General features: G+C 44.3%; 3 protein-coding genes across 3 annotated transcripts in view; 1 reads left to right on the top strand and 2 right to left on the bottom strand.

Annotated features, from left to right (window-relative positions):
- Positions 1–1,692, top strand: part of pak6 (p21 (RAC1) activated kinase 6) — a 32,421-nt gene extending 30,729 nt beyond the window's left edge. Inside the window, exons 8-9 of the mRNA XM_084310774.1 lie at positions 219–353; positions 1,110–1,692. Of these exons, the coding sequence (XP_084166900.1) occupies positions 219–353; positions 1,110–1,277 (303 nt within the window). The 3' untranslated portion in view covers positions 1,278–1,692. The remainder of the gene's footprint in view (positions 1–218; positions 354–1,109) is intronic.
- A 1,754-nt stretch (positions 1,693–3,446) lies between these two features.
- Positions 3,447–5,069, bottom strand: ankrd63 (ankyrin repeat domain 63; the record flags this gene model as incomplete). The annotated part of the gene is made up of 1 exon (XM_084311145.1): positions 3,447–5,069. One exon carries the CDS (start codon positions 5,067–5,069, stop codon positions 3,447–3,449), a length of 1,623 nt encoding a protein of 540 aa, XP_084167271.1.
- A 34,561-nt stretch (positions 5,070–39,630) lies between these two features.
- Positions 39,631–104,634, bottom strand: plcb2 (phospholipase C, beta 2; the record flags this gene model as incomplete). Its single annotated transcript, XM_084311144.1, has 32 exons — positions 39,631–39,801; positions 42,299–42,382; positions 44,792–44,819; positions 44,938–44,988; positions 45,569–45,633; positions 55,569–55,713; positions 57,765–57,948; positions 58,219–58,728; positions 59,353–59,449; positions 59,836–59,897; positions 60,091–60,195; positions 61,198–61,297; positions 62,082–62,246; positions 72,568–72,719; positions 74,210–74,334; positions 77,248–77,332; positions 77,622–77,718; positions 78,091–78,173; positions 85,393–85,606; positions 85,859–85,943; positions 86,441–86,523; positions 90,253–90,410; positions 90,783–90,929; positions 91,406–91,566; positions 91,854–91,954; positions 92,278–92,353; positions 92,447–92,500; positions 92,759–92,838; positions 94,227–94,367; positions 103,362–103,430; positions 104,130–104,207; positions 104,551–104,634. The coding sequence occupies 32 exons, from the start codon at positions 104,632–104,634 to the stop codon at positions 39,631–39,633; spliced, it is 3,840 nt and encodes a 1,279-aa protein (XP_084167270.1).
- Positions 104,635–131,351: the final 26,717 nt, after the last annotated feature.

Below are 131,351 nucleotides of genomic sequence, written 5' to 3'. Positions count from 1 at the left end.
TAAGAGGTCCCCTTTAAAGATTCCTCAGAACAATTATTGACACCCTGCCAAAGTATTTGGTTGATTTGACAGGCTTACAATCCGCAACTAAAGATTTACTGACATTTTGCCTGTTGTTGATTTGCCGCCCTGTTAGTATGTGACAGAAATTAAATAAAGAATGCAAAACCAAACCTTGTCGGCGTGTTATAACAAGGGCTTATTATTGGCTGTACCAGGTGGATGTCTGGTCTCTTGGCATCATGGTGGTGGAGATGGTGGACGGAGAACCCCCCTATTTCAGTGAGACCCCCGTAGCAGCTATGAAGAGACTGAGGGACGAGCCTGCTCCTACCGTTCGAAACGCCAGCCAGGTACGAGACACATACATTTAGAATCTTTATTTATGTCGACATAAAGACAATGTTTAAAGGACACAAATATTATCAGTGCAATTTGACATTGAGGGTTATTCTGTTACATTCGTGCCCAAATTGGCAATGGCAACTAAAGTTACACACAATTGCGCGGCTGCCAATAACAGCTGACACTGAGCAATATCTTCCTAACTGTTTGGCTCTTCCCTTCGGAAGACCGGCCATCTGAAGGCCTCTAACACCCAACTTATGAACATGACCCAGGCTTCCAAATATGAGGACTAAAAGTTTACAGTTGTGATATGGTATGCTCTAGCAGTTGATACTCCAACATTTTGGTTGTAAAGGCTTCTTCTAGACTGTAGTCAAACGTACAGCCAACTTCTAGAATGAGAACCTCTCTGTTATTCTCATTAACAACAACAACATCAGGGGTGTTTGCTGAAATATCAGAGAACAGTGAATTGTTACTACACAGATTGAACATACAGTACATGGCTTCACACTGGTGTGCTTATACAGCACTGTTGCACATGACGTGGGGGACCCTGATGTAAACAAGACGAAAGTCTTTCTATGGTCTGCATCCCCTTAACAATTGTGTGTATTGAGCTGTACTGTACCCATTCTGCAATCTGTTAATAAAAGTTTTCAATCAATCAATGACCCGAGCATACAATACAAACAGCATTGTTTACATAAACACACTGTTTTTCACTCTGTACCTAATGATCCCCCCTCCCCCGTCCCCAGATCTCCCCGGTGCTGAAGGACTTCCTGGACCGCATGCTGACCCGGGGCCCGTTGGAGCGGGCCAGCGCCACAGACCTGCTGGAGCACCCCTTCCTGCTGCAGAGCGGCTCCCCGCAGTGCCTGGTCCCCCTGGTGGAGCAGTATCGCAAGCGCATGTCCCGCTGCTGACCCCGCCCCTCCACCCTGGGCCCCCCCCGGGTCCCCTGTAACACTCCTACTTCAGTCGGACCCAACCCGGGCCTTGGACCTAGACCGGGTCGGACCCCACCCAGCACCCAGCCCCGATGGGCTCCGGGGAGAGCAGACCCCGGACAGCATGGCGCTGCTAGAGTGCTCACGGCAGGATGGCGGGTTTGGTTGACTGACACAGCATGAGTCCGGAACGTGAGATTACGGAGAAGCACTTTAGCGGTGAGTTGAAGGCAGCATGCGAGCGTCTCCGGCTCGGTTTACTCCTACTTGTGATTGGCCGCCCGCGACATCCAGCGAGGCGACACTCTCCACGCAACACACCGCGTGTCAAGAAGAGCATGTCGATCGATACCGAGAAACCCGAGGTTCCGCAGGACTGCGTTGGGAACATGTACCACATTGAAAGGGTAGTTCCCCGTCGTATTCATAGTGGGTGCTATTGACCTATCTCAAACCCGCCCTCTTTTCTCCAATCACAACTGTCGCTTCTCTAAGCAGAAGAGTTATGATTGGAGGATCAAGAAAAGAGGGCAGGTTTGATTAGTAGGTTTATTAGTAGCCGGGTAGAGGCTCGGAGCTTGTGTTGGGCTCACAACCATGGTAGTTCATTATGACGTTGTCGACGACGGAGTACCTCTCCTCTGGTACCTCTGTTAGTGGGACACGCACACTTTATGTAGTGGAATAACCTGGCGAGAGTATTCCTTCCACCCACGCTGACGATGGATTCTGCATGGGCCGAATATGGAGGTGCAACCTGGCCTGATGTGAACGCTTGAACATGTGCTACTCTGAGAGAGACAATCCTCCTTTATTACCATGTGGGTAGAGGGATACCTACTACTAGCTGCTACTATATGGCTACTGGGGGGAAAGACCACCGGAAACATATTCCTCCTTTTGATATTTATTCTTTTCTTTTTTTCAAAATGTGTTGTGGATTGTTTGTATGATGTGAAGTTGCATAATAAGGTTTAATTTTTAGAGTATGGATTTAGCAGATGAGCGTAGCAGATGAACAAATAATGTAAATAAAGATACCATATATTAGGACCCTATACTTGCTGATCCACGGTAGTAAGTTACTGGTATATGAAAATAATTAAATTTCACTTGATTTCAGAAGTGTGTGTGTGTGTGTGTGTGTGTTTGTAAGTGTGTGGGTGGATGTGTGAGTGTGTGTGCAATGATATCTTAGTATTTGCTTCTGACATCCCTCTCTGTATTGTGACTGACTTAAAAAAAACACAAAAAACAGGATGTGTGTGTGTTGCGTATGACTGCATTTGCATTGGTTTTGCATAAATAAAGCACACAGGCTTGCCATGTGATGCATCAGAATATGCACCAGCGGGGAACACGTTGTTGCACATGGTCTTTCTATTCTTACACGGAATACAACATATCTCATGTATTTGTATTTCTATGTGAGCCGTCCATGAAAGAGAATTACATTTAATTTTGTATAAATCAATAAATAATGCATATTGAATCTCAGCTAAACACATTCTATTTGGTGTCAGTTCTTTTCATCACTGCTCACCCACTGTCACACACACACACACACACACACACACACACACACACACACACACACACACACACACACACACACACACACACACACACACACACACAAAGATGCATTTAATAAGATGCTTTGTTTTTTCAACTATTTATTAGATATTGTATTTTCATCATACAGTGCACAATTAAAATAATTAAAATACATGTAAGCAAAATACAAACAATGTATTTCTCATAAGCCACAGCATATATTGTTTATTTTGATGCAATATAAATCCTATACATTATAAACAGATGCTATAAACAGATTACCAATAGATGCTTATTGATAGTTCGCAGACTGACATTATATTACATAATTTATAAATTATGTGCAATTTAGCATTGTGAAGTTGCTGAATATAACTGAAATTACAATGAGTGAAATGATTAATCAGTTAGCTTGTACTCACTGCGAGTAATAAACTTAAACACAAGCAAAGGATTCGATTTTCTACTCTGTAAATACAATACAGTATATCATCGAACAAACCCATTGCATTTTCAGAAGGCTAAGTGCTATAAAAAATTAATTGCCATATGCCCCACTGCATTTTGATGCCTCGCAATGTCCACATTCTAATCAAGAGAGGCACGAGAACAGCTGCTCTCAAACTCACACTTCACTCCGCTGATGCTGTCGACACTCTGCTGGCTGTTGACCTGCTGATGAGAGAACGGGAACGTCTCCGAGCGGGACATCTTCCCCCTGCCGTGCGAGGAGCTGGAGGAGGAGGAGGAGGAGGAGGAGCACTCGATCACCATCCTCATGAACTCGGGGGCGGTGAGTCGCCGCAGCAGCCGGGTCCCCAGCCCCGTGAACCCCGGGGGGGCGATGGGAATCCTCCCTGGCTCCAGCTCCCCTCTGGCGGGGAGCAGCTTGCAGTGTCTGCTGCCGGGCGGCGGGGGGAGGCTGCCCCTCTTCTGCTGCTCACGCCTGTGCGACGGAGACGCCGCGCCGTTACTCTCGTCTCGCTGCGACCCGGCGTTCTCTTCAGGCGCTCTCGCTGATTGACTGTTACTGTTTAAAAGTGCTTTTGGCGCAATGACAATTTTGTCAGCCTCGGCCGTCAGCCCACAGGTGTTCCCTTGGCATTCAATCTTGTCCATCAGGGATCTCTCGTCCTGCAGCGAGGCTCTCTTTAATTTGCTGGCTGACAGGCTCATGTCAAGCATGTCGCCCTGGTATGACTGCTTTCTGCCGCTCAGAAGGTCCAGGTTAAACGACTTTGCTTTGCCCCAGAGTGGAAAGCTCTCTGGCATCCCCTGTTTCAGTCCTCTGTCTTGGCTGGCATCTTTCCGGCTTGGCTCGGGCAGGGGGTTCAGCATTTTGGCCCCTCTCGGGTCTCTTAGCTTGCAGTTTTGGAGTTGCTTGGCAGTGAACAGAACATCACGGTCCCCCTCTGTATGGCTTCTCACTAGGTGCTGGGGGTGGTTGGTCTGTTCTGCAGACTGGCTCCTGGAACATGGAAAGCGGTTCCACAGTCCGTTGCTGTCTCCGACTTTCAGTTGTCTCTGGAATACCGCGGGCAGCTGCTCTTCGTTCTTGCTATGGAACTGTTTGGAGAATCTCTCCAGAACATGTCTGGGCAGCCTTTTGGGAAGCGGGCACTCTCCTCCCTCCTCACTTGCCAAATCGACAAGTGGGTCGTCTGTTCCCAAGCTCCTCCTGCCAGGGAAGTTCAAAATCTGTACACACTGATTATGCCCAAAGAAGTCCGCCACCTGGACGGCTGAGTGTCCAGCATTATTGGTTCGGTCCAGCCTGAGTCCCAGTCGTTTGAAAGCCCGGATCAGGAAATCTAGAACCAGACCGTGTCCTGAGAAGGCGGCATACATCAGAGCACCGTTCCCCCAGGCGTCAGCGATGTCTGGGTCGGCGCTGAACTGCACCAGAAGCTTGACCGTGTCCAGGTGACCCATCTCGCAGGCGTGACTCAGGGCTGTGCGCCCGTCCTCGTCCTGGTAGTTGACATCGGCCCCTTTCTCCAACAGCAGTCGGGTGAATTTGGCCCTGGCTCCGGGGTCCAGTAGACGCACGGCAAACATCAGCGGAGTGCGGCTGTTCTCCGTCTTGGAGTTGATGATCCTTCCGTCCAGGGCATCGAGGATGAAGCGCGCCAGGTGAACTTTGCCACTGTGCATGGCATCGAGAAAGGTTTTGGTGCCAGAGCCCTGGCGCAAGTCCTTGGGTCGCATCATACTTGAGCTGTGATTTCTGGAGCCGGAGCCTTAAAGTGTGATGACAGAGAGAGGCTAAAGTGTGGAGTAGGCTCTCCCAGAGTTTCTGTGTTGACGGCGAGTATATTTACCTCGGAGTAAGTCCCAGCGAGGAGCTGCCGGTGTTTTTATACCTCCCTCTTCCCACGTTGCCAAGGAAACTGCTGCCATCTGAGGAGCAGTATGCAGAGGCAGCACCCATTCAGCACATCTCTGGCTGCATGGTGGAGAGAAATATAATGCTATTTGAACTGAATAATCACAGAGAAAAACATTGACCAGTTGATTACATTGTTACAAAAGGGGGGACACTTCTTTTTACATCTTTTATATATTTATATATATATATATATATATATATATATATATATATATATATATATATATATATATATATATATATATATATATATATATATATATATATATATATATATATACAGTATATATACACTTGTACATATATATATATATACACTTTTCTTTTACTCTAATGAACTTGGGTAGCATATCGCATGGTCAAATATAGAAAAGGTTGGCTAATTAAGGATTTGCTGAAAACTATGAATAGTATAGTATGTTGAGTGTTATTCACATGCAAGGCTTTACCAAACCTTTACCCCCGGGCAGTGCGTCGAAGTGTCCTTGAGCAAGACACTTCAAACCCCGAACTGCTCCCGATGAGCAGGTTGGCACCGTGCATGGTTGCTTCCGCTGTTGGTGTGTGAATGTGTGAGTGAATGGGTAAAATGTGAGGAACAAATTGTAAAGCGCTTTGGATAAAAGCACTATATAAATACAACCATTTACCATTTACAAGAGCAGATCAGATCTCGGTCTGGAGAACTGTTTCAAAAGCCAAAAAGGGAGTTTATTTTCTCCACAGCACACCATCTAAACGTGCCATAAACCATCTACCAGGTGCATCCGGTTGCACTAAACGTGCCATAAACCATCTACCAGGTGCATCCGGTTGCACTAAACGTGCCATACACCATCTACCAGGTGCATCCGGTTGCACTAAACGTGCCATAAACCATCTACCAGGTGCATCCGGTTGCACTAAACGTGCCATACACCATCTACCAGGTGCATCCGGTTGCAGGTTGCTCCCTTCCCATATAATATATAATACCAGCTGACTCTCTAGTCGTCTAATGTTTAACTCTCTACTAGTCATCTGATGTTTAACTCTCTAGTCATCTGATGTTTAACTCTCTAGTCATCTGATGTTTAACTCTCTAGTCATCTGATGTTTAACTCTCTAGTCATCTAATGTTTAACTCTCTAGTCATCTGATGTTTAACTCTAGTCATCTAATGTTTAACTCTCTAGTCATCTAATCTAGTCATCTAATGTTTAACTCTAGTCATCGAATCTAGTCATCTAATGTTTAACTCTCTAGTCATCTAATCTAGTCATCTAATGTTTAACTCTCTAGTCATCTAATCTAGTCATCTAATGTTTAACTCTCTAGTCATCTAATCTAGTCATCAGTTCTTAGTCATGGACTACGGAAGCTCTAAGAGTCCATACATTCATACATTTTATTTACTCCATTTTCCCGTGATAACGAGTTAATTTAATTTGTTTTCTCGAGATCTCGAGTTATTTCTGTCATTATCTCGAAATAACAAATGTTTTCCCGAGATAACGGGATAATTTTCTCGAGATCGAGAAAACAAAACGATAGTCTCTAGTAGTATATTAAATCACTGCAGGAAACATTCAGTGTAGCAATGTCAGAGGAGCAGGAGGATATTGATCACTGCGTCACATATCTCTTCAATCAAGGCCTGACACCGGCTGAAATAGCTTTATGCCTTGCTGTTACAGATAATAGTGTGCGTCATCTAAAAAGACGGTTAGCAAGGCTTCAGCTTTACCGGCGGCGCAATCAAAGTGAGCTCTCAAAGATCACCTACGGGAGGCTGCAACTCGAAACTGGCCCCTGTAAATGTCAAAACCCCCACCCACCCACCCATCCCCTCCAAATGTACAGTTTCCTCCCCCTCGTATGTATATATTTTCTGTTAGGATCTCTGTTTAACAGTACTGTATATTTGCATATCTTGTATGTCACAAATGTAACAGTACTGTATACCTGTATGTCATGTACCCCCCTTATCACAAGAAAACGATCTTTGTTATGTCGAGATAATGAAATAAATGTATCCGTTATCACAAGAAAACAAATTAAATTAACCCGCTATCACGGGAAAACGGAGTAAATAAAATGTATGAATGTATCTTAGTCTTAGGGCTTCCGTAATGGACAATGGGAAACCCAAGACTAAAAAAAATAACAGTAATGTTATTACACCAGTTTATTCAATTGAAGAGTCAACGCCAGCGGGCAGCAGATGTGCCCCTGGTCTGCTCTCCCGTCTACAGGACAATCTGGTTCGCTCACCGACTGGAGCCCCCCTTTGATATCTCTGCTTGTTGGCTGCTATCTGGTCATCTATTGCTCTCTGAAGTGAGCCTAATGATACAGTATCTGTCTAACGTCCATTATGTGACTGAGGAATGGTTCTCTGGAGAGCTACCTGTACAGAGTAGTATAAAGACAATCACACAATTGACTTATCTAAATGTTTTCATCCTCCAATCATAACTGTTGCTTTGAGGGAAGATTAAATTTATAAATACATTTATAAGATAAATAAGAAAACATCATTCTAAAAAATTTATATAGCAGCCTAATATACAGTATACAAATATATGCTGTAAACGAATTTTGCAGGCACTGCAGATGTATACAATTCTCAAATTGAATTGTTCACCGTTAAATGTACTAAACTACATTGTTGTGAACTGTTGGGAAACTAATGACCATATAACAAAAATAAAACGGCTTCCAATCTGTCATTATTCTAGAGAAGTGCCACTGACATTGTAAAATGCATCTTGAAAACCCAACTTTGTTACTTGCTGAACATCGCTTAAGATCCTTTTTAAAGCTTGCCTGCATCTCATCTACAAATCGGGGCTTTAATTCGATTTTAATTGGCAATATAAATCTCAGCAGGACCAAAGTGAGGCCAAATGGTGCAGGTGAGAAAAAAACAGTAGCAGGGTTCCAGCTTCCTGACTGCTCACCATCCGGCCTCAAGACACCTCACTTCATCAGACCCTCAGCAGGTCGCTTACATTAGCAGGGGCCATTATGTCATCCACTGTAAACAAGGGAGAAATGTATGGCCAGACCGATTCTTCCTCCTCAGTGTGTCCTTCAGGGAATGGCTGCTATTCTGTGAATATGAGACCTATCTTTTTTATAACCAGATGTCAATTAATGCTCTTTATGATGCCAGTGTAGCTCAAGATGTACCCCCACCATACTATGAATATATAGTGTTAACTTGTTCTATTTAATTTAAGACTAAGGATTAATGCTCTGACTTACATTGAATATATACTATTATAAGATGGAAGTAGTAACTCAAATCCAGTTGACCTTTTTTGTTGGATTTTATGTTTTTATTGGTTCTTATTTATAAAAGAGACAAAAAGAAAATATGCGGGGAACAATAATATAACATTATTTATTAGGGATGTCCGATATTATCGGCCGACCGATATTATCGGCCGATATCGGCAGTAAAATGTGATATCGGAAAATATCGGTATCGGTAAAAAAAAAAAAAACACATTTTTTTTTTTTTTTTTTTTTTTTAACCTTTATTTACCCAGGCAAGCAAGTAAAAACCAATTATTATTTTATTTATTGTCAAAAGTATGCATTTTGGTTTAATTCAACAACAAGAGATATGTAATGTTAATTTTTACTTTTTTAATTATCATATTTTGCACAGATAATGCTTACATTTAGAAAGCCTTTTGAATGCATCCAGTGAAATTATTAGTTACCTGAAATTATTCCGTTTTTTTGGGGGGAAACCCTGCATATATCGGTATCGGTTGATATCGGTATCGGTATCGGTATCGAAATTAAGAGTTGGACAATATCGGAATATCGGTATCGGTAAAAAAGCCAATATCGAGCATCCCTATTATTTATTCAATATGTTAAGGGGAATAATAAGTAAAGGTAGCACCGGTTAGTTTACTTCCTGTTTGGGCAGAGATGTTTGACAGTGGAACGTCGTCCAACTCTCTGTGTAGGAGAATGTGCTTGCGCAGTGCCTGCTTAGACTGAAAACTATAAAGGGTGGCTGAATAAATGATGCACCGGAAATTACCTAAATGTACAGTAGTGATACAACGAATACGCATGTGTATTCTGTGAGGTTTCAACTTTGATGAACATTTTCAGAACTATATGGGATAGGTATTATTCTGTGTTTTTCACATCTTTATATGATGTTCTGTCAACATGATTGCTAGACCATCTTTCAATATGTAATCTATATTTTATCGATATGGTGGTCATATGTATCACCTGAGCGCATACTATGTGACTTTTTAACTTCAACTTTTCATAACCATTTTTCAAAAGACCAAACCCAGAAATGCATATTTATAAGTTCTACGAAATGTGTGCACATATATTCTACAAGACCCATGCACAAATGTTTAACTGAATACTATGTTTTCGACCAAACAATTGTTTTATGTGTGGGGCATTGTACCCGCTGTGGCAGATCTCGCCCCCCCTCTCATGGATATGTGAAGGATGGGAGATACTCTTGCCACGGAAGGAGTCGAGTCAATTAGGTAGCTGATTAGTACTGATAGAACACACCTGCACATCATTAGTCCACCAACATCTCATGTGCACATGCCCAGACCCACACACTACAAAGCCACTAGGTTAGTTAGGAGTAAGTTGAGCGGAGGTGAGGTTGGAGTTGTTGTTTATTGAGAGAGAGCGATTGTAGTATTCGGAGTTGTGAAGGTGAGAGGAGAGGTGAAGGCAAGTAGGTGTTCTTTGTGTACTGGACCCTGGACTGGCTGAGAAACCCCCTGGTGTACTGACCCTGGACCGGACGACTACCCTGAATAGTGAACAATCCCTTTTTCTGTCTGCGAGCCAGTTTTGTGTTTTTGACCCTCGGACTGAATTACGACATTCAAATTTGTTTGTATTTGAACCGTGGCGAGTCTGAACCCCACCAGGCTCATCACACCGCCTTGACGTTTCCGTCGGACGAATGTTTGCCGGGATATTTCTGGCGGACATGAACATTTCCTGAGCAAGATAATCCACCACAGTAAACACTACATCTTTTGTCAAAGTTTCTCTGTTTTATTGTTATTTAATTTGTGTTGAGCCATCTCATAAACTGTGTTATGCTTCGAAATCCCGCCCTAGACAAAACATTTCACTTATCGCTGACATGCCCACTTTGACAACCTAGGATGGCTAGTAGACGACAGAGTACAGCAACTTGCAATGGGCCTGGTCTACAAGATACACTACACGACCAAGGTACCCATGTACATGTCAAAATACTTCCCAAAGGTCAGTGACTACCACGATCACAACACCAGAGGGAGCTCCACAAATCATGTTAAACCCAGATTCGGCTCAAACAAGGGACTAAACACGTTTTGCAATTATGCCACATCAATGTGGAATGCCCTACCCAAAGCTGTAAAGGAATGTGAATCACTACCCACTTTCAAAAACACTCTAGAAAAACACCTACGGGAGACTGCAATTCAAAACTGGACCCTGTAAATGTCCTAACCCAACCCCCTCCAATGTACAGTAAATGACCAAGTATGGTCTTGTCAATATTCCAATGTACAGTTTTGCTTGTTCAGTTGTACAGTGTCCCCCACCCACCCCTCCTACCCAACCTCCCCCACCCACCCAACCACCTCCAATGTACAGTCCCCCCCACCCCGGTCGGTGGGGATTGGACGTTGTGGACAGCGACTCCTACAGGTCGGTTGGTACAGCAGAATCAGGAATTATCGGGGGCAGCGTGAGCCTCCCACGCGTTACTCCTCGCCACAGAGATCGTGCTGTTCAGGTGAAAAGATGCGACCGCTGCCTCCTCGTGTACCGGAGGGGACACGTGATGCAAGGCTTGGTCCTCACTGCAGCCGACCAGTGGGAGGCGTAGTCTAGCAGTGTTCGAGACAGGGGAGGGGAGAATTGGAAATACGAAATTGTGATGGGAGAAAAATAGAAAATGGGAGAAAAAGTGGATAAAAAAGAAAGAAAATAAACGTCATGATCTAAGGAAAGAGATCACGTTGCCAGTGTCGTTTTCTTCTGATTACGGATGTATCAACAGGGTGTGATACAGTGTGACAGCCAATGTGAAGTATTTAAAACAAACACAACACAGATGGGGAGAGTCACGGAGGAGCAGGTGACGAGTGGATTAAATGATCAAAGGCTCAATACCAATGAGGCCGTGTTGATGACGCAGTTCCACCTCCGGCCTCCTCCAGCGGTTGTGATATCTTTAATCAGGTTAATGAGATTCGGGGTGATTTTTTCCGTTAGTGACGAAAACCCTAAATGAGATCAGATCTCAGTTTCCCGTACTGTTGCATGTTTGATGCAAAATCATAAAGACCACTCTGATTGCATCAGCAGAATATAGTATAGTGAGTATATAAAAGTCACTATCAGAAGTGGACCCCAGGTAAAATCAGTAGGATCATAAATATTGAGGCCACCAATGGGATAAAACTGGAGTGTTGGACCGAGCTTCTTATCTGGTATTCCGGTGAAGTGCTCCGAGTGCTCAGAGCCTTTTCCCCCCAGAAATAGATGAATAAGCTGAACGGAATTCTTGCAGTCAGTCTGCAGGCTGTGGGTTGAGTTATTGGGTTGGTGACCGACACTTTTGTCGATCACTAATCTGTGTGACATTTTTGTTGCTGGGCTTTTAGGCGTAGGCCTACACAAGATTTTTTTTAGATGTGTGTCAGAAATAGCTCTCAAGGTGTGGGTGTCAAGGGCTTCATGACTTTCAATGTCATCCTTATTTCTTTGCATGAGACCAGTGGTAAATGATCTTGTCACTATATGCTGTGGCCGACTTCTTTCGAGGTCTGACCACCAAGTTGTTCCCAATAAACATCCTCCCACCTGGGAAGGAAGTATGGGAGATTGATACCAGTGCTGAATTAATGCCGGCAGTCTGTGCCAATTTCACCCTATAACAGTAGATTATCAGAGACAAGACCTACTGAATGTCATTGTGATTGACATCTATGCGCGTCATTAAACAACTCTCCCTCCCATTCACTCAATGTTAAGAATGGAACTTAAATGTAGATGAAGGCTACGTTTAGACGAGCGTTTTGTGAACAGAAACCGCAAAAGTCGTCTTGCGGTTTCACTTTTAATTTTGCGTTTAGACGAGCGTTTTGGGGTGGAATTCTCTGTGCAGACGAGGCTGTAACGACGGAGCACCGCTGTCACACGATTGGCGCATATGTCACATGACGTGCTGTGAAGACCCGCCCTACTCTGCCTCTGATTTGCAGACTGTGGATGGGGAATGTGATTGGACCAAAGCAGAGTCACTCACAGACAGTGGGTCCACTCACGCCGCGGGACAGATTCTTGTGTATTTAACCCTTTCACTGCCACACGACAGCCGGTTGTGTGATAGTAAAGGGTTAACCTTCTGTCGTGTGGCAGTGAAAGGGTTAAAAGTACTGCTATAACGCTACGTTCAGAACACAGAACGGCGCGGGCCAGTCGAGGCACCTGCTGGCCCTGTAATTGGAATGAGTACACTTTAAATCCTTTAACGAGGATCCATTGGAGGGCAAGTCTGGTGCCAGCAGCCGCGGTAATTCCAGCTCCAATAGCGTATCTTAAAACTGGACTGATTCTTGTGTCTTTAAAAGTACTGCCAATGTAGCCTTCAAGTGATCTGCGTTGACATACTTGCTTTGTTTATGTCTCGGCTACTGGCGCTTACCTGCTACCTGTGACGTAAGCAGTACGCGCGACCAGAGCCGTGACAACCCTTTCGTCATCGTTTTAACAGATTTATACGGTTTGATAGTTTAGACGAGAGCCCAAAGGTTTTGCGTTTCTAGGAATTCCACCCTGGAAGGTAGTCTCACTTTTTTGCGGTTTCACCCCGTAAAAACGCTGTTTCCGTATAAACGAAAGGCACATCCGTAAACATATTTTTGCGGATTCACCTGCTAGCGTTTCCGTCTAAACGGGGCCGAAATATGCAGCGTCTTAATGAGCTAGGGGCCCATGAGGCTGCCTAATTGAGCAGATGTATGCAAAAAGGCAGAGATGCCACGGTAAATATCCTATCTCCCATTTGTTGCTTGCTCCGGCCCAGTCGGCAGCCTCTCAGAATGTCTGATTAGAAATTAAGGCTCATGTAAACTTGTGCTGTGATCACAAGCCCTAAGTGACTTGATAGTCACCGGGGAGAATGCGCTTCCAGGAGCACAAAATCAACAGATTCTCTCAAGGCGCTCTAAGAAAAACCTGGAGAATAGAAGAAATATGGCCCCCGCTTAACTCCCTCGGTTCCTCCGCTTAGCGGCCATCACCTGGCTGGGGCTCATTTAGTTTGCAATCCCATGTTAGGAACATGTGGAGTTCACCTGGGACTTAGATTCAACAAGAGGCATTTGTTGTTGTAACTATAGATGCCTCTTATCTGGTCCTGGTCCTACACAGAGTGCTCCATCTTCCCCTCGCTAATTGGGGCGCACCTGAGGATGTCTTTGCTTGGTATAATTCAACATGCGCTGTGGAAAACAAGGTGTAGCCCATCCAGTGTCATTAATTTTGCCGTGCCGTTCCCAGGGCACATCTCCTGTGAGAAAAATACAGTATAACCAGCCAGGACATGATGAAGGGCCCTCCTGTATCAGCCTGTGAATCTATCTTTCTGGGAACATGTCGCCTTTACTTGGAACTTACTCTCAGTTGTCTTAAAATAGCCCACTGTTTACATAATGCTGACATGTCCCTTCATAATATCTGATCACACATCAATCTCGATCCTAGCCATTTATAACATCTGACAAGATTGATTCATCCATACTGTGTCCATCATGTGTCACTCGGTTCCCAGTCTGACTCAGAATCTTCTGAGGACACAGCAGCCTTGGTTCAGTGGAGGTTCCACACACCTGTCATTCTGGGGCGGGGAAGCAGCACTAAATGTAAATGTACACATAGTCAGAACAATTGTCCCATAATTAGAGAGCAAATGTCACTTTCAGCCTTCAGCATCACGTTAACATGAACTATCTAACCTTGGGGTGAAAAAAAAGTCACATTTGCACGTCGCTTTCTCTCTCGTATTCAGTGTTTACCTTCTCTGGATAAAAGCTTGTCAAAGACAGATGTTGTTAGGGGTTACATTCCAGCAACAGTTGCCAAAGCCAGGCAGAGAGGCAGCGATGGATAAGAGGACAATTACAGCGAGTTACAGGCTTTCAGCCAAAGAGTCGGATGACATGCTGGGAGCTGTCAATCACAGGGGCCTCTGATATGCTGTTGGCTATGAGGCGGAGCCCCCTTCCCCACAGACCCAATCCCGCTGCTCTCATCAATTATCCCCAGGCTCTGGCCAGATGGTAAACACCAGCCTGTGCCAATCAGCCTTCGGATTTCAGAGGTTCTAATACTGGATCTTTGGACAACCGAGAATTGGACGCCCCAAAAGCACCTCCCGCTACCTTGTGACTTTGTTTCCTTCGTTTCGTAGGCATCATTACAATGGCTGGGCGATGACTGTGCAAGAGGGGAAAGTACAATTACACACGGGACATGACATGACTAACAGCCAGTTGTATAATTGCATCTTTAGGGCATTATGTAATCTTCTGCACCTATGAGAAACTCCAATCTCATTAGGAAGAACCAGTGGTTCCTGAGGCCACTTCAGCGACAGGTGTTCCACGTCTCGTAATTCGCAATGACAACAAACAACATGGCATGTCCCAGACGTCCGGGTGAATCAGAGGAGCCAGCGGTTGTCTGGTCGCGTGTAGAACAAGACAACCTAAATCAGTTGTGATAACATCTTTAACCGCAAGAAGACACAGTCCCGATTCCCCCGCGAGCCGCCTGTACCGACCGTCCTGAATCCATCAAGCCTGATTGAAATTCCTTCCCCGCCATGATGCAGAGGAGATGGAGGACCGGAGAGCCTCCTCTCCATCTCCCGTCTGACAGGCCCTATATGTGGCCTTGCGGGGCCCGCTTGCCACTGACAGCTCAATAAATTGGACAATTGGGTAACAAATGTATTTGTGTGATGGGCAGAGCGTCCGCGAGATAGGTTACACTCAGCAGCGGCTGAAGTAATGGCCCGTCACACTGTCGCCTTCACACAGGACACTGTAGCAAAAGGCAGGATTTGGCAGAGCCAGAGGAGGTAGCTTGTCTGGAGGCTAGCTTTCACCTCTCTGGCAGAGACATTATGACACAGCTGTACCCCCCCCCCCCCCTTATGTGGTTTTCTGAAACCCTTGCTGTGTATTCAGCATGACATAACATGATGTTTTGGTGTTATTGCAGTGAACCCGGATATACAAAAAAAAACATTTAGCTATATATAGGTGTGGAATAATGATCCCCTTCCCCTTCAAACAATCTCCCAGTCATGTTCCAACCCCCCTCCCATTACCCTCCCCCATTCATCTACCTTTTGTCTCTCACCTGATACCACCCCCCCTCCCCTTTCTAACTCCCCCCTCCCCTCTCCAATCCAATACCTGGGCCATCCTATTCACAATCCATTTCTCTCCACTATATAGACGTACATCTTACTGGATTCTAGGAGCTCTCTGAGGATTCGTCCGGCCAGTATCCACTTTGAGTCATCCGCCGTAACTTGTACCTGTTTGGGTTTAATAAACCTGTGTTTAACCAAGTCTATATTTGAGTAAATTGTACCTAAATTGTACCTCATCCCATTTCTGCTTTGCACTATATAGTATTGTATATTAGTACATTGCATAGTATATTGTATATTGTATGGTAACTAACTCAGTTACTTCTATTCTGCATCGAACATTGTACATATGTATATACTGAACACTGTGACTTGAGTAAGTACATTCATTGATCCGGTTATATTCCTCAGAGGTAACACACTCTGATAATGTGTGTGTGTGTGTGTGTGTGTGTGTGTGTGTGTGTGTGTGTGTGTGTGTGTGTGTGTGTGTGTGTGTGTGTGTGTGTGTGTGTGTGTGCGCGTGTGTGTGTGTGTGTGTGTGTGTGTGTGTGTGTGTGTGTGCGTGCGTGCGTGCGTGTGCGTGTGTGTCTAACAGCAGGCGTTCACCTCTCTGTGCCTCTCATGGAACTCCACTATTCACAGGAGCCAGTGACCCACGGGCCCCAAGTTATCCTTTTCCTAACCCTTTCACTACCACACTACCAAAGGGTTAACCCTTTCACTGCGACAATACAGAAGGTTAATCTTTCACTACCACACTACAGACAGCTAACCCTGGTAGTGAAAGGTTAACCTTCCGTAGTGTGGCAGTGAAAGGGTTAAAGCAACCAAGCGACGTGTGTCTCGAGAGCTCGCCTGCGTCCCTAATTAGATTCAAATTCAATTGTCGTCGTACAGCACAAGTACAGTACAATGAAAAGAAGTTGGCATCTAACCAGAGTGCGAGGTAACAGTAAAGTGCATAATAAGTTAACACACAGTGTGACAAGTGATTAACAGGCTTACTCACTGCTACATCATAGCACAGTTAAACTGTTGCTGTTTTTCCGATTCAACTCTTTTTCTTGTCTCCCCGGGGCTGCTCTCTCTAAACTCCTGTGTGTCTCTCCTCTTGGCCCCACGGTGAGTCAGATGAGCCCATTTACGAGAGAGGTTGGGGCCATTATGGAGATATCACTAGGCAACAGGGTATCCAGATGGCACAGGGAGCGAGAGGAAGAGCAGCATAAATCACCTGGACCCTGCTTGATGGGATATATATTCAAGCCCAAGGAGCTGCATGGCAAACATGAGGCCATTATGATTCAAGTAGCCACACAGAGTGATGTCTGGGTTGCTGGATGCTGTGCGTGTGTGTCCTTGTTCTCCTATCCTTGTGGGGACACTGGCCCGACTCCAAAAGGACAACTGGCTATTTTTTGGGTTAGGGATTAGGGTTAGGCAGGTAATGGGGCGTTTCAGAACGAATGCAAGCGGATGGAACGTCCCCACAAGCAGTGAAAACATGTTTGTGTAGCCGTGTCAGTTACATGTGTTTGCAAGAGGTTTAAATGAGGGTTGTTGATGGACACCTCATTATTCATGTGACAGATAGGGAGGGTGTTGAGAGCCTCTTCTATCCACATTATGTTGTGATTGACAGGCTATGAGAGTGATTTACATGGGTTTCACACAACATCTCCTCTAAAACAATCAGGATGTTTACACAAAATACCCACTGAATAACATCGTCCTTGAGCAGGACTATAGTCATGTCAACCTAGTTTTTAACCCTAACCTGAAAATCTATTTTGTCCCATTGGGGAAATTGTATTTCGTCCCCTATTGGAAAACCTGTCCTCAATTAACCCCAATGTAGCCTTATTATGCGTTCCCAATGGGATCGTCGTAGCAACCTGTCCGTGTGAACAATATGACAGACTTACTGACTGAATGAGGACACAATACCACAATGCTTATCTGTCATTATGAGTCATCTCTGATACCTGAAGCAGTGCAAATTAATTTGTAATTAAATAAAATGACAAATGTTTTATGTTGAAGCAGCAGCACAAAACATCACGTGAAAGATCACATGCTACACATTTGATATAAATTCTTCCTAGGAATTCCTGAACACACACAGTGACATTGACCGCTATTAGTTTGTATGGAATCTTTTTTGGTTTGCTATTATAATATAAATGTACAGTATTTCGTTTTTAACAGTGTTAAACACTTTTAAACGGCTACTTTGTGTGTGTAGTACTTTGAAATTACTATAAAAAGATTTAACAGTGTTAAACACTTTGTGATGTGGATGTGGGTGAACTAATGATGCGCAGATGTATTATATCAGTACTAATCAGCTACCTAATTGTCTCTACTCCTTCCGTGGCAATAATATCTCCCATCCTTCACATATCCATGAGAGGGGGGGTGATATTTGCCACATATCCCCTCCCCTTAGCTCCGAGCTTCTCGGGGCGGACCACGTTCCCAGTGCTTCTCTCCTGGACAATACATCCGCGTTCCCATGTGCTGCTCCCAACCTGTGGATGATGGAGAAGACAAACGGCTCTAAGGATAGGAACCAGCGGGTGACCCTAGCGTTGGTGTCCTTGTTACGTGATAGCCATACGAGGGGTGCATGGTCCGTGACTAGGGTGAAGCGCCGTCCCAACAGATAATATTTTAACTCCTCTAGGGCCCATTTTATCGCCAAGCACTCCTTCTCAATCGTGGAGCAATTCTTCTCCCGGGGCAGTAGCTTGCGACTGATCAAAATTACTGGGTGTTCCTCACCTTCTCTTAGTTGCGATAGGACGGCACCCACCCCAGTCTCCGATGCATCCGTCTGTACCAACAGAGGCTGGCTGAAGTCGGGGGTCATCAGCACTGGTTCCAAACACAGTTTGTCCTTCAGCTGCTGAAAGGCCTTCTACGTCTCCTCGGTCCACAGGACCTTGTCTGGTAGTTTCTTCTGTGTTAGGTCGTCAGTGGTGCTGCTAGGGCAGAGAAATTGGGGACAAAACATCTGTAATAGCTGGCTAGGCCTATGAAGGTTCGTACCTGCTTTTTGGTTTGGGGGCGGGGCCAGCTCCGGATGGCCTCGACCTTGCCTGCTTGGGGTCTGATACACCCTCTCCCGATGGTGTACCCCAAGTAGTCAGTGTCCTGTAGACCCAGGTGACATTTCTTCGGGTTAGCGGTGAGCCCCGCCCCTCTCAAAGCCTGTAGAACAGCCGTGACCTGGCGTAGATGCGTTCCCCACTCCTCGCCGTGGATAATGATGTCATCGATGTAGGCCGCTGCATACTCTCGGTGGGGTCGGAGGATCTGGTCCATCAGCCTCTGAAATGTGGCCGGAGCGCCATGTAGACCGAAAGGGAGGACAACATAGTGGAACAACCCATCTGGGGTGGCAAACGCAGTTTTCTCACTATCTTCTGGTGCCAGGGGAACCTGCCAGTAGCCTTTAGTGAGGTCTAAGGTGGTGATATATCTTGCTTTCCCTAGCCTTTCGATAAGTTCGTCTACTCTAGGCATGATAGGGTAGGCGTCGAACTTGGAGATGGCATTTAACTGCCGGAAATCATTGCAGAACCTTGGGGTTCCGTCTGGTTTAGGGACTCCCACCTCTTGCAGAGACAAGTCGCATTTCTTTCCTCTCTCCCAAGGCATTCAAGGCCGTTCCTACCGCCGCCTCTACTGCTCCATGGAGCCCGACGCTGCTATGCCCTGCTTCGTGCCGGTGGCCGGACTATACTCAAATCAACTCTAAATGGATCTAATCAGTGGATTGCATATTTTCTTCAAGAAGCAGAATAAGGCTAACCCTCTCTGCCTATTGGGACATCATAATCGGGTTACCAACTTGAAGACGTGGTCATTTTTGGATTATCGAAGCTTTTGGACTGCAATAAGAAGATTTTGGATCTGTTTACCGCGCACAGGATCTACCAAAATGAACTGATAAGACACTTGGACACTTGGACTAATAATGCATTCAGTCATTTGGACAGAGTTGTTAAAACTCACTCCACTCAAATCAATAGAGTTATATTCCACTCTATTCAAATCAAATTTAAAGGGACGTGGCTGGGATAAATTGTGCCAGTCAGTCAGCCAAAACAAATTCCTGGACCAAGGTCGAACTGAGAGCTCTGGAGTCGAAGGCCCTCTGGGAGATAAGAGTGGCGAGCGGCTTCCCACACCCCCAATCCCTAGTCCCACCCCCCCCCCCCCCTTCCTCTGCATTGGCGCTGCACTGTCGGCTGCCTCGTGTGAGGGAGACCTCCCCCACCCAGGACTTGGCTTGTGCACTCACACACTTCCCCCCCCCCCCCCCCCCCCACTCCCCCCCCCCCTACAGCCCTGTAACAACCCCAACCCACTCCCCCCTCCTTCCGTAAATGGCGCTGCCTATGACGGCTGCCAGTCTGTTTGCGGTGGTGAATATGCATATGTTAAAGCAGATCAACTGAGAAGAAGGACGCAAGGACACGGAGAAAGGGGGCGGAGAGGAGACGAGATGGTGATCAAAGGGTGGATGAGTACAATGCACACACACAAAATAGATAGTGAGAAGATAGTAATGTACATGAGATAATTATAGGTAGACCAAAATTTAGAAAGGAAGGCATAGAGATTCGAAGCACATTGGACTGATATACGTATGACGCACATAATGCAAGAGAGTGAAAACATGAAAGAGACTTGTTAGGCAGGAAGAGTATGACAAAATACATGGGGGATAATTAAACCGAAAGTGATAAAAAAAAAAGGGGGACATGTGCATTCAAGGGATATATGGAGACGGACATTAAAGGGACTCAGGAAAACACATGTCGCATAACACAGTTAGACGGAAACATGAAAGTGACTAAAGCGGAGCTTTTTGACTGGGAGCTCGGTCAGACCACACACAGAGCTGGACATATATAGTGCGCTCAATGTAGCCACTAGGGGGGGCCCTCTCACTAGGAGAGCCACTACTCCCCACCCACCAGCGGGGAAAAGAGGGGAACGAATAGGACCCTCAAATGCCATGGAAGTTCAAAGAGTGAATTTTGATGTTGATGTTGATGTTTATTATGTAAATATGTATGTAAGTCAGAAGGAGATAGCAGAGGCTACAACCACAAATATTATTTTATGTGACATGGGTAGAACGGGAGAACAATTGGAAAAGAAATATGACACAAGTTAAGGGTGTAAAGATGATGTCGTTAAATGTGAATGGTATGAATAACCCGATAAAGAGGAGTAAGGTGATGACGAAACTTAAAAAAGAAGAGGCGCAGGTCATTTTCTTGCAAGAAACACATCTTATATCACAAGAACATGAAAAGCTGAAGAGATTCGGGTATGAAAACCTGTTCTATAGTTCTTTTAAACAGAACCTTAGAAGAGGAGTAGCTATACTAATTAAGAACACAGTGAAATTTGAGATGATCAAGGAAATAAGGGACAAGGAGGGAAGGTATGTGTTGGTCAAGGGGAAAATGGAAGGTCAAATGGTAACACTAATAAATGTATATGCTCCACCGGACAGTGAGAAATATCTATTTGAAACAATCTTTGATATTATAGCGTTGGAAGGGGAGGGGGTCCTGATCTGTACAGGTGATTTCAATGTGGTACTGAATTATGACATAGACACGACTAGCACAAAGAAATGGAGGACAAACATTAGCAAATATATGAATATACATATGGCAGAATTAGGAATCATAGACATATGGAGAGCAATGAACACGCTAGATAGAGAATATACGCACTATTCACACCCGCACACAACATATTCAAGGATAGACTATTTTCTCATGACAACAGGGGACAGATATCGGGTGGAAGAATGCAGGATAGGAGTGACGGATATTTCAGATCATAGCGCAATATATCTGACAGTAAATCTTAAAAGTAGATGGAGGAATACAGTTTGGAGACTGAATGTAGGACTATTGAACAACAAAGGTTTGGTTAACCAGGTGAAGGAAGACATAATTAGATATAGAGAAGAGAACGATAATGGGGAGGTAGATCCAAACATTTTATGGGATGCACTAAAGGTAGTAATACGGGGAAAATTGATAGCAAAGACGGCATTACTCAAGAAGGCTAGAATAGGGACATACCAGAACTTGATAAAGAAGCTGAAAGAATTAGAGAAAGAACACCAAAGCTCAAAGAACCAGGAGACACTTAGAGAGGTTAAGGAAGTTAGAGGACAGATAAACAGGGAGCTGCTGTCAGAAATAGAGAAGAAAGCTAGATACATGAAACAGACATACTATGAAGGGGGACCGAGGGCGACCAGACTGTTAGCTCGACGAATTAGGACGCAACAAAAAATAAACACAATACATACAATAAGGGACACAAACACAAACAAAATACTGAGAGAACCAGCGGAAATAGAGAAGGCATTTGAAGAATATTATAGGAAACTATACACACAACCGATAGCGGCAGGGGAAGGAGATAGAAACATTTTTAGAAAAATTGGATTTACCATCAATAGGGAAGGAACAGAATGGAATATTAAATGCAGAAATCACAGAACAAGAAGTGGGGAATGCGATCAGTAGGGCAAAGAGTAGTAAGTCACCGGGTAGCGACGGATTCCCCTCGGAATTCTACAAGACATTTAGGCAGGAACTGAGCCCCATGTTAGAAGCAGCATTCAGACACACAATGGAAAAAGGCACAATGCCACCTTCATGGAAAGAGGCCATAATTACTACAATTCCAAAAGAAGGGAAAGATAGAGAACTGTGTAGTAGTTTCAGACCTGTGTCCATACTTAATGTAGATTACAAGATGTATACATCAATAATATCCAAAAGATTTGAGACATTTATGACAGATATAATAGACGAAGACCAGACTGGATTCATTAAAGGAAGGCAGACACAGGATAACATAAGGAAGACAGTGCAGATAGTAGAGGAGATACAAAAGGAAGGAGGAAGTGCAGTATTAGTTAGCCTAGATGCAGAAAAAGCCTTCGATAGTGTAAGCTGGTTATTTCTATATAAAGTATTAGAGAGATTTGGATTAGACAAAAACGCTATGAAAACAATTAGGGCATTATATCAAGAACCGACGGCTAGGATTAAGGTGAATGGTAGTCTGACGGACCGGATTAAACTAGAGAGAGCTACCAGACAGGGTTGTTGTCTTTCGCCGACGCTCTTCGATGTATTCATCGAACCACTGGCCCAACTAATTAGACAGACCAAAGACATCAAAGGGGTGGAGATAAGGGGGACGGAACATAAATTGGGATTATTCGCAGATGACGTGATAGTATATATGAGACAACCAGACACAAGCTTCCCGACACTGATGGATCTGCTGACAGAATATGGATATTACTCAGGGTATAGACTTAATGTGACAAAGACACAGACATTAGCACTGAACTACACACCAACGATAGAGATCAAAGAAAAATACAAAATCAAATGGGACATGGACAGGATCAAGTACCTAGGGGTGAACATCACAAGAGGGGGGGAGGGGCTATACGATGCAAACTATACACAGATAAATCAGAAAATCAAGAGAGATCTAGAAAGATGGACAGTGATGCCCCTAGATTTCAGTTCAAGGATCGAAATCATTAAGATGAACATATTACCGAGGTTACTATACCTATTTCAATCCCTACCTATATTAATACCACAAAAACAATTTAGGGAATGGGATAGACAGATATCAAGATTCATTTGGGGGGGGAAAAGGCCAAGGATCAGATATGTGACTCTACAATTACCAAAGGAGAAAGGAGGGATGGCAGTACCCAGTTTAGAAAGCTATTACTATGCAGCACAGCTTAGAACAGTAGCATGCTGGTGCAATGTGAACTATGAGGCCAAATGGAAAGATATAGAAACCAAAAGAGAGGGATTCAAAGTGCAGGCACTGATAGGAGATAGGGAGCTGTTCAGAAGACAGGAGCAACTACTAGATCCAATTACCAGATTCACTATAAACATATGGAACACAATAGTAAAGAAATACAAGCTAGAAAAAGAATCTAAGATACTGAGATGGATAGCACACGACAACAAATTCAGACCAGGGATAGAAGATCATGGGTTCAAGAGGTGGGAACGGGGGGGTATAACAGCAATGTGCACGATGACGGAAGGAGGGGAGATGCAGACTCTACAAAAATTGAAAGAAAGATACGGACTAGAGAATAGGGACCACTTTAGATATTTACAGATTAGGGACTACTATAACAAAGAAATAAAGCAAGATAGAGACAAAGAACAGAATGGGGTAATTAAGATAATGGTAAAGTCATACGAAGGACGGAAATGGAGGGTGATATCAGCACTATATCAGGCAATAATGGACAGTAAGGGAAATACAACATTGTATGTGAAAGAAAAGTGGGAAAGAGAGTTGGAAATAGAGATAACAGAGGAGGAATGGTATGACACATGTAAGACACAACAAACAACCACAGGATCAAGGATATGGAGGGAGTTTGGGTGGAAAAATATAATTAGATACTTTATAACACCAGAAATACAGGGCAATTACACACCAGCAAAGAAAACATGTTGGAGGGAGTGTGGACAGGAAGGGGCGAACCATACACACATATTCTGGGGATGTCAGAAGATAAGGCACTACTGGGAAGAGATAGGAGGGATAATAAATGAAATAATAGGATACGAAATACCCCAGGGAGGCCAAGTGTTGTATTTGGGGAATCTGTCACAGGAAGGAATCCAAGGGGAAGACAAATATTTGATTAAGATATTGATAGTGGCAGCCAAGAAAGCTTTAACTAAACTGTGGTACAAGGTAGAAGTGCCGACAAAGGATCAATGGATAGAGTTGGTAGAGGGGATACAGGAAATGGAGAGAATCACACATCTGCTGAGGCTGCAAGAAGAAAAGTTTGAATGGAAATGGGGAAAATGGGAAGAATACAGGAGGGGAAGTAACGACATCACAGAGGTTTGAAAAGGATACAAGGAAATGAATAAAAATGTAAATAAATAATGCAAATGTAGAATGGACCGAAGGACCCATGTCACACTTTTTCTTTACTCATTTTTTGTCTATTTGTTTTAATTTATGTACTGTGTATTGTCTATGAATGTTGTCTATGTATGTTGTTGAAAAAATGAAAATAAAAATTTAAGTTTAAAAATAAATAAAAATATGCATATGTTTGTCTCAAGGCTCTGTACCATTATTACTATCTAAAATGTAATAATTGTGGAATATTACTGTAATGAGCTGTATGTGTATGATCCAAGCGTCCTATGATCCTCATAGGAGCATAACAGAAAAAAGCATTCCATGTGAAGGTATTCTGTATCTTTGCATGTCAACTAATAAAGAAACTTGAACTTGAACTTGATGGGGCTACACCATCCACTATTTGATTCCACAATAATCCCCGCCTGCAACATGTCTTGCACTTCTTTCCTTACTGCTTCTCTTCTGGCCTCCGGGAGGCCAGTGCTTTGGTCATGTGGTCTCTCACCAGGCGCCACAAGGTGGCCATCCTCTCCTGGATCTCCTCCACATGATCCACCAAACTCCGGTGCGGTGGCGGCTGGTGTTCCCAGGCCTCTTTGGCTATATCCAGCATTCCTCTCGGTCTTCTCCCGTACAAAAGTTCAAAGGGGGAGAAACCTGTGGAGGCCTGGGGAACTTCCCTGATGGAAAACATCAGGTACGGGAGAAGCTGGTCCCAGTTCCTCCCGTCGGCTTCCATTACTTTCTTTAGCATACTCTTAGGGTACGGTTAAACCGCTCAACTAGCCCATCAGTTTGGGGATGATAGACTGACATGCGCAGCTGGGTGATTTTCAGTAACCCGGCTAGATCCTTCATTATTTTCGACATAAATGGTGTGCCTTGGCCTGTCAGAATTTCATCCGGTATTCCCACCCTTGTGATCAGTAGCATGAACTCCCTGGCTATACCTTTTGAGGCCATGGTGCAGAGAGGGATGGCCTCGGGTACCGGGTGCCATAGTCCATGATCACCAGGATGTACTGATGGCCCCTGGCGCTGTGGGGTAGGGGCCCCACAAGGTCCATCCCAATCCTGCTGAAGGGAACAGAAACTATAGGCAGGGAGATCAAGGGGTTATGTACAGTGGGTCGTGGAGCAACCATCTGACACTCGGGGCAAGAGCGACAATAGTCCTCCACCGCTCTTTTCACTCCCGGCCAGAAAAATCTGGCCTTAATCCGGTCAAGGGTCTTCTCGACCCCCAAGTGTGCCCCTAGTAAGTGTGAGTGGGCTAGGCGCAGCACCGTACTGTACACCGTATGTGACCGGGGAACCAACAACAGCTCTACAATAGCTTCCCCTTTTTTTATCACCTGGTACAGTAAAGTGTTCTTTATCTGAAAAATGTGGAAATGTTAATTCTCCTACCCCATCCATCTTTTTACCGTCGACCACGGCTACCTGGCGTAGTGCTGGGGCCAGGTTCTCGTCCTCCAGCTGAGCGATGCCCGAACCGTCCCGTCAGTTGTGGTGGTAAGGGTGGGGTGTCATTGTTCGGGTTGCCGGGGAACAGATCTCCCCAGACAGGTTTGTCCTCATCGTGGAGTGATGAAACCTTGCCTCCGCTGTTGACCGGTGGACCGTTGTCCTCTGCTGGGCCGGCGGTGGGTTCCCCCTCATCGTTGTCCCCACTGACCGGGCTGGAGTCTTCCTCTGGTAGGGGGTCGGTAGAAGCCTGGGGGTCCACCTCGTGTAGACCGCACATCCTGGTCCTTCGTGTCTGGGTTCTGGTCGACGTGGTGGTGGGCACTGTTCTGGGGGGACAGCGGCTTTCGGCCGCCAAACTCTCCCGCAGTGGTCGGAACAATGCACAGTCAGTTCCGATTAATACTGCTACCAAGAGGTTTTCGACTACCCCCGCGGTCATCGTACATTTCCCCCGGGTGGAGGTTAGTTTGATGGTGGCGGTCGGATATTGTCTAGTCTCCCCATGTACACAGGTGACTCCCACTGTTTTTTCCAGGAGGGGGCCGTCCACCAACTCTGGTTTTACCAGTGTCACTGAGCTCCCTGAGTCTAACAATTCTGTTGCATCATGATTATTAGCTCTTACTGGAGTGAGTGTGGATGCAGTTGCGTCCTCCGCCCGACAGGCGGTCGCAAGTGCACACGGTCGGGACAGGTGTGGATCAGCCATCTTCGTCAGCCGGTTGGGGGGTACGGTCTCCGTGCTGCTACTCCTCCGGTATAGTGATTTCGCTGCTTGAAACACCTCCATTCCTTCTACGACCTTGTCGAAACATGTGGGCTTCGTTTGGCTGATGGTCTTACATGCGTCGGCAGGTAGGGCACGTAAATATCTGTCCATTGCCATACGTTCGACTGGTGAAATGTTCTGAGGTTGGGCTAATAGCAAATTCTTTGCTAGCCGTAACAAATCATGTTGTTGTTCTCTGGAGGACAAGTTCCCATCATATGCCGATTCATGATACCGCTGGGCTCGAGTGAGAAATGTAATTCCCGAACGCCGTAGTATTTCTGTTTTCAGAAATGCATACGTTTGATCCGCCAGCGGGGCGGTGTCATGATATGCCGTCTGGGCTATACCGGACAGAAATGGTGCTAACAAACTAACCCACTTTTCTTTTGGCCAGTTCTCACGTTCAGCGGTGCATTCAAACGCTGACAAGTAACACTCAATGTCGTCCTCGCTGTTTAGCTTGACCAAAAAACTTGCAGGGTTAACGTTGTTCCTCTGCCTCTCCTCGCTGCGAGCCTCTGCACGGTGAAATGAAATCTCTCTCTATGTCACAACTCCAACCTTACCTCCGCTCAACTTACTTCTGACTAATGTAAGATTCTGATCAATCGGCCAGTATCACGTCTTCGTCTGTTTGGTTTGTGTTCTCATTTACGTCCACTGACTCTGCGTTGTGTATTTGATTCCCCCGACGTCTCATACACTGGCTGATACAATCCTTATCATTCCCCGTTAGTGCAACCCGCAACCATAATAATTCTCCACCTCCGTAAGAATCCGACACTTTGACAGCATGATACCTTTCTTGGAAGAGCGTTGTTTATTCAATAAACAGAACCTCATAATCAGATGTTATCGAATTGTATTGTCCTTGCTATCGTCCTTCTGCTATTCAGTCCAATAGTGGTCAGGCCTGGTCGTTAGCCTAAACCCTCCTCGTGTTAGCCGAAGCTAATGATGATGTGTCAATGTGTATAATATAGATATATAATAATGAATGAATGAATGAATGAATGAATTACTTTTATTTATATAGCACCCTTCACAGCACGAATGCACAGGGTGCTTTACACTACAGCTTAATATAAAAAACACAAATAAATAAACAGAAATAAATGACAACAACAGACAGCAGTTAAATAAACAGTGAAACCAGATAAAAAAAAAGTAGAATAAAAGAATTTGGATAAAATCATGAGTCACTAATTAAAAAACAAAACTATAGGAACAGTGAGGACAAGAAAGAGTGCCTATGTATGACCATAGGCATGTCTGAACAAATGTGTTTTTAGTTGTTTTTCAAAAGAGTTTTCAGAGGGGGCAGTTCGCAGGTCCAGGGGGAGAGCGTTCCAGAGCCTTTGTGCTGTCACCTCGAAGGCTCGATCACCCCTTGTTTTCAGCCTGGACCTGGGGACCACCAGGAGGTGCTGATCGGCAGATCTGAGTGAGCGGGTGTTGGTGTAGGGATGGATGAGTTCAGTGATGTAGATAGGGGCCTGACCGTGAAGTGCTCTGAAAGTGAAAGTGAGGACTTTGAAGTGAATTCTATAGTGTACCGGGAGCCAGTGCAGGGATACCAGAATGGGAGTGATGTGACATGATTTTTTTGACCTTGTGAGTAGCCTGGCTGCAGCATTTTGGACCATTTGTAGTTTGTCTGTGGATGATTTGGTGAGACAGGTGAAAAGTGAGTTGCAGTAGTCAAGCCTAGAGGAAATAAAAGCATGCACGGACAGTTCTAGTTCAGAGTGAGATATGATGGTGCGTAGTTTTGCAATGTTTCTGAGGTGAAAGAAGCAGGTGCGTGTGAGTGTTTTGACATGTTTGTCTAGGTTCATGGCCTGGTCGAAGACAACACCCAAGTTTCTCAGGTGGGGACGTATGTTGTCTTTAAGGGACAAAGCAATTATTAACAGTGGAACGGTATGGTATGGTATTTATTTTAGACAACAAAACAATATACAGATTACTCACATAACATGCTTTTGTCAAGGATAGGAACGAAAAAGGCGCAATGACTTATTTACATCGTTGTCCTTGGATGTCAAGGATGCTTGAGAAACAACACATACAACTCATTACAGTAAATTATCCACAATTATCACCTTTGCATAGTAATAATGGCACATCCCTAAATTAAGTAAACATGCACATTTGTTGTTACATATTTCTTCTAGCCATTGAGTCTGAGTCTCTAAAGCACCCCAGGGGAGGGGGTTGGGGGGAGGGAGGGAGGGCGGTAAGAGATTCCGGTTTTAACTGATTACAGTTGCCATCAGTTTTTGCCGGTGGGTAAGGATTGTTTTGACTACTATCTGCATGAGTTATTGGCCGATGTTATAGGGGGCCACTGTTCCGAACCTGGGGTCACAGATCATTTGTCACTGTTGGACAAACTGTACAACAATATAGCTGAAGCCAGTGTTGTAGTCGAGTCACTAAATCTCGAGTCCGAGTCGAGTCTCGAGTCCCCAGTGTTCGAGTCAGAGTCCAAGTCAGAGTCACCAAAGAAGAGTCTGAGTTGAGTACCCATTACCTAAGTCCGAGTGCGAGTCCAAGTCATCAAGGTTGAGTCCACTCCACTCTGGCAATCAAAGAGCTGACATACAAATAAAAATTTAACATAAATGACAGCGGTCACCATTTCAAAGGGAGTTTATTTGCTTTGTGACACAATAGCCAAACAAATGCACTAGCCATCAATATCTTATGCCAAATGATTAGGGCCTATTACAAAAATAAGTATTTATCAATTAACAAGTCTGAGTCCTCGTTTGCACCTTCCGAGTCCGAATGCAGTCAATGCTCAAGTCCAAGTCCAAGTCCGAGTCATCAGTGCTCAAGTCCAAGTCGAGTCACGAGTCCTGAAAATCAGTCCAGGACTCGGACTCGAGTCAGAGTCCTGGACTTGAGTACTACAACACTGGCTGAAGAATATGTGTAGATGTTGCTATTATGGATCCGTCTATGATATTGTGTGTACCATGTTGTTGTTGTTGTTGTCATCTGCTGCTGCTGTTGTGCTGGGGCTGCTGGCTCCGTATGAAAGCAACTCAGTATTGAGTGTGAGGGGGCAGGAATCTCACACAAGCTGTGTTGATCCTCCGAGGCCTGGATGTCCAGAGCCCACACTTCTTTACATGTCAATCATTCGATATGATTCCAAAGGAAAGCATAATATTCAGTGAGTAATAAATAAATAAATTGGTCTGAATGACGAGTCAGTGCAAACAAACGAGAATACACACACACACATTTACATTTAGTCATTTAGCTGACGCTTTTATCCAAAGCGACTTACAAGTTCTGTACGACAAGTCATCAGGAAGGGCACAACTCTATCAGCTGCAATGTTCATCAAAGTGTTGAGTGCTACAGTGTAGGTTAGTTTATTAGGACAAGTGCATGACAGTAAAGTTAGTTAGGGTTAGATTATTATTATTATTATTTTTTTTCAGATAACGGTTGAAGAAGTGCGTCTTTAGTAGACGGCGAAAGATTGGATGGGTTTCGGCTGTCCTAACTGGGGTGGGTAGTTCATCCCACCATTGTGGGGCTATCCTGGATAGAACACTATAATGTTACCATGAAAAGTTTGTTGCTACCTTAGTTTTATCTAAAATATAAAAACAATGGTTTGTTCATTTCCAAATTGTGCCAACAACATTTCACCCACTACGCAAAACGTTCATAGACTACTAATACGGACATTGGGTCTCATTCTCCAACGGACTTAAGACAAAGAATTTGCTCTTAGGGCCATTTAAGACATCTTAGGGCCGATTTTTGGATTCCCCAACCATCCCTAAGCTTGGATTCAGCCCTGACTAAGAGCAGTCTTAACTTGACAGACTGTTGTGCTCCGTGTTCTTAAGGGCTTTATTTGGGAGGAATCATAGTGATTCCTTCATGTCAACTCTACAGGCCTCCTTGGAATTAATTAATCATAATTTAAATAAATATGATAATGTGTTATATTTATTTAAACCTTATATTTACTGTTGTGTTAGTAGGGACGGTTGGGGAATCCCAAAATCGGCCGTAAGATGTCTTAAATGGCCCTAAGAGCAAATGTTTGGTCTTAAGTCCATTGGAGAATGAGACCCATTGTGGCTAACTACATCTTGCTAATGAATGAATGAATGACTTTATTTGACAATATAAAAATAACATGTGACAGAAAGCACAGCCAGGAGATACTGCCAAGGATGAACACAAAAAAGCTCAGAGCTTATTTCCATTGTGGTCCTTGTATGGGGGTAGGGGAATGAGATGCTTAGACATGCATCATACAGACATGACATCACAACACATCACATATACCATTTATATACATAATAGACTCATAAACATGCAAGGGTGCCTTTTTGCTGAGTGTCTAGGTCAAGCTGGATGTAGCCAATTACTTAAACATTTCCTTCACAAACATAGCCACAACACTGGTAAACAAACTACCTTCCCACTCAGGGCATTATGGGGTAGAACACATAGTAGCATACTACAAGAACCTAGGGGTCCACAAAGACGACTTCAAACTGGAAATGGTAACAACAGATGAGGTACTCAAAAAACTGAGCGCTTTTCAACCGAACAAGGCCACTGGCCATGACAACATCCCCTCCAAATTCCTCAGAGACTCAGCAGCCGCCATCACCCCAGTCATCACACACATAATAAACCTCTCCATAAAACAGGGACACGTCCCCAAGGACTTCAAAATTGCGAGAGTAACACCCCTGCACAAAAATGGCAGCAAATTAGATCCAGGCAACTACCGCCCTGTTTCTATCCTTACCTCCATCTCAAAAGTCATGGACATTTTTTTAAACAAACAGGTCGAAAAGTACCTAGTGGAAAAAAATCTAATCTACGAATTCCAATCTGGCTTCAGAACATCCCACTCCACTTACACATGCCTTCTCTATTTAAACGACCACATCAAACAAGAGGTGGACGCGGGCAAATACTGCGGCATGGTCATGCTGGACCTACAAAAGGCCTTCGACCATTTACCCGAGAATATTCGTTATGGGCATTCAAAGTGTTAACCATCTCATGTTCTCAAAGTGTGATGGGTCAAGGTGGGTTCTGGCAGGTAGCCTTAGTATTACCCTAATTATCTTGTTTTGTGATGTCTGTAGTTTTATTTTCTGACTCATAGTGACACTGTATGAGTGCTCCAGCAAGAATTTTCATCGCTGACTGATCTAAAAAAACTAGAGATTCTGGCTAGGTATCTAGTCCTGTTATTGATCTTTGTAAGTGCTTGTTGAGCCATGCTTTCCCCTGATAAGCTGTTTTCCAGGACACAACCAAGATATTTCACAGATGTTTTGTCTGTGAGAACAGTATCTCCTATTCTAATGTTAAAACCTGGCGATTTTCTGAGCCTGACCTTTGACCCGAATAGGATGGACTCAGTCTTCCCCACGTGGAGGGACAGCTTGTTGTAGCCTAGCCAGTCACTAACGTTCTCTAGTTCTGCACTCAATATCTGCTCAACCACTTGTTTGTCTTTATGAGACACTAGTAAGGCGGAGTCATCCACATATAAAAAAAAAAAGGTCACATGAGCAAGCTGCTTTCAGGTCATTAATATACAGGAGAAAGAGGAGCGGACCCAATACACTCCCTTGCGGGACCCCGCAGTCTACTGTCCGAGGACTGGGGAGTACACCATTTATATCTACCACCTGTTGTCTCCCTGTATAGGAACCAATACATTTCAGAGCTGCCTCATTAAAGCCTACACTGTAAAATGTTTTTTTCACAGGAAATTCACTGTATTATTTTACAGATTACTTTTGTTTTTCTACTTTAAGTGTAAATGCCATAAAATACAGTAAATTACCTTTTATTTTAGAGCCTGTCCAAGGATAGTATGCATTCGGTAGCATTTGTGTGTGGGTGTGTGAATCCCACACTACTACTACAGGGCCGATCAGCCTGTGCTTTGGTGCAGAAAGTTGAGTGTCAAGTGTGCCCTGGTCAAGAAGGCAGCATACAGAAAATGTTCACATATAGAACAACATTAACCGGTACTGGACCCAAGCCATAAATCCATGTCTACAGACTGTATGAATAAAAGTTAAGGCAGAGAGCCTCTGTTGGCAGCGATTATGGATTCTTGTTATGGATATCTGGACAGTTATGCACATGAGTGAATTTGCTCATTGAGTGTGAATGAAGTGTGAGGCTAACTAACTAACTATCTATCTATCTATCTATCTATCTATCTATCTATCTATCTATCTATCTATCTATCTATCTATCTATCTATCTATCTATCTATCTATCTATCTATCTATCTATCTATCTATCTATCTATCTATCTATCTATCTATCTATCTATCTATCTATCTATCTATCTATCTATCTCAGTGGTTCCCAAAGTGGGGGTCGCGACCCCTAGGGGATTCGCGAACCGCCGCGGGGGGATCGCCAGATGATTTAAAAAATAAAAAATAAAATAAAAAGATTTCCATTTTTTTTTTTTTTTTTTATGCAGTCAGGTCACTGAACTTAGAAGCAGGCCAGGCCAGTGTTTCTAGTTGCAGCGGTGCAATAGTTAGATAACCTAGGTGGGGAACAACCAGGAGATCACAGGAAATTCACTATTATTTTACAGATTACCTTTGTTTTTCTACTTTAAGTGTAAATACCATAAAAATACAGTAAATTACCTTTTATCAAAATATTAACCATTAAATAAAGGTTGTAATCTGTAAATGTATTTGATTTTACTGTAATTTGACAGTAAGTATTTGGAAACCATTGATGCCAGACATTTACAGTTTTTTTGCAGCTTATTTTCTTACAGTGTAGCCAAGAGTAAAGACCCTAATCCTGTCAAAACAGCAGTCGGTGTATATTTTCAACAATATGTTTGTTTACCAATAGGTTAAAGTGTTATTAATAAAATATCAGTTCATGAATTGTATTCATAAACTAGCGAATTTTGACAGGAAATAAATGCGAGCGGCCATTTAGTTGTAATCATTATGATGAAGGACACTCAGGTATTTCAATGAGCGTCGGAATTTCGAAAAAAACAAAAAAAACACTACCCAGCTCAAGCCAGCTACTGTACAGCAAATTACCTTTTTTTATTTATCTTATTTTTCAGGATTATCTACCACAAAACTGAACGTTATTGGCATAAATCAGAACGTAGTTAGTTTATCTATACCTTTCTGTGAACGTTTAGCAAAAATTCGATCCATAGATGTGCAACTTGGCTATAATAAGGTAATTTATAGGCCTGATATTCTATTTTCTATAATAATATTTCAAATTGCATGTGTCCGGATGGCAGAATTCAGTACTGTATCTAGAAAACCTTCTGTATAATCATCTTCCCTTTATTTATTTGCTTAGACTTTTTGTACACGTGATCTCAAGAAGGTGCTGAAGTTTTCCATGTCTGGTAATTTTTAGCATGGTGTTATTCACCATCAAAGATGCAAAGAAAAATCATAATTTATATTCTCCTTTGTTTCATCACAATTTACTCAAGCCTAGTAACAGACACAATAATAAGTTCCGACACTGGGAATACATTCCCTGAGATCCATAGATGTCCCTAGATACCAATAACATGCAAATGGACCTTGTAGAAGTGGAGCAATCTTCCATTTACTTTATGTATTAAAATTTTTATAAAAATTTTATGAACAAATTTCATATTTACCATCATAAATAGACTGGAGATTGCTGGATTCAAGACGTTTTCATGATATGGTGCTCATATTTTGTATAGGCTACTGCTGTGTATTAAAGGAACACTATGGGAAATGCGCTGGAAAACCATCTTCTCCAGAGTCAGACAATGATGAAGAAGATAGATACCATTTCCTCTCTGTGTGTTCAGTAGAGAGCTATCCGGCTACAAGCTAGCCTAGCTTAGCACAAATGAATAAAAGCAGATACGGATCAGCTAGCCTAGGTGTTGCATTTTCTGGAGTTTTCAGCTAGGCTAGCTGATCCGCATCTGCTTCCATTCATTTGTGCTAAGCTAGGCTAGCTTGCAGCTGGATAGCTTTTATAGTCTGCTGCTGCTATGCATTAAAGAAAAGCATTTGAACTAATTTTGTCAGTGTGCAACTTTCCCCCCTTTTTGATGCTGCATGTTTATCGGCACCCGTTAGGAATCTCAAGTTTTGTTGAGAGCTGAGCCACGTGCTGCCAACCCTTTGTCGTTGAGAGTTGAGCCGCGTGCCAACCAACCCTTTGTCGTTGCTTTTCTGAAGCCTTGGCACTGATTCAACACTCGCTCTGTGTCCACGTGCCTTTTTCCAATCTCTCCACTTTGCGGGGGAATGATTGATCCATTGAGGCCTTGAGAACACAACAGAATTATGTGAAATTATGAATCAGTAATGTCATTGTGCCCCAAATGACTCACCCCGATACGGACGGCTCTACAGCAGTGAGAGACCCGCTGATTGTGGGTTGCATGTGGGTTGGGAAGGAAAGGAGGGAGGGAGGGAGGGAGGGAGGGAGGGAGGGAGGGAGAGAGAGAGAGAGAGAGAGAGAGAGAGAGAGAGAGAGAGAGAGAGAGAGAGAGAGAGAGAGAGAGAGAGAGAGAGAGAGAGAGAGAGCTTATTGGTAGTCACGATCAGACTGCACATGGACTGTAAACCCTCGGCTCACGTGGCGACCAAGCCGTCCATGACCAGTACCAGTATGGTACTAATATGGTAGCTATAAATAGCTGAGTTGGGTCCAAATTGCCTCTCTCTTCTATCCGCATGTTGTCTGTTATTAAAATGCACTCAGTTGAACTAGGGAGGTATATATGGTGAAGAATCACCACCCCACTCTCTTGTCATTCTGCTTTTAAACATGTGTGGACAAACACTACCACTGAGAGATAAAACGGTGTGCACAAAACCGTGCATGCACACACAAACACGCACACACAGGCGAGACGTTCTGGATGAAAGTGAGTTTCCAACCGTGACATCACTCCTTCCCCAAACTTGGCTGAACCTATAGGTTTAACGAGGCGCTCCAGGGATTTAGATAGATTGATCATTTATTATCCTCCTTAGAAGAAATGTGTTTCAACAGCCTGTACTACACACAAGAACAATCAAGGAACATCAATCAATCAAACACAAAACATAGCGACAGTCATGAGAACACAAGTCCATTAAATGTTATTATACAGTTTGTTGAGGGCAGTGAGGCCACAAAGCTCTTACTGTAGTGTGCTTTTTTACAGATCAGAGATCTGCATCTTCGGCCGGGTGAGAGTAGAGTGAAGCATGAGTTCAGGGGGTGGCTGGGGTCATGTGCTAATGCGCTATCATGGTGAGTGCGTGTGATGGCAGTGTCAATGAAGGCTGGTAGGTTGGGAGAACAATGATTTTGGAGGATTCTGAGGAGTAGTTTGTTCCTGTTGGTGAAAGTGAGCATGGTGAAGTAGCATGTGGAACAGTAGAGGAGGTTCTTTGATGCTCCTGTACAGCAGAAGGTGGGGTGTGACTGAGAGGTTCCGGATGGCAGAGAGCCTCTGTTGGCAGCGATTATGGATTCTTGTAATGGATATCTGGACAGTTATGCACATGAGTGAATTTGCTCATTGAGTGTGAATGAAGTGTGAGGCTACTATCTATCTATCTATCCATCTATCTATCTATCTATCTATCTATCTATCTATCTATCTATCTATCTATCTATCTATCTATCTATCTATCTATCTATCTATCTATCTATCTATCTATCTATCTATCTATCTATCTATCTATCTATCTATCTATCTATCTATCTATCTATCTATCTATCTATCTATCTATCTATCTATCTATCTATCTATCTATCTATCTATCTATCTATCTATCTATCTATCTATCTATCTATCTATCTATCTATCTATCTATCTATCTATCTATCTATCTATCTATCTATCTATCTATCTATCTATCTATCTATCTATCTATCTATCTATCTATCTATCTATCTATCTATCTATCTATCTATCTATCTATCTATCTATCTATCTATCTATCTATCTATCTATCTATCTATCTATCTATCTATCTATCTATCTATCTATCTATCTATCTATCTATCTATCTATCTATCTATCTATCTATCTATCTATCTATCTATCTATCTATCTATCTATCTATCTATCTATCTATCTATCTATCTATCTATCTATCTATCTATCTATCTATCTATCTATCTATCTATCTATCTATCTATCTATCTATCTATCTATCTATCTATCTATCTATCTATCTATCTATCTATCTATCTATCTATCTATCTATCTATCTATCTATCTATCCATCTATCTATCTATCTATCCATCCATCTATCTATCTATCCATCCATCCATCCATCCATCCATCCATCCATCCATCCATCCATCCATCCATCCATCCATCCATCCATCCATCCATCCATCCATCCATCCATCTATCTATCTATCTATCTATCTATCCATCTATCTATCTATCTATCTATCTATCTATCTATCTATCTATCTATCTATCTATCTATCTATCTATCTATCTATCTATCTATCTATCTATCTATCTATCTATCTATCTATCTATCTATCTATCTATCTATCTATCCATCCATCCATCCATCCATCCATCCATCCATCCATCCATCCATCCATCCATCCATCCATCCATCCATCCATCCATCCATCCATCCATCCATCCATCCATCCATCCATCCATCCATCCATCCATCCATCCATCCATTATCCATCCATCCATCCATCCATCCATCCATCCATCCATCCATCCATCCATCCATCCATCCATCCATCCATCCATCCATCCATCCATCCATCCATCCATCCATCCATCCATCCATCCATCCATCCATCCATCCATCTATCTATCTATCTATCTATCTATCTATCTATCTATCTATCTATCTATCTATCTATCTATCTATCTATCTATCTATCTATCTATCTATCTATCTATCTATCTATCTATCTATCTAACAATTTAACTATCTGAACACTAGAAAAATTATTGTCTGATGATTGTTTAGTGAAATATCACAGTACCCAGCCTGAGAGCTGTGCATTTAGCGAACGTTGAGAGCCGATTGAGATCATGTTCGGAAACTGGATGGCGTTCGGCTGCCTTTGACTTTCGTCCAGAATGTCTCTGGTAACCCTCCCATACACACGCAAACGTGTTCACCCCCACATAAACGTACACACACATACACATATGGGACACACAAAATTGTGAATAGTGAATGTTTATTGAAAGTAGTTTTTTATTTCCATCACATATTGCTATTGTAACTATAAATAAGTAATCTTGGATACAAATCAAATATGTATATGCCCGCATCTATTGCTTATTGTCAAGTTTAGGATAGGATTTGAGAGTCACAAAGAAAATATAAATAAATAAATACATCAATAAATAAATTGGTGATATTACAATTTTGAAAACCAAAGCGTCATAGTGGCGGCTGGGTGGCGCAGCGGACTAAGCGCTCATCACCAACGCGAGAGACACTGGTATCGAATCCGGCTGTCAGCGCTGCCTCCGGCTTGGCCGGCAGCGGGAGGGAAGCCGGTGGGGTGGTATTCTGGTCGTTGTAAACAGCAACTCCTACAGGTCGGTCAGGGCGCCTGCACAGCGAGGGAGGGAGATGGTGAGGGTAGTGTGACCTCCCACACGTTACACCTCACCAATGAGAGTCCGCGCTGGCAGGTGAAAAGATGCTGCTGGCTGTTTCCTATGTCTCGGAGGAAGCATCTGATAGACTTCAAGGCTCCCTAGACCGACCAGTGGGGGGCACATGCAAGCAACGACCAAGAAGGGGAGGGGGGGAATTGGCATAACGACTAAATTGGGATGGGGAGAAAAACACAGAAAAACAGGAGGAGAAAAAGTGGATAAAAAAAAGAAAACCATAGCGTCATGGCCTTCTGTACGTACATTTTGTATCAACTGTGGTACATTCCCCCCCGCTAAATATTCCCTGCAATTACTTAAAGTTCCAGTGGCATCTGCGCTCTACCTTCATGAATTGTGTGTGAGTATCTCACAGGAGTTAAATCAGGCTGTATTGTTGTGTGACAGGCTGATTCAGCCTTTAATGTCAATGTTTTTCTAGGAGGGAAAAAAGGAGAAAAGAAACGGCCACATGTTCTCGCTGTGTTTCAGCTCATTGTCGAAGAAATCAAGACAGAAAAAAGACAAGAGGACTGAACACGAGGCATTTAGTAACCAGCCTCAATATAGCTGTGTCGTGCTGCACAATCTGGAGACGGTTTCCTTACTGGAATAGAGCAAGAGAGGTGGAGAGTGAATGCAAAGACACCATCCAACCTTTGGTCTGGTAAAATTGCGCTTTAAAAACCTTAAAATATATTTTGCCTTACACTGTAGCTGTGTCCTCTTTGTAGATGTGTCTAAATAGTTTTGTATACTTATTTAGCTTTCTATTGGAAGAAGAAGAAGAAGAAGAAGAAGAAGAAGAAGAAGAAGAAGAAGAAGAAGAAGAAGAAGAAGAAGAAGAAGAAGAAGAAGAAGAAGAAGAAGAAGAAGAAGAAGAAGAAGAAGAAGAAGAAGAAGAAGAAGAAGAAGAAGAAGAAGAAGAAGAAGAAGATGATGATGATTGCTCAAGAGGGCAGGAGGGGCAGAATGAAGGAAAGTGGAGGGGAGATCGTCGAAACAGAGTAAGAGCCACAGCGCAGTGCAGCTAGCTAACCCAGGAAGACGTCTCCATAGAAGCCCACGCCGTCCACCTTGTTGTCTCCACCCTGGTCCACATGTTCGGGGTAGTGGGATCCCAAGCAGGCATTGACCGCCTCCCTGATCTCCCCTGGCAGGGACCTCATCTTCTGTTCTCGCTCCTCAAGGGCCTCCTGGTTGAGCTACAAACAGGAGGATCAGAGGTCAGGTCAGGGAAAAGGTCCGCGGCAACCTACGTTTAAGATCTTGATCTTTTTATGAGTTTGTTCATTTTCATCCAAATCATCTCAGTTAGGATGAAGCTTAAATGGGAATACCATTAACACTTTGAATGCCGACGACGGGCAGATTAGACACATAGCCATAATTTAAAACATAGATTATGCGTTTTTAACGCTAACATTGAAGTGGATGATGGCATTCAACGGGGTAAAAAGGTAAACAAGGCCGGCACTGATCGTGTTAAAAAACCTCCAAATTAAAAAAACATTATTATTATTATTATTATTCCCTTGGTTTAAGGCAGTCCAAAAACATTAGTGAACTAGAACTCAAATTAAAAATAAAAATGTGTGATGTCATCATCAGGTATGAAGTCTGAAGCTCCATAGATAATGAATGAAAGAGTTTATGGATACAGTTTCTGTTTCAAAACTGAGAACACTGCCATAGAATAAAGATACTTTGGATATTCTGTAGATCAACAAAATCATTCATTCATGCATTGTCAGTGGTGCAGCTCCAAGTTTGATTCTTGCTTTCTGGTTTTTGGCTTTGGGAGTAGCTCTTGTTTTTTTTCCTAGGCCACGGAAAAAACACATTTGACTTCTTAATTTGGCTAGTGTTCCCCTTTAACTCATTGACCGGCGGGAATTAGACGGGACCCCGCTCTAGCACTGCCATGCTTTAAAATATAGGAGTGGATCACCTTGTTTGTAGAGCTATAACTATATTATATATTATATATATATACTGGCGTCTAGCGGGATGCGGCCGGTATTGCACTTTGGCATTCTCAGGATGATTCCCCATGTTAACCCAGAGTCTGTGTGCCTGTAATGAATAGAAATATTGAATAAAATAAATAACGATCAAATGACGTTGGCATTCAACGGTTGTCGGCCAAACACGTATATAATCGTTGTTGGGGGCCATTGAGTTAAGCTCAAAACTAGCATGAGGCTAACGCAAAGCTAGCATTAGGCTAACAAAGAAATAGCATGAGACTAACGCAAAGCTAGTATGAGGCTAGCGCAAAGCTAGCATAAGGCTAACGCAAAGCTAGCATGAGGCTAATGCAAAACTAGCATGAGGCTAATGCCACCTCGCTCGACCAAATCCGAGTTATATGACGATATGTCAGGCTTGCAACTTTTTACGCGCAAGCGTCAGATTACGACCCCGGATTCCCGACACTCTCGAAATGTCAATCATCCGCCGATTGCGGAAATTATTGGTCAGAGTTCTAGCCAATGAGTGTAGCTTTCCAATGATACCCCACATGGGGGTGAGCGAATAAGGGATATATGAAAGTTGACGAGCGAAAACCAGAAGTGAAAGAAATTCCAAATGAATGGCCGTGGATGAGGAAATGGAATACCGGAGAGTTTCTTTTTTGGGCACACCGTTTACCCGGATCTCTCTAGAAGAGTCATTTCTGAACGGATTTTTTGCGATGTTTTCCAGCTTATAGGCTACCTATTATTATAATTATTTAAATTTACATTTGTTTGCAACTGCTACAGAAATTTTTTAGTAGCCTACACAAGTTCAAGTTCAACTCAAGTTCAACCCTATGTTACTCTATTTCATTAGCACTAGAAGTGAATTTCCTTTTTTGCATTAGTAACTTCAGAATGTTATCTTTCAAAAGAGACCAGGCTTATGCATGTGCTATAAGTATAAAGATAAGCTTTGCAAAAAAGGTTTTCAGTCCTCAAGTTCAAGTTAAAAAAATTGCCACTTTTATGCCCGCCTGTTACTAGGTTATTGGTCTGTATCAGCTTCCATTAATTTGTGCTAAGCTAGGCTAACTTGCAGCTGGGTAGCTTTCTACTGAATGCACAGAGAGGAAATGTATCTGACTCTGGAGAAGACGGCAAGCGCATTTCCCATAATGTTGGCATGTTCCTTTAAACATGTCTATTTTTCAATGGACTTGAGAGGGCTTTGGCTTCATATGATACTTGCAGAGAAGAATTTGGGGACCCATCTTAATCTTCCCAAGACCCACATATCGGTCCAGATCCACACTTTGAAAAACACTGGGCTAAATCAACTATAGGTTAAAAAACAAACAAAAAAACACAAACCATCCAACAAACCAAGCGTCAAGTATCTGTCTCTGTTCTATGATTATGCAACATCTTATTCTCAACCCAATTTGCCAAGAAAAAAAGGCTCCATTGTAAGAAAGCACTCCGACATAATTTACAGCAGTAGGATAGTCATCATTATGTAGAATCATTGACTCAATAGATGGCCATGGAAGACCATTTGATTGACAGCTATGTGTTGCCACAATCCACCAGTATGCATGTATGTGTGCGTGTGTGTGTTTGTTTGTTTGTGTGTTTGTGCATGTTTGCGTGTCACAGTCAAATGTTGTTTGTGTGTGTTTGATTTTTGGGACTGTGTGTTTGCGGGTGTTGGTACAGTATATGTATCACAGTGAAGTACCTGGTTAGTTAGGGCTTTGATCTCCTCCAGTGTTGCAGCCTGTTTCTTCACCAGAACCTCTTGCTGTGGGCTGTAGTCTAGGGACTAGAACAATATTAAAGGTGCGTTGCTGCTCAAAGTTACCATAGTTGGTGTGTGTGTGTGTGTGTGTGTGTGTGTATGTGTGTGTGTGTGTGTGTGTGTGTGTGTCTGTGTGTGTGTGTGTGTGTGCGTGCGTGCGTGCATGTCTGCTTGCGTGTCCCCCACAGACAGTTGATCTCCTCATGTTTCTCTCTATGCGAGGAGGATGTGTGTGTTTGTCTGGAGGGGAGTGGACCCGTGGGGGGTGGGCGCAACCTGAGAGCGAAGATCAATACCGCTGGGTCACAACAGGTTGGGCCTGTCCAATTCCATTACACACTCCTCAACGCAGCCGGCCATTCAATACAGAGGCCCGAGCCCATTAAACAACCGATAGTGTTATAAATAGTTTGCGGTAATTAATGGCCAAGCGATGTTTAAACGGATCGAACGGCGACGCGACATGGAGCCCGATGCGAGGTGGCCGGGCCTCACTGTTGTCCGGATGGAGCTGGTCTTGAGGGGTGTAGGCAAGTGGAATGGCTGGGGGGGGCCGCCGCTGACCCAGATCTAGCTGGTCTGAATCCTGATGAGCCGAGGTAGAACAACAACAGAGCTCAATGAGTCATCCACCGCGGCCCCCCCCCCCCCCCACCCCCTCGCTGTAAACAGCCTGGGTAATGGACCAGCCCGCGCTCTATGGTCAGGACGCACCGTGCTCTATTTAGAGCCACGTGTGTGTGTGTGTGTGTGTGTGTGTGTGTGTGTGTGTGTGTGTGTGTGTGTGTGTGTGTGTGTGTGTGTGTGTGTGTGTGTGTGTGTGTGTGTGTGTGTGTGTGTGTGTGTGTGTGTGTGTGTGTCTATGCTTGTGTGTCTCAAAGTGCGGGCGTACTTGCATATACTTGAGTGAAGTGTGCATGTATGCGCAGCGTGGCTGTGGGTGTATGTATTGTGTGTGTGTGTACCTACAAGTGCATGTGCTTGTGTGGTTATATCTGCCTGAAGGCATGTACTGTAGGTGTATGTGTGTGTATGTGTGTGCACATGCACGTGTGTGAGTGTGTGTGTGTGTGTGTGCGTGTGCGTGTGCGTGTGCGTGTGCGTGTGTGTGTGTGTGTGTGTGTGCGAACATGAACCAAGGGAAAAGGTAAGCATGTGACTCAGACAAACATTTAAACATTCTCCCACAGTGTAACCATAGTTGCACACAATACACTGGAGATGGATCAGTGGGTATGAAGCATGAATGACTGTGAAAATAGGTTTTTGTGTTTTTAAAACAATTTCTAATAATAATAATAATAATAATAATAGATCAAATTTATATAGCGCCTTTCTAGAACCCAAGGTCGCTTCACAATCAGGACAAAAAATAGGGCTAGGGAAATAGGGGGAAAAAAGGGGGATGAGGGAAGGTAAGGGATAATGGACCTAATCTAATCTAAACTAACTGATGGGGAAAGCCTTGGTGAAGAGGTGTGTTTTTAGTGCAGATTTGAAGGTGTCCAGGGTTGGGGCGTTGCGGATTTTGGGGGGGAGAGAGTTCCAGAGGGTATGGGGACGCCAACAGGGATGGAATGTGAGGCATTTGAGTTGCTTCTTAGGTGAACAGTAACGTGAATGTGCAGGTGGATATCAGTGCAGATGTTGCAAAGATTTTATTATCAATCAGTGATCATTTTATTATCAATCAGTGATCATTGTATTATCAATGAGTGGTCATCTTATTATCAATCAGTGATAATTTTATTATCAATCAGTGGTCATGTTATTATCAATCAGTGATCATTTTATTATCGATCAGTGGTCATTTTTATTATCAATCAGTGATCATTTTGACCATTAAGATTACGACAAATCTCCCCCCCCCCCCCCCCCCCCCCCCATCCCCCAGCATGGTAACTGACTCCTCTCTCTCTGTATAATATATATATATATATAATTGATATACATATTGTTTGTAGTTCTAGTAGTTAACTACACCTAAAATAGACAGTGGCTCAGGAGGTAGAGCGGTCGTCTGGTAATGTGAAGGCTCCCGGTTCGATCACAGCTCCTCCTGGCAGCTCATGGAAGTGTCTTGACTTAACCCCTGACTGCTCCTGGTGAGCAGGTTGGCACCCTTGTATGGTTGCCCCTGCTGTGAATGGGTGATGGTGAGGCATAAGTTTTAATTTAATTTAATTTAATTTTAATTAACTTTGGATAAAAATGCTATATAAATGCAGTCCCTTTACTACCATGGCAGAATGGGCCTTGGTTATATGGTACTTACTGCTACATCAGTCGGGGTGGATTCGTCCAACACTTCACAACTCATTGACCTCTTCAACCTGAGAATATAAATGGATGACCATTTGTCATTTTCAAGTTGGACCATTTATACACAGAACAGCGATTACGTGAATCAAATCCAAGCCCTGTGTGCAATGCCTCGTGCTCGTAAACAATCTCAGGAGATCTTCTTTCAGAAAACACAAAAGAGACCTCATCCTTTTAGGTTGATCTATGAGCGAGGAGGTGAATGGAACAGAAAATAACAGAGATGGACTGAAGGCAAGACCAAGGTCTCCACTCACCGCATCCTCTCTGAAGATGAGCGCTTTGTGAAGCATTTCTTCTTGGTTTCGCTGGGGGGTTAAAAACCATACAAAGTAAACACAGAGTCTAAGAAATCGTTACACGTTATGTGTGAAAAACAACCTGCACGTGAAAAACACTATTCAGAACATGTGATGCAGGGGCTGTCTTCTCTTGGTAAGACCTCCTGGTTCTTATAGTGTGGACCGGGGGGAGGGTTAAAGGATGGTTAGACTGTCTGTCTGTCTGTCTGTCTGTCTGTCTTTCTGTCCACCTGTCTGTGTGGACAGGTAGAGGACCGAGACGATCTTTGTCCTTCCTCTTGCTGTTTGAACACCTGTTGGCTAATGGTTGTCCTGAAATAGCCATCTGCCGGCTGGGGACACTGGATAACACACAGATGCACCCTCATGCGAATGAATGAATGAATGAAAACACACACACACACACACACACACACACACACACACACACTCATGCACACACAAATACATGTATACAGTACATACACACATGACATGTGTGTGTGTGTGTGCGTGTGTGCGTGTGTGTGCGCGTGTGTGTGTGTGTGTGTGTGTGTGTGTGTGTGTGTGTGTGTGTGTGTGTGTGTGTGTGTGTGTGTGATCATACCTCTCCAGGATCTTCAGCTCGCTGGTGTGTCTCTCCATGGTAATCTCCATCAGCTTGGCCAGCCGCTGTCAGACAGGAAACGGATCAGTCAGAGTAGGAAGTCTTCCCTTGTCGAAAACACATCAGATTAAAGTGGTGTGTATCCCTTTAATCTCATACCCGGGCCTTCCGCAAGGGTCTGGTAACTTTGCTCTTACAGTAATGACTGTAAGAGACTGTAAGTAATCAAATGTTTGGGTTGGCACCATGTGCCCATGCTTTCTGAAGTGGTCAATAGGTCCTTTTCACAGCAGACATTTTGACTGGTCAGATGGGCTTACAGAGGTGTAACGATAGATATAGAATAATTAACCATCTATGAATTGTTCTAGATCTTTGGTTACACCGACCTGTGTTTACCCATCTATGTCAAAATGTCTGCTGTGAAAAGGGCCTATGGCACGAGCGAAACGTGTGGCCGGCACTTTAACTGTCACTTCACTCCTTACGCACTTCTGTGACACTGTCTGGCGAGGTGGCGACCCGTGGAAAATTACCCGATTGACCTCTCAATCTCATGCAGATCCAGAGCTTATGCTAAGAGCACCCCAGAGCACCGGGGTCTGATGGATAATCAATCGAAGGCCTCTAAAGTCCTGGCTGCTTGCCCGCCCACCCAGCCAGCCAACCAGCCACACAGCACAAGGAAGGAGAGGTGAGGCTGACCGGAGGGGAATGTGAAGCTATCTTGGAGCAGTGGGAATTAATCCTATACCTTTGTGGGTGGATCAATAGATGCAATGAAGAGAACCAAGGAGGCCAAGGTATGAGGAGAGATGTGGTTAATTAGGAGAGTATGAGGAGAGGTTGCAAAAAGATAGGACAACACCCTAGGAATTCTTAACACATTGTTTTTGCCCTGCTTTTGAGTGTTCACCCAAAAATGTACATGTCTGAATCTAATTGATTGAATGCAGAAAGATATGCCCTTGTTGCATAAAAAAATACCAAGGCCTATTTACCAAGATCCAGGAACTGTACTGTGTACATTATAAAGTGTGACTAATAGAAGATTTCCAAGCATTCCTTGCAAGAAAATCATTGGTTTGTATATAGGGGATCAAAATAGAAATAGCAACTGAGTGATTACTGACAAATTTTAGCATCCTCTCCTTTGATTACCATGCCACACAGATGTGAGTCATTTGGGAATGTGATGCAAGTCGCTTTTTGCAATGAAACAAGACGTTTGAAGCGGCTGATGAGGCCACTGAAGTGGGACTTTAAAGGAACACACCAACATTATGGGAAATGCGCTCATCATCTTCTTCAGAGTCAGACAAGAAGATAGATACCAACTTCCCCTCAGTGCGTTCAGTAGAAAGCTATCCGGCTGCAAGCTAGCCTATTTTAGCACAAATTAATCTATGCCGATACGGATCAGCTAGTCTAGTTTAAAAATCCGGGAGAGGTGTTTTTGTGAAACAGCTAGGCTAGCTGATCCGTATCCGCTTCCATTAATTTGCGCTAAGCTAGACTAGAATGCATTACACATTTCCCATTTGATTTGATTTGATTTGATTTTTATTTGGAAATTACAAACACATCATAAAAACAAATTATCATGACCGATTTGTTTTCCTGAGGATATCACCTAAAAGCATGAATTAAAACACTTATTTCCAAGGTGGTCCTCGTGGAAGACATACATTTCTTTTAATACAACATAAAAACATAAAAAAGTGTTGTTGGCCTGTTGGCTATCTTCCATCGTTATAGTTCTTGGAGACTGGTCTTGGTCCCGGTCCAATTTTGGTCAGGGGCTTAGAATTTCTCAAACATCCTGCCTTTCATTCAGTGTTTTTTTGTATAATGACAATGAGCCACAAATGATTTTGACTGTTTGTAGTTACCGCTGCTTTGAGCTGCATTGTTTATACATTCTGAATAGAAAATAAATGTTTGACTTCCGGTTTGACAACAGCATGTAGCGGTCGCGTTGGTCAAGAGCTCCGCTCCCGTTCATGTTCATTTCGCTTCAAAACCCACTTTTTACAACACTAATGTGTTTAAACCTCGACGTATATATTAACTAAGACCTTCTACTAACTATATCAACAGAAAGAATCAACATGACATCAAAGAAAGAACCTGTAAAGAGACGCGGAGCAGACAATCTAACGGCAGACCCTGCGGAGACGCGCTCCGTGAAGGCTCGGGCAGTCGAGATCGAGAATAAAACAAACGATAATACCATTGTTGTGAAGGATCAGATTAAACCGAATATATATATTTATTTATGGATATATATTTAATAGTATTTGTATATCGTTTGATATCCCCTGTATATTCCTTGTACAATATGCACTGAATATCCCTTTAGTCTACTAACAGCCCATAATAGTTTCATTCTACCATTGGACGAGAACCTGGCGCCAGCAGCCATGCCCCTTGGTTCAAGTTCAATCGTGCCGACCAACATGTCGTGGCAAGCCCGGTTCCGCGTAGGAATACGTCTGGCGAAATACGAATGGTACTATTTGTTCACAGCGCATATATATATGGCGCAAGTAAAGTAGAACTTTCTTTTTAGTCCATTAGTTCTTTACCCTCCAACCGAGTAACAGACGCGAAGCCTCACCCACGACGCACGTGTGGTGCAGTAAGGCCTACTTGGCCTCAGAATAGGCACTGAGACATCGTGTGGATTAATAGTTGAATTGTCATAATTTGGCACTATACCGTCGAGTTGGACGTATTTCTATTAAGCTAATAATAGTCTATTATGTATGGTGCATCGTTCGGTTAGAGTTATAAAGTGAGCAGTACCCCCATCGTTCCTGACGTTATCTGGAGTCTTAACCAGGCTGGGCAGACCACGTGTGGTGCTTGCATCCGAGGAGCTCCGGGCCAGGACGAGTGGACCTGTACATTGGATTACTTTACCCGGACGACGGCGAGCCTTCCACGGCTTGGATTATCTACATGCTTTGGGTGCTTTGATTATTCCATGGATAACGGCCAACACTGCTGAGTGTTGGAACTACCCCCCGGAGAGGAGTCCAGGTGAGACGGCGCTCTACCCCGAGTGAGGTCGCCTCACGTCTCTTCATCTGTGGACCGGCAGCTACCGTCCACCAGAGGGTCCAGCTGTATTCATCTGCGGACCGAGGTTCTGTGGGCATCGTGTTCAGGACTCTGAATTCTCCCAAGAAATCGTCGGCCAGATGGGATACCGCCAGCGGCTCTTCTAACCCCCCCCCCTACTGTCTTACAACCAGCGGGACCCCCCCCCCCCCCCCCCTTAGTGTATCCAGCTATAATCATTTAAGTACCATCGCTATAGTTCCCTAACGAACCAGGTTGTATATTTGCTCCCTGCGTAACCAGAGATTGGACATTCAATGTTGATTTACCTACGAATACTCATTTGCCATACAAGTGCATTTCAAATCATAAATGTCATTAAGTGAACGTTGTATATACCCTTTGCTATATAAAATATTCGATTTATACATTTGTGTGGACTTCGTTTCATCAGGTGGGAAAGTGTTCATCATATCTATATCATGTACTGGATGGCCAGAAGTTAAAGTACAAGAGGTAGTGGTTTAATAATACCATACTTATCAATACAGTCAGGGAATTGTACCCCTCAGTTACAACCATCGCTTCCACCGCTCCTGCAACCTCACCCGAGACAGTCATGGAGAATACATCACACGATTTAGAGTCTCTGGCTATTCTGATAAAGAACTTGACCGACAAGGTAAAGATCTTAACCGACAAGGTTGATAATGTTGACGCCAAGGCTGATAATATTGCTGATAGGGCTGACGCTAATGCCAACGCTTTCTATCGAAGCTAAATTCGAAGAATTTAGAGCAGCGGCTGCAGTACAAACCGAGCGCATTATTGCAGTTGAAATTACCGTGGGCGAATATACACTGAAACTCGTTGAGGGCAATAAGGCTCTACATGATAATATCGCGGAACTAGCGGTGGAGATGCAAGAGGGTGACAAGGAGATTTTGCAGAAGATACTTGAAAACAACGGATAGGTTGCTCGAAATCGAACGTTACTCCCATAGATTTAATATCCGTATAGTGGGATTGGATGAATCAGTCAAATGCACAGACGACTCGTTCGCGACAGTGTTAGCTGAAATTCTAGGTTCAGATACCCTCCCTACAGCACCGACAGTGGACCAACGCTACAGAGTCGGCACCCGAGACTACAGCAGCAACAAAGCGAGGGTGATCATTGCTAGCCTGCGTAAAACTGAAATAAGAGACACGATCATCAGGGATGCACGTAAGAAGTGGGGAAAACTGACTTACAAAGGGAAACAAGTGTCGTTCTACGAAGATATGTGCAAGGAGGCTATAACTCTATGAGCCCGTTACAAGGTTGTGATGCATCAGCTCTATGAGAAAAATCTCCGTCCTATCCTACGGCATCAAACAAGCGTTTGACAACATTGAGGTACAAATAGTTTAATACGAAACGCTAGACACTATATTTATAGATTTATGGTTTTGTGCAGGTCATGATCTGATGTCGACATTTTGGAATATTCTGGATTTTTTCGAACGCTCTGTGTCATATTGGAATATACTGGAATACACTGGAATGACATAACTCTATGGCAGGAAGAATGCACTGGAACATAAACATCAGTTTTCCACAAGTCATGATCGGTGGCTAACTTTTTGGAATACACTGGACTTTTTCAATGAAGGCCCTGGAACAATAAAATCGGTATGTGACCTGCACGTGAACCAGATATGGAAGATCAATAAACCTTCATAACAGATTAATGCCCACCCTTGGATGTGTAAGCTTGGCAAAGTTATTTTAAAATTTAAGCAATTGTTCCCTAATTTTTGGGATATTTATAATTTTGTTCTAAACATCTTTCTTTCTTTTTCTCTGTTTTCTGAAATGTTCCAACCTATACATGTTAGTAGAAGGTTCAAATTAGTATACTAATTGATTTTTTTATTACATTAACGGGAGAGTGGCTAGGCCACGGGTGACATTCTATTAAATTAGAATTTAAGTTTTAGATCCTATGGCAATTTGCATAGGAAAGTTAAGGATAAATGGCTCATTCTGGGCTAACCGGTGGTGTAAGGGAGGGTGGAGTTGTATGCGAAGGGGGTGTCAAAGGAACACAGGTACCTTGTACGGCTCTTTGAGGGAGGGGGGTTTAGGGGATTATTTGTATATATGTATGTTTTTAAGCTCGGCTCTCAACGGGAACTCAATAATTGGATATGTATCCATTGTGAATTCGTACTCCAGACGCATTACTAACAAGTACACAACAACCTGCATAGATTATGGCTCGTTTGAATATAATGATTTGGAATACTGGGGGAATAAATAAACAACATAAACGCAAAAGCGTGCTCACACGGATGAAAAACAAACAGGTTGATGTGGCTCTTCTAAGCGAAACGCACCTTTTAGTGGAAGACAAAGTAATGCTAGCGGACAACATATATCATAACATTAGCCATCCTTTGGAACGAGATCCCGTGGAGTTGCTATAGTCGCGAAACGGAAGTTGAATATTGAATTGCAGGACGTATGGTCTGATACGGATGGTCGGATAACCATAGCTAAAATTGTATACAGTAACAGGAAAATAGCGTTGGTAGCGGCATATGCCCCAAATCTTTACGAGGCTAACTTCTACGCTACACTTACCAGAACAATGTTAAACTTTCCTGAATACTCATTTATAATTGGCGCGGATTTTAATGCCATTTGGGATCCCGGGATGGATAAATCTTATCACACCATTTCCAATGATCAGAAAAATTCATCTAATGCACTAAAGGATTGGTCTAAGAATACAGGTGTAAATGACATATGGCGATCACTCAACCCAAAGTACTCTTGTCGATCTGCAAGACACAATACATTCTCCAGAATAGATTATGTCTTCGCATTCCCTAGACTATTTGATAACTATGACGTGGAAATGGTACCCAATGCACTATCAGATCACTGTTATTTACTCCTAAAAGGATAATTTGGTATACTGTCATCCCGAGCCCCAAGATGGCGATTTAACTCGATATTGCTGAAAAACAAGGAATTCAATACACAATTTAAAGAAGCTCTTATTGAATTCCTGCTGGAGAATGCGCAATCGGTACAGGACCCCAGAATATTATGTATTATGGATTAATATTAAGGGATTTATCAAGGATTTCACTATGGTCTTTGCCTCCAAACTACGCAAGAATCGTTGTTCAAAACTGGCAGAGCTGGAAACGCTTTACTTTACACTTTACGTTATTTTCCTCTTTACAATACAACTACTCGGTTCGATTGGAATCTCAAATTAATGTGTTAAAAAAAGAGATTAATTCCATTTTAAAACAACAATCTGAAGTTCAAATACGTAGCACAAGACAACAGTATTACTTTCATGGTTCTAAACCAAGTCACCTACTAGCTATGCAGATACGAGCCAACGCAAAATTTGCAGATATCCCTACTATTAAGGCACAGCAAGGACTTGTTACAGACCCTAAAAAAATCAACGAGACATTCAAAAAGTTTTACTCCAACTTGTACAAATCAGAAATGGCCTTCGATCAAAACAAAATGGACATATATCTTAATCAAATTAACCTTCCTAAACTATCAGAGGATGACGCTAAACAGTTAGAAACACCCATCACACTGGATGAACTTAGGGAGGCTATATCTGAAATGCAAAGTGGTAAGGCTCCTGGAAGGGACGGTATCCCACCAGAAATGTACCTCTCATGCTGGGATGTAATTGGACCCCTATTACTTAATATGATTTTATACTCAATCAAGGAGGGGAATTTTCATAAGATCGACAATATTGCACTCATAACAGTCCTCCTTAAAAAGGACAAAGACCCCACCGATTGCGGTAGTTATAGACCCTTGAGCCTCCTCGGAACCGATATCAAGCTGTATTCCAAGGTATTAGCCATCAGACTTCAAAAGCATATGACGTCTTTAGTTCATCCTGATCAGACTGGCTTCATAAGAGGCCGCTTGATCACGGATAATATAAGACGGTTATTACATGTGCTAGATGCCAGCAAGGATGACACCCCACCTATAGCAATGCTGTCCCTGGATGCGATGAAAGCCTTTGATAGGTTGGAATGGTCTTATTTATGGGCAGTACTAGAAAGGATGGGGTTAGGAAAAGGATTCATTGATATGATAAAAGTATTATACAAAGACCCATCGGCCATGATTACAACAGGTATAATCACCTCCGAAATCTTTCCGGTATCGCGCTCCTCCAGACAGGGTTGCCCTCTTAGTCCCGGACTATTCGCTTTATCATTAGAGCCTTTAGCACAATATATAAGACAATCCCAATCCATAGATCCCAATCGCAATTAAGGGCACACAACATCATATTAGTTTATATGCGGACAACGTAATATTGTTCATGCAAAACCCTACCACCTCAATGCCTCATCTTCTCAAGTTGATTGATGACTTTGGCAATTTATCAGGATTTAGGATAAATTGGCCAAAGTCGGCCTTCCTACCACTTAATGCCCCTGCAAAGAATATACTCCTTCCAGAAAAAATACCAATGGTAAAACACTTCAGATGTTTAGGAGTTGAGGTATTCCCTACTATAAGCCAAACGGTGAAGTACAATTACACAAAATTCCAAGATAAGATCAAATACGACTTTGACAGGTGGTCAAAACTTAAAAACTTAGTACAGGCACGAGTATCAATAGTTAAGATGGATGTTTTACCTAGAATCAACTTCATTAGCTCAATGTTACCGTTACCCCCTCCTGATGGTTACTGGAAAAAATTACACTCCATCGCATATACATTTATTTGGAATAACAAACCTCCACGAATAAAAAGATCCACCGCACAGAGAAACAAAGCCGACGGAGGTTTAGCATTTCCAGACTTTTACCACTATTTTAAAGCGTACTCTTTAAGACCACTGATAACCTGGTTTGACTCCCAAGCATCTGTATCCTGGAGAAACTTAGAAGAAAATATAGTAGCACCACATAGACTGCAGGACATAGTATACACCATGTTATCAATTAAGCAATGCGAATTGAAATTTGGCCCCCTTATTACACATGTGATCCGGATATGGATAAAAAAAATATTCTAACCAACATAAATGGCATAGCCATACTCCCCTATTCAATAACAATGCACTCCTTATTGGAAAACGACCTATCAGATATCCCAAATGGGAAAAGCAGGGCATACACACATTGGGAGATGTTTTCAACAAACAGGGTTTTTGTAGCTATCAAGATATACATAACAAATTTAACCTCACCAGTTCCACTTATTATTTTTACGCACAGTTATTGGATTGTTTGAAGGCTCATGGAGTCCCATTAAGGATACCAATTGAGCACCACAGATATCACAAATTCTTCTATGAAAGAGACATCGAGAGGCTTCGTATCTGATTTTTATCATCACTTACTAACGTCTTCGTATGGAATCCTTCCCCTAGACTCAGTCTGGAGGAGGGATATACCAGACTTGGAAATAGATTTTGATTGGCAAGAAGTCTGGGCAAACGTTCAAATTGCGTCACGCAACCCGGACCATCAACAAATGGGACTTAAACAAGATTCTCTATGTTCCTTATGTCAAATGGGGATGAGGGTACATTTATGCACATGTATTGGGATTGCCCACCGGTTAAAATATTCTGGGAAGAAGTGACCCAGCAATTATCAGAATTCTTATTTCTGAACATACCTGTACATCCCTCTGTATTGCTGTTGAATGATGTTTTTTCAGTTTGCAGCCCCTATACAGCTAAAGAGACTAGTTTTATCCGGTCTCACAGCTGCTAAAAAGTTGATAGCATCACGATGGATTCAACCGGATAAAATGTGCCGGAAGGTATGGGTTATTATTACCTATCTCGATGTGATTTATCTAGAGATATCTACAGCAAGAATTTTAGGTGTCAGTGAAACCAACATTGCAATCTGGTTAGAAGTGGTGGAGAGAGCGGTTAGGTGGCCGAGTGGAGATTGCGTTCGTCACCAACCCCGGAGCTGTGAGCTGGATTCGCCTGTTCGAATCCAGCTCACAGCTCCGGGGTTGTCACCAGCTTGGCTGGCCGTCCACACTAATACAATTGGCTGTATTAGAGGGTGGGAGAAGCTGGCGGGGTGGGTCCGGGTCGTTGTAAACAGCGACTCCTACAGTTCGGTCGGGGCGCCTGCTAAGCGCGGATAGGACTTGAGGGGGATAGTGTGATCCTCCCACACGCTACGCCCTCTCAATGAGAATCCGCGCTGCCAGGTGAAAAGAGGCGGTGATTGGCTGGACGTGTGTCGGAGGAAGCACGTGGTAGCCTCCACTCTCCCAGATGATCTGACTGTGGGGGGTAAGTGCGCAGCGACCAGGAAGGGACTGGGAATTGGCATACGACTAACATTGGGATGGGAGAAAATCGGAGGAAAATGGAGGGGGAAAAAGATAAAAAAAAAAAAGAAAAAAAAAAAAAGTGGTGGAGAGAATAAAAGCTAGCATATGAATTGCAATGCCTGGTTAGAAGCGAATGAAAATGGATGGATTATCCAAGTGGGGGTCCGGGGGGGGAGAGCGAGCAAGAGCATATGTATGTAATGTATTAGATAGCAAGTATTAGGTATATATCTCGTAAACTACATTTATATTGATTCAAATGGTGATTTACATTGGATGTTTACTGTTAATGCTTGTGTGTCTAATTTTATGTTATGTTTAAAAAATATAAAAAATAATAATAAAAAAAAGAAATAATAATAATGTTTGCCATTATAATACGTCATTAATACAGCAAATGTATTTATTTGTGATTTGTGATTTATTCTATTCTCGTCTTGCTTTGACCTTTTCCCTCCCTTGGCCTTGGAATTTAATCCTGATCTGGATTTGATCTCTTATTGAATCCTGATCTGGATTAAGTCTTGTATTGGTCTTGACAACCAACAGCGCCTGTCTCCTATGTACCTCGGTAGCAAACTGCTCCTTCTTCTTCTTCAGCTGGTCACACTGTTCCACCAGCAAAGCCTGCAGCTCCGCCTGGAGCTTCTCCTTCTGCTCCTGCACTCGCTCCGCCCCGGGACCGGAGGACTCGGAGGTGTCGCCTCCTCCCCTGGGAGACAGACACGTCATTTGTGGACACGTGAGTCGTGGGTGACACACGATTGCATAACATGATATATGACATAATGTGACATTAAGGAGAGTGGAGATTTTCTTTAGGGAGTGGGAGTTACTTGGATTATCAGTCTTAAATCAAAATCTTTGGTTTATCTGCAGAATAATCATAAGGATAATAGGATAGGATAAGATTTGTATCAGATTCAAACTTAGATACTTAAAGCCCCAGGAAACAAAGCCTCAAATCGTTAAAATGTATGTACGATATCCTACATGAGTGTGATATTAGGCGTCCACCAAAGTGTGAATGAAAGAATATAGACCTATATTAAGGTGACAAGACGTCCCCAATTTTCAGGGAGTGCCTGAATTAAATCATCTGTCCTAGACCATATCCTGTCCCTAAAAACATCCCAGATCGTTCCGACAGTAAAAAAAGAAACGCTTACCGTAGTTTTCGCACTTTAAGCCGCACTGGACTATAAGCCGCAGGTGTTTTAATGTTTAATTACCATATGTAATTAGCATTGGGACACAATACTGTCGGACAAATAACAAGAATTAACTCATTTACAAGTTGTATTAAGTTTAGCAAATAAGGGAACAGATAAATAACATTTCAATGCAGTCAAAAAAGCAATATTTCTATTTTTACATTTTCGGGTTTGGTCACGTCGAATCACATATAAGCCGCACCGTTATATAAGTCGCAGGGTCGAAAAATGGGGGGAAAAGGCGCGGCTTATAGTCCGAAAATTACGGTATATCCTTATAGCATTATAAGGGTGGCACGGTGGTGTAGTGGTTAACACTGCCGCCTCACAGCTAGAAGGTCCAGGGTTCGATTCCCGCTTGGGGACCAGGTTTCCGTGTTGCCAGGTACCCAGGTGGGGTATCTCCCGGGCCTTTCTGTGTGGAGTTTGCATGTTCTCCCCATGCTTGCAAGGGTCCCCCCCCCCGATAAGATACCCAATGGAAAAACATGCACAACAGATCGCTAACGCTGTCGTGTCCCTGACGAAGACGGACAGGAGCACTTGGATTGGTCCCTGGGGCGCGGCCCCACGCCACAGCCCATATCTGCTCCCGGCTGCCCTTGGGGGGAAGGACGACGGGATGGGTCAAGTGCAGAGACTCAATCGCATCGGCGACCCAACAAAAAATTGCATGTGTGTGTGTTCCTGTGTGTGCGCCGCCAATCGCGTGTGTCACTGCATGCTGAATAAAGACTTCTTCAAAGTCCAGTTATTATTATTAGAAGGCAGAAGAGGAAATTATATTGTAAATTAACCATGCTTGCAATGGTTGCAATGTAAGATTAAAAGGATTGAGAGAGTACGAGTGAAGTGAATGATACAATGTTGCAGTTTTTTAAATAGAAATTTAAATAATGGCTCCCACCACGTGTTCCCTTTGTTCGTACCAAAGAGCCGCTCAAAAGAATCGGATCGTTCGCAAACATCGCATCACTAGATGAGGTGCTTCATAAACACAAGAGAAAGAAAATCCTCAGAGCTGCAGTTGTTGCAGGGTAGTGTTATTAGAAGGGTAATTAGTCACCTGGGATTGTTCCAGACTTGTTTTTATTTGTGACTTGGTGCACGTGGTACAGTGGCATTGCATAACACATCTGCAACCCATAATAACAGTATTTAATCAGTGGTTTAATTAATTATTAATTAAGAGAATACTAGGAAAAACCATTAGCGGAGGGCTACAATAATAATTATCAGGCTTCTAAATGTGCTCTTATTAATGATGAAACAATAACAGCAACTTGGTGTGGCTGAGGTGGATGAATAAAACCACTATAGCATGGAAAACACAGAACAGCCCTTAGGAACAGGAAAAAAATACTAAAACATAATGTGTTTTAATAAGGCCATGAAATTCTGGAACAATATAGGTACCTCAGTGCTGGTTCGTTGTCATCCCAAATTACCTCCCACTCTCGGTCCTTCCGTTTAATCTCATACCACAACCACAACACAGCAATAGGGTGGAAATGCACCAAAGCACAGAAGAGAGAAGACATGAACTTACTCCTTCTTCTTCAGCGAGGCCTTCTTCTTCAGGGCTTTGAAGCTGTCAGAGTATTTCTGAATCAGGTCTTCTCCTTTCTTCTGGAACTTCTTCTCCCGCTCCTTCATGTCCTTCTCCTGACGCTTGGTGACCTTAGCGTAGCTTTTGTGCTGGCTCAGTTCTTCAGAGGTCACCGTGGACGGTTCTTTGGGTTGGAGAGGTACACGCATGTGCACATGTGCACGCATACACACAGACACAAACACAGACACAGACACAGACACGCTGCCTTACAAACGTTCTCTACTGTCAGAATCTCTTCCTAGCAGATGCTTACATTGGACGCTTTATTTTTAGATCAACATTAATTCAAAGAAAAAAGTCTCTCAGATTTCTGTTCAGGGATATTTTACTCAACTTCAAAGAAAAAAAAGCTGAGGGAAGGTTGTGGCATGTGTGACATGTACAGTATTACCTCCATTGGCTATTGGCTGAGAGGATTCTTGAGGTGCATCGGGCTCAGATGATGAACTGGGATCAGTGGTCAGGACAGGAACCACAGAGGAATCAGCCTCACCCTCCGGAGCCTCATCTGGGCTGGGGTCAGCATCTGATTCAGGTTTTGGACCGGAGTCAGCTCTGGGCTCCTCACTGGTAGCGGGAGCTGGCTCAGGTTCTGAGGTTGGTTCTGTTTCTGGGGTGTCCTCTTCTGGATCAGCCATAGGACTGGCCTCATCAGGAAGGGGCTCAGGAGCAGTATCTTCAGGAGCAGTTCCTTCAGGAGTTTGGGGAAGGTCTACATCAACCCCCCCATTGGGTTCTTCAGCACCGGTTTCTGGCGGAGACTGGGCTGGTGGGTTGGCAGCGTCCACAGGGGTCTCAGATTCTGCTGGACTCTCTTCTAGAGGAGGTGAAGAGTTCTCCACATCGGTGGGTATTTTAGACTTTTCCTCTGGACTAGCGAAAGCTTCCTTTTCCGGTTCTTCTGAAATGGAAGGACCATAATAACAATGTTAGAACTATAATATCGTTAGCCTCATAAGATAATTACCTAAGTAATTTTTTTGCCAAATTGAGATTTCTGCCTAACTGTACTCTCCTCACACTGCTGCATCGCCCTAGCTTAGTGCCTATGTCCTCAGCCAATCAGAACGCTTGTTACGTAAAAAAATCCCCATCTGCCTAACTCACTCGTGTGACTAGTGCATTTTAACGTTATATACATAGATGCGATCGTAAAGTAAAACAACTGCCTAGTGTATGACATGTATGTAAGTAAGAGGGAAAAATGCCTATGTCACAACATTATTTTGTTTAAAAGTCACCTTATTTTGTTACGCAATGGTTGTTGTATTTTTGCAAACTTGTTTATACACCTTGTGGAACTTATTTTCTAAATATAAATTAAAAACTTTTTGCTGGATGTGTTTTTTCTTCTTTTCCAAAAATCCTGAAAAATTACTTAGGCAATTATCATATGAGGCTAACGATATGCTACCATATCACTCACGAGACTTACCACCATCTGTCTGAGCAACATGAAACACAATGTCATTCAAAACCATGAAAAGTTACTTTAAAGTGTGTTAAGTCCACTAGGCTCAATTACCTGTTGCAGAGCCTGTGCTATTCTCAGCTTCAACTTTGTCTGTGGGGATTGGGACCACAATAGGCATCTCATAGGGGGAGATGTAGTCAGCAGATGACTGTGAGTACAGAGAGGACAGGAACATCACATTCTAACAAGCATGATCATCTTCCCAGGAGACTATCAGAGCTGTCAGGGTGTTATGGGACGTAACAAAATGTTATTAGATCAATAGATATATGATTAATTATTATATATTATTATTAATTAATATTAAGGAATCAAAAAAAAAAATCCCAAGCAAGCATTATTATGTTGGCTACTTTTATATAAACACCATGGATACATGAATACTGAACACAACTGGATACACAACTTTATTTGGGCAATTGACCTATCTCAAGCCCCGCCCTCTTTTGGTGATCCTCCAATCACAACTGTAGCTTCAACGTTTGTCCGAGGAAGAGGGTGGGGTTTGAGCCAATAGGCAGCTTGTGTCCATACCGTCTGTATCTTTGAGGTCTTTGCGGTGTCCTTTGTCGGGTTGAATAGAGCATCTGTGAAATCTGAAGCAGAATCAAATGTCGGTATATGTTATTAATAATTAATGTGCATGCACACACACACACACACATAAAATAAAATATGAACAATACTCTACCCAGCTACAAACACATCTAAACCTAATCTAGTTCCCTGTCCCTGAATCTCACTCCACCAATAAGAATTCAAGTGCCTGGAATGTGAAAGGCGCCGCACCTGCGAAGGCTGCGGGGATGTAGTCCTTGACCTCGATATACACAAAGAGAGCTGGCAGAGTGAGCGGCATGTTGCTCTCGTTGCGAAGGCAGATGTGCTGGAAACCTGCGGGGAGGGAGAGGGGGAGGGGGAGGGGGGATCAAACCTGTGTGCGTAACGTTTGGGGTTCGCTCTGCTCAGTGTTACCTGGTGGGTAATTGCCATGTCTACCTGTCCTAATTACACTCATTATTATCGTGTGTATATGCAGCACCGTCGTTTGACATGCTTAACATTCTGCGTGTTTTGGAGACCTTGCTTTCACCCCTTTATTTCCCCCGATTATTGTATAGAGTATCCTATGTATTGTGAAGCGTATTTAATGTGTTTTGGAGACGGAGATTTCTCCCCTTTTGTTTATCCGCCATCGTATGCATGTTCATCTACTCTATCTACTTGAATTAAAGAAGTAGTGCTTTGCTTGAAAACCAACATCTGCCTCTCGTCGTATCTGTTCTGTACTGCACCACCTGGGTCCAAGACACCTGCCAAACCGTAACAGTGTGAATTCAATACAAGACACAGGCTCCTCCGACTCAGGAGCTCTGCCCCTCTTAACATGTCATTTCATCTTGGATCTGAGTGTGGAGATCTTGTTTTTCTCTAAACGAGTGAAACGATTCATCAGTGAGGTTGAGATAATGAAAGATTAAATAGCTTGATGTCATTTAATAGATTTATTTTTAAAAAATTTGCAGTTGTGACTCCTCTGCGTTGTGTTAAACTTCGATGCCCCGAGGGAGTTTCGAACCCGGGTCGGCCGCACCACGGGCGACATCACAGACCGCTATACCAAGAGGTGAATTCACTGCTTGGTAACGTGTCTATGTGTCTTTTAAGGGGGAGCGAGTTTAACTCGCAGTACCGCTTACTGCCACAGTCACTTCACAACACAGTCCATCGTGACTGTGGATATTACTCACAGACTTCCGTTACACAGTGTCATTCAATCAAGTTAGTAAACGTTCCACAGCTTTGAAATACTTCCTGTTAGTTTACTAGGTACAGCACAGTATATACAGTAGGTTAAATTAATCATAACACATTTTGCTTCCCACTTCCACCAACCTGACTGAAGGGCCTCAACAGGGATAATCCTCTGTCCAAGGAATTTCCCATTCTCTTCATGGACTACAATCCTCAAGGAGGCCATTTCAGGCAGCAGGATCTGTCCACATTAACAATAGTAACAACGTCAGGATGAATGGCAGCTGCACAGAGGTTCATTACCAAAACTAGTCATACTTAGAGTTTCATCTTTCTGTGTGCATGCTGGTGATTAAGGACACACACAACCACATACACACCCTTACATGCATGTACAAATGCATGCATATACACACACACACACACACACCACACACACACACACACACACACACACACACACACACACACACACACACACACACACACACACACACACACACACACACACACACACACACACACACACACACACACACACACACACTGTATGTGCATACGTAAGGGATAATGTATAGCTACGAGGTCATTGTCGCAAAATAATTGACCGACACGGAGGTGTTTTAAACGTCAGTGAAGGTCAATTATTTTGCGATGATGACCGAGTATAGCTATACATTATCCCGCTTATTACATGGCTAACTTACTAACAATATACCTAATTCATTTTACAGACGCAGTTGTTCTGTGGCTCTGTCAGCCCAAATAAAGTGATTATTATTATCGCGGGCAGCCCGGCAGGTGTGTCTGATTGCACTGAAACAGTGTGTGTCAGTGGGGCTTGATTACTCCAGCTGCGAAAAACAATAATCACCGGTGGTTATCGAAAAATAATTCACCGCTGTCGGGGGCTATTGACCAATCACAATCAAGCATTTCGGCGAATGTTAAAACGCCATGTAATAAGGTACAATAACATATGGTACACACATATGAACAAACATAATAAGATAAGAATTCTGGACCTTCTCAAAAACAAAGGACTCCTCGTTCCAAACTGGGTTGATGGCATTGTTCGTGGTGGACCACTTGGTACGGTATTTCTTTTTGGGGTCTCCTGGCAACCCGATCACCTCCACCTCCACGCCGGTCTTCACATTCTTATCTGACAGAAACTGTCCAGAGTAGATCTATCAGGAGAGAGGTGAACATACTGGTCAGCTATACAGATGGACACGTGCCATCCTGTATCCTCTATCTAATGCCAGGAATCAAAGAAGACTCCAAGAAACAGGGCTGAGTCATGACAGGAGGCCTGTATTGATATCCACTCTGTATCCTTTCAGCAAGTTCGCAGAATATAGACATGAGACCTCTGCCAAATAAAGATAACTTAACACCTGAAGACACATGTGAGCACACACACACACACACACACACACACACACACACACACACACACACACACACACACACACACACACACACACACACACACACACACACACACACACACACACACACACACACACACACACACACACACACACACACACACACACACACACACACACACACACACACACACACACACACAAATAATACAATTCCTCTGCCCTCAGAGATTCATGCAGAATTACGCTCATGTTAAGCTGCTCTGCTGTGATTGTTACAGGAAATAACACCTCCACTCAATTTCCCATCTCACATTCCTGCCGTCAAGGTCGTCCTTTCTCACCATTGTTATTTGCTCTTTCACTAGAGCCCCTTGCTCAGCTGATTAGACAGCACCCTCTTATCTCTCCTATCACATTTAATGATACTAAGCACCATATTGCATTGTACGCCGATGCCATGTTGTTGTTTATAGATAAGGCAGCCTCTTTATCGCACATATAGATAGACCTTTGGAGAATTTAGTACTATGGATGGTTACATACTGCCTTTAAACTCAATACTAGGTCTGGCTGTGCTGCCTTCTCATATACTGTACATGTTGTTGAGAACTAGTACTTAGGGATTGATGTCTATCCATCATTAGGCACCATCACTACCAAAAACATTAAAGGAATGTTTAGCCATATAGAGGCAGACCTAGAAAGATGGTCTCATCTTCCTCATTGATTGATTGATTGATTGATTGATTGATTGATTGATTGATTGATTGATTGATTGATTGATTGAAAATGTTATTAACAGATTGCAGAACGGGTACAATATAGTAATACACACAATTGTTAAGGGGATGCAGACCAGAGAAAGACTTTCGTCTTGTTTACATCAGGGTCTCCCATTTTCAATTCATAACATTTATGACATACATGATATACAGTACTGTTTATTTACAGACAGAGTTTCTAAAGGAGAATATATACAATTGAGGGGGAGGAAACTGTACATTGGGGGGGTTGGGGGGGGGGGGGGATTGGACATTTACCGGGGCCAGTTTCGAATTGCGGCCTCCCGTAGGTGCTTTTTTAGAGCGGTTTTGAAGGTGGGTAGGGATTCACATAATTTTACGGCTGTGGGTAGGGCATTCCACATTGTTGTGGCATAATTGTGAAACGTGTTTAGTCCCTTGTTTGAGCCGACTCACTCACTGCAGACCTGTGTCTCTATTGTTAAGATGGATGTTTTGCCACGAGTGAACTTTTTCTCTTATATGTTACCCCTACAGTACCTCCTCCCACAAATGACTGGGACTCGACTTGCAATGCCACAGATCTGAGGGTGGTCTTTCGGTCCCAAATTTCAAACACTACTTTTTTTTTTTTTTTTTTTGGTCTTTTTCCCCCTCCATTTTCCTCCGATTTTCTCCCATCCCAATGTTAGTCGTATGCCAATTCCCAGTCCCTTCCTGGTCGCTGCGCACTTACCCCCCACAGTCAGATCATCTGGGAGAGTGGAGGCTACCACGTGCTTCCTCCGACACACGTCCAGCCAATCACCGCTTCTTTTCACCTGGCAGCGCGGATTCTCATCGAGAGGGCGTAGCGTGTGGGAGGATCACACTATCCCCCTCAAGTCCTATCCGCGCTTAGCAGGCGCCCCGACCTAACTGTAGGAGTCGCTGTTTACAACGACCCGGACCCACCCCGCCAGCTTCTCCCACCCTCTAATACAGCCAATTGTATTAGTGCAGACGGCCAGCCAAGCTGGTGACAACCCCGGAGCTGTGAGCTGGATTCGAACAGGCGAATCTCCAGCTCACAGCTCCGGGGTTGGTGACGAACGCAATCTCCGCTCGGCCACCTAACCGCCCTTCAAACACTACTTTTGTACTTTGTCACCTTTCAAGGTTCAACCCTAACGCATGAGTCTCTTGGAAGCCTGTAGAGGAGAAGCTCACCTTTCCCCTCAGGCTGCAAGATCTGGTTCACGCTGCTATACCACTTAAACGCTCCAAGCTATGCCTAGGACTATTGTTTCTTACCTTCTCACTCTGTGGTGGCGTGTAGCAGAAAAAACGTCCAAAACAGCCCAAAAGTGGCATTTGAATAGAACCAATGTTTAACAACTATTCACTTCTCGCTGTAAATGTCCCCTTCTCATTTCCTGCCTGGAGAGACGGAGGCATAAAAGATGTAACTGGTATCTCCAGTTATGGTCCTCCATGAGGGTACCTGGTGTCCCTTGGAATACACAACTCATCCCTTATGCTTTGTGTGGGATAGAGATCTGGGTTGACCTGTTGATAATGAATCTATACCATACACTCAGTATATCCATAGGACTTGCCTCATTCCACCACATAATGAAGATTGTTCCCTGCCTGTGCCACTGTGTGACTTCTGCCCTGATGGACACATACTGTAGGTTCTTTTATGCATATGTTTTGGGAGTGTAGTGATATGGCGGTCAGGTGTCAGGTCAGTTACTTTGGGAACTGTATTACCATTTTCACCCACAGCCATGCCATTTAATGATTTCCAATTATCATATCCTGGGAAACGTGTATTGTTAGCAGGCCTGACCGCAGATATTTGCTATTTGATCACACAAAAAAACAAGTGAATCGATGTATATAGTCTGTAAAGAGATATAAAGAAAAACGCAGGCAAACACACAAGAATACAAGAATACAGACACACACACAATTTTATTTTCAAAACAAGAGCAAGGGAAACAACTCCCCGCTATACTCACTGCTGACTGATCAGGTTCAATAAATCATAAATCTGATATGATACAATAAATCATAGATTCTAACAATCTAGAATCCTATTTTATAAAACAGGATATATTGAAAATAAGACATAGTGTTAGGGTTTGACACCGACCCCAAACGCAACGACACAAGAGAGTAGGATTCAGAGTTGCCAAAAACAAGGGCTTGTTTATTAAGGCTAAATAAACAGCACAGACTTGGAAGAGTTCAAACAAAGAATGGAATACAAGCAAGGATGAATGTTGCTGCTCTGCAGCTTCTCCCGGGATGGTAGTCAGGGGAAGCAGACGCTGACGTCAGAGCCGCTCTGCAGACTTCTCTCGGCAGAATCTCCGAGGTGGTTGCGGGACCGAGAGAGAGAGAGAGGGAGCGAGTTAACTCTGAGTGCAGGTGGAACAGAGCAGGTGAACAGGAGAGGTGACTTGTACACGAAAACAAAGTTATCCAAGTGACTGAATCTTCGGTGTAAATATACACTGTGAGTAACGTTCCAAACACAATCCCAAGTGATAGATATCTTCGGTGCAAAAATAAACACTGTGAGCGAAGTCCCAAAATACAAATCCAATGTGATAATATCTTCGGTGTGTAAACACACAGTGGGAGATGTTAGGCCAAAATATTATCCCAATGAAACAATCCAAAAAAGGCTAAACGCTGGGTGAGTGACTGTCTGATAAAAAGCTGGAAATCTTCAGTGTTATATAAACACACGAAAAACGGAATTGGATCAAAGACAGTCATAAAAAACTCACCCAGGTGTTGTGCGTAAAGAGCGTTGGAACAGAACGGAGCGAGCGCGTCACCACGGGGAAAGGGTGTCCAAGAGGAATGCTTCTTGAATATCCTGGAGGCAAAGCACAGGGAAACAACAGCAGGCAGCAGGAACGGCGAATGCAACTGAAATATCAAAACGATCCAACAAAACTTGAATGGGGAAACGGGGTATAAATAATACGGGAATGCTTAATTGACAAGCAGTGACAGCTGAGGGAGGTGATTGAAAAGCGTGTGGACGGGGGAGAACCAATCAACGACGTCTCTGGGAAGAAGCGTGTGAATAGGGGAATGAAATGATTAACAGAAAACAAATGGAAAATGAGCGAGTAGGCTTAAAGGAACAGAGCGAGTAAGTGAGCAAAGGACAAAAACCTCACAGTACCCCCCCCTCCACGGGAGCCACCCGGCGACCAGGCCGACCCGGCTTGTCAGGATGGGCACGATGGAAGTCAGTGATCAGGCCGGGATCCACGATGAGCTGCCGGGAGACCCAGCTACGCTCCTCAGGGCCGTAACCCTCCCAGTCCACCAGGTATTGGAACCCCCGGCCCCGCCGACGAACGCCCATCAACCGGCGGACCTGCCACTGGGGGTGACCATCCACCAACACGGGAGGCGGAGGATCAGGAGCTGGAGGCATAAGGGGACTGAGGGAGACGGGCTTAACCCGGGAGACATGGAACACAGGGTGAATGTGCATGGACGCAGGAAGTTTCAGGCGTAGGGCCGCCGGACTGAGTACCTTCAGGACCTCGAAAGGTCCGACGAAACGGGGGTTGAGCTTCTTGGCCGAGGACCGAAGCGGGAGGTCCTTTGCGGAGAGCCACACCCTCTGCCCAGGGAGGTAAGTCGGCGCAGGAACCCGGCGCCGGTCGGCACCACGACAGGCGCGCTCAGATGTCCGGAGCAGCGCGGTCCTGGTGATCTCCCAAACTCGTCGGCAGCGGTCGAGGTGGTCCTGCACGGAGGGAACTGCCACTTCCGCCTCCTGTGCGGGGAAAAGAGGGGGTTGGTAGCCCAGGGAAACCTCAAATGGTGAGAGGCCGGTGGCGGAACTGACCATTGAATTGATGGAGTATTCAACCCAGGGAAGGAAACGGCTCCAGGATGCCGGTCTCTCGGCTGCCACACACCGAAGAGCAGACTCCACGCTCTGGTTCATCCTCTCCGTCTGTCCGTTAGTCTGGGGATGATAACCAGAGGAAAGACTGACCGTCGCCCCCAATCCCTTGCAAAAGGCCCGCCATACCTGGGAGGTGAACTGGGGCCCCCGGTCAGAGACGATGTCCTGGGGAAACCCATGAAGGCGGAACACGTGGTGAGTCAGGAGGTCCGCCGTCTCGGCCGCCGAGGGAAGCTTGGAAAGGGCCACGAGGTGAACCCCCTTGCTGAATCGATCCACCACGGTCAGAAGGCAAGTGTTCCCCTGGGAGGAGGGAAGACCTGTGACGAAGTCTAGCGCCACATGTGACCAAGGACGGCTTGGAACGGGAAGTGGCTGTAAGAGCCCGGAGGGTGCCTGGTGTGAGGCCTTGCTGCGGGCACAGACCGCGCAGGCCAATACGAACTCCTTGACGTCGTTCCGCATGGTGGGCCACCAGAAACGACGAGCCAGGAAGGAGAACGTGCGATGGACGCCAGGGTGGCAGGCGAACCGGCTGGTATGGCCCCAAAGCAGTACCCGGGACCGGACAGAGTCGGGGACGAAGAGACGATGAATAGGAACGTTGCTTGGAGCACGCTGGAAGCGTAGGGCACGTCTAACCACACCCTCGATGCCCAAGGTGATGGCTCCAACCACTCGGGCCTCCGGGAGGATGGGAGTAGGGTCCTCAGAGGGTGGAGCCCCCTTGGAGTGTAACCGGGACAGGGAGTCGGCCTTCGTGTTACGGGAACCGGGGCGGAAGGTCAGCGAGAAGTCGAACCGACTGAGGAAACTGGCCCATCTCGCCTGCCGACCGTTGAGGCGCCTGGAAGCGCGGATGAACGTCAGGTTCTTGTGGTCCGTCCAGATGGTAAAAGGCTCCTCGGCTCCCTCTAGCCAATGACGCCACTCCTCCAACGCAGCCACGACCGCCAGCAGCTCCCGATTGCCGGTGTCGTAGTTCCTCTCGGCAGGGAGGAAACGACGCGAGTAGAAGGCGCAAGGATGTACCTTCTGGTCCGAAAGAGAACGTTGGGATAGGACAGCGCCCAGTCCAGTATCCGAGGCGTCCACCTCCACAATGAACTGTCTCTTGGGGTCAGGGTGGAGCAGGATAGGGGCGGAAGTGAACCTCTTCTTGAGGGAGCGGAACGCAGCACATGCCGCTGGGGACCAGTCGAACGGCAGAGCGGGGGAGGTCAGCTTGGTAAGTGGCTCCGCCACTTGACTATAGTTCCGGATGAACCTTCGGTAGAAGTTGGCGAACCCGAGGAAACTCTGTAACTCCTTCCGAGTGGTGGGTTCAGGCCAATCCTCCACAGCTTGGATCTTGCGAGGATCCGCTCGGGTCAAGCCCTTCTCAACGATGAAGCCCAGGTAGTCGACGGAGTCGGAGTGGAAACGGCACTTCTCCGCCTTGACGAAGAGCCGATTGTGGAGGAGGCGCTCCAGCACACGGCGGACATGCTGGATGTGTTCCTCGAGGGTCCTGGAGAAGATGAGGATGTCGTCCAGGTACACCACCACGAACACCTCCAGCATGTCACGAAGGACGTCGTTCATGAGTGCCTGGAATACCGCCGGGGCGTTGGTGAGGCCGAACAGCATCACTAGGTACTCGTAGTGGCCCCTGGGGGTCTTGAAGGCGGTCTTCCACTCATCGCCCTCACGGATACGGACAAGATGGTAGGCACTCCGGAGGTCCAGCTTGGTGAAGACGGAGGCCTGGGTCAGTGGCTCGAAGGTGGAGTTCATGAGAGGTAGCGGGTACTTGTTCTTGATGGTGATCTCGTTGAGCTGGCGATAGTCGATGCAGGGTCGCAGGTCCCCATCCTTCTTACCAACAAAGAAGAAACCGGCCGCCACCGGGGAGGAGGAAGGCCGAATGAGTCCTGCTTCCAATGACTCAGAGATGTAGAGATCCATCGCCTTCTTCTCCGGAACGGTCAGACTGTAGAGGCGGCTGCCGGGAAGGGGAGCCCCTTGGCGGAGGTCGATGGCGCAGTCATAGGGGCGGTGAGGTGGAAGGGCCTGAGCCCTGGATTTACTGAAAAACTCCAAGAGGTCGTGGTACTCGGGAGGTATGGACGAGAGGTCCGGAGGCGACTCACCAGCGGGCCTCCGGGGCGGGGGACAGGACGCCGCCTGCAGACACAGGGCGTGACAGGAGGAGCTCCAGCCCTTGATGGTACCGGAGGACCAGGCGATGTGGGGCTCGTGCAGCGCGAGCCAGGGCCTACCCAGGACCACCGGGACAAGGGGGGATTGGGTGATGAGGAACTGGATTCTCTCGACGTGGTTCCCAGCGATGGTCAGCACGACTGGGCCGGTGCGTTGAGAGATGTCGGCCAGGCGGTGTTGGTCCAACGAAAAGATCTCCAAGGGCCTCACAAGGTCCTCAAGTGGAATGTTGGCTCGGGTAGCAAACTCGAAGTCGAGGAAATTCTCGTCTGCCCCAGAGTCGATGAGGGCCTCCACCGTGGCTCGTTGGTCCCCCCAGGCCAGGGTGACGCTCATCAGATGGTCAGGTGGTGCGCGGCTCTGGGAATGGGAAAAACGGCTCACCAGGATTTCCCAGGGTCTCGGCGAGCCTGATCTTTTGGCCGGGTGGGGCAGTCGGCGATTCGGTGTCCCTCCCTTCCGCAGTAGAGGCAGAGACCGGACCTGAGCCTTGCCTCACGCTCCGCCTGGCTCAGACGAGAGCGTCCCAGCTGCATGGGTTCCTCCTCGCGAACCGAACGGGAGGACCCGCTACCACCAGTTGTGTTGAGGACAGGGCGTCCAGGAGTGACGTCATGCGTCCGGGGAATCCGGGGTACCTCAGGAGGTAACAGTCGGGTCCTCTCGCGCCTTCTCTCCTGGAGGCGTCCGTCGATGCGGATGACGAGGCTAAACAGGTCCTCGAGGGAGTCGGGCACCTCCCGAGTAGCGAGCTGGTCCCGGACTGCGTCACTGAGCCCCCTCAAGAAGGTTAGGCGAAGTGCAGGGTCGTTCCATCCACTCTCCACCGCCGCCAGTCGAAACTCCAGGACGTAGTCAGTTACCCTGCCGCTCCCCTGTCGGAAGGTCCCCAACCGGGCTCCAGGGTCCAGACCTCGGGCTGGATGGTGGAACACTCTGCGGAGCTCCGCCACGAAGTCTGGATAGGAGAAAACAAAATCTGCATCCATTGCCCAGGAGGAAGTGACCCACTGGGCAGCATGGCCTGAAAGCAAGTTCGTCATATAGGCCACTTGGGACCCTCTAGCAGTAAAACGGCTTGGTTGATGACGGAAAACCAACTCACATTGCATGATGAATGTGGCACACTCCTCGGGATTGCCGTCGAACAGCCGTGGGACGGAGAGACGGGGTTCCCGAGGTGCGGGATCAGCTGGGGCTGCGGGGAATGCTCCTGAAGGATGTGAGGGAAGTAAAGCATTAACGGTGTCGCTCAGCGAGTGAAGCTGAGCGAGAATACCAGACTGTTGTCCCGCCAGAGCAGCCAGTGACCCTTGAATAGGCAGGACCTGTTCCCTGAGATCCTGCACCGCAGCCGCAGCCCTCTCTAGTTGGTGACTGTGATCCTTGGTCAACTCGACTTGATTAGCAAGAGCGGTTCTGACCCTCTCTGTGTCGGCTGGGGTCGTCATTTTGGTTGGATCGTAATGTTAGGGTTTGACACCGACCCCAAACGCAACGACACAAGAGAGTAGGATTCAGAGTTGCCAAAAACAAGGGCTTGTTTATTAAGGCTAAATAAACAGCACAGACTTGGAAGAGTTCAAACAAAGAATGGAATACAAGCAAGGATGAATGTTGCTGCTCTGCAGCTTCTCCCGGGATGGTAGTCAGGGGAAGCAGACGCTGACGTCAGAGCCGCTCTGCAGACTTCTCTCGGCAGAATCTCCGAGGTGGTTGCGGGACTGAGAGAGAGAGAGGGAGCGAGTTAACTCTGAGTGCAGGTGGAACAGAGCAGGTGAACAGGAGAGGTGACTTGTACACGAAAACAAAGTTATCCAAGTGACTGAATCTTCGGTGTAAATATACACTGTGAGTAACGTTCCAAACACAATCCCAAGTGATAGATATCTTCGGTGCAAAAATAAACACTGTGAGCGAAGTCCCAAAATACAAATCCAATGTGATAATATCTTCGGTGTGTAAACACACAGTGGGAGATGTTAGGCCAAAATATTATCCCAATGAAACAATCCAAAAAAGGCTAAACGCTGGGTGAGTGACTGTCTGATAAAAAGCTGGAAATCTTCAGTGTTATATAAACACACGAAAAACGGAATTGGATCAAAGACAGTCATAAAAAACTCACCCAGGCGTTGTGCGTAAAGAGCGTTGGAACAGAACGGAGCGAGCGCGTCACCACGGGGAAAGGGTGTCCAAGAGGAATGCTTCTTGAATATCCTGGAGGCAAAGCACAGGGAAACAACAGCAGGCAGCAGGAACGGCGAATGCAACTGAAATATCAAAACGATCCAACAAAACTTGAATGGGGAAACGGGGTATAAATAATACGGGAATGCTTAATTGACAAGCAGTGACAGCTGAGGGAGGTGATTGAAAAGCGTGTGGACGGGGGAGAACCAATCAACGACGTCTCTGGGAAGAAGCGTGTGAATAGGGGAATGAAATGATTAACAGAAAACAAATGGAAAATGAGCGAGTAGGCTTAAAGGAACAGAGCGAGTAAGTGAGCAAAGGACAAAAACCTCACACATAGGGTCCAAGGCTGTTCCTATTTGTTCTATATGCCAATTAGATTGCAATTGTCCGGCAGCGTGGCTACATGAGTAGAGCTCCGGACTCATGATCGGAATGTTCGAGCCGGTTCGAGCCCCGGTCAAGGCCTTTGTCGGAAAGCACTCTGTCCTCTGGACTAGTCAGTAACAATGCCCCTGTTACGTTGATAGGGACACCGTATCGCTGCGAGTGCCATCCTTCGGATGAGACGCTAAACCGAGGTCCTGACTGAATCTCTGTTGTTAAAGAACCCAGGACGCCTATCGCAAAGAGTAGGGGGTTCCCCGATGTTCCTGGCCAAATTCCCAATCAGGTCTCTGACATCAAGGCCACCTAATCATCCCTTCCCCTTAATTGGCTGATATCAATCCCTGTCTCCTAAGCCGTTCAGCCATTGTGTAGTGTGATGTGTGCCTGGTGCCAGTGTATGGCAGCCATTGAGCCTGAGTAGTCCAAGGTTGGGTGCTACACAGTGGTGGTGAAGGAGGCAATTTCCACTCTACATTGTGGGGAGCGCTTTGAGTGTCTAGAAAAGCGCTATATAAATGCAATGAATTATTATTATTAATTTGACTGTATATTTTCCCTAAACAGCCTCACACTGAACAGCACCACGGGGAGAAGAGTGAGAGATGTAGCGATGCATGCAGTCACACGCTGGGATACAGGACGGTGCACTTGCCTTTATGGTGAGAGTGTTGGCCACGATAGTGTCGATCCTGTCACAGAAGGGGTCGAACTTCTTGTCACCGCGGCGCAGCACGTCGTGCTTGAGCAGGTAGCCGGTTCTGCCGTTGAATTCAAACAGCGCCATGTTTAGCTGCATGGGGAAGTCTAGGGAAAGGATCAAGTCAAGACATTTATTTATATAGCACATTTAAAATCTCAAAGAGCAGACCAAAGTGCTGTACAGTAAAAAAAAATATTAAAACTATAGACATAGTCACACAGTGTAACAGAGGACAATACAACATGACAAAAGACAGGATGGACAGTCAATACAGTAGGACCACAAGACACTAGGAGTATACAACAGATGCTACAGTATGACATAGGACAGTATACAATATTATGACACAAAGACTATACAGCCAACAATATAGTAAGACATAGGAGACTAGACGATATGTTATGGGAGTAGGACTATGCAACAGACAGTACAGTAAGACATAAGACACAGGGAATGACAATAGAGTAACTGGACACTGTACAGAACACAGAACAGCAACACAAGGGGGATCGAATAAGCACTATAGGCTGACAGAGACTATTGTAGAGAGAATGGTAAGGGAGTGGGATTAATCCTAGCCAAATGCTATGGAGTAGAGGTGGGTTTTGAGGTGGGATTTAAAAGCATCCACAGAGGGAGCAGATCTTATGTCTGGGAGAAGACCATTCCATAGCCTGGGATCAGATAAATACACTCAATTAAGTCTACAAATACAGCAAGAAATCACAGTGTGAAAAATGAAATGACATTTCAATAAAAGGAAACAAAAGTATGCCGCAAAACGAGTTGAAAAGACAACAAACCGAGAGATATAAAATACAGATATTTTAAACAGGCCTTTTTATAAAAGTAGGTTTTGGGGAGTGATTTAAAAAAAAATTGCCAACTTCAGATTTTCAGGCAGGACGCTCCAAAGCATTGGGGCCCTGGCGGCAAAAGCTTGGTCACCTTTGTCATTTGTCATTTGTCATGGGCCTTTTATATAGTTATATGGCTGGGACTTGGGAACGGAACTGGGTTTGCAGGCCCAGTGAGAGCATTAGTCTCTCCCCTATTTGCATACAAAATGCACACAGCTCCCCCTTTACACTGAAACGTATGAGGATTCGCATGGATTCTACATTGGCCCCTAGCTAGTAGCTACATCACTTGGCCCGAGCTACATCGTTCATTCACCTTTAAATCCTTGTGAACAGTCAGGTCATCAAGCAGGGTCCTTCTTACTGTTCCCAAGTGGGAGAGACTAAATGCCCTCACTGGCCTCAAAGCCACAAGTTGTTCATAAAAGTAGTTTATAACCCTAACCTCGACCTTAACCACTCTCATTACCTACAAATTAAAGATGAATGGAAACATTTTCCTCCGTGCCACTGGGCGAGGGTATTTTTTGTCTCTCCCATGCAAAGGGCAATAGAGCTGTGTGCAATTAAAAAGGTGCAACACTGACATGCAGTGGTGAAAGACAGAATGTCAACCTCAAAAGCAGAATAATATATATTTATGTATAGGCAAGAATCAATATCTTAAGTCATTACAAAATTATGAATAAAACATCCTTAACACTGGTCAGTGGTGATCGTATCTCCAGTCATACCCGTAGTCTGGTAGTTGAGCGCCACCATCTGGCAGCCTGCGTTCCAGAAAGGCTGGGGGCTGTAGTTGGAAGAGTCCATCCTGGTGCCTTTAGGGTAGATCCTGCTCATCTGTCTCTTGTTGTACCTGGAGTACGTGGTTCAGGAAGCATAGAGCTCTAGAACAAGATGACCCCAAACTATTTGACATGGAGGGCCAAAGGGATGAAGAATGATATGAGAGGAGGGCGACATGCCCAAAGAATTTGACCCAGAAATTTGTATGGATAATTTTTATAAATATAAATGATAATGTCTCAGCTCTTACGTCACTGTGTTTGTTCCTCCTAATAATGGAAGTTATTTAAAACATCAAATTATAAAAGAAATCGCTCATGAAATATGAAAAGTCTGAGGTACCTATACAATCAGATAGAAGCTACTAACCACACTACCCACACTATGCTTTTACTAGAACCTATACTGTTAAGTAGGTTCACCCAGTAGGTAGAAAATCAGCTCCTACTAAATCACATTGTATAGTGTCAACAGTAGCAATATGCAGCATCTAACTTGGTTGGGCGCTACATCGTTTGTGATGAGTAGACAAAAGTAAAACTGTTCATCTATTTACACTTCCGCATTGTCCACTTCCATGTTGTATTGGTTGTAGAGCACATCAGTAAATCACACTTTTAAGTGTAATATTGCACTGCATTTTGGGAGTAAAGTATAAATGCACTCCATGCTAAGCATACTCAATAAAACCTGGAAGACAGTAGACATCCAGCCATTTCGAGGGTACTGAGGGCTGGGATAAAAAAAAATGCCTACTTGACCGTCATAAAGTTAAGACTACTGAACCTCTAAAAAGTGAAAAGACTGTACCTGGCCTGGGTTTCACACTCTGCACAAATCTGAAATCTATTTTATTTTTTTTATCCACTTTTTCTCCCATTTTCTATATTTTCTCCCATCCCAATTTCGTATCATCCAATTCAACCCTCCCCTGTCACGAAAGCTGTTTCTTGCCTCCCACAAGCCGGCTGCAATGTGGACTAAGTCATACATAGCACAAGTCCCCTCCGGTACTTGAGGTAACAGCAGTCGCATCTTTTCACCTGCGCAGCTCGATCTCTCAGTGGCGAGGAGTAACGCGTGAGAGGCTCACGCTGCCCCCGACACTTCTTGATTCTACTGCGCAGGCGCACCAACCAACCTGTAGGAGTCGCTGTCCACAACGCCAGATCCCCACCCATCAGTTTCCCACCCCCTAATACGGCCAATGTGTATTAGTACGGACGGCCAGCTAAACTGAAAGCAATGTGGAGCGCTGGGCTCGAACAGGCAAGCCCAGCGTCTCCGTCATTCGTGGCGAGCGCCTTGCCCACTACGCCACGTAGCCACCCTCAAATCTGAAATCTATTTATTCTCTGGACGCCCCCTCCCCCCAAGAAATAATGTAATGGAGGCAGGATCTTTTCCTGTGGCAAGGCAAATTCATTTATATAGCACAATTCATACATAGAGGCAATTTAAAAGTGCTTGTCATACAGTATTAGGGATGTCCGATATTATCGGCCTACCGATATTATCGGCCGATATCGGCATTAAAATGGGATATCGAAAAATATCGGTATCGGTTTAAAAAAAATTTATACTTTTTTTTTTACATTTCTATAACCTTTATTTACCCAGGCAAGCAAGTAAGAACAAATTCTGGTTTTATTGATTGTCAAAAATATGCATAATGTTGTGTTAATTCCACAACAAGAGATATGTAAGGGATAATGTATAGCTACGAGGTCATTGTCGCAAAATAATTGACCGACACGTAGTTTAAAATACCGAGCCGCTTCGGCGAGGTGTTTTAAACGTCAGTGAAGGTCAATTATTTTGCGACAATGACCGAGTAAAGCTATACATTATCCCGCTTATTACATGGCTAACTTACTAACAATATACCTAATTCATTTGACAAATCGCAGTTGTTCTGTGGCTCTGTCAGCCCAAATAAAGTGATTATTATTATCGCGGGCAGCCTCTGTTCTGGCTCCGCTGTAATCTACACACACTCCGCTGCGGCAGTGTGTCTGATTTGCTGCACTGATGTGGGCTTGATTGCCAACAGCTGCGCACATCGGTCATTATTGTCCCACAGCGGTCATTATTGAAAAATAATGACCGCTGTCGGGGCTCGGGGGGCTATTGACCAATCACAAGCAAGCATTTCGGCGAATGTGAAAACGCCATGTAATAAGTAATGTTAATTACCTGAAATTATTCCATTTTTTGGGGGGGGAAACCCTGCATATATCGGTATCGGTTGATATCGGTATCGGAAATTAAGAGTTGGACAATATTGGTATATCGGTATTGGTAAAAAAGCCAATATCGAGCATCCCTATACAGTATATTAAATATGGTTACATAGAACACATGATTTAGGCGGAAGGAATTAAGTAGGGATGCTCGATATTGGCTTTTTTACCGATACCGATATACCGATATTGTCCAACTCTTAATTTCCGATACCGATATCAACCGATATCAACCGATACCGATATATGCAGGGTTTCCCCCCCCAAAAAAATGTAATAATTTCAGGTAATTAACATTAAATATCTCTTGTTCTGGAATTAACACAACATTATGCATACTTTTGACAATAAATAAAATCAGAATTTGTTCTTACTTGCTTGCCTAGGTAAATAAAGGTTATAGAAATTAAAAAAAATTTATTATTTTTTGAAAACAGATACCGATATTTTCCGATATCACATTTGAATGCCGATATTGGCCGATAATATCGGTAGGCCGATAATATCGGACATCCCTAGAATTAAGGAATTAAATAATAATACTTAAAAATAATTTTTTTTTAAGTAGTCCGTGTAGGGGCATGTCTCACATCCCCTGGAAGTTTGTTCCACAGAAGCGGAGCGCAGCTCTAGAACCAGGCGATAGATGAAAGATAGGACTGCATGACACCTATACCAGTTGGACCAATTTCGTGTGAGTTTGAGACATGAGTCAGTTGCAATCATTTTTTGAAGGATACTCCACAAACTCCACAGCAGTCTTTGAAATCATAGTCTCTCCTTTCGTCTCCACAAAAGATGAGATGACGTAACTCTTGTTCTTTTCTGTGAAATGAGGACGGGGCCAGATTAATTGACTTCATACCAATTTTCAGCCATTTAATAGATCCTCTTTAACAGCATATAGAATTCATACTTGAGTAATTTGCTAGTATTTAATGTGAAGCACCGTCTGATTCTTCACATATTGAAATTCTTTATTCGGAATAACCCCTTGAGATATAGCATCTTGTTTTCGAGGGGCTCCTAAAAAATCCTCACATACTGGTAAAGGTTATCCACATATTCAGAGTCAGGGTTAGTCTTTTGTGAATTAAAGAAAGATTTCACATACGTCTGGCATTGTCAAAAGAGATGAATTTGTTGGGCTGGATGTAATTGACCAGGGCTGACATCGCCTCGTACGCTGTCACTTCCTGTCCAGCTGTGCCCTATGGAGGAGCGACAGGGTCACTGAGTCAGCTGAGTCGTGAGATACGGACTGTGCAAAACAGAGGATTATATAATAATAATAACTTGGTTTTATATAGCGCCTTTCATAAAACAAGGTCGCTTTACATTGGGCGAAAAACAACAATAACAAACATGGTGGACAGACAACATTCAATGTAGGAAATTAGGGGTCAAAGGCCATGTTGAAGAGGTGAGTTTTGAGGAGTTTCTTTTTAAGGAGTCCAGAGTTGGGGCGTTGCAGAGTTCTGCGGGGAGGGAGTTCCAGAGGGTGGGAGCTGCCACTCTGAAAGCTCTGTCCCCAAAGGTCCGCAGTCTGGTTCTGGTTCGCAATATGTTCTTCATCCTCTTACCTCGTCCGAGGTCTTCATCTTCTCCTCGTCCTGATCCTCCGTCTCCTCCTGTTCCTCAGTGTCCTCTGCAGCTATGTCTCCCTCTGTTCACATCAAGACAATGTTCAATAAGAACGAAGGTTATCCTATAACCCTAGTTATATGAGTATAGCGAGCACTCTGCTCTATTGGAAATGTCCCTTTAATCATATGCTATCATGAAAACTTTCAACCACATGCACGCATCACACCTGCCTGACCACGCCCACATCCGCTCACAAGCGGGGTCATGGCCATACTACCAGCTCCTTCCCCAGTCTTTCACCGCCGAAACGGAAGACACATGGGGTCCTCAGTGAGTCAGAGCAGAGCGCTCGCTATACTCATATAACTAGGGTTATAGGATAACCTTCGTTATATTTCGTATAGCTTTGCGCTCTGCTCTATTGGAACACAAGAGTGGAGCAGAGTGGAAAGCCCGACAGATGTACCCGCTGAGGTCCCCTACAACCATCAGAATACCGGGGAGGATCCGGGCCCCCCCGCCCCCCCTAGTGAGGGACGGGAGGGAGACTGGACCCGACTGTGCGAAGAGGGAACAGTACCTGAAACGCACAGGGTGTGCAGACCGTGGGACTTACCTTCGTATAGAAGGGCCCGCGACTACTTGGTCGCGCATCCCGCACGCCACCAGGGAATGGACGTGAAGCAAAAAACCCACGTCACAGCCCCCAACATCGCGGGGTCGGGGTCAAAAATCCCCGACCCCGTGGCAAGGCCGTAGCAGCGGGGCGCGGAGGAGGCGCCAGCCCCAGGCCACATCCCGGGGGCTAGGACCCCCCGAAAAAGGGGCCTGGCGAGGTCAACTCGTGACACCACCCCCCACATCGCCAGCGTATCGGACAGGGCCTACAACAGGTGAAGGCCCTTCTCCACCTGGCACACCGCTCCGAAGCGCTCCAAGGAGGCTTCCCCCCCACAATGTCGTGGGGCCAGCTGGCGCACCGGGGAGACAACCCTCCAAGGAGGTTGATCCCTCAATCCAGGCAGACAGGTCTTAACAAGAGCAGAACTCGACCTGCGCCCGGAGCACTGCGGACTAGACAGGCGCCTAAGGGGCTAACTGTAAGAACAGTATCCGGGCGGAAAGGGTGTTCGGTATGCCATGCACCAATGCAAGAGACTCCGGTCTCGAATCCCAGTGTCAGCATTGCCTGCGGCTTGGGCCAGTCGTCATACTATCTCAATTGACAGAGGTAGCGGGTGGAAGTCGATGGGTGGGGATTGGACGTTGTGGACAGTGACTCCTACAGGTAGGTTGGGTGACACCTGCACAGCAGAGACAGGAAGTATCGGGGGCAGCGTGAGCCTCACACGCGTTACTCCTCGCCACTGAGAGTCCGCACTGTCTGGTGAAAAGATGCGACAGGCTGCCTCCTCGTGTACCGGAGGGGACACATGATGCAAGGCTTCTATCCTCACTACAGCCGACCAGTGGGAGGCATAGTCTAGCAACGTTCAAGACAGGGGAGGGGAGAATTGGCAATCCAAAATTGGGATGGGAGAAAAATAGAAAAATAAGGAGAAAAGGTGGATCCAAACAAAAAAAGGGTTAACCCAGGCCAACAGGTCAGCGAGGGCAAGGCCCGACCTGGGCCTCGAGGACCGGGACTTACACAGGGATGCATAGAGGAGTTGACAGAAGCAGCCTCCCCGACAGCCCCCTCCCATCCCTGGTTTAGCAGGGAGGGAGGGGTGAAATTAATGGAGAAGGACCAACCCACCTAACATTGTGCAAAAAGGTACAACATAGTATGGACCAATGCACACCACTGTTAAGGGCAACTCGTAGTGGCATCTATATGACACACACATTCATGACATCAACCCCTGTGACGTCCGGCCTGCCCAGGCATTTTCCCCCCGGAAAAGCTCAGGGTCCTTCGGGGTACCAGAACTTGTCTGCGCCCCGGCGGACAACGGGTTAAACTGATCCGGTCCGGTGCGACCAGGACAAGTCCTGTGCCCTTGTCACGACGCCGCCCCCAGTCCTAAGAGGGGGGTAGGTACGTGTGTCGATCCAAAACATCACAGAGGGCGCCACCAAGACGGTCAGTACGCGAACGCACCGCTCCCGGTGGCCTACCTAACAGGCTTGAAACCCCCCTGCCAATGTTTGATCTACTCCGTCATCTCCCCCCGGGGATGTACGCGAGTCCTCGAGTCTAACCTAGTGCACTGGCGCTCGGTAGAGACAAAAAAACTCCTTCCCAGCCGACCGCATAAAAAACGCAGTTTTTATGATGTTGGGCAACCAAGGCGCGCCGGTCCCAAAAAGCCGATTAAATCATTGAAAAACACCCTGGGCCAGCGCTGATCGGTCTCGTAAGACCAAACTCTGATTTATGAAACAGCGTGTATGCTCGTAAAGAACCCGAGAACAGTGATAGCGAATTTCTAACAAGAAAGAGCCCCACAATGTTTCCCCTCTCTGTCTGGGACGATCAGCAGGAAGCCGGTACTAGAGACACAGACACAGGCTCTTATACGACGAGCCTGGGGATAAAAACCGTGTCAATTCTGCTCTTTATGTAAGAGGGGAAGACAGCGGTTTTCCCAGAGAGACCTCAACGTGAGTGAAACAATTGAAAAAGGTTCATGTAACAGATTGGACTAAGTAGACACAACGGCCCAATATACACTACTGTTAGAGAGCAGAGCAGAAGGACCAATAGTCCTACCTGGAAGAGGTCAAGGCCCTGGCGGGATGGTGCCAGGAAAACAGCCTCTCCCTGAACGTCAGCAAAACAAAGGAGATGATTGTGGACTTCAGGAGGTCGGGGGTCAAGGACTACAGCCCCCTCAGCATCGACGGGGCACCGGTTGAGAGAGTGAACAGCTTTAAGTACCTCGGAGCCCACATATCCGAGGACTTGACATGGACCACACACATTGACAGTGTTGTGAAGAAGGCACGACAACGCCTCTACTTCCTCAGGCGCCTAAGGAAGTTCCAAGTCAGTCAGAAGATCCTTAAGAACTTCTACTCATGTACAATAGAGAGCATCCTGACTGGCAACATCACCTCCTGGTTTGGGAATAGCACTGCACAAGACCGAAGCAGACTACAAAGAGTGACACGTTCAGCCGAACGCACAATTGGAGGGGGGCTCCCCACCCTCCAGAACATTTACAACAAGCGGTGCAGGGGCAAGGCTAAGAGAATCATTAAGGACTCCAGCCACCCGAACAACTGCCTCTTTGAACTGCTGCGGTCAGGCAAGCGATACCGGAGTCTCAAGGCGAGCACAGAAAGACTCAGAAGAAGCTTCTATCCCCAGGCCATCAGGCTGCTCAACGAACAATGAACACTACACAACAACCATCAAACGCACATAGCACACACATCCACACGCACACACTCACTTTAAACAAACACACTGTAGCACCCACTCCCCACACTTTATATTTATTGATAAAGGATTTGCACTACAACTCGTACACCTTACTGTAAATTGTACCTAAATTGTACCTCATCCCATTTCTGCTTTGCACTATATAGTATTGTATATTAGTACACTGCATAGTATATTGTATATTATATGGTAACTCAGTTACGTCTATTCTGCATCGAACATTGTACATATGTCTATACTGAACATTGTGACCTCATTTTCTACTTCTAATTTACATGCTATACTATGTTATTTGATACTTATCTTGTCTAGCACAGTCTCTGGAGCGTAACAGTAAGAAGCATTTTGTACAAAAGTATTCTGTACTTCTGTATGACAACTATTAAAGAAACTTGAAACTAGTCTCGATTGCATCGCATCATCTATCCTTTACAATGACAGCGGCCTGTAGCACAGGCCCTGTAACTCACGGACATGTCTCTTGGCCAATAAAAAAACGCGCCTGTGATGTCTTCAATGGCCGGGGAAATCCTGTTTCCCACTATCCTAATTTGGTGTGGGAGACAGGGAAATCCCCCCCCCCCTCCCTGCGATGTGAGAGCTTGTCAGGGAGACTGATAGGTAGAAAGGCACAACCTCTCGGTCAATCAGTTTCATAAAGGATATAACTATATCCGGGGGGAGGTTTATTTGTCCACCCCCCTCAACCACCTCACCCTGGGCCCTGATACGACGCAATAAAAAAGCAGAGCCGTGACACCAGTTGCATAGCGCGCTACATGAAAGCACATGCACCTGTAGAGTAATAGCTTTACATCCTGCACGCCAACCACAGTCGATAACCTCGCTTGTGTAAAAAACGGATTTTATCCACGGCTCTGGCTTATGTGCGAAAAACTTGCCACCCGCTATTTTTACCTTCACCCTTAACACTTTGGATGCCAACGACATGCCGCCAGTTGAGTGCCGCCAACGACATATAGCGTTTGTTTTATTGGCGATTTTAATTCATATTTCATCAATCGAGCCTCACGCTAGTGTTGCAGAGTCTCTCTGAGCTCAATTGGGAAGATACCGCCCCCTATCGTCTCTCCCTGTGTAACTGCACCCCATTAGTTTAGACCAGGGGTCAGCAACCCTAGGCACGCGTGCCTGCATAGGCACGCGGGGGCATTTGCATAGGCACAGGGGGCAGCAGTAAAAAACAAAAAAAAAAAATGTTTTTCTTTTTTTTTTGCTCTGAAATATTATAGTGAAATATTTTGCACTGTTGTCGCATTTATCTTGTTGAAATCTTCCCACAGGTTCTTTTTACTACCACATATTTAATTGAGACCCTTTATTTGTTTATTATTTCAATTTAGCTGGAAATACATTGCTACATCATTCAGTAACATTTGCAGAGCCTTATAAGAAAAACATTATTACGGTCACCATTGTGACCAGTGGGATTAATCAACAATTTTGATTATTTATTTTTCTATTTCATTGAACATTGCACATGTTAAAAGCCATTTTTTTTTACTCAAAATGTGAGTATTACCAAGTCAACTTGTGTTCTTAAAACAATGACAATAAACATAGTTTTATTAGGTTGAAATAATGTGGTTGTGTACTTATTTTTCTGTTAACTTATTATGGATTGAAAACTGAAAACCTTAATGCACAGTAACTGAACTCAATATTTTTAAGTTCTGGTAACTTATTATTTATTTTTTTTACAGTGTAGTCTTGCGATCAATCAAAACTTATTTACACGATATACCTCACATTCACCCTCCATTCACATCCTGGTGTTCTCCATTAGGCCTGTAGGTGGAGCTATGACAGCACACGTACAGTACACACACCGATGGTGTGTGATGTGTCCAAAAATGAATGGGCAAATGTGAGTGAAATGGTCGCACTGTATGCAGCTGTTTGTCTGCATTGCATCCCCCCCCCCCCCAACTCAGAAGGGGTAATGTATCCTACTTTCTCGGAGCTCATTAGCTGTACCCCCGGGCACAGGTCGACTGACATCAACAATGGTGGTCTCCCCGTTAACAAGGCCTCTTGCTGGCGGGGCCAGTAGTGGCGACGGCTGGAGTCCTGCTCCGGCGTTTCACCCATATCCTGCGGCCGGCCGTGGTGCAGCCTGACGACATGTCCAGGGCCCGCTATCTCCCCGCGGCTATCGCTAACGGTTAGCAACAAACTAACGGCTAGCTCTTACAGGCCAGCTACAGGCTAACGGCTAGCAACAAGCTAACGGCTAGCTCTTACAGGCCAACCGTTAGCCGGTAGCTAACAGCTAGCTACTGAAGCTGCGTAAGGTGGAGAATAGCGATGCAGGCCTGGTCACTCCAGATAGCCAACTGCCTAGCCCAAAGAAAAGGCAGACAACGCTCGCCTCCCTCACAGGACGGCGTTGCCAGAGATACAGTGGCGTCGGCAGCGGAGCCCTAAGCTCGGGGACAAAAAACACGCAAGCTCGCATCCCTCGCGGCGGGAGGCTCAACCCACTTTCTCTTTTTGACTTGAACCCAGACTCGGAGAACGGGGCTCCCAGGAAAACAAAGCACACTCTGCCCGAGGGGAGAGAGCTCTGTCTTCGTGGGGCGTCAAACAAAAACTCCCCACCCCCTCCATGCAATCCCAATTGTCCATCGGACAAGCTAACGGCTAGCTACAGGCTAACGGCTAGTCTCTATATCTGTATCGGACGCGATGGAGAGGTAACGGAGGAATCCTCGCCTGGAGCCGACTGTTCTGCGGGGCCGTATGCCTGAGCAGCCGACCCCGCACAACTGACACATCTGTTTAGACCGTCCGCGCCCGCCGCTCACCGCCAATTGATGTGAGCGCCGGTGGAGGTCAGAATAATCCTCTAGACTCTCCGGTGGTGACGACATTATTCTTTCTTTCTCCCGTAAATTAGTGAGAGAGCGAAAAACAAAAGACAATGCCAACACAGCTCCTATAACTACACTAACTACTTTAAGCACTGAACTTGAACAGCTGCTCTACACGTACTTCACTGTGGTGAAAGTAGGGAAGGAGCTGGTAGTATGGCCATGACCCTGCTTATATGTGAGCGGATGTGGGCGTGGTCAGGCAGGTGTGATGCGTGCATGTGGTTGAACGTTTTCATGATAGCATATGATTAAAGGGACAGTTCCAATAGAGCAGAGCGCAAAGCTATACGAAATATAACTATAGTTAATGTTGTGGCAGCTTTCATGATAGTAGTAGGACTGTCACTCATGGGTGTTTCTGATTGTATTGATGAGGTTTATACTCATTCACCAGATGTTCAAAAATAGATTGGTTAATGGATGTTTTTCTTTTTTATTAAATGTTTTTTCACAGTTTATATATGTGGAAGCTTCATATGATTTAATTTCCCTCTGTCACATTCCATATGTGGGTAACCTTTACCAGTATGTGAAAAACCAGACAGTCCTTCACATTAAATACTAGCAAATGACGTGAGTATGAATTCTATATGCTGTTAAAGAGGAACTGTTAAATGACTGAAAATTGGTATGAAGAAAATGAATATGGTCCCTTCCTTGTTTGTGGAAACAAAAGGTGAGGCTATGATTTCAAAGACAATAATTGTGAGACTATACTCTTTGTAGAGTATCCTTTAAAAACTATTTCAAGTGACTCGTGTCTCAAAAATGTGACCAGCTTTGTCTAGACAGAACGCCTTTGGTAATTGAAACACACGTGAAATTGGTCCGACTATCCTGTGCTTCTAGAGCAAGGCTCTCATGCCCTGACTACCTCTCTCTCTCCGTTGAAAAACAATGGCCCAGCCAGCACAGAGCTACATCACCGGTGATCATGTGCAGGCAGCTGGAGACGCAGTTGGATAGTGCAGTCTGATTTAGGCCTCAGCTCAGTTGAATCCACTACCCACCTTGGTTCTCCTGGGTGCCGGGTGCGGTGTTGCCAGGGTCTGGTGTGGTATCACTGGGGTCAGGGGTGGTGCTGGCTGGAACCGTGTTCTGGTCAGCGGTCACCACAGCAGTTTTCTTGGCCTGGTTTGGCTTTGCGTGGCTTCCTTTCTTGTTCTTGATTAGGATCTTGCCCATGAGTTCGGACGGGCTGGGGATCTGCTGGCCCGGCTTCAACTGGATGGTACAGAGACAGTGTCAAACTAACTGAGAGGCAAACAGTGGAAACAAAGGATTGTTAAAATAAAAACACATACAGTATATAATATTGCATACAACCTCTCTCTCCCTCTATCTCACATATTCACAGACACACACAACATGCACACACACACAACATGCACACACACACACACACACACACACACACACACACACACCCACACACCCACACACCCACACACACACACACACACAGCAGCTACTCACAGGGTTCGTCTCGAGCGGCTCCGTCAGCAGAGCTTCACCAAATATGGTTTGACAATAGTTGGCCATCTTCTCCTGCTGCTTCACCCTGGAACAAGACGCAGTAGCACTCGTTAACACATCAAGTGTACCTTGATTTAGTGAAAGGTCCATCATTGTGTTCCGGAGAGAGGTTCCATCAATGTTATATTTGCAATAATGGAATTGTACTACTCCATTAGTAATAGGGGAATTATGCTGATGGCTTGCACAAGTTAGTACGAGAAAAAAAAGGATCTATCATCTGTAATTGAGTACCTCCATATAACTCTACATAACATATACACCTCCCATGTAATTCGGCTTTAAGTTTTCAGAGGAACAATGTTTTCAAACTGGATTATCTAAAGATATTACAGTGTTGTGTTCATTCATAATTAAAGACAGTAGAGGTCGAGTACCTTCGTGTGATATATCACATTCACACTCCCAAGTGATTTAGATTGATCTTACAACTGCAAATACATGGCCTGTCAAAACAAATTTCAACTATATGCTTCTTCTGTGCAAAGGGTTCAATTGTGACAGGAAGAAAAGCAGCCTTACGAATCCACGTGGTTCTCAAAGGACAGGATGACGGGGTACTGCGAGGTCTTGAAGGCGCTCTCTGCAATGGCCTCAATCACATCCTGTCACACAGACAGACAGACAGACAGACAGACAGACAGACAGACAGACAGACAGACAGACAGACAGACAGACAGACAGACAGACAGACAGACAGACAGACAGACAGACAGACAGACAGACAGACAGACAGACAGACAGACAGACAGACAGACAGACAGACAGACAGACAGACAGACAGACAGACAGACAGACAGACAGACAGACAGACAGACAGACAGACAGACAGACAGACAGACAGACAGACAGACAGACAGACAGACAGACAGACAGACAGACAGACAGACAGACAGACAGACAGACAGACAGACAGACAGACAGACAGACAGACAGACAGACAGACAGACAGACAGACAGACAGACAGACAGACAGACAGACAGACAGACAGACAGACAGACAGACAGACAGACAGACAGACAGACAGACAGACAGACAGACAGACAGACAGACAGACAGACAGACAGACAGACAGACAGACAGACAGACAGACAGACAGACAGACAGACAGACAGACAGACAGACAGACAGACAGACAGACAGACAGACAGACAGACAGACAGACAGACAGACAGACAGACAGACAGACAGACAGACAGACAGACAGACAGACAGACAGACAGACAGACAGACAGACAGACAGACAGACAGACAGACAGACAGACAGACAGACAGACAGACAGACAGACAGACAGACAGACAGACAGACAGACAGACAGACAGACAGACAGACAGACAGACAGACAGACAGACAGACAGACAGACAGACAGACAGACAGACAGACAGACAGACAGACAGACAGACAGACAGACAGACAGACAGACAGACAGACAGACAGACAGACAGACAGACAGACAGACAGACAGACAGACAGACAGACAGACAGACAGACAGACAGACAGACAGACAGACAGACAGACAGACAGACAGACAGACAGACAGACAGACAGACAGACAGACAGACAGACAGACAGACAGACAGACAGACAGACAGACAGACAGACAGACAGACAGACAGACAGACAGACAGACAGACAGACAGACAGACAGACAGACAGACAGACAGACAGACAGACAGACAGACAGACAGACAGACAGACAGACAGACAGACAGACAGACAGACAGACAGACAGACAGACAGACAGACAGACAGACAGACAGACAGACAGACAGACAGACAGACAGACAGACAGACAGACAGACAGACAGACAGACAGACAGACAGACAGACAGACAGACAGACAGACAGACAGACAGACAGACAGACAGACAGACAGACAGACAGACAGACAGACAGACAGACAGACAGACAGACAGACAGACAGACAGACAGACAGACAGACAGACAGACAGACAGACAGACAGACAGACAGACAGACAGACAGACAGACAGACAGACAGACAGACAGACAGACAGACAGACAGACAGACAGACAGACAGACAGACAGACAGACAGACAGACAGACAGACAGACAGACAGACAGACAGACAGACAGACAGACAGACAGACAGACAGACAGACAGACAGACAGACAGACAGACAGACAGACAGACAGACAGACAGACAGACAGACAGACAGACAGACAGACAGACAGACAGACAGACAGACAGACAGACAGACAGACAGACAGACAGACAGACAGACAGACAGACAGACAGACAGACAGACAGACAGACAGACAGACAGACAGACAGACAGACAGACAGACAGACAGACAGACAGACAGACAGACAGACAGACAGACAGACAGACAGACAGACAGACAGACAGACAGACAGACAGACAGACAGACAGACAGACAGACAGACAGACAGACAGACAGACAGACAGACAGACAGACAGACAGACAGACAGACAGACAGACAGACAGACAGACAGACAGACAGACAGACAGACAGACAGACAGACAGACAGACAGAGGCAATCACAATGGTTACTTCCAGACGGGGGCAGAGACAGCGTGACGCTTCTAACTAAGGGTCCTTGAGACGGCTCCAAGGCCATCACATCCTCCAATTTTACAGTAAATGGGACTGAGGTGACCCCGGGGCAGGGAGTGTGGACCTCTGGCTGCCCTTACATGGAGGTGTTGAGTAAGAGCGGACGAGCGCAGGTTTATTTGTGTGTGGGGGTCGTGTTTCGGTGAAACATCACTTGAAGAATAAGTAAGTTAAGTAAGTAAAACTTTATTTATATAGCACCCTTCTTAGCACGAGTGCACAGAGTGCTTTACAACAGTAATATATAACGTCAATAACGTGTGTGTGTGTGTGTGTGTGTGTGTGTGTGTGTGTGTGTGTGTGTGTGTGTGTGTGTGTGTGTGTGTGACTGTTTATGCCATTTGTAATGAATCCACATAAACAAACACACCAGTGCATGCATGAGCGCATCATGACACTCTAACGCCACGTCATGACACTGTTCCGTCTCCATGGACACCGGCTGGCGCCTGTACACAGGAAGCTGTCGCACAGAGGCAGAACACACTGCACTCCCTCATTCACAGGAGGCTTGGTACACTGTCAATTAATACAGTAGGCCATGTGCGGAATGTACAATTATGTAAAAATGGATTGGCGTGCACTGTACTGCTCGCTGGGGAAATTAAAGTGACATAAACAATCCTTGATCTTATCTGCCAATCTAAACTGTGGGCATATTATCACATATTATGTTCTTGAAGGCTTTGAATTGTAGATGGAATTTTTTTTTTCACAACCTAAATACAGGTCTGTTTTTACAAACATTACCAGTGTAAACAGCCTCAGAGTTCATGTTTAGTAAAGCTCATGTTTAGCCGTCCCATGCTGTCCTTGTATCAAAGGCTTAACCAACTTCAATCCAATGAATCACTAATATAGACAAAGGCAGTAGTGGGTTATACTACCTTTAATGTAAATGTGAAATATGTACAGTACAGTAAAACCTCATCAGAGTTCCAAAATGACGGTGGTTCAATTATCACGTTTGCGTTTTCCCCCCTAAGCATGCCGTTTCCATAAAACAAATGTTGTACTGTACTGGACTTGGAAACAACTTACGTTATTTCAGAAGAGATATTTTCTATATTTCAATAAGCCAAACATATGAGTCTAATGACCATTTGAGTCTCCGTTCCCGAGCAGTTCGGATAAACAAGTTTCTTAAAGGTTCTTAAAGAGTTGGAATTAAAAGTTTAGCATGGCCTACAAACAACGCTTTCACATGTGAGTGTGTGAGGACAGGGCCGTCCTGTGGGTCTGTTGGGCCTTAGGCGGGATCCTGAAAATGCCCCCCCCCCCCCCCCCCCTCCCCTCAAGAGAAACACTGTAACTGGTGAAATTGATTCACCAGACTACATTCAATCATCTTTGCAGACACCTCATTGGACGTTGAGCAAAGGGGGGAGGGGGGCACTCGTAGTATTATGTCCTACGTCTGTAGGGCCTGTAGGACAGGCTGTGTGAGAAGCTAGGGACAGAAGGAGATGCTATGTATCCCACAGTTCTTTTATAAGGCATTTATAAGGAAGTATTCCTCGACATGGAACTACAATCACAGCTGGAATGAACAGGAGTCAGCCGTTAGCCTGACATCAAAATGTCACATCCCATCATCCGTAATGAATATCAGTTAGCTAGTAGACAAACAAGCTAGTAGACAAACAAGCTAGTAGACAAACGAGTGGCGGCTTGTCATTTCCTTCCAATAGTGCTTCTAGGCGAGAACCACGCATACAGTAACAACACCTTGAAGAGGATCTCGGTTGTCATGGTGAAGCCGTGGGTTATGATTGGCTCCTCATCCGGAGGCTTCCCCTTCCAGCAGTCTAGCTCCAGACACCTGCAGCCAGACAGCAGACACTGCCGGTACATCTCTGGAGACGACACACCGGAGAACTGACCCGCTGCACAGGAAGGACACAAAGAGACACGAGAGTCTCAGGAAAATCCAGAAATAATCCTGTCCCTAAAAACTATTTAATTTGCACATTTGCCAAAGAGACCTCTCCAGAGTCTCCATCATAATGTGGATTGTGGTTGAGAATAATTGGTGTTAAATCACAATTCACGTAAGATCATGTAACTCACTACTAGATCATGTCAATTACAATTCATACAGTTCCAATTCATGTTCAAATACATGTTCTAAACGATGTCATCTATCACAATTCAACACCATACACCATCATACATACTCAACAGCAACACAACATCACCATTGAGACAGGTGTGCCATGATGTTTGTGCCTGTACCCGTGTGTCCCTCTCCTTCTGACCTGTCAGGTACGTGTTGTGAGAGGACTTGATGAAGTAATGAGGTAATGGCTGGGTCATGTCCTGACACTTAGCCAGACGGTCCTGAATGACCACCGACGCCTCTGGCCCCATCAGGTAGAACAGAAGTCCTTCTGGAGAAATCTGACCTGCACGGATAACAACACACGTGCGTTAAAATATCGGCGACACAAATGACAGAGCGAGGACACAAAATGTCACAGATGCGCAGCAAAGTGTCACAAGTGTGATCTGCCACTAGGGACAGAGTTTGTTTACCATGAGTGAGTGACTGAATGAGTGAGTTAGTGACATTGCCAGTCTGTTTTGCCATGTGAGAGAAGGAGTAAACATCGGAATATACAAAAGGACTGTTGTATTCTGTAATGAATGGTTAAAACTTCAGTTTGCATGTTGTGGTGTGGCTTAAAACCTTTTTGTTATCGGACCCCCTGCCAGAACTTCATATATTCAAATATTTCATACCACTTTATGTAAAAACAAATCAAAATCAATATCAATTTGCGACGATAGCCCACGGCAGCAGTCTGCAGCACAGTGGAAAGAACACGGGCCTGCAGGCTCATTCTCAAACAGAAACTACAAAAACATCAACACGTCTCACCTCTGTGAGCAGTGGAGGAGCAGGGTTCATACTTGTCAATCAGGGCTTTGATCTGGTCTGGCCGGAGGCGGGGGAAGAGCTCTGCGTTGAGCCGCGAGTCTCTCTGCTTCTCATTGAGGAACTTGGCAAAGGACTCTTTGGTCATGTAGGGTTTGTTGGCACTGGGAGGAAGGGTGGAGGGGGTGACATCAGTACTTATGTTGCCAGTGTCCACTGCTGCCCACTACCCACCACCTGTACCGGTGCCATGGAGCTGCCGCATTAGCCGGAGGTCGGAACTGACCAAGCGTGAGGCGGGCATAATGAAATGTGCCATGGTTTCATTACTATTAAATAAAAATACCATCTAAGTATTTTTAGAGCAGCTCTGACTAGCTGTGGTGGAGGAGCCTTGGCACATACAGGATTACCAAGTGACATCAGGAGACGATGAGGTGGAGGAACTCACTAGGAAGTGAAGATCTCGTAGATCTCTGGGCGCGGGCAGAGGTTCGTCAGGAAGGCCTTGAAGGCCGCCTCGGTGAACACATCCGGCTTCATGGTGTCGTACTGGCAGAAAAACACACCGGACCATGATTAATGACACGACAGCCCTGTTTGTCTGGAGACAGGATTAAAATGAGGTGAAAAGTGAATCAGAATCTATTTGTCCCAGGTGAAAGCCTATACCCGCGGCGCTGAGACTTCGGAGCACTTATCAGCCCTCTGCTGATGGGATAAATATTGAATAATATTTGAATGCAGCGAATGCGGTTCCTCCATCCGTCCACTGAGATAACAACAGACAACAAATCACAACAAACGGGGGTTCGCTGGTGAGAGTTACGCAGGGCCTGACACACAACTCCGGGAAAACAGGACACTTTTCCAACCTTTCCTTTAGGGAGATTGGCTGAGGACAGGGCACTCTCCACTCGCTTCTTATCAGCTGGGAACATCTTGTAAACACTGAAGCAACACAAGAAATAGAATGTGGACAAATTAACGAATTAATTTACAATACTGTGTACGATCGAAAAAGAAATTAAGCTTGTAACCCACTTCTTGACAGGGATTTTGCCGTCCTTGTTGGTCTGAAGAGAGATGCGGACATATCTAGAATGGAACAAAGGATATCAGCACGTTTGGCATGGTTTCATCAACATGGCAGTCCAGTTTGTTGAAGGCAGGTTGTTAGTGGCCCAGTACTGTAGACTATCGATTATTGTTTCTTTCAGGGGGGGGGGGGTCATGGGTCACACGGGGGGTTTAAGACCCCCCCTAGCCCTTCCATAATTCACACTATAACGATGACATGTACCCACGATTGAGACTGTCAAACCTGAACTGAAAAAACAGAGACCTTTCACGTACATTTTCTCCAGGAAGACTTGTCTGCAAGCATTGGTTCTTGCTGCATTGTAAGTAATGGCAAGAACATCAGCTGCCCAGTTCTGAAATGAATTTCACAACAAAGCATAAACGGACATTATACTCAATTGTACTCAGTGTCTAACTGAGCTACATAAACTGAAACCAACCTCTATATTCACCACTAGAGGGCCCTGACATAATGACCTCAGGAAATGATGGGCATACTGTACATGTTGACTGTGAACACAGCACAGATTGTGATTGCATTACAGTTGATTACATCCGGATATTTGAGTCATAAAGTCCAAGAGAAGACCACAGAGGGACGGAGGACACCTTGTCGGGGAGGAAGCCACAGCCTCATCAAGCTCTGCATAACGACCCCACAGTTGTGTTTGAGCGACAGTACAAAAGGAAGTACATTATACTATGTATGGCAGATAAAGAGGCTATTCATTGTCCCTAACCCTTGGACTACTAACTCTAAATACTACTAACTCTACTAACCCTAAATACTACTAACCTTTATACTACTAACCCTAAATACTACTAACTTGTATATTACTAAGAATACCATTCCACTATGAATAGGTTGAAATGAGACACATGAATGATATACTTCACATAATATTAACACATCATATCAGGGTGTGAAATGCTTACAATATTAACAAGTTCATTGTGAGTTTTGTCAATAGTCCAATGTACAATTTTGCTTGTTTGTACAGTGTCTCCCCCCCCCCCCCCCCTCAATGTACAGTTTTGCTTGTTTATACAGTGTTTCTCCCCCCCCCCCCAACCACCTCCAATGTAAATTACCCAGTATGGTTGACAATATCCCAATGTACCCAACCCCCCCCACACAACCCCACCCAACCTCCTCCAATGTACAGTTTCTACGTCAAATGTATATACTCCCTTTTCTTGACTCCTTCTGTATCACAAACAGTACTGTATTTGCAAATCTGGTATGTCATAAATGTATAGATGTAGCAGTACTGAATATCTGTATGTCATGTATGTCATATATGTGCTGATGAATTGAAAATGGGGGACCCTGATGTAAACAAGACGAAAGTCTTTCTCTGGTCTGCATCCCCTTAACAATTGTGTGTATTGAGCTGTACTGTATTGTACCCATTCTGCAATCTGTTAATAAAGTTTTCAATCAATCAATCAATCAATCAATCAATCAATCAATCAATCAATCAATCAATCAATCAATCAATCAGTTGTATTTGCTATTATGGGGTAGGACCAATGAGAAACAATCATTAGGCATTGTGCTGTGCTTATACACCAGTTATTGGCATGCAGTAATGCGTTTTCAGTTCACTATTATTGTTGCTTATTTATTTACATTCTATTGGTAGTTTGGTAGTCAAATTCATATATATATACAAATTTGAATGAAATTTTAATATTGAAATCCGTTCTGACAGCTCTAATATGCTGTGTGGTTTCTTACCTGGGTCACTTTCTCCTTGGAGGCAAAGAAGTTGTGATGGGTGAGGTTGACCATGTCGATGCCAGTGACGACGGTCAGGGTTTTAGCCAGGTGGTTGCTGTCAGGGAAGTCCAGGTTGAACACATTGCGGACCTTAGGGTGCTGAGGGTTGGTGACAGAGAGAAGACGTGGCTCGTATGGTGAGAAACCAACAAGATGTACTTCAGGACTAATGAAATCTCATGAAATATTATGGAGTTTTGTGATAATAAAATGGGATTTATTTGTGTACTTGCTCCTGAAATATAATTAAGTCTTCAATTTATTATTATCCAATTGCCCTGTGTTTGATAAAGGTATCCTCTACTCAAAAACCTTTTTTGAGATAACCTTTTTTTTTGTATGAACTATACACATTTATTTGTGCAGAACCTTTCACATTCTTCCCCTAGAGAGGGAGAACTTCTCAATAGGTCAAACCTATCAATTAACATAATAGATTCTTGCATTCTCAATGAGAGTAAATGTGTAGAGATGCTGCCGAACCATTTTCAGTAGTTTATTAACAATTTGGTGGGGAAAAAAACATTTTTCATTTCAACCTTTATTTAAAATCGTAAGCATCTGAGGTTTCCCTCATTTACAGAAACGACGATTGTACAGTACATAATAAAAACAATATTCACAGAAATTTAAACACCAGAGTAAAACAAATTAAAAACGTTTAAAAATAATTTTAAAATATCAACTAAAACAGTTACAGGTAGTCACACAATGGTCTGAAATCATACATTTAAACATTCCAAGGGAAGGGAGAACCTCCAATTTTAGCGTGAGTTGAAGGACATTCCATGAGTTAGAGGCATCAAAGGAAAAGGCTGACTTCCCTAGATCAGAACACACTTGAGGCACCCTAAGAACCATCCAGTCATTCGATCGAGTTGAATAGGTTCCAATATTCCAATTTAACAGTGAGGAGATATAAACAGGTTGTTTACCAATAAGGGCTTTAAAAATAAATAAATACCAGTGTTTGTTGCGCCTTTCTGCAAGAGAAGGCCAACCCACCCTATCATACAGGACACAATGGTGAGTATCATATCTGTCACCAGTTATAAATCTGAGAGCTGAGTGATATGCAGAATCCAGAGGTTTAAGAGTTGATGCCGCAGCATGCCTATAAATTACATCACCATAGTCCAAAACTGATAAGAAGACTGATTCCACAATTCTTTTTCTACTAAATAGAGGAAAATTGGATCTGTTTCTGTACAGGAAACCAATTTTCTGTCGCAGTTTAGTGGCAAGATTTTCCACATGGAACTTAAATGTTAATTTCTCGTCAAGCCACAGGCCAAGATATTTATACTCAGTGACTCTCTCTATACAAGAGCCACTGACAATAGATATCCTCACATCATCAAGGTTAATATTCCTTGCTCTTGAAAATAACATAAACTTTGTCTTACTAGCATTAAGAACCAATTTAAGACTAGTAAGGGCATCCTGTAGAGCATAAAAGGAAAGTTGCAATTTCTCAAAGGCCAGCTGTACAGAGTCTGCAATACAGTACACAATTGTGTCATCAGCATACAGATGGGCATGACATCCATACAAAGAAGAAACAATATCATTAATATAAATTGTAAAAAGGACAGGACCCAAAACTGAACCTTGTGGCACACCTTTAGTCATGGCCAAGAATTCAGATTGTGCTTGACCTAACTTCACACACTGCCGCCTAGAAGATAGATAATCCTGAAACCAGACACAGGCATTATCATCCAACCCAATATTAGATAGTTTCTTTAGAAGTAAGTAGTGATCAACTGTGTCAAATGCTTTTGATAAGTCAACAAAGAGGGCAGCACAATGTTTCTTCTTATCTAATGCTGAAATAATGTCATTTGTAACCAAAGTGATGGCTGATGTTGTACTATGTTTGGCTCTAAAACCAGATTGTTGAGAGCTAAGTATGGAGTTAGTTGAAAGGTAATATTTGAGGTAATATTTGTATATACATATATATATATATATATATATATATATATATATATATATATATATATATATATATATATATATATATATATATATATATATATATATATATATATATATATATATATATATATATACATATATACATATTTATATATAGAGTATAGTAAGTATATTTATAATAGATATATTTGTAAGGGTTTAAAATCTGGAGAGGATATCTAAAGAGGTGAACCATCTGCTGTGCTGCTGTGTCCAGTGTCTGATTTTCATTCCATTAGGAGAGGACATCTAGGAACAAAAGCCTAGAAAGCCACACAGGCAAATATACAGACCAAAATATGCAAAACTGCACTCTCTCACTCTCTCACTCTCTCACACACTCACACACTCACACTCACACACTCACACACGCACACACACACGCACGCACACACACACCACACGCCAGTGCACAAGAGGAAGGAAGGCACATCCTATACCTTCCCTACTGTACACACACCATCAATCACTTCTATCGCCACACACTCGGCAGCATGTAGCTGAAGCCAGCGAAAGGGCCGGCATCTAAAAGGTCCTCAGGGGACTAAATCGACTACATAGAGGATGAGCTGGCTTCCCAATTGCACCCCAGTTGGGATGTTATTGTGTTCAGTGCTCCCAGAGGGAATATATTTGACCTCTGAACCTTCTGCATGGAGGACGGAGATGGCTTCGTACTCTATAGTCTCTATGCTCTGGGTGGGAGCGAGAAGTGGAAGGAATTCAAACGGTCAAACTCAATCTTAGCTCAATCTTAGCTGCCTGAGCTGCTCAAACAACACTGTGTGCGTGTGTGTGTGTGTATGGGGTGGGGTGGGTCTTTTGTGTGTTTTAAACTGTATCCGCTTAGAAAACGTTCAGTACACTTCCTGTAACAAATAGCCTTAAGGTTCACCATGACCTGCTGTCATGAAGAGGGAGACATAAGTCTATGTAATTAAATCTATGTTATAGCGATTGCTGTGATAAGGAGGCTTGAGGTGTACTTTATTATTTTTTCTATTTTGGAATTCCTGAACAATCATCAGAATGTTCAGTTCTCAAAACTCTAACTAAACTGTGATTATTTCTATATTGTCACTATGGCATCCAGTGTCCACAGTTACATGATAACGAACAGAGATACAGATGTTAATTATGCCCCAAAACTATGGAACAAACTGCCCAAAAGCATCAGGGAAGCCAATTCGCTAATTTGCTCAGGCATTTAAATCAGGCAGACTTGATATCTTGACATACAATTTATTTTACCTGCAGTATTTTTATTCTGCCTACTTTTATGCACTTCCTGTCAAATTCATGCGTCAGTTCTATGCTGCTTTTTACTCTTATGCACTGTAATCTGCCTAGACTCATTACTGTACATCAACACTGTTTATATACTACCGTGTGCTTTGGCAGAGCTGCTCTAATAGTAATTACAACTGTTCTGTAAAGTAATTCAGAACTGTTCTATAAAACATCTAGGACTGAACTTTGTAAAGAAACTCAAAGTAAGAAGGAGCTGCCCTGTTGTTCGGACTGTTCTATAAAGTAATTTAGAACAGACCTTTGTGAAGAAATTCAAAGTGAGTTGAGCTGCCCTGTTGTTCGGACTGTTCTATAGAGTAATTTAGAACAGACCTTTGTAAAGAAACTAAAAGTGAGTTGAGCTGCTCTGCTGTTCTGTAAAGTAACTCAGAACCATATCCTGTAAAGTAACTCAGGAGCCCACTTCAACCAGTGTGCTTTGGCAGAGCTGCTCTAATAGTTCGAACAACTGTTCAGTAAAGTAATTCAGAACTGTTCTATGAAGTAATTTAGAACTGGACTTTGTAAAGAAACTCAAAGTTGAGCTGCGCTGCTGTTCTGTAAAGTAATTCAGAACCATATCCTGTAAAGTAACCCAGGAGCCCGCTTTAACCAGATCATTGTATTGTAAATGTGGGCTATTTTATTTAACTATTTTATTGCACTGTAGTACTGCATCATTTTACTGTCTATTCTATTTTATATAACTTTTTACTGCACTATTTTTACTCTGTCTATTCTATTTGTATTATTTTTTATTACTGCCTATTTTAAAACTCAATCAACCCGTAAACAGAGAGGCCTATTGGGATGTTAAAAAACATTGCTGCTATCTTTTTATGCTTGTTTTATATATTTTTTACGTCATTTTAATACTGAGATTTGCCTTACCTTGCTGCTATCTTTTATATGCTTGTTTTATATGTAAATTTTATGCCATAGAATCAAACCATAAACAAAGTGGCCTATTGGGATGCTAGATCCTAATGTGAAAAACTGTGATTTTATATGTCTGCACTTTATGTGCTCTTTTGTGCCTGTCTTTTTTCTGCTGTAAAGCACTTTGAGCTGCAATTCTTGTATGAAAGGTACTATACAAATAAAGTTATTATTATTATTATTATTATTATTATTATTATTATTATTATTATTATTATTATTATTATTATTATTATTATTATTATTATTATTATTATTATTATTATTATTATTATTATTATTATTATTATTATTATTATTATTATTATTATTATTATTATTATATAGACAAATTGTCCCATACAATGGCAGAGATGATGGAGCTGAAAAATCTCTGTGTCCTTAAACGGATCAAAGAGGAGCCAGAACTTGAGCTGCTACAGGAGAACTTGAAACGGTTCCTTCTGAGGATCGAGTCAGTGGTGATGTTAAGAGGATACTCAGGATTACCTCTCGTCGTGATGCTGAATGGGGGAAACCAGAGGCTCATGTAACCGTGACACTGTAGATATCTTCCTCAGAGTTGCTCACAAAGAGGAGGTTCATGCACCAGAAAATGTGGACGTGATCGTCCGACATCCCCCAGAGCCCGGAGCTAAAGATCTGCATGGTCGAGAGCATAACTGCCCGATATTGACGGCACAAACCAACACATTCTTCCCTCAATATAGTGATTTTCCTAGAGTGATTCTCAAAGAGGTCACAACGGACAGTCAGGCGAGGCTGCGTTCAGCTCACTGAAAAGGGAATCAAAGGGATCCTCTGATCTTATGGCAGGGACTGAAGACAATAACTGACTACAAAGTCAGTGCCCCCTCAATGGGGAGCGACGACGCCTCCCTCGCGGACCAACACCTTCTACGCGCGGTTTGGTGCAAACAGTGGCGCTGCTAGCTCACCGGCTAGTGACGTCACTGGCGCGCCGGCTGTTGTGGAGGGGGGGGGGGGGCATCCGCGGGGGGGCGAGGACGCTCATTGACGGTACACAGTGTGAGAAGAGCATTTATGCAGGTGAAAACCAGAAAGACGGCTGGCCCAGATGGAATAACAGGACGCATACTTAAGTCCTGTGCTAACCAGCTAGCCCCTGTGTTCACCACCATATTTAATCGATCCCTGAAGGAGTCAGTGGTCCCTGCCTGCTTCAAGATGTCTACCATTATCCCGGTACCAAAGAAACCCTCCCCAGCAGGTCTCAATGACTACAGACCGGTGGCACTCACCTCTGTGGCCATGAAATGTTTCGAGAGGCTGGTCAAAGATCACATTTGTGCCTCCCTCCCCAGTGATATGGACCCTATGCAATTTGCATACAGGCCAAACAGGTCCACTGACGATGCGGTCTCCCAAGTACTGCACAGCACCCTCTCTCACCTGGACCGTCAGAAGGGGGGCTATGTGAGACTGTTGTTCATTGACTACAGCTCAGCGTTCAACACCATAGTCCCCACCAGACTGGTGGACAAGCTGATCGAGCTGGGTCTGAGCTCCGCTCCGAGCGCCTGGATACTGGACTTTCTGAGTGAAAGGCCCCAGGCGGTCAGGGTGGGGGGTCAGACCTCCAACACCATCACCCTGAGCATCGGGTCCCCCCAGGGCTGTGTTCTGAGCCCCCTGCTGTACTCACTATACACACATGACTGTGTGGCCAAGTTCAGCTCCAACTCCATAGTGAAGTTTGCGGACGACACAGTGGTGGTGGGGCTGATCTTGGACAACGACGAGAAGGCCTACCGGGAGGAGGTTGAGGTACTGGAACGATGGTGCCAGGACAACAGCCTGCTCCTGAACATTGGTAAAACCAAGGAGCTGATCGTGGATTATAGGAGAGGACAGCAGGAGACACACACACCACTGAGGATTAACGGGGCTACCGTGGACAGGGTGAGCAGCTTTAAGTACCTGGGGGTCCATATCGCAGAGGATCTGACATGGACAATACACATAGACTCAGTCGTAAAAAAGGCGAAGCAACGCCTCTACCACCTGAGACAGTTAAGGAAGTTCAGAGTATCTGGGAAGATACTCCAGTCCTTCTACTCCGGAGCTGTAGAGAGCATCTTGACTGGAAACATCACTGCCTGGTATGGAAACAGCACGGCACAGGACAAGAAGGCCCTACAAAGAGTGGTGCGCTCAGCCGAGCGTACCACGGGTATTGCACTACCACCCCTGCAGGTTCTATACAACAAGAGGTGCAAATCCAGAGCCTGCAGAATAATGAAAGACCCACACCACCCCAACAACAGCCTGTTCATGCTGCTCAGGTCAGGCAGACGCCTGCGAACACCAGCTGCTAGGACAGAGAGACTTCGGCTCAGCTTCTTCCCCCAGGCCATCAGAGCCCTGAACACTGAACTCTCCACACACAAGCACACATGAGCACACACACAACACACACACTGTACACGCTCACACACTAGCAGCTACTTTAACATGAGCAAGCACATACTCATGCTGCACACGCCCACACTTATGGCCACTAAGGAAAGGTCACTTAAAAAATAGTATAGTATAACCGGAGATTGTATAAATTAGCATGTACAGGGGGCGGCTACGTGGCGTAGTGGGCAAGGCGCTCACCACGAAATCTGGAGACGCTGGGCTTGCCTGTTCGAGCCCAGCGCTCCACATTTGCTTTCAGTTTAGCTGGTCGTCCGTACTAATACACATTGGCCGTATTAGGGGGTGGGAAACTGATGGGCGGGGATCGGGCGTTGTGGACAGCGACTCCTACAGGTCGGTTGGTGCGCCTGCGCAGTAGAATCAGGAAGTGTCGGGGGCAGCATGAGCCTCCCACGCGTTACTCCTCGCCACTGAGAGATCGAGCTACGCAGGTGAAAAGATGCGACTGCTGTTACCTCAAGTACCGGAGGGGACTTGTGCTATGTATGACTTAGTCCACATTGCACCCGGCTTGTGGGAGGCAAGAAACAGCGTTCGTGACAGGGGAGGGTTGAATTGGATGATACGAAATTGGGATGGCAGAAAATATAGAAAATGGGAGAAAAAGTGGATCAAAAAAAAATTAGCATGTACAGGAAGACACTACCAAAGGACCTAGTATGTCCTCCATGCTCTGTAAATAACTTATGTACATATACCGATATGCCCTAACATGTTACTTGTTTATTGCTTATTGCTTATTGTTTATTGTTTATTGCACAATGTTGATTCTATTATGTTATTTGCACATCGTTGCGGGCAAGACCACCCGCATTTCATTGTATACTTGTATGCCGTGACAAATAAATCTCTTGACTTGACTTGATCAGTTGGACTTTGTTGGATCTCCAATCAATCCCAGACCTGTTTCTCGGACGGAGTGGATCAAATGACCTGGTGGATGATGGTTGGATGTTGTTTAGTATTCCTGGGACACTGCTAACAATGCAGATGATGACATTGACAAGGGCAAGGATGCTATTGCTACTTGCATCGTCCCGGACATTATCAACTGTAATGGCATCTCGATCTCGTATATTTTAAATACATACTACCGCCATCATCCCGGCTAGAGGGGGGATTCTTTCTGACTCACACTCGTGCGCTGCTTTCCAACAATGATTCACCACAGATTTCTGATTAAATATTGCGAAGGTTCTTATTCTCCTCTTATTTCAAACAAATACAGCAAGAAACAAAACAAAACATCTGAGGTCAAAAGACTTCACCACTCATCTCACGGGGACAAACAACCTCAGCCCAGCTGTCCCACAAACCTATTAATTATCCCCTATGCTATCCTGCTGCTGCTGCCTCAGTGCCCAGGAAAGGGCAGCAGAGGGAGACTAATTATTTAACTATCTAATCAATAACACAGATCAGTATGGATCAGTTGGCCCCATTGGTTCATTTCCTGTCAGCTATTAATATTAGCAAACACTCCAACAGGGAATGCACTTGGGTCCATTTAGAATGTTTATGCTGTCAAGTTGAAACCGTATACATTCCAAGCAATCACATAACCCATTTCAGAAGAGTTTTAAGTAAATATTCCTCCTTCACTAATTTTACAATGTGCCAATAATGTCTTGTGTTTTCTATAGCAAAATGGCTTTAACAACAACAAGGCCCCGGATGCCATTGGCATGTGCCAAGAGAAAGCTGGCCCTTGTGTGCCAACAAATGTCTCCAGAACATTTCAAGACCACTCGGATTATGGTGAGCATTTGAGTTCCCACTGAGCAGCGGAAATGGAAATGGGAAAAAGGTCAAACAGACCAGGAAGAGGTCTGATAGTGTGCTCTGCTGGGACCTCTGAGCAGCGTTCACACCCGTTCAAATCCAGGGCAGGAAAACACACCATGTGTCATTCAACCGCCCTCTTCCCAGTCCCACATCAATTCAACCCGTTCTCTGTGGGAGAGGATTTGGTGTTCATCCACACTATAACTGCAGAACTCGCAGTAACATCCCAAGATGATCTCGTCCATTTTAGCTGTAAATGAGAAGAGAATGCCTTGTCGTTTGAGGATTTTCCTCCCACTTGGCGTTGTTTCTGTTGCTACTGGTATGTCTAAAGAAAACTTGAACTTGTGTTCTAAGTGAGAGAGAGAGAGAGAGAGAGAGAGAGAGAGAGAGAGAGAGAGAGAGAGAGAGAGAGAGAGAGAGAGAGAGAGAGAGAGAGAGACACACACACACACACACACACACACAGACAGAGAGAACCATGTGTCTATTGCCACTTTTGCAATGCAAATACACCACTCCCTCTTATATGCAAACTACGGGGCTTGCTCTGTATTTGAGAGCCTGCAGAGCTTTTGAGAATCACGACAAGACAATTTGACTTGGGATCGGATGGCAGGGAAAGCGTTCAGACCATTACATAATGATACTCACTTTAGGAAGCTTTGCATATTTTCCTGATCTGGTGTCTCTGATAGTAGCGACATCCAGGAACGTTGTTTCCTAGAAACAAGGAGAGTAGAAATCACCTCAATTGTACATGTAGGTGCCCATCCAAATATGGATAGCGATACAAGTCATTCTTTGGCAAGGACTGATCTGTTGGTTAGCAGAATATGTACTGTATGTCCTCCATGTAGAGTTATTCACTGCTCAAAGCCGAGCATGCTGAGCTGTGATTGAGCCTACAGCCCCACACATAATGTAATTTAGGCTTCAGTGATTTGCATACTAACATTTTGAAGACCAGAAGGTACCTCTATATGAGAGAGAGAGAGAGGGGGGGGGGGGGGGAAGAGAGAGAAACAATCAAAAGGATAAGTAGCTATCTCAATAAGCATCACAGGGAGAGTTGAGCTGCACTGAGCGGGGCGACAGGCTGGTCAACCCACATCAACACCAATCAATAACCTCTAGCAGGCTTCTGGGACTGGGAGGCGCAGTGCAGCTCTCAGGCATCTCGCAGCTTAGCTAGATCCTATTCACACGTATTGACATTATTCAGTGTCAATGTGGGGCTGTGGATCATCCACCCATGGCGTTCGCTGGCTAAACCAAATTGGGTTTTTTGTCAGCATTCCTTCTGTAGTCGGAAAGCATTTTACGGAATAAAAGGCCATGTTCCATTTCTGGATTCACTGGAATCCACAGAGTAGTGGTTTTCTTGGCTTCTCCCATGATGCCTACAGTAAATATAATCACCTTGCTTTGGTTGGTCCAGTAGAGGTAATAGCCTTTAGAGTCCATCTTCATGATGACAGGTACCGTCTTTGTTGAGTCCTAATTTCAGAGGAGGGTGCTATGGGTTTTGCACACACTAATAAAACTGCTTAGTGCCAATGTTATACTGTAGGCCCATCGTGCCGCCAAGCAATTTGGTCTGTATGATCAATTCATAACTTTCCATGCATTCCAATGCAAATAATTACAGTTTTAAGCCTCAGAGACAATTTAAACCAGAGCAACTAAATATAATTACACAGACGTGTCAGACTTTCCGGAGTGTAAGGCACAATTTAGTGCTTCCATTTTTTCTCACCAAATCTTAAAGAACCAGTGCCTCTGGTTCCCTAAAGGGAGGCAATTACATTCACTTCAAATAGTTTAACAGGCGCTCACTCACCTCTGACCATTTCACGAACCGGTCTCCTTTGATCAGGTAGCCTTTGACCTGCGGAGGCTCCAGAGTGTACCTTCTGTTGTTCATGCTTAGTCCCTCGACAGTGATCTCCCATCCAAATGTAATGCTTACCTATCTGCAATGTGCTTATACACCATGAGTCTTTAAACAGTGAAGCGCTACACTCCTGGCTCTGACCACCAAGGGATGTGCTGTAGTTTAACTCATAACCCCAGCCTTGCCTGGGACACACACCGGGCAAATATGCATTGCAAATTAACCACTGCATTGACAACAAAACACACACGTTACCACAGCAAAGGGTGACGATGTTGTCGTCACACCACCGCCTGGTGCCATGTGTCCCTGAAAGACACACAGGCATTTTGAAATGTTGACAAGTTGCTTTCCAGAACACTTTTGTCATTTCGGTTAGCTATCAGTTACATCGTAATTGCAGTTATGCTGAACCCGTAGGTAAGATATCACTATATAAAAAGGGGGATTTAAATTGAACCTGCTCAATTTTGGCAACATTTTAAGTGCATCATCTGGGTTCATTTCCATACACACTCCCCAGAAACCCCTGCATGTGAAAATTGTATTTATGGAAATGTCTGGCACAGGTATAGTAGGCCTACAGGTATTTCCAGAAAACCGTTGTTGGCTTCATCCTGCTACTTTATACTATATATTCACTAAAACAGCAATTCATCTGGATTCAATTTTCAATGATTTGTGTGTCTATTGTCTTGCTAAATGATGTGTGCAAAACTGTCTGTACAGTGTTATATTATAAGGTCACGGTCAACTTTATTATCCCACAAGGGGAAATGCATGTGATCATACATGTCTCATTTACAACACATACATTGTACACTTACCAGCACCCCTACACACACATAATGGGAGGCACTGATAGATACACTGATAGATACAATTATGTTGATGTTTCAAGTTTCTTTAATATTTGTCATACAGAAGTACAGAATACTTTTATACAAAATGCTTCTTACTGTTACGCTCCAGAGACTGTGCAAGACAAGATAAGTATGAAATAAAATAACATAGTAAAATTAGAAGTAAAAAAATGAGGTCACAGTGTTCAGTTTAGACATATGTACAATGTTCGATGCAGAATAGACGTAGTTACCATACAATATACAATACTGTGCAGTGTACAGTGTACTAATATACATGATGATAGATGAACTGTAATTTCTACCAAGAGCACCCTGTCGTTTGGATAGCATGCAAAATAAGGAAATAAAGCTTGAAACCAAGCCAATATCTGATGCGAAACCAAGCCAATATCTGATGCAAATACACAGGTATTATATGATTGATTGACACCACATGAATCATCAGAGAATCAGCATAATAAAATCCATTTACTTGAATATGGCCCTTTAGCAAAAGACCCCTTTGAGGAAAAGTGAAAATGTTTCTCTTGGGAGTTCTTTCAACTTAGACCATCACACATCACATGGTGATGTCATACAAGTCAAGTCAACTGTATTTATAAAGCATGTTGACCAAAGTGCTGTACAAGGCCTTGTAAAAAAGAACACATTAAAATACGGTAAAGCAGACATACAAAGATCAGTACATAGAAGAGACATAGACACTATATACAAGCAGCACAAAACCCATTAAGAAGATTCAAATGCTAGTGAATGGAAGTATGTTTTAAGCCTAGACTTAAAAGAATCGACAGATGGTGCAAGTCTGATAGAAGAAGGAAGGCTATTCCATAGTCTAGGGGACTGTAACTGTGAAAGCACGGTCGCCTCTGAGTTTGAGTTTTGAGCGTGGGATGGCCAGGAGACCCAGGTCAGACAACCTGAGAGACCTGAAGGTAGTGTAAGGGCTTAAGAGATCTGTGATATAGGACAGGGAGGGGCCCAGTGCTGTTATTACTTACTTTGTTATTGCAAGCAACTTGGAGTACCGTAATTCCTCTAATAGTAACCGGGTCTCAAATACAAGCCGGGTCTCTATTAATGGCCGGGTGCGCTCTTGAGCTAAGCAATTATAAGCCGGCCTCCTAATACAAGCCGGGTTACTAATATACTGAGCTGCATACTGAGCTAGTTACTTGATTTCACTTTGAAAACGTTGAAATGACCAGTGACCACCTGTAATTGCACTGTTTACTATTTCATACAGTACTTGGTTTCAATAAATGAACCCAGTACATTTTACTGGGTTCAAACTGACACAAAATGTTGATTTATTCATTATGATCCGTTTGAAAATTTGAAATATAGGCCTCCCTCTTATACAGGCCTCCTCCTAATACAAGCCTGGTACCCGCTACAGTTGAAACAAATACAAGCCGGGGTTACTATTAGAGGAATTACGGTAATCATCTTTGGCTAGTACTATGGGTCATCATTAATAACAGACAACATAATTTAACACAACAAAGACCATGCATTAAAACAAATATATTTAGAACTAATAACAGAACTTAAAACTGTTTAGCTCAAGAAAGAGTATACATCACTTACCCCCTGCATGTGTGTGTGTGGCCTATACTCTATGGGTCTGTAGAGAGCACCACTTGTATGTAGTGACATGGTTAACATTGTGAACATTCATATGCATTCTTTACACATCTGTTAATGTATTATGCTTGTGAAATAACTGTCATAAGTAACACATAATTGAATGTGCTGCTAAGGTGATGTATCTTAATAATTAGGATGATAGGTGGGTTATATATACTAATTGGCCAGCGAGATGAGGGAATTCTATACGCCTGTGTATAGATCGACTACACAGGCTGGTGTTATTGATGGGGAATAATCTGAAACCTAAACAGATTATTCACTGCCGACAACAGAGTCGTGGTTGAGGGTCGAATTTAACGAAGCGTCACATTGCAGCGTGGGGAGATACAGAGTACAGCAAATAATGCACGACGTTGCACCTCTCTAGAGTGGCGAGCTAACAAAGTATTTATACAGGGAATATACAAAACTAAGTGGGTGCTTTAGTACAGCTATGGGGCGGGTGAGTAATGTGGGGGGAGAGGTGAGATGAGGACGTAATAGAGGGAGACATGTGGGGTGAGTGACGTAGATAGGAATAAGTGGGTCACGTAAACAGAAATAAATTGAGGGAGAGGTGAGGGCTGTATGTAATAACAAATAAAGTACAGAGTGTATGCTGGTGAGTCCCCCTGTCATTTATGAACAGGTAATGGCCCTATTATTTCACAAGCATAATGAATGCGCAATGATAGTGTCAAGTTAATGTACACGGTTGGCGTTGTTGTGTGATGCGGGACACTTTGGATTTGGGTCTTTTGTCCTCTATGATGAATTTAATTGGGGGGACCCTGATGGAAACAAGACCCAAGTCTTTCTCTGGTCTGCACCCCCTTAACAATTGTGTGTATTGAGCTGTACTGTACCCATTCTGCAATCTGTTAATACAGTTTTCAATCAATCAATCAATCAATCAATCAATCAATCAATCAATCAATCTCAGTAGACGTGTTTGTCACCCGCTGTACCTGTGGCCAAAAGCACTGAGACGTCCTGTGCAGCGCTGTCCCTGGTCCTGAAATGACACGTGCCCTAAGTGCCAGAGAGACAGGTGGGGTGGGGTGAGGTATCTGATCAAAGATGAGACTCACTCTGATGAGTGTCGGGACAGCCATGGCTCAGGCTGTTAGCCCACTTAAGCTCCCCGGTTATCAATGAGGTAGAAAAGCCTCAAATAACGCCTAATAATCCATATCGTCAGCAAGCCTCAGACAACAGGCCTATTTGCTCTCCTATAGGGGGTTGCATGCATGCAAGCGAAAGTCAGAGAAATGTAGGCTAAGTAACGGCATCACATGGCTAAAATGTCATCCCCGTTACTACATTCCATTTGTAGCAGCGCCGGTGATTTGTGTGAGTTTGTGATTTCATCAGGGGGCTCCAGACGCCCAGCTGCTGCTTCTTCTTTAAGAGCCTCCCCCTCCTCTCCTGTTCAGCCGAGCCAGCCGCTTCATTTGCTGGATAACAGACAGTTGTGTTCCGTGTGATCTCACTTAATCGTTTTAATAAATTACAATCGAATCTTATAACAGCGGATTCGCGTTGGGCTTTTACAACCGGCACTTGCCCTGGACATGTCAGGAGGATAAACATTTGTGTCGCGGCGGCGGTCGGGAGCTGAGACGAGCAGCAGACCAGTGGAGGCTTGATGTCCATCATGATGAAATGCTGCACTGGGTTCTGAATATTAGGCGCTGTGTCTTTTTTGTGGGGGGATGAAATGATGAATGATTGACCATTGATCACTTTAGCTGTGAAACTGAAATCTTTTCCCAACCATCTGGTGCCTATATCTTCTCTTGGATTGTGGAGAACAAGAAGCCTTCAAGACGGACGGGGTGGTGGAGCATCGCGGGAAACACAGGGGCAACATGAGAGAGCGGGACTTCATGCCCAATATGGAGAGGGGCAAACCCGCTACTTATACGGGGGACAAAAAGGCTAAGATGGCTGCTAAGACGAACAAAAAGTGGGTGAGACTAGCCACGGTGTTTGCATATGTATTGTCTGTGTCCTTAGCTGCCATTATTTTGGCCATTTACTACAGCTTGATATGGAAGCCCACCAATGCATCCTCTTCCGCGCCGGGGAAGCCAGTGGTGTCTGAGGAGGTCATCACGGCCGCTGCGAACATCTCGACTAACATTTCCTCAAGCAGCAGCAATGTCTCAGAGTCGAACTCTACACAGACAGACATGGTGTCTCTCAATGAGACCCGGCCGGGTACGAAACCCGAGAGTCAGGCGTTTCGATGGGAGAGCAGAGCCGAGGGAGCCACCGTTTCCCCGGACAGCGCTCGGAGAGAAAGTGCGCACTCCGAGGAGGAGATGGGGCTCTATGCGTCTCCTCAGAGGAGCCACACGGCGGGCGCAGGAGCCGCGGAGAGACCAGACACTGTAGGGAAAGACAGACAGACCTCTCAGAACCGAGCGAGCAGTTACAGCCCGTTGGGATCTGCTGGCACCGGCGTGCACAACGAGGACGAGGCGAGGGATGCGCGCAGACCGGTCACCGACGCGAGTAGGCGCGATCCAGACCAAGCGGTTGCAGATGCTGCCACTGTTTCTCCCAGCAAGGCCGAGACTAGGCAACCTGGCCTGCGCAGAGGAGACTGATCGACTGATCAGTGATCAGATCAGGCCCCTCCCCCACGCACACACTCTGATCGAACAAGAAGTGTCTCACAGACTCAGTGCCGCGGGTCGGATACATAAACGTAGGTCTTCTTGGAACTAATTTCGTAGAGCACATATGATGCTGAATTGCACAGGCTTCATGCACGTATAACTAAGTGATGTCTTTATTCTTAATGCCTATGACTGAGAAATGATAAGATCTTACTGCTTCAATTGAAATAGTTTCCACTCCAACAACAACTATGCGGTTTCTGCTATATGTTGCAACTGTATGCCTTAAATCAACGTGTCAACTTAAGGCTACTTACAGTTTCGACGGTCATAGGCCTGTGTCCATATGGGCAATGTTGGCATACATATTTTGTTAAATATATTATAGTCTACAGAGATGCTTCTTGTTTGCAGGACGTTAAAATTAAGCACATGCAGGCCTACAACGCTTAGCAGGACCATATGCTATATCATTGCCATTCATGGGCTGGGCTATTCAATATTGCATTCACATAGGCACATATTTTCTTTCTTGGATAAAAATGGATTCCTGATATAGAGGAACCTGCATTATTGAGTTACGCTCAGGTATGTGCATATATATATAATATGTAAATGTATGTGTGTTTGGTACATAGGGCAGGTGTACATCTTTTGGCCTCGATGAACTTTTAGTGTATAGATACTTTTTATTAAGACTACAGTATGTGTGATAGGTATACCTATATCACAAGGTACAAATAAACATTCTTGTAAAATGCTTAAGTGTTATGGCTTTATCAGATTATAAAACATTATGCAGACATTTAAAATAACTAGCATGCAATATTCAATGTTATCTTAGACACAAGTCTAAGACTTATTTAAACAAATTAAGACTTTCTTTTACATTAACTATAACATCTAAAGTTGTTTTCAAGAATCCAGATGCCCTTTGATGAACTGTGATATACTGTGGTATTATGTACAGTATAGCTATGCACTCTGAAAAGGCCACTGTTGACATATTACTTAAAGGGATAGTTTGGATTATTTGTACACTAAGTGGTATGAAATACTTGCCAGTAGTGTACTCTGTGGAACCATTAGCTTACTTAGAGTCCCATGCTCAGAGTTCTGGCTGGGTTCTGAATGAACTGGGAAGCTTCAGACATGTGGCAACACGGGCGGCTACGTGGTGCAGTGGGCAAGGCGCTCACCACGAATACTGGAGACTGGGCTCGAACAGGTACGCCTCCCTGTTGGAGCCCAGCGCTCCACATTGCTTTCAGTTTAGCTAGTCGTCCACACTAATACACATTGGCAGTATTAGGGGGAGGGAAACTGATGGGTGGGGATCGGGCGTTGTGGACAGCGACTCCTACAGGTCGGTTGGTGCGCCTGCGCAGTAGAATCAGGAAGCGACGGGGGCGGGGCCCCTCCAAAGCCCAGACCCCTGGCCCTGACGCTGAAAGATCGAGCCGCGCAGGTGGAAAGATGCGACTGCTGTTACAATAGAAGCCCTTAGAAGTCCAGCTTTTACTGCTACTCTACCACTACTCCACCACTCCACTTTGTGACTTCTATTGTTCTGGATTTCACACCTCCACTTAGGGCTGGGCGATATGACGATATTATATAAATATCGGGTACAGTTCATTAACGATACACTTTTTAAACGTATCGTGGATATCGTGATGTTTTGCCCAAGAGGCTTGTGTCGCGTCAATCTGGTCCACACGTTGACACTTTTGAACAGCGCCGCCCCACACACACACTACTGCATCAAAGGTGACTACTTATGATAACAAAGGCATTCGTTGTGGCATTAACGTTATAATAATAATAATGCAGGACCTGTTCAGAGGTCTCTATATAGTTACACTTTCAATAACATCAGCGTATTTACATAGTGCCGACCGAGGTCGACCTAGATATAGCAAGCTCGTTCATATCTCAGCCCGTGCTGACTCAGTTGTGCCCATTCTGCGGTCTGTTAATAAAGTTTTCAATCAGACAGATGTATGGAAAGGCTTTTATTATAACATCCGTTTCAGTAAAATCATTATGCCTCCAGTCGTTTAGTCCTTCTGCGGAGCTAAAAGCTAAACGTCGGACGCGGCGAGCTGCCATTGTTATTGTCATTGAGCTCTCCATGGCGGAAGTAAAAAATAAATACGCGCTTTCCGATTGGTGCTAAGAACAGCAGGGCGGGTGCAAGCGATGTGACGTAATTGGCAGACGCGACTGTCAATCAAAATGATTCTGTTTGCCGACTGAATGAATGAGAACGTTATTAAAAGATTGCAGCATGGGTACAATACAGTACAGCTCAATACAACAACAGTCAACAGCGGACTGGAGGATGCAGACCAGAGAAAGACTTTCGTCTTGTTTACATCAGGGTCCCCCATTTTCAATTCATCATATTTCATATCTAAATCATATAATATCTCATTGCTAAATATATGCAATATATAATCTAATAATCCAATAATCTAAATCTAATATATAATATAAAAATGCTAAATGCATGGGTATTTTATTTTGTCTTTAATGTTAGCTTGCAAACTCAAATACTGTCTTGGTAAGCCTCATAATGAATTTTGGGGAAAAAAAGAAAAACATCGTGATGCGTATCGTGTATCGCCGAAAGGTCAGAAAATATCGTGATATCATATTTAGGCCATATCGCCCAGCCCTACCTCCACTGCCTGCCACAGGCTGGAAAGATTTTCATCTTACATTTTTATTCGTCCCAAATGTCCCAGCCCCATCCAATTTCTTAGCTTTTTTCACTGTTTATTTATCATGCATTGCAACACTAATATATGGTACAGTAGCCCAAGTCAGACTGCCCATATACAAATTATCTTGTGGGTCTGAGGGCAGTAGCCCCCGACCCCCTCCCTGGGGAAGCACTTAAGTTAAGTACTCTCGCTTTGTTTACAGCAGAAAATTAACTTGAGCACTTAAGTTAAGTACCCTCATTTTGTTTACTGCAGAAAATTAACACCTAGTGCTAGTTCTAAACTGACATCGAAGTGACATTGGAGTGGCAGAAGGGACCCGATTCTGAAAAGATTCATCTGTACCTCGAGTATCGGAGGGGACTCGTGCAATGTATGACTTAGTCCACATTGCAGCCGGCTTGTGGGAGGCAAGAAACAGCGTTCGAGACAGGGGAGGGTTGAATTGGATGATACGAAAATTGGGATGGGAGAAAAATAGAAAATGGGAGAAAAAGTGGATCAAAAAAAGACATGCAGCAACACATGGTTCAATTCCACATCACAACGTGCAGATACAAGTTTTAACCATCCACAACAGAAAACAGTGGTGCTCATGCATTTCTAATGCTCCATTCTTGTCTCAGACCGACGTGATGTCTACTATGCATTGGGGCTAGTTCCAAGACACGAGGCATGGGAGATGTGAGAGGACTGCCGCTTTCTGTTGTGGATAGTTAAAACTTGTATCTGTGTAACCGTTCTCATTTGACATGCCCTGAGTGGGAGTTGAAGCCCGGTCTCCCGCCGCCGCGGGCGACATCGCCGACCGCTACCAAGAGGTGAACTCACCTCTTGTTAATGGGTCTGGATGCCTCTGGGGAGTGAGTTTTTACTTGCAGTACTGCTTAACGTCCACAGCCACTTCACTACACTGTCCATCGTGACTGTGGATAGACACGCGGTACCTCAGTTACACTTGCATGTCGTGGTAGGGCGGGCCATATACATCAACCTACAAACTTAAAGTCAACGTCATCAGCCATAAATAGGTGAGCTCTCCAAATACTTCCCAGAACTACTCAGCAGAAACCTCAGTAACCATTTAAACAAACCTCAATGTATTGAGAACATCCATGGGGCTCCATCAATCCTCTATCTTCTTGAACTTTACCAGGTTGCACAAGTCCTGCTTGGATTCATTCTTGGACATCAGCCGCCTGCTGGTCTCCTGAGCCCCTATCCCTCTATCCCTTTTCTTTTCTTGTGAAATGTACTTAGCAGAGGCCTCAGTCACCGGCATTGTTACCATTTTATGGCTGATGTTGACTTTAAGTTTGTGTTTGTAGGTTGATGGCTAAAGCAGTACAGTAGGTCGTAGGAGACCAGCAGGATATTGCTCCAAGAATGAGTCCAAGCAAGACATTGAAACCTGGCAACGTTCAAGAAGTCAGGAGATAGAGATTTAGCACTTCGATTTTTGTGAGCATTGCAAATACAATTTATTATTGTTAGTATTATTATTATTGATCTTTGGAGTTGTCTCCAGTTATATGCAGTTCACTTATTCATCAATTTGATGGCTTTGTCATTATAAATGATTTCCCATATCTTTATAAATCTTCTAAAGGGATTTGAATGGGAATATTTGGCAATTTAGAAATACAAAATTATGTAGGTTAGAGTTATCCTATCCCCAAAATGAACTCATATTTGAATTCCCCATTAAGAAACACATAATTTAGACACCTTGCATGATAGTATTTCCTTCAGATTCATTCTGGCACCTGTGTATGACCAAGGGGTTAAAAATGGTAAAAACTGCCATTTTGGAATCCAAAATGATGTAAGTTAGAGTTATCCTATCCCAAAAATTAAGTCATATTTGAATTCCCCATTAAGAAACACATAATTTAGACACCTTGCATGATAGTATTTCCTTCAGATTCATTCTGGCACCTGTGTATGACCAAGGGGTTAAAAATGGTAAAAACTGCCATTTTGGAATCCAAAATGATGTAAGTTAGAGTTATCCTATCCCAAAAATTAAGTCACATTTGAATTCCCCATTAAGAAACGCATAATTTAGACACCTTGCATGATAGGATTTCCTTCAGATTCATGTTGGCACCCATGTATGGCCAAGGGGTTACAAATGGTAAAATGGGCCATTTTGAAATCCAAAATGATGTAGGTTGGTTATCCTATCCGAAAAATAAGCCCATATTTGAATTCCCCACAAAACAACACACATTTTAGACACCCCTCTCTATTGATTTAAAAAAAAAAAAAAAAAAAAAAAAATATATATATATATATATATATATATATATATATATATATATGGCCCACCCTATTTGTCGTGGTGTGGATGATAACTTTTTAGTTTCAGTTCGCTCAGAGCCAGAACTCTGACCATGGGACTAAAATAATAATTAGACAAATCTGAACTATCCCTTTAACTCACATGGCTTTAATTGGGTTGAAGTAGTATGTGGGCTGCCAGTAATAATATCCACGCCAGCACAGACTCTACACATTTTAAGACCACAAATCAAATCAAATCCCTCATGGATAAATAAAGGTTTTCAATATCAAAATATGAATCAAATATGTATGGTATTATAGCCTGAAATCTAAATCAACTGTATAGCATTACGTGAGCAGAGGAGCTGCCGTCAAAACCCCAAGAACATCCGTCTTTTGAGTCTGTCTGCCCAGACTCCCAGAAACACTTCAGAGTCTGGTGAACTCCGGAGTGGAAATAAGACCAACCGCCCGTTGCTCTTTCTACTTGAACAGTGAGTGGCGTGTGAGAGGGAGGAGTATTGATTAGAGGGCTCCGTGCTTAACAGTGTACAAAGGAAAGAGGAACACATTACATTACACAATGCCGCTTGGTGCTATTTTGAGCCGACCCTCTCTGAAAGAAAGACTGTTTGGCTGTGTGGATAAGCACATTGTTTATTTTAAAATGTCCCTCAGGGACAGTGCACATTAATCCACATATTCAGTTTCCACATCAATGTAAATGTGCCAGAATTAGCTAATGAGCTAGTTTTCATCTGTAGTCCCTGCCTAACATGCATGTCTTTATGGTGTGGGAGGAAACTGGAGTATCTGGAGGAAACCCACGAGAACACAGGGAGAAACTCCACACAGAAAGGCCCCTACTGGGGTTCAAACCCAGGATCTTCTTGCTGTGAGGCAGCAGTGCTAACCATTGTGCCACCCACTGCATGGATGGTTGTTGGGTTTGGGGGGTGGGATGAGCATCACTCAGTATTGGAGTACCGCTAAAGCAGCTTTATGTGCCTCAGTAATGGGGTATGTTGCATTTGTGATGTGAGGAGACGGTTCGGTGAAGTAATGCTTTGTCAATAGCAATACGCCCGGGAAGTTATTGCGGTTTCAGAAACAAAGATGATTGTACAACAGACCAACGTCCGTATCACGTCACAAACCAATGTTTGTGATAAAAATACAGTAATACAGAGAGTACAGACTCGTTTTCAATACCAGTTATATCGCCTGCTGTGATAGCTGTGAGGGGTAATGACCGACCTATTGATGAGGGAGTAGATCAGTGCAGAGGGCCTTGTTTGAGTCAGGAGGCAGCTTGTGACCTTCTGACTCCTGAACCTATAGTCACCCAGACAGATCTCTGGAGATAAGGGTTGCCTCATCTGCAAAAATATCAAGAGATGCTATAAGAGAGAAAGTTAAGCTGAAGATTTCTTGCAGCTTTGTCTCTTTTTAAGGCCAGATATTGGACTGCAAAATTACAGCCGACTTCTTGGAAGACCAGGGCTCAGAGAAATCTTCAGCTTTGTTTATTTTTGTACACAGATCTTATCAAATTAAGTGGAACAACCTAATTAAAGCTAAATCAGGAAAGAATGCTGATTGGCCCATTTTAGGCCCAACTAGGCCATCCTTTGTGAATAATAGAACATCTAGCTGAAAACCTGACACAATAATATTGTTCTCATAGGGCTTTTCTGAGCACACTGACCTTGGAAGTTTACTGGCAAATGTACTTATAATATATAAACGCTTAACATTGTTCGACGACATCTTTTCGTGTCAGACCACCATATGATGTACCAGTATATAGATCCATAATATGCAACTATATATCTGCAACAGTAACTGTCAATCCATATGGGTTATATGCTAGTACAGCATAGCAGATGCTTAAAAGTAGTTTGAAATGAGGCAAAGAGAAGCGTATTATCATTATTATTATTATGCAGAATCAGCACTGTGCTGGACATAAGTGAACGTTTGGCACAGCTCATAATGTTAACGTTTTATCATAGAGGCGCAAAAGCATAGTTTCTACTCGCAAATGTACTTTTGAAACTCGTCTGGAGTGGAGAGGTGTTGTGTGGTGTAATAATTGGAAGAACATTCACGGAGAGGCCTTTCCAACAAAGCCGGAGGAATCAAAAGTATTTCAATATCCCATTGTTTGAGCAAGACGCCATTACAAAACCTATTAACCTATTAACACGCAGCCTCGTGAAACAGGGCAACAATATGAAGGCAGTTTACAATAGGCTTTTCAATTGACGGGAGGGGTAACTATTTATGGGATTATGCATCAATAGACACTGCATCATCCACACAAACATTCAAAACAATCTCTATTCATGACTTATTTTTATTTTTATTGGACACTCCAATCAAGTCACCGCTGGACTATAAATGTCTGTTTTTCATGACAGCACTGGGGTTCAAACCCAGGATCTTCTTGCTGTGAGGCAGCAGTGCTAACCATTGTGCCACCCACTGCATGGATAGTTGTTGGGTTTGGGGGGTGGGATGAGCATCACTCAGTATTGGAGTACCGCTAAACAAAAGGACGTGTGCATCAGTAGACACAAACATTCAAAACAATCTCTATTCATGACTTTTTATTTTTATTGGACACTCCAATCAAGTCACCGCTGGACTATAAATGTCTGTTTTTCATGACAGCACAGCAACGTAACAAGGACCACATGGGTGAAGGTGTATCAAGTTGTCAACCTAGAGCAGATCTAAGTACTACTCTCTCCATCTTTATTAATCTAGAGCAGATCTAAGTACTACTCTCTCCAGCTTTATTAATCTAGAGCAGATCTAAGTACTACTCTCTCCAGCTTTATTAATCTAGAGCAGATCTAAGTACTACTCTCTCCAGCTTTATTAACCTAGAGCAGATCTAAGTACTACTCTCTCCAGCTTTATTAACCTAGAGCAGATCTAAGTACTACTCTCTCCAGCTTTATTAACCTAGAGCAGATCTAAGTACTACTCTCTCCAGCTTTATTTCCTAGAAACTGGATACTGTATCTACTGTCTTCACAAGGAAACAAATCAAAGCACAATCAAAAACATGGGCTTATTTGACATGATTAGACTGAAAAATTACGGCTACAAGTGTAGTTGCTTCTCCCAACCATAGACAGAACATCCTTTTGTCATTATATCCAGTCCCAAACAAGCAGGTTGAAATATATTTACAGTATTTAATCCACTAAAGCCATGTAATATCATATTGGGACAAAACGCTGCCCATTGTTCACTGAATGGGATTATATTTGTGACTTAGCAATATTAGATATACAATTCAGTTGCAGGAAGTGGAAACTGAATCACTGGAGACTTATAAGTTCCCAGACTCCGTAACGTAGCACCATTTTTAGATACAGTATAGGGCTTTTCCATTCTTCCATCCGTTTACATAATTTGACATTGCCTAACTTTATCCGGTACATTTAGCTCAGATGAAACAGATTAATTCAGCAAAGGAAGTATAGTTGAATGCAAAATAGGCTATAGGTCAATATACACAGGCTATCGACTATACTATAGGGTTGTTGGATGACACTAATAGAAAGGACAGCCCCTTCCATCTACATGACAAGCGGCAGCCCCCCCCCCCCTACATCTTCAGGCATGGGGAAGGAGAAAGAACATGTTCTCCATGTACTGGGACAGCTGCTAAGGCGTGGTTACATCCTAATCTGTGAGGGCCGAGGGGATGACGCACACGCTCAGTAGGCAATAAAGAGCTGTCAACAACTACCTATCTGTGTGAAGTCTAGTCAAGGTGACGGGGCAGGAGCTGACCTTTCTCCTGCTCAACCTTGATGCCAATCAACTATAATGAAACACTTCCAAAGGGCCCCATACTAGCCCGGGAGAGTTCAAACTATGGCTTTCCTGGGACGGCCTGGTATCTCAGCAGGCTAGGGCATATAGACATTCTGGCTATGCAGCTCTCCAGGGACAGTCTGGATGAAACCATGGGACATCTGACCACCTGGCTGTGCATTTTGGTCACCTAGTCAAATGCTTTCATCCAGAATGTCCCTGGAGTTTTCCCCGCAGAAAGACAGTGCAGTGCAATAATATAGTCTAACCTGGCATACAAAGGCATTACCCCCATTGAAACCGGGAAACACATGTGTGTATATACAGGCTATATAATGCATTATTAGCAGGCGTTTTAGGTTTAAATGGGTTAAACCTCCAAAGTGCTTTGACCAAGCTCTAATGCTCACTGCAGCAAAGAACGAGAGCCATGGAGACAACACGTGACTATCTCATGTTCCAATGCTATGATTTCAACTCAAAAGATGTGCGTGTATTTTGACACGCAAGCAGAATTTTGGCTACCAAATTATGTTGATGACAAAAGCAATATCATGGGTTCAAATCTGGCTTATGACCTTTGTCCCATTATCAACCTTTTCCCTTTCCTCATTCCTGACACTCTTCACTGTGTGCGATCTGATTAAGTAGGACCTCCTTTATTTTCATGTTTCTAAATCAAACAAACATTGTAGGTTCCACAGAGGGTATTATTTAGGGAAAGCATAATTTCAGGGAAATCTGACACTGCGTCTTATTGTTTTCCCCCCAGACTTTAACGGCAGCAGTGGACGCGTAGCTCAAGGGGTTTATTTTCCACAACAAACCACAACAGTCGAAAGTTCATGTTAACTCCAAGCATCTCCACAGCAGGTTCCCATGAGACGTGGTGATCTGACAGGACAGGTGGGGGGCAGTGTGGAACCTTAATTTAAAGGAACACACCAACATGGGAAATTAGCTTATTGTCTTCTCCAGAGAGATACAAGAAGATGGATACCAGTTTCCTCTCTGTGCGTTCAGTAGAAAGCTATCTGGCTGCACGTTAGCCTAGCTTAGCACAATGAATGGAAGCGGACAGTGCCGGTTAGCCTTCGAGAGAGGTGTTAGTTGGACAATGCCTAGGCTAACCGGCACTGTCCGCTTCCAATCATTGTGCTAAGCTAGGCTAACGTGCAGCCAGATAGCTTTCTACTGAACGCAGAGAGGAAACTGGTATCTATCTTGTCTCTCTCTGGAGAAGACGGTAAGCTAATTTCCCAAAATGTTGGTGCGTTTCTTTAAGAGACTGACTTCGTGGGAGTCTTCTCTCGCGACCACAGGACTGATGATGGGTTTATGCACATGAAAATGGACCTCGCCTCACTCGCGGCAACGGGCTTGGTTTCATGTAGCGAGCCTCGACGCTACCTACACTGCAGCTTTACAGAAGCGTGGGTCGACAATTGAGCTCCTGTTGGCTTCTCCTCTTTTGACAGAAAAGCGTCTGCGATCGAGAGTCTTTGCGTCACTGCACCGGTATAGGTGACATAATCCTACACTTCAACCCTCACAGCCTACAGGGTTTATCATTTCCAAATACACTCACTGTAGCGCACCGTCGCCTCACACCCTTCAAGCAGCTTAGAGCAGTGAAGCAGGAATGTTAATGTCGCTGAAAACCCTCGGCTGTTGCTCTAAAAAAGGTGACCGAGCTAATGAATGAAATGAAAGATGAAATTAACTGCGACTAAAATCCTACTGTGCTTTGGTTCAAAGATACGGAATGTACCGTAGCATCAGCAAATAATATGAAAGTGAACATGAGAGCCACCGGTAAACAAAGACACTGTGCACAGGTCACCGGCCCAAAGCGCTATGGTCTTAATGACCGTAGGCTGCCCTAGAGAGTGGCTGTGGAAAAGATAATTAAAAGAGTAGCACCCAGGAGAGATCCAACCAGTGAGGGTTGGGGGGAGGGGAGGGAGGGGATAGTTTCCAACGTGACAGGCCTGCAGAGAGCTCATTAATCAGGTTGGGCTCCCGACGTGGCGGCAGATTAACAGGACAACACCTGGCTTTCACAGGGTTCCTTCCAACTCGTTCATAATTCTGGACCGTGGTCAGACCCCTGCATGGGGTGTGTTCTACTTTCTCCCGCCATGTCCTAGTCTCGCTTTCACCACAGTGCCATTGTATTCCGTGCCCCCCCCTCCCCCCCATTTCAACTCTCCAGAGATTTAGGAATCTAGAGCCGCAGGTGCATCAGAGAGAGAGAGAGAGAGAGAGGCAGAAGGAAGGGGGGAGAGATAGAGGGGGAGAATGGATATGCAACAAAACAGTGCAAGTCATGATACTAACTGGATTGTGTGGTAAAAGAAAATAGAGGATATCAGGTCTGAAATAGATAAAACCTTTATTGATATACTGTATGCCTCCCTCCAATTGTTTCACAATTGATTACGTTGCACACAGATACAAACTAACGTGAGCATTTCTGAACAGTAAAAAAAGCTGAGAACACAGCTCTCTGGATGACACGTACACACACACACAACTATTCTTCCAACCTACAGTATATGCAAGTCTATAGAGAACATTGGTGCACTTATAGAAATACAATCAGAAAAAAGACCTCTCAGATTTCAGTGTCATTATGCTAGGTGATAATACAGACATCTAACAACCTTGAATGGGCAAATTAATTAGGGAAACGCATAAAACCATGACCGTTACTGTATCTCAAAATTAACAGGCACTGATCAGAGAAAAGTGCCTTACAGCTGCGTGGTTGAAGTTCATTCCATTCTGGGTTCCTAACGTTTGGCGTCGTGTCACTACAGTATACTGGCTGAATATACAGGGCGGAATTACCATCACATCGCTTCACACCAGACACCATCTAATCCCGCTTCCCAGCTTCCATTAGAAAGTGTTCAAAGGTTTTCATTTACCAACCATTCACACTTTTCAGTAACAGTAGATCCATCTCTCACGACGGCACAAAGCAGTCCTTCCTGACGGCTGGAATGGCCTCTACCCCTTGTGACTTGTTTCACGGTATTACCCGTGTGTTTTAGACTAGATCATTGATCATTTTTCGTCATGCGAATCTTGCTGCAGATTACAGTGCAGCTCGGGGCATGTCTGCGAATCCTTTTCTACATGAAGTTGCAGTGGTGTACAGACTGTACATGACAAAGTAGCATTCACAAAAGAAACACAAAAAAAGTGCTTTGTGGACACAATTGTTATAAGGCTCTAGATTAAACTCGTCACTCGCTCTACTTAGGTATGATACAAAATAAAAATTGTCATAAATAATTTATTTCCATACACTGTACAGAGAGAAGAAAGAAAAGCACACCACGAATGCACATAAACATTGTTTTAGGTTGTAAAATCAAAAACCTACTGTAGGTAACATTCGGTAGTCCAAATAAAAGGCAAATCGTTCAAATCAACAAAGATGATGCACTGTGCAAACTCTCCGTTAGCACAGTACATGAACACTGTCATTATGAAAACCATGACATGAAGCGGTAACATCTTCAATATCTTTCGAACCCAATAATACGCAAGGCACAACAATTTACGGTACAGTTCCCGGTGAGGAAGCCTTCAAAAAAAGAATTGTAATAGTTCTAGTTCACAATTAGAAAACATAACACAACACTGTGATATTGCCCATGGGAATTATGGCTGAATCCCAACGTTCAGACTCTGGAGTCATGGACCGAGTCCAAGACAGCCCTGCTCTACTTAATCATGACAATTAGCCATCAGCCGTGCTGGCTGTGAATCGACAACACAATGTTGGCTAAAAGTGGACAGAAATATAATTTAAAAGGCACATGAGGGCGGAGAATTAAATCCACAGGTTCTGCATGACCTCATCAAATATAGGAATACAGGTTGATAATGTAAACACATCACCTTTATAGTTTTACACAATGTGCTATTGCATTATATATTTAAGAATACAATTTAGATTGATGTGTTTTTTGTTTTATAATTTTCAATTAAAAAATCACTTTTGCCTTGAATTGTGAGCCACCCCCTAGTTTAATAACATATTATGGAATTACAGTGAATAAAGGACTTGAAAATTGTGAATGAGAACAAGTCAAGGGGATTGGGATTGGGATTGTTTGGGATTCAAACCATACCTCTTAAAAATCACTTTTTACTTTCACTACAATTTAGGAAGTAAATTAAACAGGTTGCATGTAATTTGGCGATATGTGGTTTAGTATCCATTAACAACCCCTAATTGTAAGCTGTTGCCAACTTCTCAAAAACCAACATCTTGGTCTATGACCAATGACATAAGGATATTTAAAATCCCAAATGTACCCTTTAATAATGCACTTGCATTGATTGCTTCTTTATGTAAGAAAGGCCATTTACATACACACATTGGAAGCAGTTGATAGATATCGCCTCAGGATTTTGAGATAGCGCAGACGTTAGGTGTACAACAGCATATGATGCAGATTACGTTTAACAATTCAAAATAACACTATGGCAAAAGTCAGGCACTAGATTACGTAATCTAACGTTAATTTGTGGGAGAATGAGTCAGATGAGATAGACCCCTGAACTGATCGTTCTGAGACTTGTGTACCATATGTACAATAGGTACCATCAAATCTCCCTCCAAATGTAAACAAAGACAGACATTCAATGAGCTTGTTAATGTACAGAATGACGTGTCAATACTCATACAGACACTACCAATATTCATAAAGTGCTTTAAGCAAAGTATTTGAGGAAGAAGGACAATGGTAAAAAAGAAAACACCACATGTCCAAATTTCTTTCTCAAATTGTAACCATCTTACTGTAGATACTTTCAAAACACACAGCATTCTGACTTTCTATGTGTCTAAAAGCCATAAACAGACAATCTCCAAATTAGCTACTGGAAGCAAAATGTAGTATTCAACTAAAAAGTCAATGTATCTCAGTGTGTTTTGGTTTCAGTGTTTCTCATACGAGACATTCAGCTTGAAAACGAGACATTCAGCTTGAAAACATCCTTCAGACAATCTTCCCATTCTCTCTTGCCTGAAAAGAAAAAAACATGAATAGTTAAAACAACATACATTTTTATCTACAATCATCATATGTAACTGTTTGCACAGGGAGCACTTCACCAAAAACAATGACAATTTATTTTGTACATAATCTCACGCACATTCAAAAACTCTAAACAGTTTTACACATATTCATTTAGTTTGACAGTTATTGAGTAAATATGGCCACCAGTGATGTCATGAAATTATAAGGTAGTAGTCCCTATAAGACCACGAATTGTCAACACCAGGATTCAATGTCCCCGATGACATCACTGGTGGCCATATAGTAAATATAGTGAGTTTGAATAATGGCCACCAGTGATGTCACCGGGGAGCGTGTATATTTTCCGTAACGGAGTTGCACTTCCGCGTTCGGTTTGCGCGATCCGATTGGCCACTGACGTTTTTTTCAGCGCCAATCGCGTTACTCCTAACAAACTGGTTAAGCTTGGCGACTCACTATATTTACTATATGGCCACCAGTGATGTCATCGGGGACATTGAATCCTGGTGTTGACAATTCGTGGTCTTATAGGGACTACTACCTTATAATTTCATGGCATCACTGGTGGCCTTATTCAAACTAATTTACTCTCAATAACTGTCAAACTAAATTAATGTGGGCAAAACTGTTTTGGGATGTGTGTGAGATTATGTGTAAAGTAAATCAGCATTGTTTTCATTTTTGGTGAAGTGCCCCTTTAATCTGGAAGCTCTTGGAAGCTATAGAGTCCACGGCGTTTCCATATGCATGGCCTATGTGGGCGGCAATGCATTATTAGACTGCTTGCACACTCTCTCACAAGGCTATTCCTGTCCCCCTTCAACGCTGCAAGCAGGCCTCCGTGGTGATGAATCAAGATTTTCCACATCAGAAATTCAGATGCACTGGATCACGTCGTCACTAAAATCCTGTTTTATGGATTCATGCATTCCACTCTCCGCCCGTCTGCGCCTCCCTCCATCCGTCCTGTTGTTTCTTGTACTGACCTTGTCTGTGCTGGTGGTGTGCGTTGGGTGCGTCGCTCCCGACTCCAGGCTCAGGACCGATAGGCCGGCATCTATTAGCTCCTCTATTAAAAGAAAACCCAAAATTAGTTCTGAAGGCCACCCGAGTACTCCGTCAGGGGATTGAGGACGAAATGCTATGGCACCGTGGCACACCTGTGTTCCTGTTGCTGATGTCGCTCTTGGGATGCTCCACCGGCTGGACACAGTTCTCCTGTAGTGAGGTACAGGCCTCTCCAGCAGGGGGCGAGTTGGGAACAGCAGGGGGCGAGTTGGGAACAGCAGGGGGAGAGTTGGAAACAGCAGGGGGAGAGTTGGAAACAGCAGGGGGAGAGTTGGGAACAGCAGGGGGAGAGTTGGAAACAGCAGGGGGAGAGTTGGAAACAGCAGGGGGAGAGTTGGGAACAGCAGGGGGAGAGTTGGGAACAGCAGGGAGAGAGTTGGGAACAGCAGGGAGAGAGTTGGAAACAGCAGGGAGAGAGTTGGGAACAGCAGGGGGAGAGTTGGGAACAGCAGGGAGAGAGTTGGGAACAGCAGGGAGAGAGTTGGGAACAGCAGGGAGAGAGTTGGAAACAGCAGGGGGAGAGTTGGAAACAGCAGGGGGAGAGTTGGGAACAGCAGGGGGAGAGTTGGGAACAGCAGGGGGAGAGTTGGGAACAGCAGGGGGAGGGTTGGGAACAGCAGGGAGAGAGTTGGGAACAGCAGGGGGCGAGTTGGGAACAGCAGGGAGAGAGTTGGGAACAGCAGGGAGAGAGTTGGGAACAGCAGGGGGCGAGTTGGGAACAGCAGGGAGAGAGTTGGGAACAGCAGGGGGCGAGTTGGGAACAGCAGGGGGAGAGTTGGGAACAGCAGGGGGAGAGTTGGGAACAGCAGGGGGGGGCGAGTTGGGAACAGCAGGGGGAGAGTTGGGAACAGCAGGGGGAGAGTTGGGAACAGCAGGGGGAGAGTTGGGAACAGCAGGGGGAGAGTTGGGAACAGCAGGGGGAGAGTTGGGAACAGCAGGGGGAGAGTTGGGAACAGCAGGGGGCGAGTTGGGAACAGCAGGGAGAGAGTTGAGAACAGCAGGGGGCGAGTTGGGAACAGCAGGGAGAGAGTTGAGAACAGCAGGGGGCGAGTTGGGAACAGCAGGGGGAGAGTTGGGAACAGCAGGGGGAGAGTTGGGAACAGCAGGGAGAGAGTTGGGAACAGCAGGGGGCGAGTTGGGAACAGCAGGGGGATAGTTGGGAACAGCAGGGAGAGAGTTGGGAACAGCAGGGGGAGAGTTGGGAACAGCAGGGGGAGAGTTGGGAACAGCAGGGGGAGAGTTGGGAACAGCAGGGGGCACACTGTGTTTTACAGTGGACTCTGTTTCAGAAACAACAGGAGCTTCAGAGGGCTGCTGTGGAGGTGCTCTGTGCTCAGAGGAGCTCTGTGGCTGGGCAACGGGAGCAGGCAGATCGCCCTGGTCCGGGAGGCCACCACCATGGTCCTGGACACTTTCAGGAGCCTGCTTTGGCCTCCGTACTTCATGTTTGATTTTCCTGGGCGAGGACGCTTTTAATGAGCTGGGTCCTCTGGTGTCTGAGTGGAGTGAGTTCTGACCGCCCGTGACAGGCCGGGCGGGAGCTTCCTGGATGAGCTCCTCTGAGAAGCGGACTTTCTTCTCATGAGCAAGAGGGGACGAAGCCTCCGCCTTTGCCTGACTGAGAGTGTCCACTCCTGGAGGAGCAGCCGGGGCAGAGCCAGGACCACTGACCACTTCCTCAGGCCTCATCGCATCCAGGCTGGATGGTGATTTAATGTTTAGGTCGCCATCTTTGTGATCACAGACTTCAGAGTCGGTCAGGGCATCAAGTTCCTCCAAGAATTCTTCCAGACTTGTCTCGGAAGCCTAGGGGAACCAAATGAAACAAGAATCAGGCATTGGAATAGAATATTGTATTCATTATTCTATATCTATATCCAACAGTTTTGACCCCTCACCTTTAAGTGCTCTTCTCCTTCATTTCCGTCCCATCTGAAAAATAAAAAGGTTCTGATCAGAAGATATTATATAACACACAAGTGTAACATATAATACAAGGCAAAATATACACCTCTCTTGATGTTACTTAAAAACAGGCACAATTTGTCTTTTGGCATCCTCACAATGTGCAAGATTAAAGTAAGCTGCACACAAACATTCAAATGTTGTACATGATGAACATGCAATTGTTGCACGATGAAGAGACATTGAAAGAGAGAGAGAGAAGGTTGAGAGGGACAGATGACTCATGTCACACACCTGAGTGTCTCTCATCACAGCTTCTCTAGCATGAGTGTAGGCTGCCTGTCCCCACGCTCGCCTCTTTTCCCCGTTAGCAACGGCAGCAGAGCCCAATAACGGGGCGCTCTCTCTTGATGAGAGCCGAGTACACAATAGCTCTCTATCCCTTGGCCTCGCTACTTCACTAGCCAGGGCATAGAGATGGAAGACCATTTGACTCTTGGCACCACTGTATTCAAATAGCCTTGACGCTTCACCTCCAGGTTTATAATAATAACTTTATTTGTATATATATATTTGTTTATGGTCTGGTGTGTTTTTGAGATTATGAGCACCATTTGTGTAAGACACCCTGACACACACCCCTCACCACACGAGTCATGTACATGAGAAGAGAACACAGTAGCTCCTTTGACAAATGAAAAGGGGCGATATATAAGCAGACGAAAAATGAAGGTAAGGTGATGCGAATGGGGACTTCTGGGTTATTTAATCAGCTGCCACATCTCACATCTAAATGAGATCTTGTGACATCACGGCGAACTTGGAACAGCGAGGTCTGCAGTATGAATGGCACTAACCTCCCACAACTGTCTGAAGCATGTAACACTTTCCTCAGAGCAGCTTATCGAGACTGCGGCAAAAGATACTCGCCATTTAGATGAGATTCTAAATTCTTCATAGCGAGTCAGCCTGCTGCTGGCCTGGTATCTGTCCAGATCACCGGTTATCAGACCTTTTTGTGTCCAGGACCCACATCAGGCCGCAGACCCCTATTTGATACCATCTTTGTCTCAGGGACCCCATGTGAGAATATGTTTGTTGTAACTTGTTAGATATGATTAAAAGAACACACCAACATTTTGGGAAATTAGCTTACCGTCTTCTCCAGAGAGACAAGAAGATAGATACCAGTTTTTAAAGCTATTTGGCTGCATGTTAGCCTAGCTTAGCACAATGAATGGAAGCGGACATGACCGGTTAGCCTTCGGGAGAGGTGTTAGTTGGACAATGCCTAGGCTATCCGGTCATGTCCGTTTCCATTCATTGTGCTAAGCTAGGCTAACATGCAGCCAGATAGCTTTCTACTGAACGCACAGAGAGGAAACTGGTATCCATCTTCTTGTCTCTCTGGAGAAGACGGTAAGCTAATTTCCCAAAATGTTGGCGTGTTCCTTTAAGTAAAGAGTTCCATAGCTAAGTATACTGTAGTTGAGGAGGTAGTAGTGGAGAGTGAGTGTTTGATCAGAATAGTCACTTATATTCAACTCATTGGGTTTAACTTCTAGTGAATGAAATATTGAAATTAAACTACTCCCTATTTCCCTGCCCGCCTCGAGGACGCCTGGGTCCCCCGGGCCCCATGTTGAGAACCAATGTAGGGTCTTAGATATAACGTAGGGATGTTACTGACCTCCTGGCCCTCCCAGTCAGCCGGTCCTTGCCCTTGGCCTTACTGCTGACCAGTGGCACCACTTTAACCTGGTCTTTGCCGCATGTTTCCTGACCTGGAGGGAAAACACTGTTAACATCAAACTAAAAGGCATATTTCCCACCTTTCAGAGAGGTTTTCCCCCCAACGCAGACGTTTTGGTTAATTGGCCATTTTCAGGTTGGCATTTGATATCCTGTGCATTATTGTGTAAAAAAAAAAAGGAATCTTTGAAACGCACCTTGTGAGTCTGTGTTTGATCTCGGGTGTCCTCTTCTTGCGTTCCTTCCACCTGGTAATCAAAATAATAAATATATAAAATACAGAAATAAATAATAAATACATAACAAACAAAAGATGGTAAATAAGGTGGAATTTTCTCATGCTTCGACGTGCAAGGGTTGATCACCCCATTTCTCCATGTACAGTACTGCCTGAACCGTCTCACCTCTGCCGGGAGGCCCTCTGTCTCTCTCTGGAAGGGATTTGTCTGAAAACCTTAAGGCAGGAGGTTTGGTTTAAACAGGAAGAACACAAAAACAAAAACACACAAGCAGTGCTTTACATAAGCAGTGAAGACGGATGATGGTTTAGAGTGTTAACAATAAACATGGGCATTCTACAAATGCTTACCACCGTGAATCCGTGCCAGTGAGCTGGCCGTTTACATAATGACGCAGTAGCGTAAACAGAGTCATTAAACAGGATGGTACACTTTTGAGTATTACTCTCGTGGATCTTTGGGGAGGTCTAGAATTTCATATGTGCAGAAACGGGAGAGCCATTGCACTTTGAGACGTCTGAACTGTTGAATCAGAAAAGACATTTCCTCTTCTATTCCGTCTCAAGAGCCTCGTTTAAACCTTGCCAAAAAAGGCAACGCATTCCATCCCTAGCTAAAAATAGGCGCCGTTCCCTTGTCTCCTTAAAGTTTGATGCTTCCTCCAAGCAGCGTGCTTATTTGCTCTGCCACTGGCTCGCCCTGGACACTACATCTGGGGGCTGTTCAAAATCGAACAAAAAAGAAAGGGCTATTAGTAGGCATTTTAGAATGTAGTAAGTAAATGTAGTAAGCTCTCTGAACATGAAGCATCTTGCCGACTTGCTGAATTGAAGCAGATTTAAAATTGAGATCAAGTCATGATTGTCTTTGTTTACAGTATCAAGACAATACGACGGAATCCTGACCTTGAAACGATTTAGAAAGAACTGAGGGGCTTTGAGTTTTTACACTGTTAAAGATTCAAGAGATTTATTGGTCATATACACATCCATACTGAAATGAAGGTGGCCATGCCCGCCGGTGTTTCCCCTACCATTGCCTTGGCGGGGCGGCACCAAATCCATTCCAAGACAACTCCTAGACTGCGTCGCGCGTAACAAGTCTCAGTGTCTGTCTGTCTGTCTGTCTGTCTGTCTGTCTGTCTCTCTCTCTCTCTTTCAAGTAACCAAACGTTACACTATAAAAACGAACTGGATAGTTGATATAAGTTGATATATGAACTGGATAGCCATTCTCCCTTTCTGTGTGTGTGTGTGTGTGCGCGCGCGCCCATCCCAACTCTGGTCTTTGGAAAGTTTGATAGTATTTACTGAGGATGGCCAGATAATGTTGATATTTAAACTTAAAAAAATATTATACAGAGAGAAGCTTCAGCAAGTACAACACGCTTCTGACCGACAAAAGAGAATCCTCACTGAGGAAAACACAAAGGCCTAACCATCATGTATCACAATGGTGATGTCAGCCAGAGATGGGGAGAAGCATGAACCTTTAAAGGACATTTCTTTTCTGATTTCTTTTAAACAAATTATTATTTTGTATTATTAACCATTTAATTATTATTTAGTTATTGCACTGCACTGGCAGTTGAACTGCATTGAACTGAACTGAAAAAAAGAAACCTCACAGCTGAACTGGCACTGTTTGCAGATGTACTGTTATTAAAGTTAGTTAAAAACATAATTTTGTATTGTTTTTTTTGTTAAATCCAGGTAAAAATATTAAATCAGAGAAATCCGAAAACAGGAAAATTCATATCCGAAAACAGGAAAAGATAAAAACGGATTTCATAGGGCCCTAGTTAAGGTGAGCCGCTCTGATAAACTGACTCTTTGGTCAGAGCGTCCAGTGTGCACTCTGAGCCCTCAGAATTTCCGAACAACTTAAGTGCGCTCGCTCTGACACTGGTTGTAAGTAGTTATGAGTGTTGTATGCGCCTCCCTGTATTGTAACTAGTTCATATGTGTGTTGTCACTACTGTATGTATAATTGTAAATAAGTAAATTTTTGCGTTGTAAATAAATAGTTAAAATTTATTTACCTAATTTATGTGCAATCGTTTCATTTCAGCTCAGTATAGAGAAATGCACAGATACTAAGGCCCTGTCCACACAAATGTGGGGTGTTATGTAACCGTGATTTAATGTGCGCAGTTGCACTGTTCATCCACACACAACCGGGTTTTTGGAACACTGCAACCGTGGTCTTTGAAAACCGGAGTCCAGGGTGGAGTTTTGGGCTCACCCCGGTTGCATTGGTTGCGTGTGGACATAGTAACCGAGATTATTTCCAGTGTTTACGGCAGAGCTGTCCCAAGTAGCTGCGGCTACCAACTAAGCTCATGTGTTGTCAAGTTATTGTTATAAGGAACCCAGTCCAAACAGTCTGCATCCCCTTAACAATTGTTTGTATTGAGCCGTATTGTACCCATTCTGCAATCTGTTAAATATCGTTATCATCCATTCATTCTACTAGCATTAACGTTACTACGCTAATATACGGTAGCCGCAATGCTAACTATTATAATGGTAAATCCCAATCACATTAGCATGTAAGCTAACAACATCAGCTCTTTTTGTGAGACTAAACTCTCCGCTCTTGGTGGTAAATTGTGTTGATGTTGGTTTTGTTTCATCAACAAATGAGGCAGAACACAGTGAATGTATCCTTTTTAGTTTATTGCACTTTTATTGCACTTTGTTTCTTGCTGCAAATAAATGCTATGTTGCTAATGTTCACGCGA

This window comes from Notolepis coatsorum, assembly GCF_963971535.1.
Source record: "Notolepis coatsorum genome assembly, chromosome: 3".
NCBI classification, from domain to species: domain Eukaryota; kingdom Metazoa; phylum Chordata; class Actinopteri; order Aulopiformes; family Paralepididae; genus Notolepis; species Notolepis coatsorum.
Note: the sequence above shows the minus strand (reverse complement) of the source record. Positions and strands in the feature narration are given on the sequence as shown.